Source organism: Coloeus monedula (genome assembly GCF_965178545.1).
Source record: "Coloeus monedula genome assembly, chromosome: 18".
NCBI lineage: Eukaryota > Metazoa > Chordata > Aves > Passeriformes > Corvidae > Coloeus > Coloeus monedula.
In genome coordinates this window covers 4943939-5087105 of record NC_138798.1, presented here as the reverse complement: position 1 = coordinate 5087105, position 143167 = coordinate 4943939, and the positions used below count along the sequence as shown (strand labels likewise).

At 48.4% G+C, this 143167-nt stretch overlaps 4 protein-coding genes across 8 annotated transcripts in view; all 4 read right to left on the bottom strand.

Moving 5' to 3' along the window:
• GRK3 (G protein-coupled receptor kinase 3) overlaps nucleotides 1–46562 on the bottom strand; it is a 58651-nt gene extending 12089 nt beyond the window's left edge. Inside the window, exons 1-14 of one of the 2 annotated variants that reach the window (XM_082293247.1) lie at nucleotides 46069–46182; nucleotides 37028–37075; nucleotides 32487–32563; nucleotides 18280–18353; nucleotides 15522–15623; nucleotides 14692–14766; nucleotides 13676–13737; nucleotides 12562–12613; nucleotides 11879–11970; nucleotides 9107–9206; nucleotides 3689–3767; nucleotides 3131–3261; nucleotides 2287–2381; nucleotides 1350–1457 (exon numbers count right to left, since the gene is read on the bottom strand). In XM_082293247.1, the coding sequence (XP_082149373.1) occupies nucleotides 1350–1457; nucleotides 2287–2381; nucleotides 3131–3261; nucleotides 3689–3767; nucleotides 9107–9206; nucleotides 11879–11970; nucleotides 12562–12613; nucleotides 13676–13737; nucleotides 14692–14766; nucleotides 15522–15623; nucleotides 18280–18353; nucleotides 32487–32550 (1034 nt within the window). In that variant the 5' untranslated portion in view covers nucleotides 32551–32563; nucleotides 37028–37075; nucleotides 46069–46182. Of the gene's footprint in view, nucleotides 1–1349; nucleotides 1458–2286; nucleotides 2382–3130; nucleotides 3262–3688; nucleotides 3768–9106; nucleotides 9207–11878; nucleotides 11971–12561; nucleotides 12614–13675; nucleotides 13738–14691; nucleotides 14767–15521; nucleotides 15624–18279; nucleotides 18354–32486; nucleotides 32564–37027; nucleotides 37076–46068 lie in introns of both variants that reach the window. The other variant, XM_082293246.1, reaches the window with a different exon arrangement.
• A 13571-nt stretch (nucleotides 46563–60133) lies between these two features.
• On the bottom strand, nucleotides 60134–62828 carry CRYBB2 (crystallin beta B2; the record flags this gene model as incomplete). Its single annotated transcript, XM_082293312.1, has 5 exons — nucleotides 60134–60302; nucleotides 60426–60568; nucleotides 60991–61123; nucleotides 61939–62057; nucleotides 62772–62828. 5 exons carry the CDS (start codon nucleotides 62826–62828, stop codon nucleotides 60134–60136), a joined length of 621 nt encoding a protein of 206 aa, XP_082149438.1.
• Nucleotides 62829–66086: 3258 nt separating this feature from the next.
• Nucleotides 66087–69406, bottom strand: CRYBB3 (crystallin beta B3; the record flags this gene model as incomplete). Its single annotated transcript, XM_082293461.1, is given in 7 exon segments — nucleotides 66087–66252; nucleotides 66760–66902; nucleotides 66980–67112; nucleotides 67191–67309; nucleotides 68500–68579; nucleotides 69281–69334; nucleotides 69337–69406. Coding segments are annotated over 7 exon segments (765 nt in total).
• Nucleotides 69407–72226: 2820 nt separating this feature from the next.
• KIAA1671 lies at nucleotides 72227–137887 on the bottom strand. Of its 4 annotated transcripts, XR_014226939.1 has the most exons (15): nucleotides 137799–137887; nucleotides 137220–137273; nucleotides 117341–117470; nucleotides 115441–117079; nucleotides 114844–114937; nucleotides 110232–113429; nucleotides 109340–109462; nucleotides 82251–82369; nucleotides 77454–77709; nucleotides 75811–75985; nucleotides 75488–75615; nucleotides 75165–75298; nucleotides 74942–75014; nucleotides 74193–74518; nucleotides 72227–73554 (listed from the first exon to the last, which is right to left on the bottom strand). XR_014226939.1 is itself a non-coding variant. In XM_082293615.1 (14 exons), exons 4-13 carry the CDS (start codon nucleotides 117024–117026, stop codon nucleotides 74936–74938), a joined length of 5892 nt encoding a protein of 1963 aa, XP_082149741.1. In that variant the 5' UTR covers nucleotides 117027–117079; nucleotides 117341–117470; nucleotides 137220–137273; nucleotides 137799–137887; the 3' UTR covers nucleotides 72227–74518; nucleotides 74932–74935. The 4 variants fall into 4 exon arrangements, 3 of the variants coding, with proteins under 3 accessions (XP_082149741.1, XP_082149739.1, XP_082149740.1); XM_082293615.1 differs by having other exon boundaries at nucleotides 72227–74518; nucleotides 74932–75014; XM_082293613.1 differs by having other exon boundaries at nucleotides 72227–74518.
• Between the last annotated feature and the right edge of the window lie 5280 nt (nucleotides 137888–143167).

Here is a 143167-nt window from a genome sequence, read left to right as displayed (position 1 = left end):
TATCAATTCCATTAATTAGCTATTCTAAAGCATTCTGCCTTGCCACATGGCTGAGTGTACCAGCATGTTTCAACTGGAGACCTGCTACTCCCAAGTTATTTTCCTTTTATCCTCAAAAATGTTCTGATTGATGGATGCAATGGACAGACCAGGACTTCAATATTTCTCTTTTTAGCATGACAGGTAAATGGTTCCCACACAGCCTCATGTACTCTGACAAGGAGGCTCTGAGTAGATCAGGGAAGAAAATGATTCACTGGAAACTTATGGGCAGATTCTTTGCCAGACTAAATTTACCAAACACCAAGAAATGGCACCATGTGCCCAGCCCTTGTTTTGGGATGTGTTTAATTGGCTTCAGAACAGATGAGGAACCAGGAGTTCACCGTGAATAATGCTCTGGCTTCTGGCTGAGCACTGATACCACCCTGAACATCTCTGCCAGGGAGAATCACAGCCCAAAGACCAGCAATTTAAACACTTCTTTCTCTATTTGCACCCTTACATAGCCCTTTTTGTGCACAATTACTGTTAAACTGATACAGCTCTGCAGTTCAATTCACAAGTCACGCACTAACCTTCCTTTGTACAGTGTCTGGATGGAGATAAAAGCTTATAATTAATTATGTGTGAGGACACAGGATGACCTAATGATCAATCTTTGCAGAGAAGCACTGTGAAAAGCCTCAGATTCTTCTGGTTTGCCATTAACATCGAGGATGCCATTTTCAACAAGCAGTTGCCCATCAGTGCTTGTTGACTGCTCAAATAAATCCCATGGTATTAATCAATTCTAGACACGTAAGTTTAATGAGAAGGTAATTGCTGACAAAGCTGTAATTACCGTGGACCTTTGGACACTGATAAGGTAACAGGCCAGAGTCAGCAAATGGAAGGATCCACACTTTGTACCTGCCCCAAACCCTGCAGGAGGGAAGGCTGAGTAGCACACAACAAGGGACCAGTGCAGCCAAGAGCTTCTCCACCACACCACATCTCAGCTTAACATGAAGCCCACGATTTAACAGGGCTGCTTCGTGCACTCCAAGGAATAACATCCCAGCATTTAAAACACTACCAGCTGCCAAGAGAGGAGTAAACTGCTGTCAGCAGCAGTTCAAAGAGCACACAGAGGACCTGCCTTCCTCATGTCCCACATGTGTAGCCACTACAGGGAGCAGGGCTTGGGTTTGGTTTGGAAGGAATAGCCTGGTTTTGTCTCACATGAGGATGTGGGTCAGCCCTGAGGGATCATTTCAGACAACCTGTGACACATGATGTCCTGATATTCCAAGGGATGCCCACAGAGGCCCCCAGGCTCCCAAAGGCAAGGCAGGAGCCCCACTCACCCCCTCAGCAGCTTGAAGAGCATGCAGCCCAGGGAGAACCAGTCGGCACTGCTGTCGTAGGCCGTGCCCTTCTGCAGCACCTCGGGGGCCATGTACCCGTGGGTTCCTCTGCAGAGCACAACAGCACAGAACATTAATTACATCCAACACTATCACTGGAAACAAAATTATTCAATGTTCTCTCAGTAAGACAGCCCAGTTTGGAAAGAATTCATTTTAACGATTTTATTTTGCTTCCAATGGGTTTCATGTGTCACCTGGGTGAGCACAGGACACTCCTGAGCTCAGCCCTGGGCACCACTAGAAGCAGCCACCAGGTATTGCTTTTACCCTTGACATACTCAAAACATATGGACTTTTTTCAAGAAGCTACTGAATTGCAAATCTTTTAAGGTGTGACAGGCTGGAGTTTCCCTTTTTGCATAAATTCTGAGACTAAATCACGGCAATTGAGGACTTCAGAATAAAATGTGCCAGGTAAGATGTAAATCCACACACAACTCTGGGAATTCAGGTCCTAGTTAAATCCTGATGGTAAGTGGCAGAAAGGAACATCACTTGCCTCCAGTTCCAAGAAGATCCAGAAAGACAAAGGCACAATAAATCCAGGATTTTAGTCAGTTTGGGAATATTTAATTACCAGGTTGGGACAATTAAAGCAATCTGGTACTTTAACTCAGTCGGGTTCTTCTCTGAGCAGTGAATCATCCCAAAATAATGTGTCATCTCCCAGCCATGCCTACACATCAGCTGCTACAACTGTGTAGGAAAACAGGGAGAGGAGTCCGAAAAACCTCATTAGAGCCTCCAGCTCAGCAAGCCTGGACCACACAAGTGTCACTCCTCCCCTTCAAGCAAAGTTAAATTATAAAGACAAATTCAGGATGTACTTAGCACTACCTGTATGTGCAGCAGAGCTCCCAGATATAATACTTACACACTGGCATGTGGCTTCTTTTTGGAAAAGTCACAAGCCAGTCCAAGGTCTGATATCCTCACGTGCCCATGTTCATCCAGCAGGATATTTGCAGGCTGGAAACCAACACAGGGAGGTGAGAGCTTGGTATTCCTCAGCTGACACAAGTGCAAACTCTCACAGCACAGCAACTCAAACATCAATACTCCCTGGTAATTGGTAATTGCCCTTTTTTTATTTAACATCACTAGACCAGGCACTTTCCAGATAAAAATCTACATTCTCACAGAGCACTACCATCAACTCCACAGGTTATGAAAGACTGAACACCAGAAGAGAACAACCAGGCAGGGTTTGAAACACAAAGCAGGTAATAAATGAATAATCCATTCTGGCCTCAAGCTGCTTTTGGTTTCTTCACAGCAGGGTCTGTGTGTGGCTCTCACACCTTTTATTCTCAGTCTCTGGGTAGACTTTAATCCCCTTGGGCTGTCACTTGGTTCAGGGACCCTTCTCTGGGACCTGTCCTCAACTTCCCAGCTGTCACACCCCCCAGCAACTCCCCTGCTGTTGTCCCCCACCACACACACAGAGGCCTCTTTCAGGGCTCCCAGAAACACAGTAGATCCTCTAAATTATTCCCATCAGGGAGATAAGTAACACTGCACAGGATTTACTGTGACCCCCAGGAAGCCTCTCCCAGGCTAGTTAAATTGGATAATGGCACAGATTAGAACGACTTTGAAACCTTATTACGAAAACCAGGCAGATAAAGAAATAATCCTGCCAAGGAAAGGTTTCAGATAAGGTAATCCATGAAGTTATCCACGGGCCTGTGTGGATGCAGGCACCCACCAACCATTACCTTCAGGTCTCTGTACACCACGAAGCGATTGTGCATGTGCTCTAGCCCCAGGATGATTTCAGTAGCATAAAACCTCATCTCTTTTTCAGAAAACACTCCGTGCTGGGAGAGGTGGTAGTGCAAATCTCCTCCTGAAACGAGAAGAATTGAAATGTAACTAAATGCACAGTAAAATCTTACCCTGCAGGCAGACAGGGTGACACTGTGGGGGAACAGCACAGCTTCTGTAGGTTCTTATCACCTGTGGAGCACACAGCCCCACCCTCTGCAAGTCTGTCTGGTGACAAAATAGCTGAGAAAGTTCATACAGAGATTTCATCAGTCTGAAACTCCATTTTAAAATGCATTTATTTCATAAACATTTGCATTCAGTGACTAATCCAGCAGAGGACTTCCACCCAAGCAAAAGGCTGTACCACACATTGGTTTGTGAGAGCTGAATAAATCAGCTCATAGAGCAGCCCAGGCTTGAGGGACCAACCATCTCAACAATCCTCCTGCCAAAATTCCTGTAACATCATCATCATCATCATCATCATCTGCACAAGTTTTGCTTACCATTCATGAGGTCCAGAATGAAGCAGAGCTTGTCAGGGGTGTGGAAGGCATAGGTCATACAGACTATAAAAGGGCAGTCCTGCAAGGGAAGAGCAAAGAGGTTTCACCTCAGGCAATGAGCAAAGTGTGACTTAGGAAAGCTAAAAATACATCTGGTATTTTTCCTGTGCTATTTGCCAGTATTCCCAAGTTCTATCCTCACTCCTGAAATGCAGCTATGCTGGTAACCCCTGTCCCCCTGGGAGGGCCCTGCCCAGGTGACAGGGAAGGTGTTTGGCTCCCAGCAGCATTTCCAACAGAGGATTGAAGGAATGTGAACACACCAGGCAGGAAGTTGGGATTCTGGGGTGTTACAATGGCCAGGAAGCAGCAACAGCAACGTCCAGATGGTGTAAAACCCACAACACGAGGTGGGTGGGAGCAGCTTTAGGAGGTCAGAGCAGAGCAGCCAGGGCAGGGATGGGTTACACCCCACCTCCAGATGCACCTGGAACCTCAATTCACCCCATGTTTAAGACAAGCAGCCATAAAAAATTCCATTGAAAAACACATCTTTATTCCCAGTGTCCTGGTACCTCCAGTACACACATTCAAAACTCCACGGCAGCAGCTGGCAGATCTTCCTCTGCACTGGGCCTGTGCTGGATGCAAGGGCTAATTCATAATTATGGAATTGCTGAGGTTGGAAAAGCCCTCTGAGATCATCGAGTCCATCCCCCAGCACTGCCAAGGCCACCACTAACCCATGTCCCCAAGTGCCACATCCACACATCTGTTAAATCCTTCCTGGGATGTGACTCCACCACGGCTCTGGGCAGCTGTGCCAGGGCTGGAGAACCCTTTCCAGGAAGAATGGAACTGCTTTGGTCCTGCTGGCCACACTATTGCTGATACAAGCCAGGAGGCTCTTGGGGCTGGCTATCACTTCATCAACTTCTCCAAAGCCATATGGGATGGAATCATGGAATGCTTTGGGTTGGGAGGGACTTTAAAGCCCATCTTGCTCCAGATGGGCAGGGACACCTTCCATGGAAGGCTGTGGTACAAAACCAGGGCTGTGTGGTGAGTCTGCAGTGAACCCTCCAGGAATGGCTGTGCTGCCCCATCCCACATCTGATCCCAAAGCTCCAAGGGGGGCAGGGAGACGATCCCAGAGGAGACACCCTGCAGGAAGCAGAGCGTGGCCTCACGTGACTCCACCAACGTGCTCAGCATTGCAGGATGGACAAGGGAAAGCTCTGGGAATCTCTGACAGGAACTCGCTCCCTTCCCAATTTAGAAACAGCAAAACACGGCGGCCTTGGGCAGCGCGGGGCCGGCTCCGGAGAGAGGAAAGGGAGGGACAGGGACACTTCAGAGCCCCTTCATCCTTCCATGAGGCTCAAATACAAAGCTTTATAGACCTGACTGTAAGCCCAGGGATCCCCACAGTGCTTGGGTACATCCTGCCCTGCTCCAACCCAACTGCACTTTATGTTTTGCTCACCCCAAACACTCCCTGCAGAGGGGAGGGATGGGTGTGAAACACCTGCACAACATCCAGGAAGAAAAGCCAATGGCCCTACAAATAAGGAGCCTGATGTGGTGTCTAACACAAGATACCACCTCTGGTTATGAACTCTGTGCTGGGGACTATTGCAGCTGCCACTTAACTTCACAACAGCAGCTTGAGCAGAATTATTAACTTAATTTCCTGCATCGACTGGGTAATTCAGAAGTGTCCCCAAGCAGGACTCCTAAAATTTCAGAGCAATCTAATTACCCAGAAGGATTTAGTGGCAGAATTTAAACACCACACATAGACAAATAAAAGGGTTTTTTCGACACCAGAACATAGCTTGCCTCTATTTTTATGGATTTGAAAAATAAAAAGTTATCTGGAAGTGTAAATGTGATGCATAACTCATTTTTGTGGAAGCATTCCTAATTTCATCATTACCCTTTTCTCTGCTCACAGAGAGAAAAACTGTACTGCAGTATTTTCCTGACACAAAAACCACAGCAAAGAGTATTCTACAGCATAAAAATTTTTTAAAATCCACCCTACAGTTATTTTTTTAAAGGACACATAAAGCAATAAAACCAATCTCCCAGGAGAGCAATTCTTCATTGCAGTCAAGTTTCTGCTCTGATGAAAATAAGCAACATTATGACATTAACATGTGAATTAAGACCAGTTTGGAAAGAGTTCCTTACATCCAAACAATCCTGGATTGAGTCCAGAGAACTGCTGAAGTCAAGTTTGTGGCAATAAATCAAGTGGAAGGAAAAAAAATATTAGAGCAACCATAAAAAAATGCAGAAATGTGATATTTTAAAGACATTAGCACATTAAAAAGTGCTCTAGGAGGAAACCTTTGGTTCTGACTCTTCCCTGAAAGCCAAGCACTCGGCTTTGGGGGCACAAAGTGACAGCAAAGAGGGGACAAAGGTGCTCAGAGCACAGAGCAGCTGTGCCCCATTTTAACTGGAGGGCAGCTCTGCCCTGAGGCATCACTCAAAGATGTGCCAGTCCCTGCCTGAAACACGTGAAAACCAAGTACCAGTTCTGCTCCAAAAACCCCAATTACTGATCTCAGACCCACCTCACGGTGGGCAGGACTCCTGGGGTGTCCTGGGCAGGGATAACTGAGGATGTTCTAGGATTCTGTGATTGTATTTATCATCCCTTGGAGGGAGTCTTGAATCCAGCCATTAGTCAATTATCTCAAGAAGATCTGGATAAGGCAGCTGAAGTGCTGAGGTTTTTCAGAAGGAAAAAACTGGGAGCCACAACAGAGAGAAGCCCTGCACGGCCCCTGGTCTTGCAACAGACAGATGGAATGACCCCCTCCTACCCTCAGGAAAAGATTCATGGAATAACCACTTCCTTCCACAAACAGCACCTTGGGGCTGGCTGGTTTCACAGGGTCCATCACCGCCTTGGTGATTTCCATGTTCCAGTTTTCTGAACAGAAATTAGGCAAATATTGGCTACTACAGAAATTAAATATTTAAAAGAAAGTAAACTCTTTTCCCTACTCTGTGACCTTCCAAGGATTTCACAATGCCTTTCCAGCCTGAAGGTCTGTGTGGGAGGGGAAGACGGGGCCTGTGCCTTGCAGAAGAGGAAACCCAAAGCTCAGTGACAGTTTGTCCCCATTACACCACAGTGACACAGCAAAGGTACCAAGGGAGACTGAGCCCTGCAGAGCCCAGTTTGGTGCCACCAGACCCATCCAAGAGGCTCCAGATGCTCTGCAGAGGTGCCCGTTGTACTCCTGAACCCATGGAAAGCTGCTCTCACCACGCAGCCACGACCGACTCCAGCATGGGAGCTCCCTGCTCCAGGAGTGCTGGGGAATGCCAGAGCTTTAGGTGGATTAACAGAACTGATTACACAAGCAGCTGTGTCATCTGCACAGCTGTTATTTGCAGAGACATCTGGATTCCCAGTTAAGTGACTAATTGTACTGTGATGAACTTCCCAGTTCCATTCTGCTCTGGGCAGTGCAGAACTCCTGTCCCTGGGCACAGCACGTGCCACTCCAGCCCCCCAGCTTCTATTCAGGGATTGAAGGAATTCTCTTATTCCACCACTTTCAAACCTATCTCATCCTGCATATTCCAAGTGCTCCAGCCTCTGCTATCCAGGTGTACCTGACCTGAATGAGCAGTACTTTGTACAAAACCTCTCTTCAAAGTCTTTCAAATTCCTGAGAATCTGAAAGAAATGTCACTCTAACGAGCTGACAATCCTTAATGAAAGAAATAAATGGTTCCTCCTGCTGCTCCCCCTGCTCAAAGCCCCACTGTGTGCTGGCCTGTGAGAAAACTGCCTCCACCAGCAGCTCCTGAACTATTTTCTCTTTGAATCTCTAGACATGCAAATTCACATTCAGTGCTGGAGCCACAGAATCACAAATTGAAGTTAATGGGACAATTATTACTCATTTGCCTCAATTTCTTGTCTAGTCTCTGCTACAGACCTACTCCCCACTGGTTTTCAGGAATCCTGACACACACGGACAAGCCACAACTTATCTCTGGTGAAAACAGGTAACTTGATTAAAAAGTCTGAACGGATAAATCACAGATCCCAGAATGGTTTGGGGTTGGAAGGGACCTTAAAGCTCATTCAGTTCCACCCCCACAAGGCAGGGACACCTTCCACTAGCCCAGATTGCTCCAAGCCCCGTCTAACCTGGCCTTGGATACTTCCAGGGGCAGCCACAGCTTCTCTGGGCACCCTGTGCCAGGGCCTCCCCACTCTCACTGGGAAGAATTCCTTCCTAATATCCCATCTCATCCTGCCCTCTGGCAGTGGGAAGCCATTCCCCCTTGTCCAAAGTCCCTCTCCAGCTCTCCTGGAGCCCCTTTTGGCACTGGAAGGGGCTCTAAGGTCTCCCTGGAGCTTTGGCTCAGTGGCCAGGCTGGCATAATGCCTGGACTCGAGGATCTTCAAGGTCTGTCCCACAGAAAAAATCCTCTGATCTCTGGGGACACACCCCTGGTCCATGAGAAGAAATCCCACTGTTTGCTCTCTGCCACTGCAGGGAATTCTGCTCTTTGCACAGCTCTTGTACAAGCCTGGAACGAAACCACTCACGATTCCTCCTCATTCCTCCCGTGTCTGCTGGGAACGGGGGCTGTGTTCCCACACTGAGCGTTTAATTCATGCACCACAAGGTGAGGGAAGTGAACCTTCCTGCCAGCATCACCCGTAGCCGTGGTAACCACGGTGTCACTGCAACGAGGGCAGAGCCACCTCCAATCCTGCCTGGAATTTCTCTGAGCCCAACACACCCCAGCCACCACCCAGTGGCCCCAGGGCTGGGCAGCCAATGCCAGGCAGGTGTTGGCTTTTTGCACACATCAGTGATGGTTTCAACTTGTACTCGATTTGAATTAATCCAATTTTAATGCAATTTATAAGCAGACTAGATAAGCAGAGCAGCTTGGTACACCTTGACTCAGCTGAAGTACATAAAAACCAAAAAGTGGGTATCAGAGTAAGAGGAAAGAGAGGATGAACTGGAGTTTTCTCTGCAGCAGCACTTTAGATCCTACTAAAGCACTATGTAACTAGAGCAAAAAAGGAATCTTTTTTAAAAGACAGAATCGTGTTTTGGAAACGTTTCAAACAGAAATAGTTAAAAAAAGGATATTTAAAAAGTCAGGAGGGGAGGAGGATGAATTACCTGAGAAACAGGCACCCCCTCAAGCCTCTGCAGCAAAGATGCTCATTCTGCAGGAACCAAACTGATCAAGCAAGTTTGGTTTTCCCTTCTCATTTCAGACACATTGCAAGGATCAGGGGGAGGCTCCAGTGGGGGTTAATTTTACATGGCACACAATGGAATTGATGGAATATGCATTACATGTAACAGCTTTTCCATTACACAGAAGGAAGAAAGAATAACAAATAGTGATACTTACTCCTGTACTGACAAGAGACAGCATAATTCTTTCATTTAAGGCTAATGTTTCTCCTTGCTTCATCTTAATTCTCTTCTTATCTAAACATTTCATTGCATACCTGAGAAAAAAAGACAACAATTCAGAAAAAGCACAAAAACCTCCTCTACCAGTACTACTCACTGGCAGCCAGGCCATGCACATTTACAGGATCCTGTAAGCAAGCTTAAACCCAGGACTAAAAACATCATTTCAGGCTAAGCATGAAACCTCCAAAACCTCCCAGAATTAATACATTTCCAGCAGAAGCCTCCTAACAGAGAAAAGTGCTTTAACAAATAATTCCATGTCCAAGCTATCACAGTGAGATAGGAATTACACAACATATATTCATTTTCTCATACCTACAAGCAAGGATCTGCCATAGGAATTAAATAACAGAAATTCTGTTATGGTTCCATTTAATTCCAACAGTTTCAACTCTACCAGGAAAGCAATATCTTCTCGAACACACACAGTTTTATATATATATATATATTTTTTTTTTCCCCCTTAATTTTCTTTCTACTCAGAAAAAGGTCAGATACACACAAGAAAGCTTTTTTAGTCTTCTACCATCTGTGCTACACAAATTAATACAATTTTGCTCACAAAGGATGTTACCCTAACAACCACCAACCACAGGAGGATATGATACAGGCTGGGTATTTTTCCAAGACGTTGGGTGAGTTCATTAATAGATATCAGTGAGAAGGACACTTGTGCTCCTCCACAGAAGGCTCCTAGACATGGGCAGCCGTGGATTTTTAGGAAGATGCCACATTACAGCAGTGCTTCAATGCCCATCTGCCTCACTGTGCCAGCCTCAGCCAGCCCCAGGGCTTCACCTTGGCTCCAGCTCCCGAAAACAGCCACGTCATTCCTGACATCAGCGTGTTGGGAGTGGGGGAGTGAGGGTGAATTTTAAGTTTCCAGACTGGGAATATTATTCATGTGTTCTTGCTGAGGAGTCTGTGAAGGGTGAGTAAAAATAACCTCTGATTCTGCCCTGCTCTGCCCTGACCGGAGAGAGGGACTGGGGATGTTCAAGGCCCATGGAAATCACAGAATGGCTTGAGTGGGAAGGGACCTTAAATTCATCCAGTGCCACCCCCTGCCATGGGCAGGGACACCTTCCACCAGCCCAGGTTGCTCCAAACCCTGTCCAACCTTGGACACTTGCAGGGATGGGGCAGCCACAGCTTCTCTGGGCACCTGTCCCAAATCGAGTCTGTCACTGTCCTGTTGTCCCTCTCCCTGGAATGCAGGCTGCATCCTGCTTCTGGCCCCTCTCTAGAGGTCCTTGCAGGGGTGGCTGGCAGAAGGCTCAGGTGTGTGTGTGTTCAGTGAACACTGCTGGTGTTACCTGGGAGGGAGGGGAGGCTTCCCACGCTCCTTGCAGGCTCTAAGTGCAGCAGAGACAGCCATCTAGAGGGGATGGGATCTGGGTTAGGGATGGGCAGACAGGTTTGGATCAAGAAAGAATTAAACCAAACCTCTACCCAGAAGCTGAACCTCATGTAAACTTCTGCTTCAAATTTGGAAAAGAAGGTTGGTTTTCCCACATTTCACTTCCTTTTGCTCTATTTATATCTGATAAAACCTGTCCTTTGCTTCACTTTTCCTCTCCTTCTCACTTCTCAAGGTTTATCCACCTCCTGCCAGAGCCCTACTCAGACACAGAGATGGCTGTGACTCTGAGAACTGCCTGCTGAGTGTGCCTCAAGCTAAATAAAATGTTTATTTTTGTATGTGGACAAATGAATGAATTGTACACGGACAAAAAGTACCAAAGCAAGAATAAAGCCAGCGTTGTTAGTAAGAATATTAATATAAATACTTGAAGTCACTGCAGAAATACTGAATATAAGAATAGCAACATTAACATGTCTTCCACTTGTTCAGAGTCAGAAGTTTATTATTGTCAGGGATGTCACACAAGTGCCAGGGGAGCCAGCTGGAACCAGAGACAGGGCACGTCACAGATGCCCTGCTCACTTGGAAGGGAAATGTTTAACGATGGGCCATGGACTAGAATTGTTAGGAGAAAAGCAAGATGAAAGGGTGGGGTATAAAGAAATGGATTGACATTGAGATCAACTGCTTAAATCCATGCCCAGATGTTCAGATCAGAACATCATGGGAAAGTGATGCCTAGAAATGGAAATCTGATGACCAGGTGAGGTGTGTGAATGGTGAGATCACAAAGAGAATAAAAAACCACCCAGGGTTGACCCTGGAGTTCCCACGGAGAGCTCTGGGAAGCACAAGCCCAACACTGGGCTACCCCCTTCCAAACAGCAGCAGGGATCACTGCTTTCACCACACATGGGGCAGGCACTGATGCAATTCCCCAAATCGGGAACAGCACACTGGGAATGGGCCCTGGCACAGCCCTGACTGCCCAGCACTGGGGACAGGTTCCTGCAGCACCCCCAGCTGCCCCTGGAGCAGGTGACACCTGAGCAGCCACCACAGCTTCCACAGGAACATCCCTCTGCCCTGGCAGCCTCTGATCCAGGGAACTGCTGGAGCACACACACCTGATTTTAACACACGTGCATTTTCCAGCAGTTTTGACAGGACATTTCCATGTGCCCAGGAATCAGAACCTCTGGGGATAAAACTTCATCACAAAGAACTTTACAGCAACGTGATGCTGCTTTCCAGTGATTTCCTAAGAAATTACTAAAAGGATTTCCTTACCAGTCCAGAGTTTACAATCACCTCTGCCACAGAGTGGGTGATACTCACATTTTTCCAGTGTCTGCTTTTCTGCAGCCGTACACTTCACCAAATCCCCCTCTTCCTATTATTCTATGTACACTAAAATCATTCATGGTCAGCTGCAAATGGAAACAGAGACAACAAAACAAAACCTTCATTTTTCAGCATTAAAAAACTTACTGTGAAAGCATCTAAATGATCCATGAATGTGTTGAGATCTTCAACTGTAATTCAACAGCATTTATTGTGTTGGAAAAGCAGCCCCTTCTTGTTGATATTTCCATGTACTTGGAAGCACTACACTGTGAAGTAGGAATAAGGGGAATGTTCCCAAAAACTGCCAGTCTCATTCAGGGCTATTTTTGCAGCCCAAGTTGTCACAGAGAAGTGCAGAGGGACAAAAGCAGAGGCCAAGGGAAGGGGCTCAGAGGGTGCTGGGATCACAGCAGGACTGGAGTGGGATTGGGGCTGATAAAGAGCAGCAATTCTGGCAGTTCAGCTCTTTCAGCCATTAAAAAATCAAAATTCTATTAACAGAGGAAGGCAGAGGGGACGTCCAGACAGGAATCATCAGGGCTGTGCCTAAGAATAGCAGAGCAGTGACATCCACCACCCTCCTTAATGAGGCCTTTGCAGAGCAGGATTCGAAACTGAACATTCTCTTTCCTGTATCAGCCTCTGACAAGATAAATATACTTGTAAGTACTTACATGAATATTTAGCTCTACATTTTTCCATTGACAAAATCTAGTAAACTTGTCACTGCAAAAGAAAAAAAAAAAAAGTTTAAAAGTTGTCTGAGACTATTGTGTAGAGTATTACAGGAAATGTCAAGACTCTGATATTTAAAATCTTGTCTGAGCTAGGGCGTGGGGTGGTATTTAATAAATGACAGCCTTCCTTTCACCAACTGTAATCTCACCCCCACCAAGAAAAACAATTCCCAGGCAGAGCACACTCCACGTTTTACGTCCTTGGGAGAGGAAGAGAGCAGATAACCTTATCCCTGTAAGGGCTCAGTGTGTCCCCACACCTCTCTCACAGGGTTTTCAACCATTCAAAGATGGTTCTCGATTTTTAAACAACTACATTTGGAACTAACAAACATTTAAATTACAGCAAGAGGAAGATAATGATAAGAAAACAGAGGCAGCTGGATTTATGTTAATGAACCTCCATATACTCCAAGGAACGTTTTAAATTCGTTGTATCTTAAAATAGGAAAAACATCAGCAATACCACAGGCTTTGGGGAAAAAAATAAATAAAATAGTTGCTTATTCCTACATGAATAATTAAGTATTTATTCTCAAAGTAAGAAATAACAGCTTTATGGAGGCATTTTTATAATTATCACAGAATAGCACCAAACCAGTTTAGAGAGTGGATTTGGGTGTTGCTGGGTGGCAGCTGAGCTTTCCAGAGCCTGACACACGAGCAGGAAAGGGCTGCTCTGCTGAGCCAGACTTGTGCCTCCAATCCTTCATTACACCTTCATTGCAAGGGACCCAGTCCCACACCAGAGAAGGGCATTCAGAGAATATCCCCAAAACCCCAGTTCTGCCTTTTCACACCTTGGAGCCCAAACTCCAACCTCTCCCTGCTGGGACTGAGAAATCCCTCAGCTTTCCAGCTGTTCCACTCACACATCCTGACACTGGTTAGGTCGTCCCACAAAGCTGGGTATTTACAAAGCTTGCTGATAAACTCCATCTGATTCATGGTGTATTAATACCCATTTTTAGCCTTATTTACAGCAGTACTGAAGGGACCTGGCTTCCCACTACATTAGGCAGCTAATTCAGGTAATATTCCATGTTCATACCTTTCCATAAATTTCTGAAATATTTTTCCTCGGAGACTATCACAAATTTCTTCTATATATGGCTAAAAAGGGTGAGGAAACAATTAGTATTTAAGCAGACAATAAATGGCTTTTTTCAACCCCATCCATTACAGAGAACTCTCGTTGGCCCCACACAGCTGCAGCACATCCTGCGTTGTCCTTAAGAAGCCTCAGTGAAGCATTTTAGCTTTATTTGGCTTTTGAAAACTGAGCAGGTGTCCTGAAGTCAAACACAAAGTATTTTCACGAGCTAGAGAACCTTCAGGGTTTGCCAGGGGCAAGGGTGTGGGGGCAAAAAGTTCTTTTTTTCAAATGTAGTTAAACAATAAATTGTCACCCTCTGCACAATCCAAACTTTCCAGAGCTGCTCCCTCATCTTTGTGGTGCTTCTCTCCTCTCTGTCCTTGCTGAGAGATCAGCACCTTGAAATTGCAGGTGACTTTTTCCAGGGAAATCCCTCCCCTGGCTGTGTGATGGCCCAACCTCCCCCCAGGTAGTGCTGAGACATCACCCAGCACTGCCATCACCACATGGCAACAGCCAGTACAGCTCAGGAGCACAAGAGGGATCAGGCAGGGGCAACCTCCACATTTTTTCAGCATATAAAAATACATCAGATTTAGATAAAAGAGATTCAAGCTTACAAACACCCCCATGATGGATAAGACAATTTCTCCACTGTTGCAGCTCAGTTCACCCTGACAGGATGAGCATCTTCCTGATGGAAAGTGATTTACTCCAAATCATTTAATGGCTTAAAATTACACAACTATAAAAACTCTTCTGTTCACACACCAAGGTACAGTTTGCTTTTCTAAATGTGCTTGAAAATATTATAGGTAAGAAGAGCAAATTGTAATTTTGACTTGGAAAAGCATTTCAATCCCACTTACAGCACAGAATTAAACTGGTCCCATTTACTCTGTCTCTTTAAATAATATCTACAAAGTCACTTTCTGTCAGAGAAGCTGAACGTTCAGACTGTGAAAGCTCACCTGGAAAAGGCTGGCTGGCACTTGTTTCTTGGCTAAATGTGTTTGTACATGATCTACAGCTTGTTTTGAGAAAGGCTTTTGGAAAAGAAAAAGAAAGATTTCAAACAGTTGGAACTGGCAGGAGTTTCATTTCAGGTCACAGCACTGTTGTTCTTTTCCTCACATGGAAACACCGACCCCAGGGGGAATCAGTAAGGCCTCCCACAGGTGTATTAGAGTGAATTTTAGTGTGAAGTGTGCAGAATGATCCAATAACAGGATTAATCTGAAGCAGAAAGGCAGGAGAGGGAAAGATGAAGAGGAGGAAGGTAAAAATCAAAGGGGGTGATGATCTTCCTTTAACAAATCCATGAAAAATTCCATTTATAGGCACAGCTCCAGAGCCAGAAGCAGACATGGACTTTTTACTAACAAAATAATGCATTTTGGCCAAAAAACCACTTAAACCCTCCACCCAAAGCATGATACCACCCTGCAAATCCTTCTTTCAAATGAGAGCACGTGAAACTGTTAAGAACAGATCAGTGGGCCCAAACTTCAGCTGGAGAAAACTGTACTTTCAGTGACTTTGGCCACTTCATTTCATCCTTTTGGAAACAGAGATTTAGTCTAAAGAAACATAAACCAGATACATCTCCTGATCCTTCCTTTGCGTGCCACTAAGTTCAGTGAAAACTGCAGCACACCGTCAACCTTTACACCTCAAAAAAGAAAGGATAACAAAAGCAATATTCTGAATTTGGCCAAACCCAGAGCACCCTGTGGATGGAACAGCAGATGTGTTGCACCATCCCTGCTGCCAGGCAGAGGGAAAAGGGCAGGATACCCACGTGGGAACAAGAGAGCAGCTCCTTCATGATGTAGGTGTCGTAGATCTGCCGGCTCCGCGACAGCCGCTCCTCCTCCGAGTCCAGCTTCTCGTACTCCTTGATCTGCAGCACAAGGGCAAGCACACACCACTCATTTCCTAATGATTTCTCACCCATTGGGTCAAAACAGGACTGTGGCTGGAGCTTTACTTTAATTTATTAATGAAAAATCACCTGCAACAGCACAGTTAAGAGTTGAGATTTCTCTTTGATATTAGAATTTTCCAGCCCTGGTACAGCTGGCACTGATGGAGTCCCCATCCCTGCAGGGATTTAATAGGATGTGGCACTTGGGGACATGCTCAGAGGTGGCCTTGACAGTGCTGAGGGAACAGTGGGACTCGATGGGCCCAGAGGGTTCTTCCAACCCAAACAATTCCCTGATTCCCTGATCACAGCACATCAGGTACAGATGTCCAAGAAAGAATAACAAGCACATTTCAAAATGTTCACATAGTTCAGCTACACTGTGGATTTGAAGCCTAAAGGTGGCTAAAATACAATTTTACCAAATATATCAAGTTTCCTCAGGTGTGCTGTAGGAGATCAGCGTGTTCCAGGTGAAACAACAGCAATCCCAGATGGCTCAATTACAGAACAAAACCTGACAACCAGTTCCAGAACAAGAAGTTCACCAAGTCCAAGGGTCCTCTGGAGCATATTTAGGGAAAGAGTTCTTCCAGGAGTGACAAAATGTGAAAAACCGTGCAAGATCATTAGGGGAAAGACTCAGCTCTGACTTCCTGGACCTTCCCAGCATCAGCCTGTGAAGTCCTGGGATACAGATCCCTGTCAGTGAGCAGATCTGCTCCGTGCCACAGAATCCCAGGATTGCTTAGGTTGGAAAAAACCTCCAACATCATCGAGTCCAATTATCAAGAGACAAACTGAAACCAACCTACCTCTGGAGGTGGAACATTAATTAAACTCCGTATCTTTCTAGCTGTACTCCTCTTGTTTGCTGACATGATAAGGCACCAGTCCCACCCCGATTTGCCATCTGTGCTGCTTCCCCCTTGATACCAATTTAAAATTAAAATGACTCAAAACATCTTTGCCCAAGAAACACTTTTAATTAATGCAATGACACAAAATAATTAGCAGTACAGGAGGAAGCCTGATGGATATCTGATCGTCTTACTTGAGCACAACCTCCTGTCCCTCAGTGTTTGGTTGTTAAAGCACCCAATTCCACAGCCAGCGCTGAAGGGTCTCAGCAGAGCCCCCCAGCCATCCCAAAAACCAGCAACAGGCACAGCTGGGAGTGTCCCATTTATAACACAACCTGTGCCTGGGCAGCAGCTCCACTCCTGACCCCGGGAGAAGGGAATGTACCCAAGGCTTCCCAGGCAACCTCCAGGAAGGGGCAGACAAAGGATCTCCTCAAAAACTGGGATCAGAATGTATTTGTTTTCAAGTATTTAGAAGCTCTTTTTTTCCTGCTCTTTTTTTTTCCTTTTTTTCTGTTTTTCTTTTATTTTTTCCCACTTTTTCTTTTTAATTCCTTTTCTTTTCCTTCTGAAACCGATCGGGATGAATCACTCATCCTGTTAAATGCCTGATCGTGACTCCAGCTGCAGCGATATGAAATCCCTGGAGTACGGAGCTCTTCTACATCAAGCAATTTTTAATGTAGCAATGTACTCAGATTATTCTATGTGTAATAAATGCAGCAAGTAAATCAAATATATAAAAAAAAAGGAAAAACTCCTGGATCTGGTATGCCACAGAGGAAAACACAATGAACCTCTCTTTAAATATCTTTAATGGGATTTTTCCAGAAGTACATGACAAAGCACTGAAATTCTTTTGAGGCAACACTTTGCTAATAACCTAAAAATACAATTTTGAATTGTTTCAGAGATAAAGAGGCAGCTAAAAATATCTTGCTAAATAATCTGGTACAAGAGGCCTTTTCGGATTACTTATGACAGTGATATCTTCAGTGTACAGAGAGATGGAAATGATAGAAAAAGATTCTTTACTGACAGCAGGTATCTGATCTGAGTGGGGGAATGGAGTCTTGCTGAGGACTGATCTCCAAATTGATACCAGCTGTTTGTGCTGATAGCAAGAAAGAAGTTAAATTATCAGCTCAAGAGTGAGGCAGCCAAGACCACCCCAGCTCTAATTAACCCTGAGCATCAGGCGTGGGCATGTCTGCCCTGAAACCAGCACCTGGGAGAGAATTCACTGGGGGTTTGTTCAGTGTCACAAGTGTAACAGGGAATGAATGAATGAATGAGTGAATGCAGTGATGGAGCTCGGACCGTGCGGCAGCGGAAGCTGGAGAGGACCAGGGCATTCCTTGGAATCCTGATCCTTTGGGATATGCCCTGCACAGTGCCTGTCAGCTCCTTCCCTGGCTATCTCGTGACAAGGGACACAACTCACCCACCTGAAGCTGCCTCTCGTGTCCCCTCTGCGGCCCTGCCACAGCGGCTCCTGAAACATCTGGGCAGCTCCCACCCTACAATCCCCTCCTGCTGTACCCTGCTGGCTTTTCTACAGGCAAAAGGCTGCTGGGGAAAGGCCTGAAGGGTTTCAGCGTCATCCCAACACCAGCAACTTCATCCCAGATCCTTTTCTACCAGTCCACACTGCTTCACACCATGGACCCTCTCCTTGCCTCTCAGCATCCTCTGACGGAGCAGGAGCGGGACATCCTCCCTCAGCCTCGCTCCTTGCACAGCCCCAAACCTCCATCACCAGCACTCACCTCTTCATAGAACTTCAGCTGAGGGACAGCTTCATCGATCTCATTCATGCAATAGTCTTTAAAGAGCAAAAATCCTGGAAAGAAAACCAGAAAAATCAGAAAAACTTGTCTCATGACGCTGATGACTTGTAAAAAGGCTCATGAAACCACCCAGGTTCCACCACAGACTGTGCAAACCTGTGTGAGTATCCCCAATTGCCAAGGTTTAGGATTCTGATTCCCACCCAGCTCTTCATTTCCAGCACAAAAGGATCCCAAGCCTGCTTCACCTCCCACAGGTGGATTAAGCCCATTAGTGCTTCCACCTGCTGAGGATTTTATGAGGCATTTCCATAATGCACCAAAATATCTTCTTCCTCTTCACAGACCATATTTTCTTCCTTTTTTTTTTTTTTTTTTTCCCAGTAAAAACTAGATACTATTCATGTTTTGGGTTTTTTTTTTTTTTGCAAGAGATTTACCTACATTTCACTGATGAAGCATAACCTTTTCTGCACTCCCATTTTAGAATTACCGGTTCATGTTACCTCTAATGGGTTTTATTGCTCAATAAATTACATCAGGGTCCTTACAGTTCGTTTGCAAGTAATTTAGAGCATGACCCCGGCAGGCTGCAGATGAGAATCTTCCATTAGGAGCATTTTAATGCACTGTCACAAGCCTCATCCCATGGAAGCAATGTCTTTCCCTGCCTTTGAGCTGGCACCTGCTACCCTGGAATTTCACGCAGGGATCTGTGTCACAAACGTCCCCATCACTGCCAAACCCACCCAAAGTCCCCCATCTCCCCAGCCAGACCACCTCTCCTTGCCAGCGTGGCTTTTTGAGGACAAAAAGTGAAACTTTGGGAGCTGACTCAAATTCCTTATTCCCCCCGTGATGGAAGCAGCAGCAGCACGGAGCAGAATCCTGCTGAATGGACTGAACTTTTCTAGGACAATGAACCAAAGAAGATTGGGTAATTAAGAGACTGAAGAGTGGCACAAACAGCGCTGAATGCAGTGAAAGAAAAATCCCTGGCCTGGTCCCAGCTCCTGGCTGGGGCCCAAAAAAACCCACAAACAACAAAAAAAACACAACAATAAACCACAAAGACAACTGTGGGAGGAGTGTGAAAATATACCAACACACATTTCCAGCAAGGCCACGCCAAACATTCCAGCCCTGCTTAGTATTTTCCAAACTTTTTAAATTTAATTATGGCAGAGAAAGAAGAGGTTCCCAAGCCCATGGCACAGGGAACAATCAGAGGCTTATGCAGCCACAGGACACGGGCTGCTCCTCCCCGAGGCCCCTTGGCACTGCACTGCAAAAACCCAGATATACCCAAAATATACAGACTGAGAGCTGGGGCTGTTCAGCCTGGGGAAGAGAAGGTCGTGTGGAGACCTCACAGCACCTTCCAAGATCTGAAGGGGCTACAGGGAAGCCAGAGAGGGATTCTGCATCAGGAGCTGGAGTGACTGGACAAGGGGGAATGGTTTCAAACTGAAAGGGAAATTTAGGTGAGATGTATGGAAGAAATCCTTCCCTGTGAGGGTGGGGAGGCCCTGGGCACAGGTTGCCCAGAGAAGCTGTGGCTGCCCCATCCCTGGAAGTGTCCAAGGCCAGGTTGGACAGGGCTTGGAGCAACCTGGGATAGTGGAAGGTGTTCCTACCCACGGGACTGGATGAGCTTTAAGGTCCCTTCCAACCCAAACCATTCTGCGATTCTATGACTCAGAAAAATCCAATTAGAGCTTAATGTTCCTCAGACTGGAATTGTTTCTGTTTCGACCTCCCATTCTATCAACAGACCCTGCACTTCCCCTGCAGCACAAAGGAAATCTCCTCCTTTACTGCTGCACTTGGATTAAGTGAAAAATGATCAGCCAGAAACTGCAGCTCTCACATAATGGCACAACGAAGTGACAGATGCAGCATTGAGTAAGTGACAGGAGTTTCAAGAAGTTCAGGGAGTGCTGACGAGGAGCACAATAAGCACAGTTAACAGCACACAGAAAAATAAGCCCAGGAACAGAAAGCAGGAATTAATAAAATGATAGCGTTAAGTAACAGCTAAAAAGAACCAGCAATTATTTATGAAATAAAGATGCTGACAGCTTTGGCTTTAAAGATTCCTTCTGCTATAACTATATAATTTCTGCAACAACCAGATCACTGGTTGTTAAGGGAAAGGAAAAATATTTTTTAAGAGCTTCTTCTGGTAGCACCAAAGTGATGGATGGTATCAATAATACACACACGGAGTGCGAGGCAGCACCCAGCTCCCAGCCTCCTCCTTCTCAGTCTCTGGACAATCATTTTCCCCTTTATCTTTGTATGGACAATCCTAAGAGAAATTTGCCAATTGCCATGGGTTGCACTGATTCTAATTACCAAGGCAAAATATCTTCCAAGGAGGGATAAAAGCCACCTTTGAGGTTTGCAGCTCAGTGTACACCAGAAGCTGAGGAGCAGGGAGGGATGGGGTGGTGGGGAGAACAGATTCAGGTGAGGCAGCTCACCTGTGACCAGGTATTCCCAGAGCTCATCCCCAGCTAGACAAGGTCCCTGTCACAAGCTTGGAGGGCACAAGGAGGGGAACTAAGTTAACCCAACTCTTTTAAAAACAACACAAACGTTTACTTCAGTATTTATTTTAAATAATTATGCTTTTCTAGCATGACCTCAGGAGTTCTGCATGAAATCCCGACTCTAATCAACGGCATCCCTCCACCCCTGGTTTTTGTCTCCAGCATTCAGCCCTTCCCACAATGCTGCTGCTGACCAGCCACACACTCCAGGCTCCCCATCACATTTGTGGCCTCCGCTGGACCCTCTCCAGGAGCTCCTTGTCTTTCTTGAACAGCGGAGACCAGAACTGAACACCACACTCCAGATGTGGCCACTCATCACGATTAAAGCCACCTTCTTCTCATCTCCCAGTTGTGTGGCATTTTCCTGCCCTGCTCCCAGTCTGTGGCACTGCCAATGTACCCCCAGGATAGCTGCCACAGGGGCCACCTCCTCCAGCAGTCTAAAGGTCACCTGCAGCCACAACACCACCTCTCCATCCCTGTCAATTAGCTGAGAGCACTGAATAATAAATATAATAAAACAACAACGAGGAACTCCATCATAAAACACTTGGAGAAAAAGACTTAACTGGAATTTTATGAGCACTGATTCAAGTAACCTTTCAACAGGAGTAAATAAAAATCTTATTAAAGCAAACAGGAGTGACTAGGTGAGAGAGCAGAGCTAAAAATAGCCACGTTTAGCCCCGATACAAGTGTTCACAATGTCACTGATTGAAAGGAAGCTGCATCTATTTACAGCAGGCCTGAACGTGGTCCAAAACGCTGATGTAGCCTCTTTCTAGCAGGCAAAATAGCAAATTAGAGAACAAAAATATCAAGCTGTTTCCAAATCCTCCCGAAACGTGCTGTGTATAAATACAGAATCCTGACAAACAAAGCAGCACTGACATCTGCACCAGACACGGGCTCCCTTCCCGGCGCTCCGGCCAACGGCTCCCGGGCAGGAAAAGCTTTGGGAATGTCTCTGCAAAGTCTGCAACACAGGGTCTGGCCCTGTTTAGGGCACTTAAAGGTCTCCTATCTAAGTCCCTCCAAGATGTCTCTCATGATCTTTCTTGCTTGGTGAAGTCAGACAACAGCAAGAAGCCATGGCCAGAGAGACATGTCACCTCCTGCTCTCTGCAGGACACTGTACCAAGGTGGGGGTCGGGGTCTGCTGCCAGGGAAGAAGGGACAGGACAAGAGGAAATAGCCCCAAGCTGTGCCAGGGGAGGTTCAGGTTGGACATCAGCAGGAATTTCTGCTCAGAAAGGGTGATCAGGCATTGGCAGGGGCTGCCCAGGGAGGTTTGGAATCCCCATCCCTGCAGGTGTCCAAGGAATGACTGGATGTGGCACTCAGTGCTCTGGGCTGGTGACAAGGAGGGGATTGGTCATGGGCTGGACTTGATGGTCTTGGAGGGCTTTCCTGAGCCAAATGATTTTGGGATTCTGGTGCATCTCCTCCCCAGAAATGTCTCTCATGTAGAACTGCCACAGGACAGCAAAGCTCAACCACCAAACCACGGGGACATTACAGCACAGCTGTGTTTAAATCCAGCTGTGGGTGTGTTCAACCTCCTCAAATAGCCCTCGGTGATCTTCAGATCCATCAGTACCAGTAACAGATCTGGGTCACAGACACAAACACTGGGACAAAGTCTACTATTAAACCACATAAAAACTGTAATTCCCACCAGCCTGCAATTGTCACAGAACACCAGGCCACGTTCAGACTCCTGTTCTGTCCAGTGCCCACATGGAGCTGCCACAGCACAGGGTAATTGAGGCCACCTGAGAGCTCCAGAACTAAGAGAACCACCAATTTCCCTCTCCAAGAACAAAGATTACCAAGGAAAACTGTGTAGGAATTGTGCTCTGGCAAGGTCCAAAACCACAAAAATCCTCCCAACCCAGAAAGCACCACACATTCCACTACTTTTCTTTCCCTAATCTATTCTTTCCTAATTGAGCCTAATGTTCATTCACTTTGCATTAAAAATAATACATTATAACAGACTGAAACATATTCCTGTGCATAGAAAGCAGGGGAAAAGAACAAACTGTATTTCACAAGAGGACGGGCATCCAATGGTGAGGAGAACAGAACAATTTCCCTAGAACAGAACCAAATTGAGCTCAAAATTAGGCTGCAAGTTGCCAGGTAGCTTGTTTAATGACGTCTAGAAATCATTATATGAAAATAAGCTTTGGCTAAAAGGTTTTACGTGTTGTCAAAGGAACTTCTTATTTCCAGGAGTATTTTCCAATAGCTTTTCACCCAGGGAAATCATTGTTCAAGCTTGGTCAGCCCTCCTTCTAAACCAGACTTGTGCATGCCTGAAATTCCTGCAGGGAGAGGAGCAGGAGAGCTGAGCTGCTCCTCCAGCACTGACACTGGGGACACAGTGGAGGGGTATTCACAAATTCTGTGTCAAATCTCAAAAGCTTGAGGTCTGACACAGGTAAGAGCATCTCAAGCAGTGAATATACAGACTTAAAGAAAGCATTCAATTATCATTATTAGGTTGCCCAGAGAAGCTGTGGCTGCTCCAGCCCTGGAAGTGTCCAAGGCCAGACTGAGCAAGGCATGGAGCAACCTGGGATAGTGGAAGGTGGAACTGGATGAGCTTTAAGGTCCCTTCCAACCCAAAACATTCAGGGATTCTCTGAATATCCTCATGAAATAGTAGTTCTGAACACTGAGCGTGTGATAAATCATTTTTTAAAGCCATGGAGAGAAAGGAATGGGGAAAACTTATCTCAGAACCGTATTTACTACAAATCTTTCATATTCTGGTCTCCCTTAACATGCAGATTCCAGCTGACTGAAGTCGAGGATCAAAGGCATTCAACATATCAAAGGTGAAAGAAAAAAGAGCATTTTACACAAGAAAAATCTCCTCTAAAAGATGGAGAAGTAATAACACTAAACAGAGATACACAAAAAATTCTAATTTTTTTAAAAGGACCACTAAACACAGAATTGAAGCACTTCATTTCAATCAATTATTGCAAAGAATGTGATTAAATTCCTTCACTAAGTCTCATCAAGGAATACACAGCATTTGAGGTTTTGTTTTTTCTTCACTTGTAAACAGAAGATAATCTCAGCCCTTTGCAACTGGTAATAGAAGGTTCCAGCAAGCTGTGAGCAAGCTAACAACCAGGAGCAGCCAAAAAAACCTCATGGTGGTGGGATTGAGGTCTGTTGTCTCTGTTCTTTCCCCACATCAAAATTCAGGCCCTATGAAGGACGTGAAAGTTGTTATTTTCCTGACCAGTATTTTTCCATTATACAACATTTTAAAATTAATTACGTAACACAAACCAACATCCTTTTATTACTGAGAATCCCATTTTTCTTTCTGCCCTGCTCCAAGCTATGAACTTCACTGTTACCAATTACTGAACACACAAACTACACTGGGAGCTGCAGTTCTGCTCCTCAGGAAGGGCCTAGATCCAGGTATGGCTTTCAGGTGGCAGCAAGGTGACAGGATCATTTGATGAAGACATGGAGTAATTCCACAACAGAAGGGTGTTCTCAAGTCCCTGGTGCCAGTATTTGCCTCAGCAAGCTCTGCTCAGTATCTGAACCACTGTGAAGAGCCAAATTGTTCAGCCAGAGCATCGAGGAACTGTTGTGCTGTGGTCAAAATCAAAACACAAAGCCAGCAGTATTCAGCTGGTAAATACACACAGCACTTAGGTAAAGAGCAGCAAAACCACTAAAACAACAGTGACAGAGCCCAGCTGATTCTCCTACAGGAATTTCTGAGCCTTCCTCTGGTTCATTCTGGCGCTCTGAGAAAGCTGCTGTGAGCTGGAGGCTCAGAAACAGATAGTTCTGCTGTTTTTCCTCTTTTAATCACAGAAAGTATGGGCAGAACTACCTAGAAACGTTCAGAAACTGGTTTGCAGATTTTTTGACCCCACCTATCCAACCTCCATGGACACGTGTGACAGCAGGATGGCACAGAGGCCCTGGCTGGACAGGGCACTGTCAGGGAAGGGGGTTTGCCAGGTGTACTGCCCATGTTCTTTTATAGGACAGATGTTGGTATGGACCAATAAAAGCACCTGGAAATGGGATAATTGATAGCCAGAGCTCTCCAGCGCCTCTGCTCTGCAACTCTGACTGCTCCACCCCTTAAATGCACTGCTGAAAGTGAGAACACTTAAGAGCTCCAGTAATTTAGATTCTACTGACTGGTGCTGGTTCTGAGCTGCTCTGTGGCTGCTGAGTGATCCCACTGAGCGGGATGAGCAGCACTGGCAGGCCCAGAGAATCTGCTTTATTAGTGACACACAGTTATGCAGGTAAGACTCATTAAAGCTGTTGTTATGCCACCTTACAGACCTGGCAAGTTAATATTTCCCTATTTCACAGTGGTGCTCAAAGGCTTAATTAGTCTGTGAACTGTTTCAAGACACATTGATAAAAACTCCATGGGAGTGCAACTGTTTTGGATTGAGTGAGGAATTGCTGGGTGGGAAGAAGTGGAAATCAGGATGGTATGTGAACAGTGGCAATGCACAAGGAGAAGAATCCACCAGGAATGGGTGAATGAAGCCCAGGTGAGGACAAGCAGAGAAAAACACCACCTTTGGGATGGAAGTCACTTTGCACAGTATTAATCACAGCATATCCAGTTTTGGGAGGGACTCACAGGGATCATCAGCCCAGCTCCTGGCCCTGCCCAAACATGCCAACAACCCCACCCTGGGCATCCCTGGGAGCAGTGTCCAAATGTTCCTGGAGCTCTGGCAGCCTCGGGGCCGTGCCCATTCCCTGGGGAGCCTGGGCAGTGCCCAGCACCCTCTGGGGGAAGAACCTTTCCCTGCTCTCCCACCTAAACCTCCCTGACAAAGTTTAAAGCCACGGCAAAGGGAGCTTGAGGAGAGGCTGGAGAGGGCTGAACCAACCACACAGGGCCCCTCTGATCAGAAGGGGATGAATTTTCCTACAGGACTCCAGGGACACACCTCTGGCAGGTGCACAGCAGGGCAGGCATTTGTTCGCTGGAAGCTTCCCTGGAAACATCCAAGGGAAATGTCATGCAAATAATTTATCATTTGTTCTCTCTATAATAGAGTGATAGTCCTTAACACTCTCTTCTTCTCTCCTATGATACTACTACTTCAGTTCAAAATTGCCAGTTTGCCTGGAATTCTTGATAATTTAACCCAAAAACCGTATAACTGCACTGCTCTGCTGAGATAAAGACTTTCTCCCCATGCCTTATATCTTGAAAGAACTGTACTGCATATAAATGCTAATCTACCAGGATGTGTACATTATCCATCATGGGACGTTCCAGATGATAGGGTATATATTTTTCCTATTTTAAAGCTCAGATTTAATCTGCAGCTCCCCTGGGAAATCACACAACTCAGCATCTTCAACCCCCCCCCACAAAGGCAGGCAGGGGGATCAGGCTGCAGCCCAACAAAGAAATGCTCAATTATTTCTCATCAAAAGAAAATCCAAAACGAATACATGCATTTTGATAGTGCCCACGGATACTCTTTATCCCTGACACCAAGACAGACAACTCCAATGCACATAAAATCTACCGCAGGAGCTCCAGCAACACCCCTCGACACGATCTTCAGTGTAATTCATGCCAAGTATCACTTTATTTTCCCACAAAATAAGAGGGTGTTGAAAGAAATGTAGCTTCCAGTAACACTGAAATTACGACGTAATAAAGAGATCTTAAATCTAACACTCATTTGGTGAAAAACATTGCAAACAGCAAAAAGGACCAACTTCTAGAAGGCTCAGAGTGCAGATTTTCTCTTTCACTGTCCCCTCACCCCAGTTTGGTACAAGCACAGAATCGTGTGAGGAGCAGAACCCTGTGAAATGTCCCACATGAACGGTTTCTGTTTCAGTTTACAGCCACACAGTTTCCGATGTCTCCTTGTGGTTTGGGTTCTGTGTCGTTTTTAACTGATCACAGAACTGTGCAAGCGCAGAAGGGCTTCCACAGCCCCCCTGAGAACCTCCTGCAGGCTGTCCTCAACCCACGTCCCAGGCTGATCTTGTACTGAAAATTAGAAATACCATGAGGAAGAAGATCAGTCTTCAAACAGCATTTTAAATGTCATTTTTCGTTCGGAAGGCAACTTCCTAATTTTGGTGGTGACTACTTCTGTGTGGTGGCTGCCAGGTCAGAACCAGAACCTCAGAGTAAAACCACTTTGAACAAACAACCTGTGCCCCTGCTTTTACAGAAAACCCACCAAGTTACAATGTCCCTGCTACTTGGCTGGACATTATTTAACATCCAGGTAGCAGAACAGAGCAAAATAATCACAGTGCTCATGATACAGCTAAGAAAAGTCATCCCTGCTCACTTCACAGGTGCTTTTCTTTACTCCTGACCAAGTTTTATTGCCTTCATTGTTATTTCCTCAGAGGACTATTTAATTAGTCCAGAATGCCAACAGCACATAGATCTTCTGCTTAAATTAAACAATAGCTTAAATAATGCTCTAGGGAGGCACTTTTCCCAGCCTGTTATTTTTAGGCAGCTCAGGGAGCGTGGTGCCAGCAGAAAGAGGAAGAGCATGAATGTTTTTCTCAACAGATTTTAACTCCTATCTAATGATTAGCGCCAAAGCTCTGAAATAATGAAATACGAGTCCATAACTTGAGAAAGAAGCAACAGAAAGCACGATTCACTGCCCCCAAAAAAACCACTGTAGCTGTTCTCACCCTAGTTTCAGTTGGGGTTTTTTTTTTTTTTAACAGAAAATTGTCCCTGACCAAGCTGGAGGAAGCAACAGCCAGAAGGGTCAGCTCGAGCACATTTCCCTCAAACTGAGGAGGGCAGGCACAAAAGTCCCTGTGCAGAAGGAGCTACAAAACAGACCAAAGGCTCTGGAAGCTCAGCTGAGGAGCTACAGAAGGAACATGATCCGTGCTGAGCTGGATCGGGACAATGGGAGCAGGGAAGGTGCTGAGAGCCCCCACAAGCCCCCGTGGGTAGGAAGCAGCACTGATGCAGATGGCAAAATGCTTCTCCCCCCAGCTGGGAAAACCTCCAGCTTGGAGTTGGTTGAGGAGGATATGGAAGACAGTGGAATGAATCACCTCAGAAAGATCATCCCTCACTCTGCCAAAGTGGATGGTAAATACGGGGGGGAAAAAAAAGGGTTGTAACTTTTTACGTCAACTACAAGATGTTTTAATTAGTCTTATTTAACAAAAATATAACTGAGCCACCTTCAGGGGGAAAAAAATGCAAGTTACTTCCTAGGCAAGGTGAAAAATTTACACTGCAGCAAGACCAGCTGCTGAAACAGCTAAAATATGTCCTGTTCTCATCCTTCCCCCAGACCCAAACCCAACGGCTCTGCGAGAGATGAGAAACTGAGAAGGGTGTGAAGGAACTGCCACGTCCCACCAGCTTCAGGAGATGAGAGCAGCCTGTTTGCCTTCACAAGGGTCTCAAGCACTCACCAGAGAACCCAAAGGCTGAACCCAAGCCAGGCATGGAGCTGTAGGATGCTTTAACATCACATCCCAGGATTTCTAACCCAGCTTCGCTCCCTTCCTCCCAGCGCAGTTTGTCTGAAAGTCCAGAGTCAGACACAAGAGTCACCGAGCTGTAACTGGCAGCAAGTTTGCTCCAAAGCATTTAATAACCAGGATAATCCTGTTCTAAAGCAATATTATGATCTAGGAGATTCCTTTGAAGGCCTGGCAGCACGTTGACTGCAGCAGCCCCCGATTTGCTCATTTCCCACCTGCCCTCTGAGGGCAGGGGCTCCCCAAGTGTCCCCACCCCACAGGGCAAGGGGTACATGACAAGGACTCCACGTGCAATTTTAATGCAGTTGTGAAGCAGAGCGGATTCCACATGTAAATTATGGATATTGGGATACCAGAACCATAGAATGGCTTGGTTTGAAGGGACCTTATAGACCATCTCATCCCCATCCCCTGCCATGGGCACAGACAGCTTCTACTAGCCCAGGCTGCTCCTAGCCCTGCCCAACCTGGCCTTGAGCACTTCCAAAACCTCTCAAAACATTTCTTTTTCTAAAGAAACTCATAATCTGATGTTGTAGCAAACAGGATGTGGTGTAAGAAAACCAGCTAAGGTGGTTACGCACTCGGCTTCGAGACAGGCTGTACTTCCCCAAGAGGCTTCTGCTGTGGAGGAAGCAGCCTCTGAAGGAACAGCCGGCTGGGCTGGGCTGCCAGCGCTGCCAGAGCACTCTTCTGGGTGCTTCTATGAGCTCCATGTCCTCTGACTCACCAGGACATTCTTAGAGAGCTCAAGATCTTTCTGGAGCATCACGCAGGGGGCAAACAGCAGTGCCAGCACCAAGGGATGAGAGCAGCTTATTTGCCTTCCTGAGGGAAGAGATGCAAATAGGGGACAGACGCTTGTTTATGCAAATCTGATGGAAGCCTCCAGGCCATTTTCATCCCTGATGAGCTTCCTGCTCTTATCCTGATCCCAAAGGTTTTGGTTTCCAAGCCAGAGCTGTCCCTGTGGCTCCCTGCAGTTGCACACCTGGCAGGAAGGGAATTTGGGCCAACCTTTAGCAGTGGGACCAGGAAAGCACTGACCCTAAAACGATTTTAGGGCTCACCAAGAATAAACACTTGCAGATGATGAGACTAGCACCATAATTAGACACATTCATAGGGAAACATCCACAGGAACGACTCCACACTGACATCAGAGCCCTTGGATCAGACAGCTGATCAAAGCCTGGGTTTACATTTGACAGGATACTGAAAAACAGAAAAAAAAACCAGTGACCTGGAGCTGTGAGGAAGAATTTAGGTCTGGGGAAAAAAAAAAAAAAAAAAACAACAAACCAGTTCTCATCTAGAGCAGTTGCCAAGGAAAAACTGGGGAGCTCGGTGCAGTTTTATAGTCATTGTGTAAGGATAAAGCAGGGAGTGCTGGATGGCTCCTCAGCTGAGGAAATAACAGCCCAGGAGAGCCGGCAGCAAGGGATGATCCAGCAGAATTACTCGGGAGATCCAGGCTCATGGAGACTCCTTGGAGCAGGAGGAGCCTCCCGTGGGTCCCCCCACATGAGCACACCCAGGACCTGCCTCACCTGTGGTCTCACCACATCCCCCCCAGACAAAGAGACAACAAGCAGAACAAAAAAGTGATTAGACTTTTAATTACCTCCCCATACTTCTTCTCACAGCCCTTTGCATAACGCTTGCCTAAAATTGCAGGTACTTTACCACAAGCAATTATGCTAATGTCTGGAAACAGAGCTAATTGAATGGCAAAGAACAGGCTAAAAACGCAATCAAATTTAAATGAACAACCACAGTAAGGAAATACTGTATTTTCCAGCGCAATGCAAAGTCTGCTGTGAAGAACAGTCGTGTTTAGCTTTAATCATTTTTTTTTTAATTCCATTCGAAATCCTGTTTCAGCTTCAGAATTAACCGAAACTCCTGCACAGCATTCACAGAACTGCTTCTCATTTCCAGGTAATCCAGGGCAAGTACTGCTCTGACTGTACCCGGGGAGAAGAGGGGGAAACCTCTCCTCTGTGCATAGAAACTCATATGTTAATGGAACTCTGGGCTCTGAAATTCCAGGTTTAATGGCTACTACCAACATGACGGGAAAAAAAAGAAAGATCTAATCCTTCCAAGGTTCCAGTTACCTAACTATAATTGCTGCAACTTATCAAAATAACTGCTACAGTCCTCACTGTAACTGGTAATGAGAAGTATTCAATTACATAAATAGAAGTATCCATTACACAGAAGATGGTCTGTTTGACTTCTTTTTTTATAGAGGGGAAAAAGAAAAAAATAACTTCTTCATTTCACTGCCCCCAAAGAGACTCAGCTGAAGTCAGGCTGTGTTTGGTTGCTTAAAATTCTGCTTATTTCGCAACTGCCAGGCTACAGCAAAATATTAATGATTCAGCACAGGCACTGGAGCTGAAGCACACACTGAGGTGTCAGTACAAGCAAACAAGGTATCTGTGCATTTACATGGCAGAAGTTTTGGCCACAATAAAAATTCATAGTTTTAAGCACAAGTACAGACCACACTCCAATTGCTGAACCCTGCTGGAAAGCTCCCCGAGACTTCCCACAGCTCTGAGACCCATTAATGACACTCTGAGACACAAGAACACTGATTGTGTTAATGTGGCAATACCTGAAACTCCCACTCCAGTGAGCTGCACGCTGCCAGGCAAGCAGGAAGGTTTTGGGGCATTTCTGCTCCAGCCTGAAGGGAGGCCAGCGAATGCTCAACCAGCCCAAAGATGCCCTCATTGCACCACTTTTCCTGGGAAACCAGGTACTTTGTTCACTACAGTCTCATTTCAGACAGGAATAAAACCACTGACCTCCTCAAGACTTCCCAGCCCGTTCCCCATGTTCCAAGACAGAAGCAGCTGTGCTATCCCAGGCAACCCACTCCTCAAATCTGCTGGACAAAGATCTCACGAGCCCCTCATGACATCCACTCCCTGCTTTATTACCCACACTACCACTACAATTTTAAATTTTATTCATATCCAGATTTTTTTTTTTTTTTTCATTGACACATTAAAGCTCTGGAAAATGGACTAACCTCATTTCTGCAACAGCTTTTCTGGTTTTGAATCATGTTCAACCTCACTTCTCCCTTCCACTGCACACATCACACCCTATTTCAATACTTCCCTGTAGGTCAGATTTAACAGACTGCTCAGCAAGGTCTGCTCATTCCCACTGCTCTTTCCTGGACTCTTCCCAGCAGGTCCATGTATATTTTTTTTTAATCCACTGCCAGGATGGACACAACATGCTGCCAGGAGAGGATTATTTCACATGCCTCACTGGCTACAACACTGATTTTATATTTAGTCGTGTGATCCAGCTGAGCCAACACAGCCCAGGGCTGGCTGTCACAGCCAAGTCCCTGCCCCAAGGGTCCCCACACTGTGCCTGTGAGATTGCTCTGGCACAGGTGGAGAGGAAGAACACTGCTGGATTTCCCCCTGCCCTGGTTTATGGAGTGTTTGTCACCGTGCCCTTGTCCTCGGTGTGTCACAGCAGAACACAGAGGGCTCTTCATCCCAACACTGATCTCTGATGTTGCCATGCAAACTCCCTGGATCCACCTTTCCATGGAATACTGATTAACTGCTTCACAAGTCCATTTGCCCAGCAGTTTCACCCCCTGCACACTGCAATTTCACCCAGGCTACACTGCCCCGTGCTGTGAGCAAGAACACCATGTCAGAGAGTCAAGACAACACATCTGGGATCTTTTCTCCTACTCCCTTATCAACAGGCTCATTACCTCTGCAAAGAAAAAAAAGTTTAACTGATGTGACACATTACATTGTTGACAAGCCCATACCAAGTAATATAATTTTCTCTTTGATGTTTCCAAATAATTTAATTATTTTCCCTGTAGTTTTCCAGAACCTGAAGTTGACAGACTGCCTTGCTTCGTCTTCTTCCCTTTCACAACATTTCATCTTCTTGAAGACCTCTGTTTCACTAAGTCCTGTCCACTCTCCAGTGTTCTTCAGACAATCTGCAGCACTGATTTCTCAGCAGGCATCACAGAGAAATGTAAAAACCAAACTCATCTTGAAAATCTCCACCTGAGTAACATTTTATTGAGACATGACTTACCAATTTTCTGATGAAAGATCTTGTCAAAGGTTAATTCACCCCTTTCCTCGAGGTATTTCTGCATAACACTGCGGATACTGAAAGAAAAAAAAAGGGGGGGGGGAACAAAAGAGGAGTTACTTGAAATTGCTTTTTTTAAACCTTTGAAGAAAAGTCAGGTGGAGCCCTGGCCTGGCCTTGGGTGAGCTGATCCCTGGATACCCTGGTCACCACTTGGGTTCTTTATTCCTGCCTCAGGTTTAGCTTGCACTGTGAAATAACTGCACAAGTCACCCCGAGCTGCCCCAGATCAGCCACACAACGAGCCAACAGCAGCTCCATTAGGCCCCGCTTGGCTGCAGTGCACTTAACATCTACTTTGCCTAATTTATAATGTCACAGTCACTCACTTAAACCACATTAACAAAGATTTCCTTTATTTGTCAAGTAACCTCAATATTCATTGTAATATAATGCCTATAAAAATTTCATATGAGCAACAATACAAGTACATAAATCTTAAAATCAATGCAAGCCAGCAGTGCTGGGCCTTGGTAAAGCAACTCTACTGTCACAGTATCGAGTCAAAATTCCACCAGACTTTCTCTGTTTCCAATTTTAAAATCAATAATTTCCAATTTTAAAATCGGTAATTTCCAGACGTACTATTTATTACTATAATTATACTACTTATTATTATAATTTTACTATTTATTATTATAAAAATAACCTTGAACAAAGTACTCATGCTCTAAACAAGGCCATTAAACATCACTCATATTTCTGCAGCAGCAAAACTGAGCAGCTAATCCTTGCTGACCTCAGGGATGTCAACAAGATGTGCTCACAGGGACCCCATCATCAGGAGTTCTGAGAAATTTCCCAAATACTGACAAACATCTCCTCCATGGAGGGAGGAAAGTATCCACACTCCTCCTCAGAGGAGGACCTGAAGCACGAAGTCTGAATGACCTGACCACAGAAAAGTCTATAATAAAGCCAAGGACTTTGCTGGAAGGCCCTAAACCCCCATGTAGGGAAATATCCTATTAATAGTTTTCTGTGTATCTCCAAGTCCCACATGGAACACGGATCTCTGAACAGTGTGATCCAAAGCGAGAGCTCTGGAGGCCAACCACCACATCAAGTCAGACAAGAACTGGGAGGGCTAAACACTGTTAATCAGGTTTGAGATCATAAATTATTCAGTGACGAACTTGCTGTTTATTTGTTCATTAAGAACTGGGTCTGCTCTCTGTGCATTTTAACAATCTAAACAAAATACTGATTTTAAATGAAGAGGAAGCAGTAAATAAGAGATCGTGGAATCACAGAATGGTTTGGATTGGAAGGAATCTTAAAGAACACCTTGCTCTACCCCCTGCCACGGGCAGGGACACCTTGCACTAGCCCAGGGTGCTCCAAGCCCCATCCAACCTGGCCTTGGACACTTCCAGGGATCCAGGGGCAGCCACGGCTTCTCTGGGCACCCTGTGCCAGGGCCTCCACACCCTCCCAGGAAACAATTTCTTCCTAAAATCCAACCTAAATCTTTTGCCAGCCAGACCTTCCCCTCATCCTTTTGTGCCTACAGAGGACCCACTGGAGATGAACAAGCCTGGCACGAGTTCCCAGAGCCCGCAGCTCCCCCTCCTTGGTGCTGCCATCGCCCCCCGGCACCGTCCCGTTCCCACTGACCACCAGACCAGCAGCAACAGAATAAGCCTTTTTCATAATAATGACATCAAGAAAGCTTTCCTCTGCTCCAACGAGTGCACTGCAAGAAATTACATCAACAGATCTTCAGTCTAGACAATGGGAGAATGAAAATTTAACGTGTGACTGAAGCACCCAGGAAAACAGTGATTGTGTAAGGAGCAAACCTGTCCAGCGCCTCCTCCTCTCCCGACATGCCGTACTTCTGGTCTGATGGATAACGTCAAAGGAACAAAATGTCTTTTGCAGCCACAGAATCTGAACAAATCTGTAAAATGATCACAGGCTACAGGAGTCTGCGCTACTTTCTAGCTCCTCAACACTCGCACCCCTTTGATATCATTGCTACTTATCCATATGAATAAATAGGAATAAATTACATGGAGTGGATTATCACTATCCAGAATAATCACCTCCTAATTCTCACATGGGAGCTACAGGTAGAAATCTTCTGGAGTTCAAAGAACTGAAGCAGAGTTCACGTATCCTTCAGAAGGATGGAAAATTCTACAACGGAGCTCAGCACATTCCCCAAACAGGAAGAAAGGTTCCCTCTCTGCTTTAGTCCATTGACTCATCAGTTGCCCTACACGTAAACAATCTGGGATTAAAAGCTGCATTTCACAGAAACGCAGCCATTTCTGAAAAGCTTTCCCTGGCCAGAGATGCCATCAGCACAAACCACACGCTAATGCAAGAAGTGGCCATTTCTGCACGAGTTCATCTCAGTTCACAGCATGATCCACCTTAATAGCAGCACTCACAAGGAGCAGAAATAAAAGTTGGCTAAAAACAAAACCTAGGGGGACTTCAGAAACAAAAGTACATCCAACTGGACTGCAGCAAAACCTTCTGTTCACGTATTTTTTTCATTCAAAGAGGAAGAAAACACCAAACAACAAAAAGTTCACACTCTGCTTACTGTCCACATACCACAAATCAACTGAAATACCCAAGACAAGTATGTTTAGGGGAAGTCAAAAGTAAGGCCTAAAATTTGGTGAGAAATGCAGCTTGGACTCTGGGCATGCCTTTCTGGGCATCTTCACCTTCACTGAAAGCGTGGTCAGGCATTGGAAAGGGCTGCCCAGGGAGGTTTGGAGTCCCCATCCCTGCAGGTGTCCAAGGAACACCTGGACATGGCACTCAGTGCTCTGGGCTGGGTGACAGGTGGGGATCAGGCACACGTTGGCATCGATGATCCTGGAGGGCTGTTTCAACCTCAGTGATTCTGGGATTCTGAAATTGCTGGTTTAACTGGGAGCACGGGGAAACCCTTTGCCACTGGCCCCAGGGAGATGCCCAGCAGTGCCAGAGTGTGGGCAGCTGGGTGCTCCTGCACCTTTGAGAGCCCCTGGGTGAAGCTGCCCTCAAAGAAGGAGCTGAACAAACACCCCAGGCCTGCAGAGCAGGTTGGAGCACACTGCCTGGCTCAAGCAGGCAAAAGATGACTTATCTGCATCCTCATCAAACCATAAACTCTGTGAGCAGCACAGGTCACTCTAACCTGGGTTAGCTCTTCCACCTGCCCAGAAAAGGGATTTATTTCAAGCATGAGCTGAAGAGTCTCTTGAAAGGAGCTTCAAGCTGCATCTTGGAGCTCTAGTTACTCCAGCCTTGATCAAAGAAACCTGCTGAAAAGCAGCCTTCAAGGTTAAACTCCATTCTGGAATTAAACAGCTCTTGCTGTCTATGAGCAGCCTGGCAGGGCACAGGCAGCAGCCGCAGTGCCAAGGTCGGCACAGGCGGAAAATATCTACTTGAAAACATGTCTGAAAAGCTAAGAAGAAAACACATTATGTCCTTTCTAACACAGAAAAGGCCATGTACGGCAAGAGCATCCACGATCCTTCCTCCCAGACAAGTTCCAGCAGGAGCAGCAAACCAGAAGGAGCCTTGGAGAGGAGCTCAGCCAAAGCCAGGACTCGTCCTTGGCTGCTGCACTGGACAACAACAGCTACTCCTGCTGTTCCCCCAGAACAGAGCAGTGACAGCCTGGGACTCTCCAAGGAGAAGCATGCCAAGCAGGAGAAATGAAACTTCTGCTAGGTGTCCGAGTGTCTCTGCCAGCAGAGCCCAAGGATGGCCACTGGAACTGAGGAACCATCCATAGGGCAGCCGGAGCACAACCACAATGGATGCAGGAATATGCCCAAACCAGGATTTACAGAGAAGAGGAAAACAAACAGCACTCCTTCTGATACTTCCAAGAGAGATGGAGAGGGACTTTTTCCAAGAACATGTAGCAACAGGACAAGGGGGAATGATTTCAAACTGGCAAAGAGGAGGTTTAAATTAGATATTAGGAAATATTTCTTCCCTGTGAGGGTGGTGAGGCCCTGGCACAGGGTGCCCAGAGAAGCTGTGGCTGCCCCTGGATCCCTGGAAGTGTCCAAGGCCAGGTTGGATGGGGCTTGGAGCACCCTGGGCTAGTGGAAGGTGTCCCTGCCCGTGGCAGGGGGTGGAACTGGATGGCCTTTAAGGTCCTTTCCAACCAAACTATTCCATGATTCTATAAAAGTTCTGCTATTCATTTCACACAGATTCTGTCCCTGAAGTTCTGCTGAAAGCAACTCACACCTCAGAAAAGGAAAGGGCACAGAACGAGGCAATGGGGTGTACCCATATATACAATACTCCTACTATTGGAACTAGGTCAAGAAGCTCCTTACTACTGGCCTTCTTACTACTGGATCTTAAAGGAGCTTTGAATTATTTATCATCAGGGCAGATGATTTTTTCTTGTAAATCAGTAAGAGTTCAGACTTGCGGGATGTTATCTGGTGTAGAGGTGCACATATGCACACCACAGCTTGGAAAAAATGGCCAACATTAAAGAACCACACCTGCATCAAGAACGAGCAGTTCCAGTCATTAATATATTCTCCAATAGGCTGAAACAAAAACAGGAGAACAGAAAAACAAAGTAAGAATGAAACAGCAGCTTCACAGAGACTGGGAAGAGCTTAGTTCAGGATTTAACTCTACCAACACTTCTTGTATCGTCACGAGCAGGTCATAAACTTTATCTGCTCAGATCCCCAGTCTGTAAAATAAAGCTGGATTTATTTTTTCCCTCCTCTTTGTCGTCAGAGCAGGTACCATCCCTCTGCCCTCTGTATCCAACAGCACCCTAAGCTCCTGATGGCTCCTGCCACGTCCAAATTAATAATTATTTCAAGAAAATGCCAGATATTCATCAACTCCGTGGCCAGTGCTTTGACTGCCAAGGTTTGGCAGTGCCTGTCCACTCTCTGCACTCCCAACATCCCATCTCCACACCACAGCCACCTTCATTTATTCCTGTGTCAGGGGTAATAAACACTGGACACTCACAAACCACGGAACCCCTTTCATTCTGCTTGCTCTCGGACTGCACCCAGCTCGAAGTTCAGCAGAAGTCAGTGCTTCTCCAAATGACTCGGCTCTCAAGGCTGTAAAAGCCATTTCACACATTGTCACTGTGGTTCCAGCAGTTCGTGGGGCAAATTCCCAGCACAGAAAGCCAGAAGAGATCATTACACCATCTAAACTGATATTTTAATCTATGACTTGTAAACTCACAGAATCACACTCAGTCTTGGAGGTCTTTCCCAATGCAAATCATTCTGTGAGTCAGTTATTAATTAGTGCACATGCTCGGTGCTGACAAAGCAATGAGCGACCCCAAACTTTGATTTCTTTCCATGAACACATCACACCACACGCACACCCCACCTCCACGGGACTCTGCCATTTTCTGGCCCAAGTTTCACCCATTTCTGCCCCATTTTGTGCCCTCACACCCCCTGAAGTTCGCGGCAAGCCACCGTCAAGCTCACTGCGGTGAACTAATGCTCTTAGAACTGTCGTGGGTGATTAGCAACATATTTCACCTCAAAGCCCTGTGGGATGGAAGGGATTAGAGCTCAGCAGCACCTGCCCACACCCCCCTCCTGTCCCTGCATCAGCAGCTTCACTTATGCAAATGATTTTAATGGAGAAAGTTTACAAGGAGGGAGCCAGAAGCAGGAGCTGTGTAGCTCCAACTTCACAAAACACCAGCCCCAAAATCCTTGAGGATCACTGGCATTATCAGCGCTGAAATCTGAAACTAATATAAAAGCTTCTAAGTACATGAATTTTTCAGGAATAATTACACCAAATTGCAGTGTCAAGGACTTGCCCTTCCACCAGATTGCTGCTGCTGAGAACTTACAAGAAAGGGAAATCAGAGCAAAATCACATCTCCTCGCTCTGACTGCAATTAAGGCATGCGCCAATCATAAATTACTTTTTTTTTTAAACAAACACAAAATTACTGAAGACGTGCCAATTTTTTCTAATCTTTCTCAATCTCAAATGTTTAGAACTTTCTTTGCAAGTAGCAAGTACAAACCTTGACTGAGAGACCAAGAACTACTGCCAACACTGACAAACGCCTCTGATTTATTTATTCATTTATAAGCTCAGGATGCAATTTTACAGAGATTTGAAATGTTTCTTTCCACTCTCCAAATCCATCATAAAGTTGCTAAAATTGGACCAAAGATCCTGCCCTAAAGGCCTCTGAACTGAAAGCATGACAGGGTCAACAAGTACAATTCAAAGCACTGGCAGAATGGCCCAGAGCCACCACAGCCAAAAGTGGGTTGTTTTTTTCTCTTTGTACAAGTGCATTTAAAAGGTTTAGCAATGCAAGATTGATCAAAAGCGAAAACTGGGATGAAATATTTGGCCTAAGAATCAGATCTTTCAAAGCTCTTTTAAACAACAAGTTAAAACTACAGGAATGTTCCTGTATTTTTGAACAATTAGAAAAATCTCGGGTGAAAAAAAAAAACCCACCAAAACCCTTAATAAAAAATTTAGAGGACTAATGCACAACACAGAATTGCTTCAAACAATGAAAATGAACAGAAGAGGATAGAGAAGAAATGGAGAAGCCAGATTGGAGACTGGAAAACAACAGCAAATGATGAGAAGGCTCAAAAAGGAATGCCACTCCCACAGCTATGTCCCACTCCCTTGGCTGTCCCAGCCACCCCTACTTGAGACATCAAGAGTAAAACATCCACACACAATTTGTCCTCTTTTAATTGAGTTATGGGATTGTTTAGGTGGGAAAAGCCCTCAGAGACCACCAAGTCCAACTGCTCCCGCAGCAGTGCCAAGGCCACCACTGACCCATGCTCCCAAGTGCCACATCCACAAGGCTTTTAAATCACTGCAGGGATGGGGACTCCACCACTGCCCTGGGCAGCCTGTGCCAGGGCTGGACAGCCCTTTCCATGAAAGAATTTTCTGTAATATCACCTAATTTTCTCTAATTCCACCTAAACCTCCCCTGATGCAACTTGAGGCCGCTTCCTCTGGGCGCTAACAGGATCTAACTGCATTCACCATCACCCTCTGGACCCACCCCACTCTGCACCCACCACCCCTCTTCTCCACTTAAAGCTCAGTTTCACAGAGCTCGTTTTCCCTGCTGAAATTGAGGCAGAAACACAACAAATAACAGCAGCCAAGTCACATCCCCAGAGCTGTCACGCAGAGCCTCATTCTGCACTCGGCCCCTCGGGACAGGGGTGTCTTGCTCCAAGGTCTGAAGCACTGAGTGTTTCGTTGGGTTCCCTGGAGCTTTTTAATTTCCCAGGAGGATACAGGAGCTGCCGGGAGCTCTTTCCTCGTGTGCACCTCGAGCAGAGGTAGAACTCCCCCGAGCACCCAGCAATTCCCAGCTCCTGTGCAGAGATCCCAGTGGAGCTACAGGAGCTGGGAGTGCAGCTGGTGCCCGTCTGCTGTCACACATTTCAGACTCAATCCCTAATGATGGCTTTGATCTGCACAGCTCCACCAGATCCCGAGAAATCCACCCTTTCCCCGGCTCCCTCCTCAATAGGACATGACACGCTGACAGGATGAATTCCTGGCACACTGGAAGGGGGCTGAGGGGCTCTACATTCCTTCAAACGCTTTCAAAAGTTGTTATTTGTTTCTGCAAGGCATATTTATATAGGTGTTCAGTCAGTGTTGGAATGATTTTTTTGGATAAGTATGGGGTGAAGCTCCTGTGGAGAACAGCTGTCTTTTCTAAACTAGAGACTGCTACTTTTGCACCAATTTAGTTCAATTAAATTACGTTATTTGGTTTATGCACCTGGACCTGACGGCTCCTGATAGGCTTTTTACTAATTTTATTAATTACCAAAAAAAATAGGGCTATTATTGATAAGAAGATTAAACCAGGCCATTCCACATGATTTCACCAGAACAGAAACCAAGGGCTGCACACGCTTGAGTCCTGATGTTATAGTTCCAGTGTTGGCTGAAACCATTTCACACAGGAAGGTCTGGGCACTGAAAAGCCATCAGCTATAAAAGGAGCAAGAGCTATAAAGTTCATTCATTTTACTGAAAAAACATCTGGCAGGTCCCACAGCACCTGCAGCCCACCTGCATCAGCTCACACAGGTGCTTCACACCTATAACACATCATCACATTTCGGAAGCTTTCCCCAAAAACACATCTAGAATCATCCCTCTGTTTTTAGCACAGGAACAGAAGGCTGCACACTTATCTCCCCCCACATCACCCTTATTTACCTTTTTTTCTTAATTAAGGTAATGACACCCGAGGGAAGGTCTACGCTGCAAAAACACACACTGCAATCCTACAGCATCCCCAGGGAGAAGTAATTGGAGCGTCTCTCTGAAGGCCAGATCTCTCCTTCCTGTGCCCAGAGATGCTCCAAGCACCAGATGCTCAGGAGCTGAGACAGTCGAGGACCTCCACTGAAGCTCAGAAAATTCAGCTTCAACTCCTGCACCTGCCCAAGGTGCTACATGTGAACAAAGGTACATCAGGTATGTTCTAACTGGCTCCTGATCTGTACAACGCAGGTAACAACAAGCTGTCCTTCATCCTGACTCTCATTCCTTGTCTCTTACAGCTCTGCAACAGGACTTTCATCCTTCCATGCTCTCCTGTCTGTTATCAGGGTATGGGACACTGCAGGTACAGTAACAACTGAATTCCCGAGAGAGAGCACCCAAACAGAGCCAAGAGCAGCACGCACAGCAAGCAGGAGCCCTCCCATACAACCTCCTACACTGACAGGCCATATCCATCCCTAGGCAGGCATTCTTCCCAAGAAAGTGCTGTAGTACAAAGCTATCTTGAGATGAAAAGCAAGTACACGTTGTCAGCAGCCCCAGCATTCTGTATGCACACAATTATTTTGAGGGAGCCATTTCTTACTGCCTTCACAACCACACACTTCTGCTGACAGCAAAGCAGGGAAGCTGAATTTCCAACCAAAATTTCACTACTCTGTCTCACCCTCAGCTAGTCCACCAAAAAGCACAAGTGTTCAGCCTTTCTAGTACTGTTAGTTCAGAAAAAAAAGCAAGTCCTTCCTCTTCCTCAAGCAGTTCCCAATGAACCTTCACATGTGCCTTTTTCACACCAGCAGTGCTAGATAGCAAGATAAGCTGTAGTTTACTCATTTAAGCTTCAGATTTTGGATGTCAGGAAGAATTTCTTCATGGAAAGGGCTGTCAGGCCCAGGAATGTGCCCAAAACTGAACAGTTTTCTTGCAGCAACAAAGAAGCACCTAGAGAGACACAGAGGGCTGACATGGGCGGAACAGCAACAAAGATGAAAATTACACAAGCAATTGTCAGGAAAATTTTCCCAGAGACAGCACCGTAAATGAATAAACACAACACGGAGGCGTTAAACAATGCCAGAGAAAACACCACCAAAGTCACCCAGACTGACAGCAGAGACAGGGGAGTGTGAGCCTGCAACTTAAAGAGATTTACAGAAGTTTCACGAGGTGCAAGAACTCCCTGAAGGCCACCTCAAAGAAAGAACTGAAATCCACAGAAAGAGCAAGGTAAGGCCAAGAGAACAGAATTACAAAATCAGAAGCAAGAGAAAACAGAGCAATGATGCTTAACCCTGAGCAGGAGATGTCACTTGGATTTCAACAATATTCAGCACCAACAGAGGAGGAAAAGAAATCACGAACAGCTCAGAATAGAATTGGGAAGGCAAATCAACCTCTGTGTTTTCAACAACCCTCAATCAGGGTTTAAGGGCACATTAACCACCCTACAAGAAGCAGCTGGGTACCAGGGGCCAGTCTTCACCTGTACAAGTGAAGAAGGGGTAGTAACTGAGGAAAAATGTCATGATAAAAGCATGATTTTTAAGAAAAAAGTGACTGCCACATGCTCCCTTTTCCCCCAGCAGAGCAAGACTCAGAGAAACACAGCAGACCAAAGAAAAATACTTGAGAGCAAAAGCAGAATTAACTTGCAACAGAGGTAATTACTGGAAGCAGGTTAGAAAAGGAGAGATGAGAAACATCTACAACCTCAGGGGGAGAAGCCTGGACAGATGAATGCTGTGTTTTGTTACCATGCCCGTGGTATTTGTATACCAAAAGCACCCAAAGCTTACGTGATGTTTATAGTAAGAAAGGCTTAATGTCAACTTTCCAGGGGCACGCACAAGAGGCTTCTGCGAGCCCTGAACGCTCTCCCATTTGTTACCTGATTTCTTGGACCATTTTTCTCAGCTTCACATTACGCAAATCCTTTCCTCAAACCAGAACAAAAACAGCTGTTCTATAGCGCTCTTCCACTCCCTTTGACCAAAATAAGGGAAATGTAAAATTTACATGGAAAAGTAAAAAACCTCAGCAGCCTGCTGAATAGCCAAAAAAAATCAGAGTGCAGTTAATTCACTCCTTTCCCACCAAAAGTTCAGATATTTGGGAGCAATGCTGCAGAATAAGATTTAGGTTTTGTATTTGCTCATATTTCCACAGGGCTGACTTCCTTCCCATTCCAGGCCTGATTTCAGCAGGATATTCTGCCTCTGACAGCCTTTCTGCCCACCCATGCGAATCTCCCTGAAAAACAGGCTTTTAGGAAACAATGTACGACAGAAAGATACCACAGCTCTCACAGCTCTTGGCAAGGCTCTTAGGAACGAAAGGAGGAAATGCAGAAGGGAAGGAAAAGCAGATGACAGAGGATGGAAGAAGGGTTGTTTTGTTTTGGTGCTTAAAAAAAAAAAAAAACAAAAACACACTAATCCTCTTCCTTAGGCACTGCCGGCTCATTAGTGTTTTCCTCCCCAAACTGTGATATTCAACGATTTCAGGACAAAACCAGTCTGAGGATAAACTCAGCAATAATCAGCCCTACGGCCAATAAACTCTTCACCCTCATAGTTTATTTGCTGCTAAGCCTTGGCCTGCAGCCTTGGAATTCATTCTGCCGGCACTACAGCTATTTCCTTGTAAACAGGAAGCCCCCTCAAATTTGCATTACAGTAAACTCATTTGCTTCATTTAGCCTCAGCCTTATCTGGGAAAGATAAAAGGGTGCCGACAGGTGCACTGGGCTCCAGCAAAGGGACAAGGAACAAAACCTTTGTAAAACCTTTGTAGTATTTCTGGAGGAGATAACGCCAGTGCACAGGACCCGTCCCTGGGCTGTGGTTGCCCGCCAGAGATAAACCAACACGTTCCTGTGAGCAGAGTGCTGCAGTAAGGCAGGGATATTTATTCTCAAGCATGGATGTGATATTCCAGTGACCTTCCCGCTGTCTGTCCCAGTGACAGCCAGGACTGACGGCGGAGATGGCTGCACACCCAGCGTTACAGAGCCGAGCTTGTGCTCCTCCAAGGAACTGCTCACACCCGCACAGAAATAATGAATATCTGGAAAAATTGTTTGATTTCAAACAAGAGAGGACTCCGTGTGTTGTATTTTTTTACTGTTACTATATCAACCTGCCTTTAACCAGCCGATTTATGTCATTTTAAATGAATCACTTTGCCAGCGATACAGAATATTTCAGTATACCCAGCACACCACGTCTGCTCTAATGAGAGGGATCAAAAAAACCATCCAGAAGCCAGCACAAAGATATCTGACACCAGAATAACGGTCACAATTTCCTACTGTATGAGGAAATCCCTGGTTTCAGTTAGAAGCTGAGAGGTTCAGTCATTTCGAGCACCCTAGAGCCGTTTGTGGTCCCGGGCTGAGGTAAGTCCCCGTTCTGTTATGTCCGTGCTTCCTTCCGCTCCTGTGCTAAGGGCCTGGCGTGTCCTTGTCCCACAGCACCACGTACAGCCCCAAACCTCTCCTCACTGAAGGCTTCTCACCTCCTGCAGAGCACAACAGCTCAGGGAGGGTGGCAAACCATCCTTCTCCTTTAAGATCTCATGCCAACAGGTTCTTCCACAGGCAGCCCAAGGAGCGAGGCACTTCGGCCACCGATCCCTTCACCTTCCCTCCTGCTCTGTAAAACTCCCCCTGACACCTGGCTGCCTTTCCCACCTTAAGGAGCCAAGCACAGGTGAATCATCTCTCCCAGCTCAGGGAAACCACCAAACATTGACACCACGTAAATCCTGGAGCAGGAGAGCAAAGCACAGCAGGTTCCTGAGGCCTCGTGCTGTGCTTGCTACGAGGCTTCTGCCGCGCTGGCCACGAGGGATGTCGGTGCAGGCAGCAGCTTCGAGCCTCTCCACAAGCACCAGCTGTGCTGATATTTCTCATGGCGTTGGGAGGACTCCTCGTGCCCTGCAACCCTCCACGTCCCACCTTTCACCTGCCCACAGGGGTCACGTCCCTGCTGGGAACAGGGAGCAGCACCGCTGCACATCACCGAGGACAGCACTGACATCACAGCACGGAGACACATGAAGCCACCAGCACCCCCAGCAAAGCTGTACCTCGGGCTAACAGGGCAGGGGAAATTTCATGGATATCGTACTGTTTTTGAAAGTGTAAACACATACCAGGAGAAAAGCAGGCACCTTTGTCTGTCCAATAACACCATCCTCAACCAGACCTCAAACACAACAGCCAAACTTCATCACCTGAGGTCTCACTGCCCCTGCAAGGGGGATAAACATGCGCAGGGCACCCTTCACCTTCCCCTGCTCCGCAGCCTCCCTGTGCTACCCAGCATTCCAGCAGAAAGGCAGGAAAACGAGTGAAGAAGTGGGAAGAGGGCTCCAGCGATCCCTGGCTCACAGCAGACAGCTAGGCTAGGCCACCAGCAGGCTTCCAAACTGCCTACACATTCTGCAGTAAAATTTGGTTTAGATTTTTCCTGTTGCAGTATTTTGTTTGCTGGCTGAATCTTCATTTTTAATATATACATACACACACACACACAGAGCCATGAAAGAAAGGAAAAGCTTCGTTTTAATTTCAGCAATAAACAAGCAATGCTCAGGTGATGTTATAACACACACATAACCACAGGAAAAAGCTGGTTTTGCAGAAGAAAATCTGCTTTTAGCACCAAGCCCCAAGCAAACAACCTCGGCTGTGCTAAGGCACCCGTCTGCTCCCGCGGTGGGACCGGGGAAGGTCGGGGCGACGGAGCCCAGACCTGCACCAGCACCTCCGCTCCGTGAGCTGCCTGCTAAGGGTGAGCTCCGACCCCGTCCTCCTCCCGCATCCCCTGTCAAACCCCATGAAGCATCACCAAAAAACCGCTCTGCAGAGCAACACGGCCAGAGCGCGGCTCGGCTCGGTGCTACCGACTGCTCTGGACGGAATTCCTCACCCGCCGGCCGGAGCACCACCGGGCTGGGGATCCATAAACCCCCGAGCTGCGGGGGTTCGTCCCTGGGGGGATCGGCGTCTCCCCTTCACCCGCCGAGGGACTCCGCGCAAGTTGTGCCAAATGAACACACGCATTCAACACATCCAGCACATCCAGCACACCCAGCCCGGCTCCGCGCTCGCCACGGCCAGACCCGGTGCCGGCGGAGGCCGCGGGAGCCGGGGCACGGCCGGACCGTTATGTCCGGCCCGGGGAGGGCGCCGGGGGCCGGGCCGGGGCCGCGGCGGGGCGGGCGGTACCTGGGCTCGGGCAGGGTGATCTTCTTGCTGGCCCTGGCCGCCGGGGTGCTCTTGCTCTTCTCCATCGCCATCAGGTAGCTGACATCGGCCAGCACCGCCTCCAGGTCCGCCATGTTCCCGCTCCGCCGCCGGGCTGCAGATGGAGGCTCCGCCGGGGCAGCCGCCCCCGGGGCGGGGGTTGGCGGCGGGCGGCGGCGGCGGCTCCGCCGGTGCGGCCGAGCGGCTCCCGGTGCGCGTGTGCGGAGCGCGGGGGCCGCTCCCGCCTCCCGCCCTGCGCCCCGGGCGGGCGGGCGGCAGGAGGGACAGACAGACGGACGGACGGACGGACGGACGGACGGTCGGTCGGACAGACGGCAGAGGGAGGGAGGGAGGGAGGGAGGGAGGGAGGGAAGGAAGGAGGGAGCCCCCGCCGCGCCCCCTCAGCGCCCGCCCGCCCCCGCCGGGCCCATGGCGGCGGCCGGTCCGCCCCCGCCGCTCGCAGCCTGCGCGGCCCCCGCGGCCCCGGGCCCGCAGCTCGGAGCGCGCGCGGCGGCCATGGGCGGGCGGACCGGGCTGCCCCGCGGCGCCGCCGAAAATCCGGACATGGATCGGCGGCGGCCGGAGCGGGGAGCGCCCGCCGGGAGCGCCGTGAGGGGGGAGCGGCCCGAGGGCACCGAGCGGGGACGGCACCTGCGGGGTTGGCTGGCCCGGACACGGCCGGGGGTCCATTCTGCCCTGTGAGGGTGGGGAGGTCCTGGCACAGGGTGCCCAGAGAAGCTGTGGCTGCCTCATCCCTGGAACTGTCCAAGGCCGGGTTGGACGGGGCTTGGAGCAAGCTGGGCTAGTGCAAGGTGTCCCTGCCCATGGCAAGGGCTGGGATGGGATTTAAGGTTCTTTCAACCCAAACCACTGTGGGATTCCATGGTTCCACTAAGGGGGAAACACCAGAGCCAACGCCAGCCACGCAGCACTGAGCTGCCTGCAAGCCTCAGCACCCAGTCGGACACATAAATTCAGAATTAATTTCCTCATCATTTATTAAAACGCGTGCATAACAAAAACAGGATACAAATAAATGCATGTGTGTGACACTCGGCTCGTTGAACCGCTTGCTGGCAAATAACGATGCGAAACAGGGCACCCAGGTGTCCTTGGGCTTTGAGCAGAGCTCCCTGCTCGTGTTCCTCCTTCAAGTAGTAGTAGCTCCACTGCAGCCAAGCAGATATGCAGATTTCAAGTGCTTTCTTTTCTGAATTTCGTCAAATATGTCATAAATAATTGGCTCAATGAAAGGCTAAGTCAATGACAAGTCTGAAGTTTGAAACTCAGCGTGTTTTGAGCTCTTTTCAAGTGCCGCCACTCCTCCTGCCTACATCTTTATGAAAGTTAATGATCTGATTAAAGCGAGGTAGAGTATACAGCTGGGAGGATTTCACCGTGTGCCTCATTATGAACCGTCTGAGAACCTGCTTTTCGTTGAAAATGTTAATTTAAGCCAACACTTTCCACCGCAGCAGATCCATTGGGGAAGGTTTCTCCTCCACCAGTGGCCACAGAGCAAAGCTGAGGCTCAGGTTGTCCAAGCAAGAGTGGAAGGGAGCAGAGGAAGAAGTGGGGCACATCCCTCCTGGAGGTTCAAGGGTAAAGTCTCCCACCAGCCCCGTTTAAAGGTTTCACTGATCCAAGCTATGAAAAGGGATATTTTTATCTCCCAAAAACCTCTGGGCTGGCAAGACTGCTGGGGCTGGCTGTGGTTCCTGAGGCTCCTCAGGCGCAGTCCAGACCTGGGGCTCCCACCCAAAGCTTATTCCAGAGCCTCCACGTGGGCTCTCCATTCGCAGGGGTGTGATGGGGAAAGAAATTCCTCTCACCACAATCTCAGCCTGGTGATGTGACTGGACACGTGCCTTTTGCTGGCTCTTCCCAGGGGACTGCCCCGTTGTGGTTTCTGCAGCCCCTCTGCCCATCTCTCACTGGTATTTCACATTTCATTTCCTGAAATGTGACTGCAGAAGCAGCAGCTCACGGGCAGGATCTCGGCACTGACCTGAGGGTGTTGCTGAACACCCCGAGCAAACAGAAACCATTGCCCAGAAGAGGAGGCCCCTGTGTTTGCTGAGATATTTGAATGGCTTTACAGTGATGGTGACAGCAAAAGCGGCCACCAAAATGCCCCGTAGGATTCCTAATGCTTTCCTATTTATTCCTGTGCCACGTTCTCACCGTCATTAGCTGGATATTGTTGTTGTGTAGACATCAAAGACATTCCTGGTGGCAGTTTCTAGGAAGTGAGGTCTGGTGAGGGCCAAGTTAAGGTACTTGTTCCTTTCTTTCTGCTTTTGAGTTTCCACTGGTGCTGGTGTGGCAGCAGCAGCTGGCACCAGGGTGGTGGTGGTGGGAGGTAAGCAAAGGTGTTCTCTGCACTGCTGATTTCCCAGGTGTGACTGCAGTGCAGTCGGAGGTGGTGGCACGTCCCCACAGCCACCCCTGGCTGGGAAGAGGCAGCCCACGTCAGGCTCTTCATGCTCACCTCTAGCAGTGTGTAAAACACATGCATTTTTCAGTGGTGTATTCAGATATTTTAAAGGTCACTGGGACAGGTATTTTTTAATAACAGAGTGGAATAAAACCTGGGTTTTTTCCCCGAAGCGAGCAGAACAGGCAGTGCCAGTCTTCTTTTCAGGGAAGTTCAATTCCCCAGGTGCAAGCCTGCAGCTTTCCTTAGCCCGTGTTGTATCCCAGGCTGAGTGTTTGTGTTGTTCTTGCATTGTTTTGTGCCTCCTGTGTTGGGTTTGGTGTTTGTGTTTATAAACAGTGCTCTGGGGATTCCCCCAGGTAAAGGAAACCCGGAGTTAATCGATGCCAGGGTTAGCAGAGGTCAGAACACGATACACTCTGAATGCATTTAAGTATCTCCTGACATTTCTGCGGATGGTGATGGATGCTGCTCAATCAATTTAAGTGTGTCTCGAGGCCTGGCAGGGCTGCAGGCTCTGCATCCACTGCAGAGCCAGGAAACCAACTTCCCCTCTGCTGCTCCTTCCTTCCGAGGAGCGAGTTCCTCCTACCATCTGTGTGAGATTTAAATGTTTTATTTTGCCCTGCTCTGCTTCACAGGATGACAGATGATATTACAGGGAGCTACAAGGCTGTTGTAGATTTATTAGTGCATCCCACTCTGACACCATCCCATCAAGATAACTCTGCAACACGTTACCCAGGACGGAACCACATCCATCCTGCTGCCCTCCAAGCTGTGCCAAATCCCATATCAAATAAGATCTCTGCTCTATGCTGATGCCAGCAACATCTCTCAAGGGAAATGTTCACATGAAAGATCTTTAAATATTATTTTTAATACGATTTTTACTAATATTTCTAATATACTGACAGAATGCACATAGGTTGAGATTAAGAGAATTAAGGAGTGTTTAGCTCAGTTCCCTCCGTGGGATGCTACTGTCTACGGAGAGGGCAAATTCTCTCCTCCCTGGCAGCACTGGTAAAGGATAATTTATTGGTGATGGATCCCCATAGGAATCTGACTCTCTGTGGCTTGTTTTGCTACAGTACTGGCAGTACTTGTGGGGTGCCTGACTGAAGTGGAGAGGGCAAACCCCCTTCCCCACGCTCCCCTCAGTGTGCCAAATCAGCTCCCGAGCACAGGGTTACCTGGAGGGGAAGCAGCTCCTGCTTAATGAGGTTGTGTGAGGATTCACCAGCCAGCAATGCTGCAGTGCCTGGAGGCCAGTGGGGCAGGAAGAAATACAAACCGTTCCTGGGAAAAGCAGGGCAATGCCAGCGCTCCCCATCCCGCAGCCCCACCGCTCCTGCGGCTTTAGCCCGGCATCCCAAGGAAACAGCCTCACTCCATCCCCTCTGCCTGTCAAATTCTGCACTTTGCCAGGCCCCGGGGTGGCTTTGGCCCCTCTCCCCTCCAGTGGGAGGCACATCCATGCCAATCCCACGGGCATTCATTCCTCTGCAGCATCCGCACGCACCCAGGCTGGGGTTGCATCCCATCTCCTTAATGCTGCACTAATAAGTGGTGAGAGGCAATGCGGAAAACAAATAGAGTAATTAATGGCCGTGGCTGCTGCTGCTTTTATTCACTGTCTGTTCCAGAAGGAGAAACTTTACAGAAGGCAGCCTCTGCCCTCGCAGTGCCCTTGCATTTGGCACCCCAAATCCCAGGGTGGGGGGAGCTCCACAGCTCTGGCCTCTTGGAGAAGCAGGGTGGCTCCTCCGCATCTCCATGGATTCCTCCAGCTTGCTCCTGAATACTCTCAACAAAGGCACTTCAGCCACCTCAGACAGGTAAAGCCTCAACATAGCTTAGCATCAGCATGTTCCTTTTTGCAAATAGCTGACATGATGAGGAGGTTGGGTTTTAATTAGGAAACAAGTGGCAATTCAATTCTCAAAAATATTATTCACCATCAAACATTTGTACTGGCATAGTCAGACTAGCAATAATTATGTCCTCTGGGGGCAGAGATAAGAGCAGAGTTGAAAGTCATGCAACATCTATAAAGTCTTGCATGAGAAAACACAGGCACGAGAAGTCCGGGGCCTCCCGTTCGCAATTGCATCACACCATCCCTCTCACCATGGAATAAAAATATCTTACTGACATTTTCCTCTGCACATTTTCTTCCCCTGACACGGCACATAGCAATGTCCTGGTGCTGCCTCCCACCCCAGGCTGTGCCTTGCCAGCTGCAGCCTGGAGCCCTCGCTGTGACCCCCTGGCAGCTCACACGGGGACATCACTGATGGCACAGCTTCCCTCCCTCCCTCCCACCATGCACACAGATAAATAAAGAAGCATCACCCCCTCACCTGGCCAGGGCAAGCTTTAAAAGCACAGGAGCAGCATCAGGACAAGCTGGGTCACAGAGCCAGAACTGCCACGCCAAAACTATCCCAGGTGACCAGTGGAGGCACAGGGGTGACACTGGACAGATGAAACACTCACTGCAGGAGGGCAGAGCCAGGGCTCTGCATTAGCACCCAGCCCTGGTTCTGTTCCTTAAGCAGCATCCCTGGGTGCATCCCCACTGCAGCCACCTGGGCTCCTCTGCAGGAGGGGCAGGGATGTTTGAGCCATTTTCACACATAAATCTCCACTTGTGGCTGTCCTTACAGCTCAGTCGTGACCTAGATGTGGCATCTCACTCAGTCCTTGCTGGAGGGGCTCATTACAGCCCATGGGGGTTAGAGGGGCCTGAGAACCAGGGGCAGTGGGGCAGTGACCCTCACAGACCCCCCCCCTCCTGGGTCACAGGGCACCTTCCCTGTGTCCCCCAGCCTGTGCCATCCCATGCCCAGCTCAGAACTGACCCATCTTCAAGAAGTCCCTGATTTAAAAACAATAGAGTGTGTTGTTACAGATTAAAGCAAATAAACCCAATGAGAACTGGAACAGCAAATGTCTCAAAGCCCCACAGAGTCAAAGTGTTCCCGGTTCAGCATTGTGGTGGGATCAGACACTGAAGGAGCATTTTCCCTGCACAGATTGATCAGCCAAACAGATGTCAAGAGGGACCCATTGAGCATTTGCTGTTCCACAGGCTGGCTTGAATGTAACTTGATAAAGGGAAAATAAAAAAATCAATAATTGCCTAATTTAGCTATAAATTCTGAGGGACAGAAGGAGAAAAACCAACAACTGTGCAGATATTGAAATGGCAGAAGGTAATTCAGATTCCGTCGTGGCATCTATGGAAGTTAAATTGTGTAGTGCTGGAAATGAGAGCCTTCCTCTCCTGGGAGGTTCTGCTGCCCATCACAGGGGTGAATCAGGACAGGGTCAGTGCTGGAGGTGCTGGGAGGGCTCAGAGCTCGCTCCAGCCGCAGCAATGCCAGGCCAGGCACAGTGGGAGGGGGTCGGCAGCCGGAGGGTGCGGGGCTGAAATCCCCCCGGAGCGCCACAGAAGCTGTCTCTGCTCCTTGGAAACAAGTCTGGTTGTGTGGGAAATGCTTTCTAGTTATTTCTCTTCGCTGGCTCTTTGTGCTCCAAGTCTGTTTACACACAAATTGGCATTTGCTGCCCTGGCTGATTGTTCACCCGGATCCCATCTCACCTGTCTGGGCTCGGTGCTGGCCCTGGGTGCCTGATGTCACCGCAGACAGGGGCAGTGTCAGCTGAAAGGAGCACCACAGGCTGCTCATGCAGCTTGGCTGCCCGGCCCCAGAGCACCCAGGAGCTGCTGGTCCAGCCCTCACGCAGGCAAACCCACCAGAAACATGGGAATGCGCTGCCTGCTCGGGAGCGAAATGGCACGGGGTTTATTTGTACTTCTGTCACATCAAAGGGGCCCTTGTTTGAATTCTTCTGCCTTTAGCCTGGAGAAGAAGAAGGGGAAAGATTGGGTCCTATTAATAGCCTTGCATCCCACAAGATCCGAGCCTCGCAAGAAGCCATGAAAGACTGCGGCATCTGATTCCCTGAATAAATGAGGTAATTTAGGAAGAAGTGCGTGCTCAGCAGCCTTCATTACTGCCTTCTGCAGCTCGGTGGGAGATGACAGTGACAACTCACTTCGGTATCAGTAGCACCCAGGTCCCAGAGGAGCTGTGCTGTGCCCGAGAGCATGGGCAAGGGTGCCACTTCTCCCTCAACATTCCTGATGCTGCAGCAAAAATCCCCAGGATTGGCACAGAACGAGTGGAAGGAGCACCCCAGCAAGCTGATGGGCCAGCAAAGGAGGGGCACAGCTTCCTGCATGGATGCCAAGAGATTGGTGCTGTTGACAGGGCAAAGGGATGTTTGGGAATTCAGTGCACTCAGAGCAGGACTGTGTGGTGGGGCTCCAGTCCTACATCCCCAGGGACCAAAGAGGGAAAGCCACTGGGGACACCCCTGCTGTGGGGAAGGGCCAGGAGCTATAGATGGGCTGGCATGGCAGGGACGTCTGCTGCAGGCCCCTGACATCATCCCACACCAGGATTTTTCTCTTGTGGGCTGTGGGATGTGTGGAGCATCCCGCTGTCCCAGCTGTGGGTAACACCCGCGGGGGCACCGGCCTGGGATTAGCCAGAGTGCAGGGAGGGCTCTGACCCCGCTCCACGTCCTGGCAGCGCTGAGATTTATGTCAGCTTTCCCTTAAGCAGATTTTTGGCTTCTAAGTGTCAAGTTTAATCCCGACACCGAAGGTCTGTGTGGCAGTCAGTGCCTCTGGCTGCGTCATCACCCCACACGCAGGTGCTGGGGACTGAGCTGCCCTTTGCATGTCAGGCCTGAGGTCACCAGAGCCACCAGCTGTGCTGTCCCCAGGCTGCTGGATATGCCCTTGTGGCAGCACCCAAATCCGTGGCCACCTGGTCCGGAGCGAGGCAGGGGTGAAGGAGCCCACGATCCCTGCGGAGCTGCGCTCCCGCAGTGCCTGGCAAATGGCAAAACAGAAGGATTTGCAGGATCATGCCCCATCCTATCTGCAGCCCCATATGCCAAACAATTAATCTTCCCTCTCGGTGCCCTTGTAAAGCAGACCAATAAATTGCCTTCATTTCACAGCTGAGGGAACGTGGTTCCAGTGAGGCCGCTGCCCGGGGGAGTGGCCACAGGGGCTCTCCGGAGTGGGTCAGTGGCCACATCCACACGGATGGCTGCAGCCCCGCCAGGACAGCCTTCCCCGGGGGAACAGGGACTATTCTCAGAGAGATTTACACGTCAGAGAGCACAGCGAATAAACCCTGAGTGACCTCAAAAGCATCTTTCTGCTAAAATGCATTCCCATGGCCTTAGCATCTGCAGCTCAGCTCGACCCTGTGGCTGGGAAGAGGCACCTCCAACGGGAGGGTGTAGCAGGTCTCAGTGCCATGCATTCCCTAAGGGAATTAGGGCAAATTCGGGCACCAAAATGCCATTACTGTGGGAATGGACCTGCTGCGGTCCTGATGCCTTCATCCCTACAGTGGCCACTGTCCTTTAGAGAGCAGGCGGTGTCCAGAGGGATGAGGGTTAAAGCACCCCACTTCCCCTTCCACACGGGAACAGAAGGAGTGGAAGGAGCCTCTGCCTTTGGAGCTCATCTGGGCAGATAATGGACTTTGCCTTCTGACTTAATCTGCTGCAAATCTCTCCCGTAATTGCTCATCATCCGGAAACCTGGAGAGAGCCAGGACAGACATTCCCGCCGTGTGAGACAGCCGTCCTCTCCCTCCCTGCCCTCGTCCTGCTGCCAGCCTGTGCCCAGAGCCCCCAGCAAACCAGAGCCCCCAGTACATCCAGCACACCAGAACACCCAGTATGCCCAGTGCAACCAGCACACCAGGGCACCCAGTGCACCGCTGCGCATCCAGCCAGGGGGAAGCTCTCAGTGTGGGACTTGAGATGGCAGCTCTCCCTTTCAGCCCCTCAACTAAAGGGCTCTGTCCCCCCACCCTACCTCAGCTTCTTCCACCCCTAAAAGAGCCGAGGGCTCCGCGGGCGAGGGGCAACTCAGGGGCTCTCAGCACCCAAAAACCCCGCGCAGCACAGGGGCACAAGCCCACCTCGGGAACTGGGTGTTGGTGGTGGGGGCTGCTCGCACTTCAAAGCGCCTCTCCGGCAGCTTCGAGCAGCGTTTCGTTCTGCGGCTGCCGAAGGAGCAATCCCGTCCTGCAGAGGAACACCAGACGTCACTCGCGGGAAGGTTGCTAAGCGAGCTGGTCCCTCCTCATGATGCACGACTTCATTACGCGGCTCCCTAAATGGATGTTACACACAAATGACATTTGCCTTGGAGCATATGAGCTCCCAAAATAGAGGGCGGCTCTCCGCGCTATTGCTTTGGTTTCCCGAAGAATGTCCCTATTGTCTGCGGGGCTGCTGTGCCCATGCCTGGCACAGCCCGCCGGGGTTGGGGGGTTGGGTACAAAGGGATGGGGACCCCCAAACCAGCCCGAGCTGTGCCCGGCGTGGCAGCGATGGGGGAGCCCGGGGTGGCCCCGTGGCCAGGATGGAGTGAGGCCATGAGGAGCGATGAATGCAGGCCCTTCTCTTGCTCCGATCATCTTCGTCTCCCTGCCTCAAAATTCTTTCCTGGTGCTTCGCTCAGGGTTTTTTCACAGGCTGGGTGTTTCCCCTGAGGGGAAGAGCCCCCAGAGATGCTCCAGACACAGCCCCGCTCCTGCACGAGCCTCCCACCACCCAACGCTCTGCCAAAGGGACCAAACCCAGCTCATGACGCACCTTCCAGCACCTACAGAGGTGACAGAGGGGACAGGGCACCGTGTCATACCCCAGGCACCCAGCTAAGGCCACTTCTGCCGGGCTGCAGCCACGGCCGTGGTGGCAGCGCCAGGGACTGGCTGCTCACGTGGCCATTTCATCTAAAATTCTTAAACTCAGCGCCGGCTGTCCTTTGAGATGAACTGAACCATGCAGAGAGAAGGTCTGGCTCCAGCTCTGCGCCGTGTGAAAGGTACAAATAAAAAAGAAACATAAAGGTTATGTCCATGCCGAAGAGAGAAATTTGCTTTACCTTTTTCTTTTCTTCCCCCCCCCGCCCCCCCGATTTCCTAAGAACATCCTCGGCAGCTGATCTGTGCCGCTCTGCTGTAATCCGGTGATATATTTTAATCCCATTACGTTGCCATGCGCTCGCTCGAAGCCCGCCCGGACTGGGAGGAACAGATGTTTCCTAATTGGCACTTGTGCTGCCCAGGGGTTTCCAGCTCCGACAATGTTCCTCTGCCTCCGCTGGCGCTGTCCCTGCCGCTGGATTTGCAGCCTCAAAGGATGTAACAACGCTGGCTGCTCCTGTGCCAATGCCCCACCTGGAGCTGCTGTTCTCCGGCCCCTGGTGCCCCCGTGGAGGGGTCACTCTGTCACTGCTGGCCGTCCCCGCGGGTGACCAAGGAAGCAATCGGGGCTGCCCTGGCCGCTCGCCCGGAGGGAGATGCAGCATTTGCTTTTTTCCGTCTGTTTGGGGAAAGGATGCGGAGGGAGCCCCGTCCCGCGGCACCCGGGCGGCCGCGGCTGCCCAGCTCCTCACCCCCACCACGGCTGAGCCGCTGCTTCCCAGCACATCCCCTTGGCTCTCCATGAAGCATTTTGGTTTGGTCCCGAGTGTTTCATCATCGAGGGCGGGCGCGTGGGGCCGCAGCGTCGCTGTCCTGGCCGGCTGCAATCCCCTGATACCCGTTAATCCCATTATGTCTCCACGAGGCTGCTTCCAATTCTGGCCTCTGAAGAAGTGATGTTTCTTAATTAGCTTTTCAACCGGACAGGGGTTTTACTGGCTGAAAGGAGCAGTGGAGGTTTCATTCCTTCCTTTCTCTCCCTCATTACTCTGATCTCAGGAACAAAAACAAGGAGCAGAAAGGAAATGGGAGCCTGGCATTGAGGGCAAGAGCATCCACCAGCCCCTGTCACAGAGCCCAGGTACCAAGAGGTCGCCGTTTGTCTCACCAGTTGCAAACTGGGTTTGTGCTGCCTCTACCCATAACCCAGAGCTCTCCCCCGCTGCCCCACACGGTCCCTGCAAGGTGGGCAAAGCCCCACTCCGGGCTGGCGCTGGCCCGGCAGCGCCAGTGTGTCCCCAGCCAGTGCCCAGCAGCCGCCAGTCCCGGCTGATTCCCTTTCCACTGCTAATCCTGGGGTTTGACTGCAGCATTCAGAGCCTGAAACGGAAAAATTTCCTGACCCCCCCCCCCCCCTTCCCCACTCCCCCTTCGCATCCAAGTTTTGCTGGTCACTACAAGCAGAGGTTCTGCTCGTGACACGGTGCCAGCGCCTGGTGCCCCCCAAGCCCTTTCATCCTCCCCCAGTCCCCCAGCCACTGGCGGGGACCCAGCACCCAGCAGGTCCCCACTGCCCAGCGGGTCCCCGCTTGCAGCAGCTGGTTTTTTCCTCCCCAGATGTTTTCTCTAATCAGAAAAGGGGGAAAGCGGGTGCAGCAGCCGCAGGGAGCTCGGTATCCAGCTCCTCCCTGCTGCTGCCCATTCTCGGGAACAGCCAGAGCCCGGCGTTCCCTGCCAAAGCTCCTCTCTCTCTCCGGGATATTTCACTCCTGCCTCAGCCCTCGCATTAATCAGAGCAGAGATTACTTTTCCACATGCCAAAGCTGAACATTGATAAATCACAAGTCTGCCCTGAAAACCGCAAGGCTTTAATAAAACATGCTGGGTTCCTGCTTGGTTTTCCTTCCTTCCTTAAACCTTCAGTGTTTGTGGCTGGGTCTGTGCGTGGAGGCACAAACATGAGGCTGGAGGCTCAATTTAATGCAAAGAAGAAGAGGAAAAAATTGAAGCCAAGAATCTCATGTAATCACGTGGCTCCTGAAGCTGGAGAATTAAACATAACAATAATTTTCAGAGGATAAAAATCCGTGAAACCCACAGTAAAGCCCTCCCAGCGGGCAAGGCACGTTAGGTACCCAAAGCACCCAGGCTGCAGGTGCGACTGAGCTCACCCCACTGTGCCTAAGAATAAACAACTCGTATTTTTCAAGACTGGTGTTTTTTAGCCCAAGGTGATTCCCCAACCTGGGGTGTCCCGAGGGGGAAATTCGCAAAGGCAAAGCAAAGCAAAGCCAGTGGGAGCCGACAGGCACATCTTCATCTCTTCAGCACTTTTGCGTCCTCCTCCTCGCCAGCCCATCCCGCATCACCCCCGGTCCTCACGGAGGCGCCTCCCGAGGACAGACAACGGCTGCTGCTCCAGGTGGAAAAGAAAACAGGAAGGAAAAGACACCTCAGTCTCGGATGCGATTTAGCCAGGGTTTGCGTTATTCTGACTCTTTCATTAATTACTCCGTGACAAATTACTGCTGTTCCCCTGCAAGCAGCCCCGTTCCTGTGGGGTTCACCTGCCGAGGGTCCCGGGATCCCCCCGGCCAGCCCAGCACGCTCCAGCCGCGGTGAGCACGGCAGGAACCGGGGGGCTGGAACCAGCACGGCCGGCGGCGATGGGGTCTGATCCCCCCTTTCCCTCCCCCATCCTTTTTGCTGGGTGAAGAAAAAAAAAAATCCCTTCCCCAGCCTGGAGAACAGCTTTAGTTCTGCCGGCTGTTGGCACGACGGCAAAACCACCCACCCACCCACCGCAGCGCCGTGGGACCGCTGACATCTCCGCAGCAGCGGCGCCGGCAGCCCCGCGTTCCCCCGCAGCCCCGCCGGCAGCGGGGGACGATGGGCAGCGGGAGGGAGGGGACAGGGACACGGCTGAGGTGGCCGGGGGCTCCGAGCTGCTGAGGCGACGAGCGCGGTAGCAGCGAGCCAGATGGCAGCTCCGCAGCGGGCGTGGGACGGAGGCGATCTTCTGCTTTTGAATAAAATTGAAAAAAAAAAAAACAACCAAAATAAGCTTTCAGCACATTTCCCCAGAGCCAACGAGGGAAAAACCCTCCTCAGCAGAGCTGAAGCTGCCTTCAGCTGACCCGAGGGCGCCCACCTGGGTGCACCCAGCCGCCAGATGAGGAATTTCCCCCAACGGGTCCCACAGGAGCTGCTCTGGGCTCGTTCACATTTCGGTGCTTTTCCCCCCAGAACCCTCCCAGCTCACCCACAGCCGGGCTCCATTGTCCCCGCGGGAGCTGCCCTGGTCCCCGACTGCCGGGTTGGACAGGACTTGGGGCAACCTGGACTAGTGGAAGGTGGCCCTGCCCATGGCAGGGGAGTCGAACGGGATGAGCTTTAAGGTCCCTTCCAACCCGAACCGTTCTGGGGTTCCATGGCTGGGAATCTCTGATTCCGTGGTTTGGGGTCTCTGCTCCCCATGTCGCTGCTGCTTTCAGCAGTTTGCCCCCCAGAAGCCGCCGTTTCACACCGACTATCCCGGCACGCACAGAGCACCGCGGGCACTCTGCCGCTGCTGCCGCTGAAATCCCATTTTTCACGAAAACGTTTGTGTCTGGGATGCTCCTGGATTCTCCCTGGGGATGGAAAGGCGCAGCTTTCCGCAGGGAAGCGGCGCGGTGGCTGCCAAAGCACGCTTCGCCGAGGAGCTGACATTTCGCAGCAGCGTGTGGCGCGTTGGGCTGGTCGCCCGTGGGCTGGGCTGTGCCCGCCGTGGGGCTCCGCCGGGCTCTCTCCTCCGCAGCACAGGGAAAAGCCTCTGGCACACGGAGGATTCGGGGGCAAACCCCACTCAGCGGGAGCTGATGAGGAGGATGTTGTGCATCCCTGACTCCCCGAGATTCCCGGGGTTGCCGGGATTCACACCAAAACACCGCAGCCAGGCAGGTCCCTGCTCCCCGGGCGCGACGGTGCACGGGAGAGGAGAGCGGCAGGAGGCACGGGGTGCCCGGGGTGCCCCGTCAGGCGCCCCTCACCTGTGCCCACCATCGGCCCCCCGTGCCCACACAGCCGCAGTGACACAGAGAGGCTGCCACGGCCACGTCCTGCTGCCGGAGGGGACCGAGCACAGCCGCCCCCGCCACCACCTCCGTCACCGCCACCGCCTCTGCCACCACACGGAGCCCCCGGCCAAGCAGGTGCGGCTGCGTTCCTCCACCTCCTTTGCCGGACTTATGATCATAAAAGCATCCTCTAGCACCCTGACTGCTGAATTAAAGCGTTATTACTAACTAAAGCTTCCAGAGCCTAATAACTAATGCCATTATTCGGATTGGAGGTGCCCCGACCGAGAGGGCCAATCCCCGCCCTCAGCATTTGCGGCATCCGCCTGAGCACCCGGTGCTCCGGGGACACCTTTGTCGGCCGCAGCAGGATGTGACCCCGGGACAGGGCTGAGCCCCAGAGCCACCGCGCTGGGGCCGGACGCCCCAGGTCCGCACAGGGTGAGCAGTCCCCGACCCTCCCGCTGAGCCCCAGGTCACCCCCCTCACCCCGGACACTTCGGTGACCTGGCAGCACCGATGGCAGCGGCGGTGGGTGACACTGAGAGCATCGGGGGTGCGGCCATGGGACCCCCTCCCCCACCCAGGAGCGCGGGGGGCCAGGACGGGCACCCCGACTTCTCTGCGCGCCGGGAATGAAGGGGCAGAGCTGGGACTTTGAAACTCCAAGCTTTATTGAGTTGCTTCGGCAGCGTGTGCATCACACGGGGGGAGGCGGGAGGCGAGGCCGCGGGGGCACAGCGGCGGCCGGGGGAACGCTTGCTCCGCTCCCCGCGCCCCGGCACGGGCCGGGGGCTTTAGTTGGTGGGGTGGTAAGCACCGCGCTGGTGCCACTGCATGTCCCGGATGCGCCTGACCGACTGGATCTGGGGGTGCTGAGCGCCGAAGTCTGAGCTGTCCTTGTAGTCCCCCTTTTCAAACAGGTACTGGTAGCCCCGGTAGCCAGGGTACTGGTATCCCACCCACCTGCCAAGGCAAGCGGAGGGGGGTCATACATCACACACACCCCAACCATCACCCGGCAGAGCCCAGCCCCGTGCGGATGCTCCGGGATCCCCCCCCCCCCCCCCGGCCGCCCCCGGTACTCACGTGCCGCTCTGCACCCGCACGGAGGAGACCTTCTCCTGGTAGCCGTGTGCGTGGAAGCTGGGCACATCGTCGTCTATGATTTCGATCTTCTTGCCGGTGAAGCTGGGGTTTTCGTACAGCACGATCTTGTGCTCCTGGCTGTCCTGCAGCCGGGAGAGCAGAGACGGGGGTCAGCGGCTGCCGGCCCCGCGGGGCTGGGCAGGGGGGGCAGAGCCCAGGGCTATGGGGAAACCGAGGCCAGGGCCGGCACCTTGTGCCGCCGCTCCCACCGATGCCGGGGGTGCTCCGCATCCCTCCATCCAGCTCAGAGAGCCGCTGCCTGCGCGGGCACTGCCAGACTTACCAGCAGACGTCCTCCGCTCTGGGGTCACCTGCCACTGCCCCCGTCCCCGCGCCCCCTCCGACCCCCCCACGGCTCCCCGGGCCCCGAGGGCTGGGGCGAGGGTGCGCAGGAGGGGGTGCCCCTCCGCCCGCGGGGCTGGGGAGGGCGGGGGAAGGCTGGGGAAGACTTCTGGCTGCAGACCTTGGTCTGGCGGGTGGGTAGTGGCTGTCTGGGTGCTCTCACCACTTTGATGGGTCTCAGGGAAGTGATGCTGTCGCTTCTCCGGCTGTTGGTCCAGGAGTCCCAGCGGGGGTACTCCCCCTTCTCAAACACAAACTGCTCCCCTTTGCAGCTTGCCTGCTCGTAGCCCACCCAGCTGGAAGAGAGCACGGGACGCGCTTCAGAGGGGGCAGCGGCGCGGGGACCGGCCCCTGGCATCGCCCCCGGCGAGCGCCCGGGGCTGAGCCCCACCCGTGTCCCCTGCGCCCCGCCAGGAAGGGAGAGGTGCCAGGGAGGTGCCAGCCGGGAGCGGGCGAGGCTGCGGCGCCTCCGGCCAGCCCGCGCGTCTCTGCTGGCAGTGCCACCGCAGGGCTTCCCACTGGGGATGCTCCGACGTGGTGGCCACCCGTCCTTGGTCCCTGGGGACCCACAGGATCACCCAAATGTCCCAGCTGGGGCTGTGCTCCTACCAGGGCGCTCGGCAGCTGCCCCGTTATTCTGGGAGCAGCACTGCTGGGTGCGGGCAGGGAACCCTCCAGGGGCTTTTCAGGAGCTCTCCCTTGCCCGGAGCCCGTGGCTTGGAGAGCACACACAGGGCCAGCAGGCGGGGAGCGGGCACCAGGGGGGTCCCAGTCTCACCTGTCTCTGTACCCAAAGGGAAGGAAACCAAACTGGGGGTAATGCTGAGTGATCTGTGCCCTTGCCCACACCCCTCCAGTCTCCCTGTCACTGAGTGGGGGTTATCAGCCTGTCCAGGCGACGCTGTCACCCTCTGTTCACCCACTGTGTCCCCCTGCTCACCTGCTGGCACCCCCTGGCACTGGGCACTCACTGGGGTGAGGTGGGCGAGCAGCTCAGCTGTGTTGGCCACAAGAAATTCGGGGTGCGATGCGGGTGTGGCAGCGGGGAGACCCCTCCTCCCCAGCCCCTTCCCTCCCACCCCCCGCCTGGCCCCCAGAGCCCCTCACGTACGGTCCGGAGTGCACCAGGATGGAGCCCACTTTGTCCACGCCGGCTTCCTTCAGGTTGGGGCAGGCCCCGCTGAGCTCATGGCAGCGGCCCTGGAAGTTCTCCTGCTCGAAGATGGCAATCTGGAAGAGAGCAGCACCTCAGTGTGGGGGTCACCCCGGCCCTGCTGCCACTGCGGAGGGCGCACGCTGTTCCCGGCCACTGGGCAGCACATCTGCAGCAGCCCAGACCTCTCACTCTCCCAAAACTGCACTCCAGAGGGTTTTAAGGAGTCTGTGAGTGCAAGCCACCGCTCCCATCCCTCTGGGGATGCAGCTCTCACTCACGGGTGCCCGCGAGCCCCTGCCAGCACTGTCCCAGTGCCCCTGGTAGAGGGATGCCCACACTCACAGCGGGCATCGAACAGCTGAGGGACTTGGGTTGTGGTTGGAGCGCCGCAGCCACCAGCAGGACACTGTGACCCAGACACCCGGGGACAGCTCGGGGACAGCCCCAGGGCCACCAGCTCAGCACTGATCTCAGGGGTCAGCGGGCAGTGGGGACGGATCTGCTGCGTCTGCAGCGGTGGTGGGAGATCAGCACTTGATCTGTTCCCACCCGCTCCACCTGCACCGAGGCTGCAGGATGCCAGAAAAACCCCGTTCCCCATCCCCTCGTCCTGCTGCAAACAGCTCAGCAGCGCAGCCGGCCACGCTTGGCACCAGCCAGGGGTACTGGGGGTGCTGGCGAGGGGAGCTCAGCTGCTGCCAGCGGTGTCTCAGGGTATGATTTGGGCACCCAGTGAGGCTGAGAGTGCCCTGGCCCCTCTCTGCAGAGCTGGGCAGTCTCACACTGACCTTGGAGCTGGCTTGCTGCTGCTTGGAGGCTGGCATTTGGTGCTCGGAAGCCATCATCAGCTGGGTTGTCTGCTGCCTTGGGAGGGAAACTCAGCATGTTAAAAGCTGCCACTGAGGACACACTGGGGACCATGCTCAGAGCCCCGTGTTCATGCCCTGTGTCCGTGCCCCTGTCCGTACCCTGCAGTTCGCCCGGGGAAGAGGGTGTTGGGACCAGGGCTCGCAGCAGGATGGGCTCAGGCTGGAGTTGTCAGGGATAAACCCTGCTTAGGGCTGCTCAGCACCCCAAACCTCCCCAGGCTCGTGGCAGAGCACAGGCAATGGTCCTTGGGACCTGCCCGGCTTCTCCAGCACTGGGAACTGTGAGCCCAGGGAATTCCCAAATCATTCCCAGTGGAACCCAGCCCCTATGGTCGAGGCTTTTCCTGCTGTCCCTGTCCAGCAAGTAACAGCGGAGAGTCCCTGTCCCACGCGGGTGCTTGAAAGGGTGATGGAGAGAAGCCCCGGGGCTCCCCCCGCCAGCCCCAGCCCCGAGGAGCCTGTGCCGAGCCCTCCCGACTCTGCCTGGCACTGCCGCTCCTTGGAAGGAGCCCCGTCCTCAAGCCCAGCAGGGCCCTCAGTATCTGAGCAGCTCCAAAACAGGTGAAAACGGCTCATTCCTGACAAAAAGAAACGGAGCCATGGCCGGGTGGTGAGGTCCTGCTTTGGGCTGCAGGGACGGGACTGTCCCCGGCTCAGCCGCTGCGTGCCCACACCCCGCTGGCACCGGGAAGAGATCCCGGCCCCGGGGATCGGGAGGAGGCTACGGCAAAAGAGAGGACAACAAATAGCAAAGTCTTACCAGTTATACCAGTACCCGCTTGAGCCAGTGACGGGCTGGGGCCGGGAGGTGGAATTTATACCGAGCTGCAGCAGAGTGGTGCCAAAACTATTTACAAAATAGTTAAAGCCTGATTCAAAGCGAGAATGCTGGATTAAACCCCAATGAAAACCAGGGTCAGCTGATCCGCCGCAGCCTTTGTCTGCCCGAGCACCAAGCCCGAGTTATTTCATTACCTGTCACATTCGAGTCACCCGCTTTGTCGGGTTGGTGGCGAGGAGATTTGGAGTTTGCAAGCATCAGCCGAACGCGTGCCAAGAGCCGGGGCGGCCCTGGCCAACAAAGCCCCGCCAGCCCCGCTTCAGGCGTTTCGGGGCCAGAGACTTGATCCCCCCGACAGCCCGGCAGCCGCCGCCGGAGCTGCTGAGCTCGGCTCTTTCCATGCGCGATAAAACGCCTCAAAGCGCTGGTGAACGTCTGGCTTTGCCCGTCTGCGGCCCGGGGAGGGAGCGCCCGCGGCCGTGGCAGCGCCGGGGGCACCGCGGGAGCCCCTTCCCGACACCGGCCCGGGGCTTCGGGCATGGGCAGGGGCTGGGCAGGGGCTGGGGGCAGCTGCAGCAGGGCAGCACCCAGGCAGCACCGTGGGCCTGAGCATCGGTGTTGGGTGTTGGGCTCCTCCCGCGTTACCCCCGCCCTTTTGGGGTCCCTGAGAAGCACCCCAGCCCCACAGGGCAGTGGGAGCAGCAGCAAGGGGGCCCTCTGTGAGAGCGGGACGAAGCTGAGGTCATGAGGGGCTCAGCGTGGGACACGTCCCCGTGGCTGGGATGTGCCTGGGTGGGCAGCACGGCCAGGGCTGAGCTGGGGGCCGAGGGCAGCAGCGAAGCCCCTTTGCTGGCATTGTCCCAGGAGGCTGCTCAGGGCTGGGGGCTGAGGGTGGCTGTGGCAAAGGGGGGGACAGACACTGTCAGACTCCCTGGGTGCTGTGCAGCACCCACAGCCCTCTTCACCCCACAGAGGAGCTAACCCCAGCAAGTGTCACCCAGCTCGAACAGACCCCAGGCCTGCTCCCTCCCTCACACAGCACCTCCCGGGGGTCCCACAGGAGGTGATGGGCTGCAACCCCCCGCCCCGGGGTCACCTCTGCCCCATCCCCTGCCCCAGGACGGCTGCACACAGGGTCAGCCACAGGGTGTTGTCACAGAGCCTGCCCTGGAAGTGACATGTGGGGGGGTCAGTCCCTGGGGTCTGCAGCTGCCCCGGCTCTGGGCGATGGGGTTTGTGGGGCCAGAGGGGCCAAGGTGACCGTGCAGCTCTGCAAGGAACCCATCAGGCCACGGACAGGCCAGGGTATGATCAAGAGTTTCCAGCATTCCCAACCCTGGAGTCCTCCCCTCTTCCCTGTGCCTCCTGCTGCAGCCCCACAGAGGGACCCAGCATTGCCGTCCCCATCTCCTGGGTAAATCCATTGAGGTCCTGAGCCCTGGACCCTCACGGACCTGTCCCAGGTCCCAGTGCAGGGCACTGCAGCCCTGCAGCCACATCCCGTCCTCTCAGCACCACAGCACGGGGCTGACACGGTGCTCAGCACGGCTCCTGTGATTCCCTCCCTTGGCTCTGCCGGGCTGGATTCCCGCTCATCCCAGCCCCAGGCGGTGGCGGTGCCGCAGCCCCCCGGCCGTGGCAGCCCCAGCGACTGTTCTGGAAGCAGCTTTCGCCACTCGGGGCCAGGCACTCGCCTTTCACAGCCGCCAACCCCCGCCCGAAGGGAAAAGCTCCGGAGGGGTTGCTCAGGGACCTGCACGAAGCCCTCGGGTGGTCTTGAGCCCATCTCCCATCTCTGTCCCCAGCCCTGTGGGTCCCCGAGTGTGCCCACGGTGTCCCTGTGCAAGGGCAGTGCCAGGGCAGCTCAGTGTGGCACCCCTCAACCCCTCACCTCTGCCCCCAGAACAGCCCCTCCGTGTCAGAGCTCATCCCCCAGGAGAAACCACCCCAGGACTGTGGGAAACTTCCTTGGGGACAGGCTGGAGACCCTGCAGGGAGCTGGGGTTGGGCACAGCCATCCCACCACGGGATGAGCCCCCTTCGGAGCGCACAGGGCCTGGCACGACTCCCCCGGCCCCCTCCCTGCCCTGGGCCTGGCCGCCCGCCCTGGGAGCGGGCAGGAGATGCTGTGGAAAGGGACAGAGGCGCTGGAAAAACCCTGACGCGGCAGCACCGGGGGTTATTTTTGGAAAGCTGCAGCCTTTATGTAACACTGCAAACACTGGCACTTCCCCCTCTGCCCTGTGCGGGGGGTGCTGGGTGCGGCCATGGCCCCATCCCCATCCCCATCCCCATCCCCCTGCCCCCCTCCCTGACCTCCCCCAGCCCAGGACCAGGCAGGCCCCGGCAGCCTCCAGCTCAGAGCTTTATTGAGGTTTTTGCACAAAAATCACCACGGTCACGGCATCAGCCGGGGGAGCCCTCGAGCGGCCCCGGCGGGAGCTCGGGGTCCCTCAGCTGTTCTCGAAGGAGCCCCGCTGGTGCCACTGCTGGTCCCGCACGCGGCGCACGGACTGGATGAGGGGCTGGTTGGCGTCCCACTCGTTCCAGTGCCGGTACTCGCCCTTCTCGAAGACGTGCTGGCGGCCCCGGTACCCGGGGTACTCGTAGCCCACCCACCTGTGGGGACCGAGGTGGCGCTCAGCAGTGCCCACCCCACAACCCCACATCCCCTGGAACAGGGGCAGCGTCCCCATCCCCATCCCAGTGCCCGTGTCTCTGCCTGCCACAGCCAGGTGGTGCTGCCCCGGGGCTGCTCCTGTGTCACCAAGTGCCACCGCACAGGCTGCAGCCACAGCGCCCAGGTGGGAAATGCCGTGTGCTAGGAGGGGATGGAGAGTCCAGAAGGGAGCACAGCTCCACTGCTCTGGTGATGGGTTAGGGCAAGGAGCCATCACGCAGCCCCAGGGACACTGCCATGGTCCCCATTACTCCCTGTGGGCCAGGGAAAAGGCGGCAGTGGGGAGGGAAAAAGGGACACAATGGGCATGAGCAGCACCGTGGGAGCAGCTGCCCCAGCCCCACTGCAGTGGCTGTGCCAGGCACCCCTGCCACCACCCTGGGGGGACCAAGCACGGTGCCACGGACAGGAACCTGTTGGGGTGTCCCCTGCATCCCCATCCTTACGTTCCGTTCAGGGCCTTGACACTGGCCACGCGGTCCTGGAAGCCGTGGGCCCAGAGGCTGGGGACGTCGTCATCCACGATCTCCATCTTCCGCCCGGTGTATCCCACGTTCTCAAACAGGTGGATCTTGTGGTCGGCGCTGTCCTGGGGGAAAGGGCGGGGTCAGGGGCTGCCCCCAGCCCTGCAGTCCCCAGTGGCCACCCCAGCACAGCCCTACTCACAATCTGGAGGGGCCGGATGGACATCAGGCTGTCGCTGCTGTGGCTGTTGGACCAGGAGTCCCAGCGGGGGTAGTCGCCCTTCTCCAGCACGAACTGCTCCCCGGCGTAGGCCTGGCGCTCGAAGCCCAGCCACCTGTGGGACCCCAGCGTCAGGGGGATGCTCTCCCTGCCACCCCCCGGGGCTGCTCCACCTTCCCCACCCCAGACTTACGGGCCAGACTCCACCTGGATGGAGCCCACCTTCTCCATCTCCTTCTCGGTGATGTTGGGGAGCTCCTCTGTCAGCTCACACCTTTTGCCCTGGAAATTCTCCAGCTCGTAGATCGTGATCTAAGGTGGGGAGAGATGCTGTCAGCCACCACAGCAGGGGAATACCCTGGGAAATGGGAGCAGCAGTGGATCAAAGGGCTCTGGCCGTGTCCCTCCATCCCGGCCATCCCATGCTGATGTTGCTCCTCACCTGGCAGAGCCAGGTCCTGCCAGTGCCTCTGGGCCGAGCTCTGGCCAAGACTGTTTGCTTGGTAAAGCACAAGCTGGAATTTCATCCATGACAGGCTGAAAGCCAGCTCAAACACAGCACTGGAAACACGGAGGGTTTGGGCTAAGAGACTTCCAGAGCTATGGGCTGTCTTTCCTGGCCCCAGCCTGGTCACTGCCCATCCTTTCCTTATCAGTGCTCCCTCCAGATCCAACTATTCCCTTGGCCTGGCCTGGCACAAGCTCTTTATTCAGTGTTTCATTCTAAGCCCTGCCAGGTGCAGAGACCCCAAAGCCTCCTCAAGGCTGAGCTGTGGGATGGGTTGGAGCCAGTCCCAGTGGCCAGAGTGTGGCACGGAGCAGGGCCCAGGGTGCCCAGCACCATTCAGGGACCGGGAAGGTCAGTGGGGTGACCAGGCACCCCCTGGCACTGTCCCAAAGGGGTCCCAGCTGCAACCCCTGAGCCTATGACAAGGCAGGTCTCAAGGGACAGAGGTGACACCCACGTTCCTTAGGAACTTCTGTGCACCATGGAGCAGATCCAGCTCCCGGCACCCCTCTATCCCACTCGCAGGATCTGCTCCCACCTCCAGCCTTCCCTGTCCAGGGGCAGCTTTGTGGGAGGCTCTGCAGCCACCACGCCATCTCCAACCAACCTACGAGCTGAATCCAAACCTACAAACACACCCGGGGAGTTTCAGTGCCTGGGCCCACAACCGATCTCACCATCCTGGATTAAATCTCTGGGCAGCTGCACAGCAGCCTGGCCAGCCAATGTCCTTGGCAGCCACGCAGGCAGGGAGCTGTGCCCCTCCTGCCAGGCAGCAGCAGCAGATCCCTGGCTCCTCCAGCTGCCTCTCCAACCTGCGGCTCCCACCAGAGCAGGGCCACCACCCACTGCTGCTGTGGGAGAGCTGGAGGGCACTCCTGTTGCCAGCACCAGCTGGTTCCAGCCTGGTGTGTGCACACCGCATCCCATGGCATCACCTGGCATCCATCCATAATCAGTACACCCCAGTACACCCCAGTAAGCCCCAGTATACCTTGTAGTTGCCACCTCGCTCGCCAGCACCCTCCCCAGTCGCCATCTGCTCGGGGGGACTTTGCTGCTCAGTCATTGTGCCTGGAAAACCCAAATTGCAGGAGGTTAAGGCAGGAGGCACTGGGATTACAGCCGGTAATGAAACACGAAGCATGAAGCTGGCATGGGAACAGGCAGCACGGGTTAGCACAGATCCCGATGCAGCAACTGTAAATCCCCAGGGATGTCCAGGCTAGGAACAAGCTCTGTTATGCATCCTCCTCTCCCTCCTGCACACGGGCCCCGCATCCTCACCCGGGCACCCGCAGGACTGAACCGAGCCCTCTGCCCAGGGCAGCTCGCCCAGTTGCCACTAAACTCCCATCTCACAGCCCGGCTTTTGTTCCCAGCAGGAATTTGTCAGCTTCCAGCTGCTGACACCTTTCCCCACAACATAAACCTGACACCTCTCCCTTGCTCCAGCATCCCGGGGGACACCAAACCCGGCAGCTGGAGCTGCTGCCGCCGCCTCGGCCGGGAGGGGGATGGTGGTGAGAGCCCCCTCCACGCTCTCCAGGAACATCCACAAAACTCTGCTCAAACATTGGAACAAGCCTTCCCCGGCCACGCCACGCCAGGGGGTTTAAGAGACGAATAAAAGAGTTTGATCAACATCCTGAATCAAACCCTGCAGCTTCACTTCTCGCCGCGCACGAGCCAAACCCTTTGCTCAGGGACACCTCGGCTCAGACACACAAATTCTTTGTGGAAGCCCCTTGCAGTCCCGGCGGTGCCGCCGCTACCTCTCCGTGTGGTTCCGCTGTGCCGGGCGGCGCGGGCGGCCCCGCTATTTATGTGTTGCTTCTGAACAGAACAGCAGAATTACCCGAGCGCTGATACAGCAGCTGCGTCCACGGAATTCCATCCATGAGATCTCATCTCAATAGCGCGGGCGCGCAGCGGGCTATGGAAACGTCATTCAGATTTCTCCCGGCTGTCCCTGGGACACGGGCCACTCGATTTACAGAAGATTAACGTCGAAATTCACATCAGCACGTTCACGCTGCTTCTTGCCAGGTTCTCTGGAAAACTCTGCCATCAGCAGTTCACGGGAGGGTTTAGCCTGGAAACCGAGCGCAGCGCGAAGCAAAATCCGGGCAAAATATCCCCGTTTGTGTGGGCTCCAGCGCAAGGTGCGAGGCAGGGCCGGGGTCAGCTCTGGGAGCTCAGTGGGAAGCTGGAGTAGCTCAGGATCTCCAGATTTGTGTTCTTGCTTTAACTTTGGGCCTAAGTAGGTTCTCTCCCTCGAGTCCCTTTTCCTTCTCTGCCCCCAGTCCGGCTCCCTCCCCAGGAACACACTGGGAACACACCCTGGGGTGTGTGATGAGGGATTTCTGGAGCCAGGTGCCTGGCACAAGGGTTTATCCATCTTCACAGGCACAGGATGATGTAAGGGAGGAGCGCAGCCCTTCCACACCAGGCACCAAACTGGGAGCATTTCACTCTGCTGGCAGTGGGCCTGACTCCCTCTTCACCTTTGAGAGTCCCTTCAGACTCAAACCATCCTGATTCCTCAGGGAACTCTTAGTTCAGCTGCACATATCCCCATTTACAATGGCCCTTGCAGGTTTTTCTACCTGCTCTGAGTGTGGCTCATCTTGAAACCCATGAAACCTTTACTGAAATTGCCAGAAAAGCGAATCCCCTGGGCCAGGCTGGACAAACTGAATGGGAGAGGGCTGGAAACCTCTCCTGTTACATGGGTTAGAATGAGGCCCTTCATCCCCATCCCATCCCTGGGTGATACTCCAGGCCTGGTGTGACAGGGATGACCCAGGAGGTGTCTCCAGCTGCCTGTTCCCTACCCTGCCCATCCTGCAGTTCCTGATGAAGGAGGATTTGCTGTCCCCATCAGAGCCATCCCACAGGTGCCACAGCTCCAACAGGCACAGGCTGAGGAGGAATGGATTCATTCCTGTCTTACCAAACACAACATCTGTTCTCAACAGATGAGAAACACAATTTCCCATGCCAGTCCCTCCCTGCCCAGCATCCTCATTCACCGAGCTTTGCCACAGCTGCAGGGCCCTGGATCTGCCTCTCCCAGCTCTCCACGCTGACAAGGCAATTCCAAAAACATGACAGATGGGGCACTGGATCTCCTTGATGCCTCTCCCAAACAGACCTCAATTTCCTCTTGCTGTCAGCCTCTTAAATCCCTTTGAAAAATGACTATTAGAAAATAGCTATTTTTTGTTAATACCTGGCAGAGCTAAACTGGAACTGTAATGGTACAGTGCAAAACACAGCAGCCAGAATATCCTTATTCCCTAAAATGTGTAATACAAAAAATACAGTATTTCTATCACACAATGTATTTATTGTGACCCAGACTGACAGACTCTGTAAGGCCATGTGGAGCAACATAAAAGTTTAATCTCTACAACAGCCCCTTCTAGACCAGGTTTGATACCCTCGTGTTTAATATGGAATGAGAAAACCCCATAAACCACCGGACCTTGGCTCTCCTTCTCTGCCAATCCCACCAGAAGAACCAGAAGTTATTTCAGGTTATATTTTTGCAATACATTTATATTTGAGTGAACAGGACAGCCATGGAACAGAGCTCACCACCAGCTCGGGAAGGATTCCCACCTTCCACCCTCTCCACTCCCAGTGTGAGCAGAACTAGGCCTGGACTCTGCAGCCCCTGCCAGAACACCTCAAATCCCATTAAAGCTCCATGGAGGTTGTGTCACAGGATGGTTTGGGTTGGAAGGGACCTTAAAGCTCATCTCATTCTGCCCTCACACCTTCCCCTAGACCAGCTTGCTCCAAGCCCTGTCCAACCTGGCCCCAAAAGCCTTCACCTCTGAAAAGTCCACCTTTAATGCCTTTTGAAGTAAATACCTGTTTTTGCTTCTCAGCACTGGGCTGAAGGGACAGATGCAATACATCCCTCACGTGGCTGCAGCTGCTCTTGCACCAGTGTCCTTCAGGGAGGTGCAGACGGTGACCTCAGGCTGACAGGGAGCAGGGTTATGGTGACAGCTCTGTATTTCACTGGAATCGTTTGTTTTACCCCCAGAGCTGGCCTGGGGACAGCAGTGACAGCGCTGGGGACTTGCTCCAGAGGTTCTGTACCTGGATACACCTTTTGAGGCAGAGCCACACCCCAGAACTGCCCATCTCCCCCTGAAACACACTGTCCCTGCAGAAATCAGGGATTGGCTATTCCAAACCTTTTGCAGGTCACACTTTGCACTCCCAAATCCGCCCCACATGCATTTCAGTTTGCCAGTAACTTGCAAACAAAGAACAGGGTGAAACAAACTTTTGTGGGGGTGAAAAGGGGGTGGTGTGTGGGGGTAAGTTCTATGGAAAGTCTTGGAATGTCAAAGGTTGGAGAACCAAACATTGCTTCTTTCTCTGCAGGAAGTGAAAGGCTGTGGTGGATGACAACCAAACTGAAGATTCACAGATGTAAAAAAGGTGAATTTGCAAACAGAAAAATAAAAAGGATCCAGGAGTGAAGGAAGCAGCACATCTGAAGGAACCTGAGAGCTCACTTCCATCTCCAACAAACAGCAGGAAAAAGCACATGGCAACAAAAGTGAAAGAATAAAAAAATTCCAAGAAGCATTATTTGGAATTAAAATAGAATTATATAAAGTGTATTACAGTCTGTTCTATCATTTAAGAAGTAATAACATATTTATATATCTTTTATTACAGAGCGATAACCCGAAGAGAAGGAAGTCGATATTTAATCCATGTACAGTATAAAGAAATAACAGAGCAGAAAAACCACTTTCCCATTCAACAACATTCTAAAGATGCTTTTTAATTAGACATTTAAGCATTAAACATTTCTCAGTAGTAGGTTAAACTACTCAATACAGTAATTTCAGTGCATTGTCCAAGCAGACGTGGAAATGCAAACACATTCAAGGGCTTTGTGGAAACCTCGTGTCAATCCCCTCAGTTTCCTCAACACAAACAGTCACAGAATTTCTGGCCTAGACCAAGAACCAGAAAATCCTCCAACTGTTGGGAACGCAGCACTGTCACCTGTGGGAGTGGAAAACCCAGCCTGTGGGAACGTTCCTGTGAGCGTCACACGTGGGACGCACCCATGGAACCCTGGGGTGCTGCCACGGGAATATATCCCAAAGAACACACCAAGAGTCACCTTTTCCACCATCATCTAAAGGAGAGGGAAGGAAATCTGTGCAAGGTTTTAAAAGGAGCTGGGGGAGCTGGTTAATGGTGGAGGCTGCACTGACACGGCCCATCCCCATCTCCCGGCAGGAATCCTGGGGATCGCTGCTCCGTGGGGAGCAGAGGGGCTGCCAAACTAACAGTGGCAACAGCTCCCATGAGAAACAGGGCAAAGCAGCAAGGAGAAGACTTTTCCATCAGACAGACGTCTCCATCTCATCTCCAGGGAGCACAGGGAGCTGCCGCCAGAATAAAATCCGGGAGCGAGAGATGTGCAGATGGGACTTGTCTCCTGCCATCCTGCTGCTATTTCCTGCAGACTGGGCCTGCAAATCCCCCCCTGTGACTCCTCCATGAGAAGAATTGGCACATGGTTTTGGCAGCTCCAAGCCTGACAGACAGTGGCCCGGGCAGGCCCCGCGGGAGCCGCGCTCCCGAAACACCGATGGGGAAAAAGACAAAAGGAGAAGGAGCTGAAGTGCTGGTGCTTTATGGTTTGTATCCAGAGCAGCCCCTCAGCAGGACATGGGGAGGGCAGCCCAAGGAGCTCTGCCAGGTGAGGAGAGCTCTCCACTTTCCTTCTCCCTCTTCCACATTTTCCTGGTTGAACATGAGGAACACCTGGAATCACCTCCCTCCCTGGGCTATGCTTTTAAAGGTTATTGAAAGAGCACTTATCTGGGGCAAGAATTAAGTCTGTCTTCCATGGCCATGGTGGTTGGTGTTTCAGAATGAGAGTCCAGAGACAGGGAACAGCTGAGAATTAGGGATACCCAAACACCCGTGTGGTCCAGGAGATCTCTACTCTGCTATCAGCACATCTTGCCAAAGGAAGGACAGGAAATCATCTGAGAAACTGAAGATCACATTTAGGTTATCCCACAAGATCAGCATAAAAATAAAAACTTAAACCTGGTATTTACAGATTAACAAATAAAAATATGAAGTGGGACTATCCGAACTGCTATTAAAGTGACATTCAACAATTAACTGGAACCCTGATATGAGTGTAACATCCTCCCTCTTCCCTTCCTTTTTTTGTTATAAAAACAGTATTTACATAATTTTACTTTTTTTTTTTTTTAAAGAGAACTGGTTGACATTATTGCTTGATCCTTTTTAGGAAAGACATTCCAATGAAGCAATTATTCCACATGCTGACAAAACACAGAATATACCAATTCAAGAGTGACAAAAGTTAACATTTTGTTCATCTAAAAATTATCTCCATCTGCCGGGTCAGCAGATCACATGTAAATATTAGCCAATCAAAAATACATTTTACAAAAAATAATCAAGTTTCCTTTTTCAATATGGCAGTAAACATGATTTGTTCTTCCACTCTCACCTTCCACAAACTTCATTCTAAATAGGAGCTTACTATTTGTTCACCAAAAAAAAAAAAAAGATAAATTTGATTAAAATTATTATTTTCATAAACAAACACAAAGCCCAGCCAGACACATCTCCCAGAGGTCAGTGCTGAACACCTACAGAGTCTGTTCCACAGCGAGGGGAGTTCCTTGGATCACAGCATTCCCAAACAGCTCTGTTTTCCAAGACTTTCTGAAGTGCTAACTGTGACCCAGGGGTTCTCCTGGCAGGCAGGTCTGAAGTGCCCCTGTCCCCCCTGACCTGACAGACACAGCTTTGTATTTGACTATGAACTGAAGCAGCTTTTCTCCACAAAACAGGAAGGCACCATGCACAGAGCAGTTGAGGCAGGAAGCAAACAGCAGCAACATGACATGGGGGTTTAGGTTCAGATGAGTTAAGGCTTCTGTTGAAGTTCTTTATCTTCTCCTAGTTAGAATCACTGTCTGGAAAAGAAAACAGAAAGAAAGGTGTGATACAGTCAGGCAGCTGGAACAGGAATTCCCTGAAATGTGTTTTCTGTTGTAGTGCCACCTTGGTTGTGTCTATTTAATGCATTAAATGCTCAAGAGCTGCCCAGAATCGTGCTGAAACCACACCAAGTTTTCAAACTTTGGGAAATCACAGCCCCAACAGAGTGAGTGTTGTGAAAATCAAATGATGTGCAGAATCAGTGGAACTGTGACTGGGAGGGAAGGGGCACTGCCCTGCTTGGCACCACTCCCTGACACCCCTGGTGCACAGGGCAGGGTAAGGGTGGTGTTGGTGGGGGCACAGTGGTGAGACCAACACATCGAAGAAATGTGAGTTTGTTACTGCACACCTGCACTTAGCAAAGCACCCCTTCCTACCCAAGTACCTTTTCAAACCTGATTCTCATAATGGCTCTGTCTCTTCTTTGATTTCAGCTCCTTCAGCCACTGAGGAGACTTTTCTTCTGACCTAAGATATAAAAAAACCCACTCTTTATTCTTTCATTATGAAAATTCCTGACAGAAACAACAAAAAAAAAGGAATGTACAACTTGTTGCATTATTTTTTCCTTCCACCAAGAGGAGCATTAGCCTCTTCCTGACGCTGGGATTCTCTCACCTGTCCTCCTTTTCCACACTGGAGGGCAGCACTCTGCTGCCGGGAGTGCCGAGCTGTGCTTTGGGGGATTTGAAGAGCTGAGCAGAGCTGATGTCACCAGTGCTCTCGGACTCTTGTCTTTTCCGCAGTTGGGCCTAAATATAAAAATAAAGAAAGGGGTCCTTTGAAGCCAGCATGCAGGCTTTTTTTGGAAAGCAGAACAGATCACTCCAGATTTATAAAAACAAAAAAATTCTCTGAAATGAGTGAGGGAGCTCTTTATAAAGCACCCACAGCTACTGAACTGGTTTATCTCCCACCTGCTGGGCTCTGCCTGAGCTCACCTTGAGGACAGAGTGATCCATCCCTGGGAACACGGGCAGTCTCTGGGCTTGCACAGAAGATGACCTTGGAGTGTGCTGGATCTTGTCTTCCTCCTCAGAATCTTCCTGTTGCATAGTTTTCTTCTCTTCTAATTAATTGTTTTCAAAAAAAAAAAAAGCAGAGGGGGAAACCATGAGCCAGCTTTTCACCTCTGCCTTGTCCTAGATCTCTTCCTGCACTCGAGCAGGAACGAAGGGCAGTACTTAAAAAATGCCCTTTACAAACTCCTACCCTTGCACCCAGGCTGATCACAACCAATTATTCCAGCTAGCTGAGGGGTTACCTGTGGAATCTTTGAACATCCAGGCATTATCTGGTTCTTCTGTCAAGGAAAACCTGTTCTCCAGGTCAGGCCCTCTGCTCCTGCGCAGCGAGTGGGACGCGGGCGCCCGGCACCGGCGCTTCTTGCTCAGCTGCACCCGAGTCTTCAGAGCACTGGAGTCCAGGACAGCCGTGTGCTGGAGGAACACAGACCTGGGAGTGAACCCCACCTCCTCCACAGTGACTTCCCAACCCACTGGATTGCATTCACCTGTTCAGTTCAATTAATATATATATATATATATATATTTGCCTGACTGTTATTATTGTAGTTACTTAAAATTATACAGAAGAGAGTTTATGATGAGGACACGGTACTTCGTGGCTAACTGGGTGTAATCCTTTGGTCTCTCTAGGCTGTGGATACCTGAGCTGCATGAATTATTTGCACTAAATGAATATAAAAAATAACTGCAATTATCAGGAGTTTGGTTCCTAGAGTGTTTTAGGAATACAGGCCTTGCTAGTCCAAGACTGGGATCTAAAAAGAGCAACTACACAAAATTCCCTCATAGTGCAGAGCTGCAGCTTCCCTGCCAGCCACAAGCACTCGAAGCCACTCACCAGCAACAAGGACACTCCAAGTTTAGTGTCACAGCATTCAGAAAACTTCTGTGATCAGTCATTTCCAACATATCCAATCAGCAATAACATTTACAGAGCAAAACAAGGAGCTGTAATTGATTTGCTTGCTTAAAGCAATTTGCTGTTACAGACTTGCCTGTAACCACCAAATATCCCTGAGCCCTCACTTCTCCAGCAGATGTGGGTTTGCTCCTTTTCAAAAGATTTCAGGTCAGGAATAAACTCCTCATCACACAGCATTTGGAGCTATTAATGTTTTACAGAGACATCTTTAGTGGCCCAGGGACAAAACAGAACCTTCTGGAAGTGTCCAAACATGGTGTGGATGTGGCACTTGGGGACGTGGTGGTGGTGGCCTTGGCAGTGCTGGGCCAACAGTTGTACTCGACAGTGCAACTGTTTAGTTTGTTCTCCAAACTAAACAAAGTTCTTGCAGCACTAGACCTCATTAACTGTGTATGGCCAGAAATTCCTGGCCTTAAACCAGCTGCAGGATTCTTCACTATAAAAAAATCCTTTAAAATTCAACTCTGAGCTACCATGGAAAGAAACCAATTGTAAATAAGAAAAATATTAGTGAACATCTTTACGGCCTTAAATCTGCATGGCTGACAGCACAGCAGCCACTAACTGTTTGTGTTATTTAATTATGCTTCCAATGTTCATCCCTGGAAGTGTCCAAGGCCAGGTTGGATGAGGCTTGGAGAAACCTGGTCTAGTGGAAAGTGTCCCTGCCCATGGCAAGGGGTAGAACTGAATGAGCTTTAAGATCCCCTCCAACCCAAACCAGCCTGAGATTCTATGATTGATTATCCAAGGACAGCAGCTTTATGGAATCTCTCAGAGCCTGAACACTACAGAGACTTAGAAGAACTCTGTAGTTTTGATCCTCAACTTTTTGGGCGGGAAAGCAGCCGGGAAAATCAAGTGTGGGAAAGGCAGAGCAAAACTGGTTGCAGAGTTTCCAGAAGAAACTGCTTTGAAGGGAGGGAACCGAGGGAACGCACGATGGCAACTTACATCAATGAAGGAGAAATAACTGCTCTTGTCCTCAGGGAGTGTGTCTCCTGCAGGAGGCAAATCAGTCCCATCAGTGGAGTCCATGTCCGTGCTCGAACGGTCCAGGCTGGTGCTCCTTTGGTCTTTGGAGAAGTCATGGTGCTCGGCCAGGGAGGGCGGCTCTGTCTGCGAGGACAGCGAGGACGGGTGGCTGCCCGGGGGCTGCTTCCGCCCTGGCACAACCTCATTTTCCAGGGAAGGAGATTCTCCCACAAAGCTGCAAATGGAGCAAATGGAATCTGTGAGACTTCGGGGTGAATAAATACCTGCAAGGTCAGGCTGGATCCCACATGATCAGCGTGAGTTAAATAAAAGTGGAATGGAAAGTTTGAGCACCAAGGGGAGGCATCAGGTACCAGCAGCAGCGTGTGGATCCCTTCCACTAGCACAGCCCTGAGCCCTTGGATTCACAGTGCGTTGGGGATTGGGGTGTATTCCAGCCAGCCAGAGGATGTTTCCCTTCAGGAATGCTGGAGCTGAAGAGAGGTGGGCACCAGGTGGCACCCTAAGGCAGGGCTCCACGGGCAGAGCTTCCTGTGCCTCGGGGAGGACGGCAACAGCACCTGTACCCGGTGCTGGGATGTTCCCAGTGTATTCCTAGAATTCCTTCCGTGGCCTAGACTGACAGGAATGGGCTGTAGGGTCAGGACTGAAAGCTGTACACAGTTGTGGCTGCCTTTGTCACAAAGGCTGGAGTATTCCTTGAAACAGCAGGAAGACTCTACTGTCAATAAAAGTTGGGCTGTCTTGCTTCTAATTCCCAGTTTGAAAAAAAAAAAAACCTAAAGGATTTAGTTCTGATTTTTTTTTTTCCTCCTCTTGATAGAAGTCTTATGTCACTAAGCACCGTTTCTTGGGCACATATCTAGAAGAACTGTTCTAAACCTAAAAAAACACGTATTTATCAATTTACACACATCTTTTAACAACACACCTTCGTATTTGGCACAGCAATCCAAGGAGAAAAACACTCAGGAGTGTCCTGCTGGATAACAGCATTCCATCAGCACCAGCACATGGTACAACGTCCAGTCTGGCAGAGCAGACACTGCCCAGAGGGCTTCCAGCACACAAGCAGAGGGAATGCTGTTTCCCTCCTTCACCAGTGGGCCCCAGGATAATTAAGAATGGCACTAATGAGCTCTGGGGGAAAGTTTTTGTCTAGGATTTGTGCTTCAAATGACATTTGGTAGCTGCAGCATTAGGCTTTAGAGCCACTGCAACATGGAAGAATGGAGAGGGGAGGGACAATCTGTAGGACCTTTCATGGAAATTAAAGCGTGTGTTGAAAGGATCCTGTTGGATTTGCACATCTCCAAAAAGTCTCTGCCCTGCTACATCCATCCCAGGGCTGCAGCTGATACATTTCACTGAGGCTTTTCAAACTGAAATATTTGAGAGCAAGATGTGACACAAATCCAGCTGAATTCGCACTGGTTGGTGGTTCCTCACTCACAAACCTTCCCAGTGGGTTTTTCTTTGGAGTTCCTGCACAATTACAGCCCCATACAACAACCCCTGTGGCACAGCTCATCCCCAAATATGGGAAGGATGCCTGGAGTCCAAACCCTGTTATGTGCAGTGGATTCTTTCCAGTGAACAGCAAATTAGGGGGGAAAACTCCCTTCAGAAAAATGAAATTGAAAATGGATTTTCAGTTCTCATTACTGAGATGTATCGTGCACCTCTTTCCATTATTTCATTAAGATTTCAGGGTTTGTGAGCACATCCATGAGCTGCCCCTGATGTTCCACAGGTGCATTTACAGACACTTCTCTGAGAAATCATCCCTCACGTGGAGCACACAAACCCAGCAGGATGGTTATCACAATGGGCAATAAAGTGTCAGCAATCCTCACCTTCAACTGCAATTAAATTTAATTAGTTTTAGCAAGACAGTGCGTAGAGGCCATAAAGGTGTTGCTTCAGCCTGTAAAATGAGGAGTTAGAGATGTATGAATCCATCACCTAAAGCCAACTCCTTTCCTGTAAAAACCAATAATTTTCCCTATGAAGACTGTTCTAACCTAAAAGAGTTTTCTACAATGCCAACCTGGAAAAGCTTACTAAAGCCTAGCTTACTAATTTGAGAAAAATTAAAATAAAATCTTTTAGATAAACTAAGAAAAATCCAATTAACGCCTCCAAATTGGAGGAGATGGTTTCATCTCTGTCCTTCCAAGGAGCTACTGGCCAAAGCCCACTGGAAGCAGCCCAGAGGAGCTCCTTACACTAATCCCAGCAGTGACTCAGTTCTAGAGGAAAATGTTCCTTTCTTCACCTTCCAAAAGCTCATCTAGGAAAAGGACCGTGTTCATCCTGTTGCCCTGTAGTTATGGCTTTTTGTTTTAAAATTCCCTTCCTCTCCCAGACAAGGGGTGGAGTCACCACCCCTGGAAGTGTTCAAATGCCAAGCAGAGGTGGCATTTGGTTGGTTTAGTGGCCACGGTGGGATTCAGGTGAATCACACTGGACTCAGTGATCTTGGAGGGCTTTTCCAACCTTAAGGACCCTGTGATTCCATGAAGATGAGGTCATTCACACAAGCACTAATAAAACTCTCCTAAAAGAATCCCTCTGTGGCTCCAATACTGGGAAATGCCCCAGACTGGAGGTTCCCCCAGCACAGCAGGAGGCTGGGACACCGTCTGGTCCCCGCGGGATGTGACACCGTGGGGGCTGGCAGGGGAAATGCTCCGAGGGAAGTGAGCCAGGCCAAACAGGAAAACTGAACCATCTCCTGCGAGTTCCTGCCTCCAGCTGGGGCGAGGAGGAGGCACCAAAGGCAGAGCCCTGCTCAGAGCACCCACAGCAACATGAGGAGAACGTCTGCACTGCTCCTGGCAGGGACTTCATCCAAAATAAACTGCAGACAGAACGCACGTTCAATATATTCCAGGAAGACTTCCATTATTTAGAAGTACATTAATCTCATTTCTCTTCAAGTGCCTGAATTAATACAGCAGTAATTCCCCTGCAATGAGCTGTAAGTCGAAACAAAGCAGAGCAATGGGGTGGCAAAATGCTGAAGAGTCTCTACACTGACACCATTATACTGCAAAAAAAGCAAAACCTAAACATTTCTTGCAGTGGAAACAAAATTCCAGCACATGGGACTGAATTCAATCCTTCAGTGAACCGGAATGTTTAGGTGGAGCTGCTCTAATCAGGATGGATGGATTGAAATAACTCTCCAGTGCTGTCTGCTCTGAAGCTGAGACAAGCACCTTTGTTAAGAAACTGATCTCAGAAATGTCTGTATCATCCTGGAATCCAAGATAATTTTACAGCAGCCTGGCTGTCACTGTTGGCATTCACTTGGCTGCTGAACCTCCGAGCTGGTCGTTACCCTGATTTCATAAGCAATAAAATATTTATAACACACAGTTCTCAAATGCAGAACACACCAAACATAATTGACATTAATGTCTGCTGTAAGATCCCAACAAGTATAGCATTAAAAAACAGATAAAATGCTATTTTCATACCACACTGAGCAGACAGGACACGAGTTCAGGCTAGATCAAGCTGTAATTTACACAACAGGTGTAAACTATAAAAAACCTCACACTTTGCTGCTCTAGGTTTATTCCGCCAAATCATTCTAAGGACAGAAAAGCATCAGCAATACTCTGTTTCACTCAACTGATATCCCATTTCATCCTCCACTTCACCACCAATAAAGCACTTGAGAGTCTGAGCTGTGGACACAGAGAGATAAACCCTGTGTCACCCCATCTGAAGCCCAGAGTCTTTGTTCCAGAGGGAACAAAGTCTTTGTTCCAGAGGGATTTTGCCATTCTGCTATTCCAGAGGGATTTTGCCACTCAGCCCACCTGGCAGCGTTGTTGAGGCTGTTAAAAGGAATGGCAATGGCAGAAAAACAGATTTATAAGCAAAGAAAACAAATAAAAGTGTCCAAGAACAGGGCTTGGAGCAACCTGGTTTAGTGGAAGGTGTCCCATGGCTGAGGGCTGGATTGTGATGATCTTCAAGGCCCTTCCAGCACAAACCATTCTGGGATTGTTGGATGGGTTGGAATGTGCTGGAACCCAGAGTGCAGAGAACGTTTCTCTGCCTGTACTGAGGGACCCAACACCCCAGGGAAACACTGTTTTTAACCTTTGTCCATGGAGAGGGCTGCCAAGGCTTTGGGATGAATTAGAATCTACAAGGGTGTGAGGTGGTAGTATAATATACAGTTTGTTACAGGGTGAAAAGTTTAGTGTTTTAGGTTTATTAATATGGTAAGTAGATGAAGGCAAGATGGAGGATCCCTGTGGTTTTTCAGGTCTCCTCCTTCTTCTTCACCTACTCCATTTTCTGCAGTGTTGGTAGCACAGAAGGGATTGGTTAGGAAATGCCACGTTTAGGGCTACATGAATAGATAGTTCATTAGGCACTGGTAGAAAAGTCAAAATAATGTACATTCTTAGTGACAATTGGGTGATTTATCTTTCAAAGGGCCTTGAGTTTCCTGCATTTTGTCTTTTGGTACTTGCTCTGCTTCATGCTATGTCAGCAGCATGTAAATTACTGATAAGATACAATAAACAATCTGAAGACTGAGAAGATCCAAAAGCCCCGTTCATCTCTTACTCCTGGCAAGGACTTTCTCCCCCATCCGGGGAGGACATGTGGGGGGTCGAGAACCCACACAGGAATGTGATGACCTTTAAGGCCCTTCCAGCACAAACCATTCTGGGCCTGTGGGATTCCAGCCTTCCCCCTCACCCCGGAGCTGAGGAAAGGCCTCACCTGTCGCCGCTGTGCCGCTGCTCGTTCCAGGTGCCGTACTGGCTGTCGGGCTCCTGCACCAGCGTGTCCGTGTCCTTCGCCCCCGGCGGCTGCCTGGAGAAGCATTGCCTCAGCTGGTCCTGCAACAAAACCTTCTGTCAGTCCTCCAGCCCCTGGTTGAGGGATTAGCAGGTTTTATTTGCAATAACGGGTTGGAATCTGCCAATTAAACTTGGCTGATTGGGAATGAACTTAAACGCGGAGAACTGCTGGAAACTCAGAACAACCATTCTCTGTACAAGAATTCTCTGCACAATGATTACAATAATTGTTTTCCCGGCCAAGTAATGGATCTAGAGGTTGGAGCTGACTCCCTGTTTTCAGTAACTCCATGCTGCTTTAATATTGCTCTTATCTCAGGTTGCATACAACTTCTCAAAGCACCTATGCAAGCACAAGGAATTCTGCTGGGAATGACATTTCATCTCCTCAAGCACTCAAGCACAGCAGGCAAACATCAACTCCACTGCTCTTTTCCTGGGTTTAATAAAAAGATGCTTTTTTTTTTAAGCTTTCTTTGGAAGACATTCAAAATAAAATGCACAAATAAATAAATAAGCACAGGGCCAGACACAAAAAGCCTTCAACAAACTGATGTAACGTCCAAACCCAACGCAGGAGAGCCCATGGTGGGTTTGCTTTGTTCTATTCTGACCTTTAATTTCCTGACTGTTTTTATTTCATGGATCTGCTGCTTTGCTAAGAAGGAAAGAGTGGATCCCAGGCCCGCCCCTTTCCAGGGAGAGAAGTGGGTCAGTGCTGGAACCCCAGATCTGCAGCACACCAATGTCAACACAGCCCTGCAGTTGTACTGAGTTACTCAGGGAGCTTCAAGAGTTCCTGAAATCCTACACTGGGAGCAGATAATTAACTGTTGGTCCCTTTCACCTTCATTACCCTGAACAAATACAAACATGGCTTTCAGCTCCAGATCGGCTTTGCTTATCAAGATTTTATCTGACAGCAAATTACATGGTTTTCCACCTGTCCTTGGAAAAATCCAAGGATTTTTCCCTCTTTATTAGTACCCCCTGCCTCAGACCCATTGAGCAGAACACGTTGCTAGGACTAAGCCACATCTCCTCTTTGGGCAGCACACACAAAGTAACAGTAATTAAGAAATCCCATCTTTAATATGTAGAATTCCTTCATATTACTGAGGGCAAAAAAGAGAGATTGCATTTTCTTCTTGTTTCCTTAATTTTGCACACCTAAAGAATGCCACCTTAAGACTATAAAACCATTAAGGATAATTCAGCAGTGCTGATAGCTGGCTACTGAAGAAGTCCCACAGCACTTCCAGCTCTCATAACCACTTCTTATTTCCCAGTGGCCACAGCCACTCTCCAGCCCTGCCGTGCTCTTTGCTGCTGACAAAGTGTTTGTGTTTTAATGCAAAGAAAATACAAAAGGCTCCACCACTTACTCCAACTATCACCACAAACCTCAGAGTTAAAAGACCAAGTAAAATTCTGTTTGTAATACTCAAGTAAAACAGGCTCAGTTTGTGAGTTACACGGAACAGATGTTTCCTGCTTTTCGTACTCCAGATGTTCCTGCAGCCCCAGAATTCACTGGTTCTTACACTTTATGCAATCATAGGATTCTTAAGGTTGGAGAAAAACCTCAGAAAGATGGAGTCCAACCTATCCTATACAGATAACTAAATACAGATATGTACATGAATGCCTGGAGGCGAGTTAAGCTCTTACATTTCCCAGTCCACGCCAGGTACAAGATTCCAAACGCGAGCCAGGCACACGCTGCTTCCAACATGGGAGATAGAAACCACAGGGCATTTCCTTCTGCTTGGCTTGGCTGTATGTTTTGCCTTCCATAAATTCCCTCTGCAACTTCCCAATCCCATGATTTGCTCCAGGGACTCCTGGGCTGGGCTCTCACCCAGTGGCCACAGCACCTTTGGCTGGTGGCTGCACTTCTAGGAAAGGCACTAACAAATTCCAGTGGTTCTTCCCACTTCCTTCCCCAACTGTCCATGCTCATCCAGGTGGTTTTTTTCCCCAGCTTGATGCTTATTACGAGTTTTTTTCAATCCCAATCTCACACCACGAGTTACCCCACTCTTACAATCCATTTGTACAGTATTTCCCACTGGTTATGACTAAAGCCCGTTACCTCCACACACAGCACAGACCTTTTTATTTGCAATCACTCACACTGTTTCTACTAGAAATTAGACTAAAAAGCTTAGAAACAGGAACAGGAGCAGCAAAGGAGCAACTTTTGTCCTGTTGCAGTGGGGAGCCCTTGTTTACACAGTGCAGAGTTATCAGGGCCGTGGGGGCTGGACAGGAGGGGTGTGGACAGCCCAGATAACAAGGGCTCAGCAGCCACAGGGGTCAAGTTTAGATGCAAAAACAGGCTCAGTAATTCCCAACAACATTTTACCCTGCTGGCCAGAAACACACCATTAGCAGAGTTATTTCTCTGTGCTAAACCCAAAACAAGCCTGAAAAAGAAATAAAATAACCTCGCAGTGTCTTCAGAAGTAGTAAAGTTCAATACAACAAACAAAGTCTAAATGTCAGGAATAAAACACTCCAAACTCTAGGAAACCTAGAGTTCTCTACATTCTAAGGACTTTGTTATATTCAGAATCATTATTTCATTTTGCTTCTGGAGGAAGCTGCTTATTTCAAGACAATTGTGTCCTTCCCTGACAGGCCCTTTCAACATGTACTTTTTAAGGTGCCAAATGATTAATTGGAAAAAAATAAATGTTCTCTAGGTACCAAGCACAAAAATAAGGAGTGGGAAGAAGAGCTGATCCTCTCCTTGGCTGGTGGAGGAGGTGTTGGCTGGGGGCACCGAGGGCGGTGCAGAAAAGCAATTTATAGCCTGTGCAGCAGCTCAGAGGAGAGGGGGTGCTGAGGAAGGAAGTGATAACAAATCAGGAAGATTTTCCTTGCCAGAAAGTCATTATTAGCAAGAATGAAGAGTTTTAGCTTTTTTTTTTCTGAAGATCTCTTTTCTATCGCTGCCATCATATTCCTGAAAGACTCAAAGCAATCAACACATGAAGCCAGGCCAGGTACAGACATTTCCTCCATAAACAGAATATTCAGGAAACTGGAAAACTAATCATTCCGAAGGAAAAAGCAGTAAAGAGGGGTCTGGTGTCTTTTTAGCACACAAGATAAATCCAAATTAGAACTTTTCTAATTTACGATGACAGAAAAATCTCCCAAATCAAATAAAACCCACACCTGATCCAGGTTTCAAATGCTGTAATTCTCCAAGCTTTGATCTTTAACTTCCCAATTCTTATGCCAGGAGCCAGGAAAAAAAATCTACTTAATTTTTCTATAAAATAAAACAGCTGAGCTGTGTCCTGCTTTGCCTCTGGTTCTTCTTCTAAAATGAGCCATTATGCCTCTTCCAGTCCTCCCTTGGAATTAAGCTGGGCTTGGCTACAGTCCAGGGCTGATTACTCCTGCAATTTCCCATTCCTGAAAACGATGCACACACAACATTGGTCCCAGAAGCCCCAAAATCACCTCTAAATCTGAGTCAACACAGACATTTATGTGCAAAACCCTCCTGCATGGATGGGAAATGAAGACCTGGCACAGGAGGAACAGCAGCTCCGAGAGATCTCCTGAGTCAGAAGCTGCACAGACAGTTTCAAAAATATCTTTCTTCGCCAAGGAGCCCGAGACATCAGCCAGCCAAAGTGACAGCCCACAGCTTGAGTGTGAATGTTCAGAGCTGAATTCCACTGGCATGGATTGGATATGAAGAGAAACTGCACAATGGAAGGAAGTTTTGACCATCTGCCTTGTTAATACACAACTCAGAGAAAAAATGGTGCTGATTTCTTGAAAAGGGATGATTTTTTTTTCATTTTTCCCTCTCCTTACTTTAAAGAAATAAAAAATGTGGTCAAATTGTCCCTTAAGTGTGACACTGAATTTTAGAAGAGCTCACAAGTCCTTACAAATCCAGAAAAGTATTCCAGCTGTTCCCCTGCAGCATGCCAGAAGACAGCTACAGACCTCCACCTATTCATATTTTATGACATTATTTTGTAGTTGACTCTGCTTTGAATGGGATGCTGGGCTCGACGAGCTCCACAGGTCCTTTATAACCTAAATTATTCTACAATTATCCTAAGGATTCTAAGGACTAAGAGGTGAACTATATATTCTGGAGCACTAAAAGAATCATCAGAACATAACATCAGATTGAAACCAACCAAACACTGAAAACCCCACCACAATAAGAGGGTCTGTGGGTCACAGCCCATGGATTTTAATTTGGAAGCACCCAAACGCCAGGACAGCAAGTGGGAAGAGGATCCCAGGATTTCCATCTGTACTTACTATCCATCCAATGAATGCTGCCCATGAGGAGTAAGTCATGGCTCCAGCTCCTCTTAATTCCCAGCAATCAGGTGGGATTCAGACTGGTGAGATGGCCAGCTCCGTGTTTAAATTAACTGCTGGATGGAGTCAGTGCCTCAGGCAGCGTCCCAGGCTGAGGCAGCACCTTCTGCCCCCACCCTCCCTGCTGCAGCCCCAGATAAAGAGTTCCAGGGACTGCCCAGCTGAGCTCAGGGATGAGTTACAGACCTCCAGCATGAGGGAAGGCTCCCCAGCCCTCCCAAACACACCAGCCAGAACAACGGCCTCAAACAGGGCAGCACTGCACCATCCCTGGAGCCCAGCCTGAAGAGCAGGGACAGAATTAAGGGAATTCCACCCAGAACCTCCAGGTCTTTACACCACAACATGGCCACCTCCAGTGTGGTCAGAGGATTAAGGAGATGGCAGTGAGTGGCTGTGGTGTCTGTTCAAGTGGAACATCCCTCTGTGGGATGTCCAGCTCTGGGGTCCCAGCACAGGGAGGACATGGAGCTGTTGGAGCGAGTCCAGAGGAGGCCGTGAAAATGATCAGAGGGATGGAGCAGCTCTCCCCATAAGGAAAGGCTGAGAGTTGAGGTTGTTCAGCCTGGAGAAGAGAAGGCTCCAGGGAGACCTTACTGTGGCCTTTCAGTACCTAAAGGGGCTCCAAGAGAGCTGGGGAGGGACTTTGGACAAGGCGGAATGGCTTCCCACTGACAGACAGTAGCTTCAGATTAATGTTAGGAAGAAATTCTTCCCTGTGAGGGTGGTGAGGCCCTGGCACAGGGTGCCCAGAGAAGCTGTGGCTGCCCCTGGATCCCTGGAAGTGCCCAAGGCCAGGCTGCACTGGGCTTGGAGCAACCTGGGACAGTGGAAGGTGTCCCTGCCCATGGCAGGAGGTGGAGTGGGATGGGCTTTATGGTCCCTTCCAACCCAGACCATTCCATGATCCCACTGGCCCCAGTGCATCCTGTGCTGGGCAGGACAAGCTGGTTTTATGTGGGAAACTGGAGCTGCTGCTGCTGAATGCACAAGCAATGCCTGGAGAAACACACGTGTGCCCCATGTGACTGTGAGCACTCACACCACATATTCAGCTCTCTTAGATCCTGAGGAGCTACACTGCTCTGCTCAAAAATCCTTTAAATAATGGATGTTTCCCTCTCCCATGGGCAGTAATGTTCCAGTCCCACAGTACCAAGCATCTCATAAATGCCATCAGCCCCGACAGCCTCCCTGTTGCTATGCAACCCTGGGCTGCCTCTCCATACGTGTTTTCCTTGCCTCTTCCACAGGGATACGATACCCAACCACCAACGACATCCCTGATGCTAAAGCCTGACAGCATTTCCCTTACGAAACAGGAGTTGTTTTTAGAGGGTGACTGGTCTAATTCTCCACCTTGTCATTGCTTCCCCATTGATGCACAGGCCTGAATCCCAACCCCCTTCTCTCTGGAAAGGCACAGCAAAAATTGCAGCAAAGCAGATGTACTAAAGGGGCTCCAAGAGAGCTGGAGATGGACTTTGGACAAGGACATGGAGGGGAATGGTTTTAAACTGGCATAGGGCAGATTTAGATTAGATACTAGGAAGAAATTCTTCCCTGTGAGGGTGGTAAAGCCCTGGCACAGGCTGCAACACCAGAGACAGACACAAAGTCTACCCAGCATCGATTCTGGCCACAACAGAGAATGTGGTCAAATTAATGCAGATGAAGTTGGGTTTGCCAGGGATCTGGTTACGATCATGCAGTGACATCAGCTCCCTGCTCCTGCAGTGACTCCTGGTGCCGTTACTCTCCTCATTTCACAGAGGATTTCAAAGATATTTGAGAGTTTATCGTTTCTTCTACCTTGCAAATCGAGCTGCTCTGTCCCGCTGTGAACACTCACCACACACACGTCAGCTGGTTCAGGGCAAGGCTGAAGATGGAGCAGAGGTTGACTCGATGTGCAAAAAGCAGATGAGAACTAAATTCTAAATATAAGCCCTGCTAGGGCTGCGTGAGCCACGACAGCACTTCCTCTGAGAGGTGGGAACGTACACCACCACAGCAGAGGAACTAGCTGGGAACATCTTTAAAATCTCTCCTATATCATCAGATTAAATTTCCTTTTCAGCCTCAGGCAGCCAAGCTGATAAGGAATGAACCCCCAAGAAAGCCAAGGCAGCAGGAAGGAGCCAGAGGCTCCGTCAGGAAGATCCTGAGCAGCGACAGGGAATCCAGGCTCTCCCCAGGGCACGTGTAACTCCCATCAGTGTTAATAAAACCTGGCACCGAGCGTGGAACAGGATCCCTCGACTTCAACACTGCAAGAGGCACAAGCCAGAACAAGGCAATTTCATACTGGGATGCCAAGGAGGGAATAGATTTGCTTTTTTTGAAAAGCTGCATAGTTGAAATCAACACCTCCTACTCGAAATGCTGCATTTCACAGCTCTTCTGCACAGTTAACGTCTCTCCACATGAGACACAAGCTAAACTTCAAACAAACATTCCTGGGAAGAAGTGCTCATTAGCTTAAAGCCTGGAATTAAAGATGTACAGAAAGTGATAGGATTTCCTGACAACAAGTGAATAACAAACGTGCTCGTTTCAACACACAGCTCGCACAGCTCAGGAGATGTTTTAGGAGACAGCAGTCAAAACACACACACACAGAGAACACCAGGAGCATTTCCCAAAACTTTCACAGTATTACCAATTGCAGTAAAAATGGATTGCCAGGATAGGGAAGCTGTGAGGCCCTGGCACAGGGTGCCCAGAGAAGCTGTGGTTGCCCCATCCCTGGAAGCGTCCAAGGCCAGGCTGGAGCAACCTGGGATACTGCAAGGTATCCCAAACCATGGCAGGGTGTGGGACTGGATAATTTTAAGGCCCCTTTCAACCCAGATCCTTCTGGGATTCTAGGATTCTAAGGTTTGTGTTCAGAGAAGTTTTTGTTTAATACAATTTACTTCCCCTGAAAGCTGTCACTTAGAGCTTTAAAAAAAAAAAAGCAGCAATGTGGATGAGCACAAAATACCAGCTCTAAATCTATTTATGCTATTTTCTTCTTGTTTAAGAGTATGGTAAAAATCAACTCCTTGCAGTCAGCCTAAGTGAAATCACAGAGTAAAGTCATTTAAATAATTATTCCTGTCAAAATAACGAGAGAACAACAAAGGCAGCCACCAAATGCCCATCACTATGGGTCTCTGGCCCAGATTTATCTGCCAGCTACGTTCATGGCCTGTTAAACCAAAGAGAAGTTATTAAGAATGAAAAAGCAGGAACTGTTTCAGCACTGGCCCTTGTATCTTCATTAATTAAACTGAACAGCTTCACTCCTCCCCCCACCCCCAAACAAGACAAACAACCCATTTTTAAAGCCTGCCTGCTGCAAACTTGCTTCCCCCTACCCTAACAGCTCCCTGGGAATTTAAAGATAACATTTAAAGATTAAAATTCCATTTACTGATAGTACCAAAAAATTACTTTTGAGAACAATTCATTCTGTTCTTGGTGAATATTAGGGCAGAAGAGTTCAGCAACTATCCCCTGTAGGGTCTGTACCTATTCCAAGTTCAGAATCAAAGTGCCAACTTGTAGTAATTTCTTTTTACAAATCGTTTGTTGAAGGATGTTCATCACAAAGGACAAACTTCTGCAGACAGACTTGGGTACAACAGAACAGGCACTGCAGATCAAAGCTTTTTTATAAGCAGAGACACAGCCCCCGGTGAATGAAGGTGTGGAACTCAAACCAGGACCCTCACTTGCTCCAGAAAGGGATCCTGTTCTATGGGAAAAGTCAGAGTCCACCAGCTCTCCCCAGGAACAAGCTGCACAAACTTAGACTGGCTGGAAAAGAAACATCTGGGAAGATTAATAAAAACTAGGATGGGAATTTCAGCCTCTAGCAGGGAAAAGGCTGTAGGATGCAACAAAAACCCTCAGAAGGACTAAGTGCCCTCCCAGCACATCTGGGACACGTGCAGCAAACAAATCACTCCACTTCCATCTTTATTTTGGAACTATATCAAAAATTGAATTTAAACTAAATAATGCTGCCAGATGAATTCTGAATGAAACACCATTTTCTTTGACTTCCCAGTACACCAAAAGGAAACCACTACTAAATGCACTTTGGTGTTATTTCTAGCACACAGCGGAGCAATTTAGGTAAAACACATCAACCACTCTCAGCCCCAGAATTCATCTCTCCTGTTCTGTGTGAAACACCCCCAAGGTTTTCCATGACTTTTTTTAGCAGTGTAAGTGGAGCCAAGGGCATCAGACAACTGCCCTGGTTTTATTGTAAGGCAACAAACCTCGAGACCTAGAACAGAGCTGGCTGTGAAACCAGATCTCACACCTATAATAGAACCATGACCGAGAGACCCTGATTAAATCAGAGGCCATGTTTAATGCATGTATCTCTGCTCCTCTTACAAAGACACCAAGCTGATGACATGAGATGAAAATGGACAATTAACTCAATAAAAATACCTGAAAGAAAAATCAGCTTCTATTTAAAAAGTCTCACTGCAAAGTAAAAACTTCTGCAAGCTCAGCTATGGATTCGCAGATGTGAGGCTGAAGAACTTTACTCACACTGACTTAAATTGTGCTGCCCAAGTTGAATTTGGACACATTTCTTTGCCTTGTACAATGCCAAATTCTCCACCAGTAGCCACCAGTGGCAGCAGGAAAGGGAGCTGGAAGCCACTGGCCCTCACTGTGTCAGGCAGGAGCTCATGAGCACGGCTGACCCTTGTTTAAAAACTCCATCAGCACTGAGTGACTGCTCTACACTACAGCCCTAAAGCCGCACAGAAGTCAGTTCGTATGAATTACACACTTTTTACTCATTCCACAGTTTCTGGTAGCACAATGTCAGTAGTTTTAAGGACTGAGACAGGACGCTGTTGCAATCAGATGAAAAAGTACCAGCTCCAGGTCTCAGTCATTTGCCACAGACACAATGGCACCAACCACAAACTTCTCGGAGTGCTCAGACCTTAAGTTTGAGCCCAAGTGAAACCAAACTCACACAAAAAGCCAAGCACAAGCAAAATTCTTGCTGAAACAGAGGAACAGCAGCTCCACCACTGTCACCAGTGACTTAAGTGAAAAGGTCACCCCGTGTCTCTCGATTTCTGCTCCGTAAGCAGGGCTGCGTAGGACAGCAGAACATTTGTCCTTTGCAGGTTTCACATTCCCATTTTTCAGCCTTCTTTCACACGAGTTGTTCATTCAGATGATTCCAATAAATCTAAAACACCAGCTTAAAAAAGAAGGCAAGAGAACTTCACCATGCTAACGCTGTAACAGTGGTTACCAAATATTTTCTTCTTCATTCTTTTGTGCTTACTTGACACTATTTTCTTTCCCAGACTGTCCAAACAGGACACGGATAGCAAGCTGGGACAGAAATGCTCTACCCAGAGCTGATAGAGAGCACTGGAAACAGAAGTATTCAAACACCACACCTGTCCAAGGAATGCAGCGTCACTTGCACTCATTCCCTGAGCAAACCCCGCGAGGCCACAGCAGAGCTGCCCGTGTTTGCACTTCACAATGAGTAACTGTTTTGTTTAATAATAAAAAAAAAGAAACCAAAACATTTTAGCCACTTCAGAGAGTTTGGATTTACTCAACACGTTGGCACCAAGGCTTGGGGCCCCTTTCCACACAACTCAACCACAGTCACTCACTTCCCCCTGGTCAAACATGGGGCTTAAATCACCAGTTTCAGGTACAACTCAAACCACTGGTTTCAGCTCCTCTCCGTGAAATAAAACAGGAATTAACCAGGTTTGTTTCCCTTTCACTCCCTATCACCCCAAACCTTTGCTGCTTTGTAGGATGTGCCAGAACTAGAATTGGTCGGGAGGATCGTGGCAGCCGCAGCCCTCAGGAAACCAGCCTCTCCTCCACCACTCTGCCGTGCCATGGAATACAGACAGTCCTTCCTGAACATAACCTGGAAGCTAATGGAAAAGGGAGGGGGAAAAGGGCTTCATCTGGCACAGAGCTGTGGGGAAACAAGAGCTCTTCACCTTTGCTTTGCTCCCAGGAATTGCACCCTGCCTCTGTCACACCACAGCCTTCACAAGTCACGTTGACCCTATCACTTCTGTGGCATGACAAAGATGGAAGCATTCTGAGAAAAAACACCCTTTTTTCAATAAAAGAAGGGAATAATGATCATTTATGTTGCCTGCACAGTGACAGCACTTCACTCTTCTTACAAATTTAGCTTCAGGCATTTTTTTTACTGGAAAACCACAAATACTGAAGCACACCCAAAGCCATGCTGGCCTGTGCTGGGGAACTGACCAACACCAGACCATTGTCAGATAAACTTTCTCATTTCAAACCAATACTTGTCCTACCTTAAAAATCAACCACATTATCCCCATTCCCCAAACCTTGACTCCCTGGCAAATGAAAACATCCACCTGCGCTGCAGGAAGAAAGCAGCTGGGAGCAGACAGACAGACAGCACTATCTGGAGGTGTTTTGGGGGCTGTTTTTAGATGGAAAAGCAGACAGGAGGTAGGTTTTGTTAGGAGATAAAATGCTGCAACAAACCCGAGGGTTTTTATCATATTCTCTCCCTTGAGGGTCTCAAAAAGGTGCATCGCTTACAAGCTCGGGTGGCTCTGAGCTGGGCTGCCTCTTCCTCAAAGAGGAAAACCTCTGCTGACTCCGCACTGAAAACCTTCGGAAGGACTCTCTGCTCCGGGATGCAAAGTGCCTGAAGGAAGAGGTTCTCTTGAAGGGAGTCCTGGTGCCACCTTCCCCGCCACTCCTCTCATGAGCCACCGCAGTAGTGACTAAATTTAGTGCTTCCTGCAAGGATCTCCGCACTGTGCCCATCCACTGGGTCATGTGAGTTTGTGCCACTGTCAGTTTGTCTCCAAGGTAATCCATTTTTTTTTTTTTTCCAGCAGAGATGAGATATCAATATCCAGTAGCAATTAAAATAGATTCTCTTTAACAACCCTGATATATTTTGCAAAAAGTGATTCCGTGTATAAAATATTTCCAGCTAAGGTAAACAGCACTGCACTATCACCCTCAGCATATTCCTAAAATTAAATAACCAAAGATGTGAGGTGGGAGATTGGTATTTGTCAAGTAGGAAAAAATAAAAGACTTTTCCTACTTACAATCGGCTTTCCAGAGTTCCATCAAAATATGTTTAATTCAGCCATGTTAAAGAGATAAATCAATGTTTAAATCCTGACACAGTCACTGGAAACGAGTCCATTTGCAAGCAGAGAATTAGGCTCTTACTCTCTCATTTCAGAGCAAGAAAAGCAACTCCCTTTTTAAGCCAAGTTTTTGTTTTGCTGTAAATATCAGAAGGATAAAACAAATCTTATTCTCCTGGCTTGGCCACTCGTCAGATGAGAGTGCATTGACCAAAGTTCTGGTGCTCCTATACAATCCATTTAGCAGCAAATCGATTAGATCTTCTAAACAATAAATCCAGATTCTTTTCTTCCCAAAAAAACTCTGCAGAAGGGTGTCAGCAGCAGAATCCCCTCCTCACCAGCCTTGCTGCCTTCGGAACCATCCTGGAGCTCTCCCCTGGCAGAACTGCGGAGCGAAGCCGGGGGAGGCTGAAGGCGAAGTGTGTCCAGCCTTCCCCGAGGGACTCGTTGGCTGCTCAGAGCCTGCCAAAAGAGCTGCTGGATGACATCAGCTCCTCTGCTTCCAGGGGGGCTCCCAGCCGAGGGACAAACGCACGGACTGTCCCCACGCCTGCTCTCCTCACGCGGCCCCGAGCGGCTCTGGAAGCAGCTCTGGATGCACAGCTGTTTGTAGCCCGTCTGGCTCCCAGGCAGGATCCGCCACGCTCCCAGCGCTCCCGACTAAGGCACACGAGGTTACAAGCAGGAGAACGCTGCCTCTGGAATGCCGATCCCTCCTCTCCGTCCCTGCCTCGCCTGCGCTCCAGGGAGGAAACAATGAGGAGGTGACCAGCCGCAGAGGTCTGCCCAAGGAAGGATCTGGGCTGGGCTTTATTATAGTACAGGCAGGGTTACCATGGCAACGCAGGGAACAGCATCTGCTGGCTCCGGAGCAGGCAGGAGTTGCACAGATCTATTGGAATGATTCATAGTTTGCATATGTCACGTGGACTTAGTGATTTTAACCCTTCCTGGGGAACGCGGCTCTGCCACGGAACGTCTCGCACAGACACCAGAGGATTCCCACCGGGATGGGGCCACACCTACACCCCGCTCCTGCTGCTCAACGGGCACATGGGCAGTGCCACCTCCTGTACCTGGTTCCTTGCGCCATTCACGGCCTCGAAGAGGACACGTCCCAGTCAGCGACTGTGCTATCGGCACAGGATAATGATTAAGCCAGAGGCTCAAACCAAAGCTGAACAGGTCTGACCACTGGAAGCCGGTTTTTTCCACTTTTCTACACTGTTCCCTGTTGTGAGGAAGGGCTCCATGTCCTTTCCCAGCTCTGCTCCCTCTCCAGCTGCTGGGAGACCACGGTTGGTACCACAACCCCAAAACGACTGAGGGTAATGACAGGACCCCAGGTGGCACCAGCCATGGAATTCCTGGGAACAGCCCACTTGGGAGGACAGCAGGAATAAAAGCTAGGGGTTTAAATCAATAAACCTAAGTTTATGACGTTAAGTTTGGACTTAAAAAGTTCAAAGTCAAGACGTGACTAGTTCAGGACCGAGAGTAAAGAGGCAAGACAGGCATGTTGGAAGCTGCTCACTCTCTTGTTTGTTCAAGGGGATTTGTGGCTGTTGCTTAATTTGCCATACAAAGTACCATGAACTTGCATCACCCTCTGCTCCTCTGAACCATCCAGGAAGAGGATTCAATGGAACAAAGAATTTCTAGATAACATTTGATGCAATGGTTCTTGCGTAAGGTTTATTGTATCAGAAATGTGCCTTGCAGACATGCACGATCCCAAGATGCCCTGAGGAAACGGGGTGCCTTCCCTTTTAATCCCTGCTTTTAGGAGCTCAACTCCACCAAGCTGTAATTTATCTGCAAGAAAAACATTAGTGACAGAATGTAGCATTCCCTAACTTATTCTTATTTTTGAATGTATTTGTTTTGAACATTCTCAAATTAGTAGCCTCATAAAACCTCTCAGTGATAAAAGAAAATCCAACCAACAGAAAATACTTTTTTCCCCCCCTCAAACAGCTCTTCTCTTAAAGAGCTGCAGGGTTATTTTTGTATGGAAATGGAGACAGTTTTGACCAGAAGCCCCAAGAGCTCGGTGTTTCTTAGATTTGTAAAAAAATAGGGAAAAAATTAATTTATCTACCAGAGTTATGGATAATGCTTCACAAACGACAGCGATCCTGCATCCAAGGCTGGAATTTAAGACTTACTGCACATTTTTATGCTGCTAAATCTAAGTGTGATATTTCAAACATCTGCGCCTTTGCAAGTGCAGCTCTGTGCCTGCTGCAGTGCAGGGATTCTGCACGGGGCACTCTGCCATTCCAGAGGGTTTCAGGCTCCATCTGATGTGGGAGCCCCTGAAATAGCAGCCCGAGAGCTCTGCCTGGAGCTGCCATGTGAGTTAGTCAGCAGTTCCTTCACCTCACCAGGATGGGCAGAGCAGAACCGAAATTTAACTCCCCTTCTGGAATATCACCTGGGGCAAACAGGGGGAGAGGCAGAGCAAGGTTTCAGCAACGCTCCACAGAGCAAGGTACTCCTACAGCTCGCTGCAAGGACTCCTCACATGTGCATGGAACTTGAAGGATCTGAAAAGTCGCTACAGAATATATTCCACTTCTTTATTATACCTCCCCTGAAAAAAGAATGTTATACCAAATATACCATTTCTGCCCTCAGAAGATTGAAAAAGTGCTGATTTGAGTCTTTCTGCAATACTAAATTTAGGATCTTCTGGCACCACGTGAACACACTGCTGGGTATTGAAGCATCTAAATTACTGCTTAGATTTACACCTCAATTAACATCAGGGCAAAACGCTTTAGAGGACAACCAGATGCACCTTCACCATCAAATTCAAATGGCTGGAGATTTTTCCACCACTTCAGCTAAATTTGCAGGGGAGTGGAACAAAATGAGCTTTAGGGTCCCTTCCCTTGGAGACCATGGGCACCTTCCACTAGACCAGCGCTAAGCCCTGTCCTACTTGGCCTTGGACATTTCCAGGGATGGAGCAGCCACAGCTTCTCTGGGCAACCTGTGCCAGGGCCTCACCACCCTCACAGGGAAGGATTCTCTAACTGGCCCCCAGCCCAGCAGTCTTGGCTGAGTGAGGGGTTGTTCCTGAACAAGAACAGCACAAAATGATCTTCTGCCCTTGACAAATCCAAGTGATTATCTCACCCTGGGTCTGTCAGGGATCTGCAGCTCCAGAAAACAGAGCGCACATACACACAGCTACCCAAACTGCATGACTAATTACCTCAGTATAAATGGGACCTCGTTATTCAAACATCACTGGATACTTCCATTGTTAACATCTCTTCCACCTACAGCTCAAAAACACAACCCTGCACAAAGACCTAACAACCCTTGTTTCTCCCCTCATTCAGCAGAAAACAAATTCCATGGTTACATTATATTTTCCAAAAGCCTCTTACAGCTCATTTGGAGCTTCACCTGCTCTCAAATACATGTAATTATGTTAATGACTCTGTGGGATTGGAAGGTCAATTCAAAGAAGGCCTGCAAGCAGCAGAGTACAGAACACAGCCCAGGAGGGGCAGGCGGGACTTGCAGCCTCTTTATGGGTGTCAGTCCTTCCAGCCCATGGGGTTTCCCTGCCACCAGCTCCATCCCAGCAGCATGGAACTGGGAAGGAAATCCAGTTGAAAACCCAGCAAGACACCTGGGATTAGTTTTCACCTCGACTGGGTCCCCTGAAGGATCCTTTGCCAGCAGAGTAAACGGGACAAAACGATAGGCAATTTTAGTCTGGACTAACTGTGACAACAGTTTCTGCTCTTCCCTTATGGGAACCTCAGTCCAGAACTCACTCTCTGATGGGTTCCTCTTATCACCACCCCCATCACTCCAATCAGCAATTAGCATTAATTCAGGCATTTCCAAAGGGTTTTCTGTGAGGCATCATCCCACCTACAAAGAGCAGGACCCAGCACTTGTGAGCACCATGGGCAGCTCCAGTCCCACCTTGTGACATCCAGTGCTCAGCACCCCTGGGAGCAGAGACTGCCCTTGTAAGGCTGTCCTGGCCCTGCATTCCACACCAACTCTCCTTCTGCTTCATTAGTAAGAGAACTTAATTTAACCTCTTGTGTTTGACAGGATGGACTATTTAAAGATGCAGCACTGGGCTAGGCTCAGTTGCACAGCTCCAGACTCAATTTTCTTGGGCTTCTCAGACATGACAAACAACTCATGGATTTACAGGCTCCTTCTTTTTGCCTCTGTGTTCTGTATTTTGCCAACTAAATTGTCACATTCCATGAAGGAGCAGTGAGCATTCCTAACTACGGGCTGAATTTCTTACACGAAACACCCCATCATGAAGATTTTACCACGTCACCTTCAAACTCTTATTTAAAGTAAAAAAAAAAATGCCTGGCTGCACATCTGGCACAGAGAGACCAAAGCTCAGCAGGTGGAACAGAGGATCTGGCTCCATGGCAGATACCCACCCATCACTCCAATCCAGGAATTCCCATGAAACTTAACACAGCCAAAGACAAAAGGGCTTGGTGATTTTATCTGTTCTGTTTTGTGGGTTTTTTTAAATTTTCATGATGATAACAATAATACAATTCATTGAGATACCCAGACAGCCTCACGTGTAGACAGGCACTCTACAGTCAAAAGAAAAAGGGGAAAAAAACCAAAAGAGAGGAAAAAAGAGTGGAATGGATAGAGTGTTTTAACACACAGACTTTGGACAGAGAAATCTCTTTTGTAACCTGAAATCCCAGGTATCTCAATATTTACACCAAATATTTGGTTTTTATTCCTACTTTCATTTTCTACCGAAAATAAGCAAGTCACACTCATGGCCACAGCTCTAATTAATGGTTATTCACAATCTTGGACAACTTGCAGAGAGACCTTGGCATTAAAGGTGTTTTACTTGCACACACCAACTACAAGAGGCTGAAATTCCATTTCCAGACTTTTTCCTTCTATCAGGTAATTTTAAAAGCCCCCAGAGGCCTTGCAAACCAGTGAGCAAGGAGAGACTGTGGAAAGTTTACACAAGCACACACTGATATGAGAGGCTTTTAAAGTGGGTTCATAAAAGATCCCATCGATGTAGTGCAAGGCTACTTTAAAAATCTTTATTTTAAACAGACACGAAAAGTCTTAAAAAACAATTTAAATCTGCATTCCTTGTTTTCCTTACAGAAGTACTCTTGTGATAAAGAAAACACATTAATAGTTTTCGTGACTGAACAAATGCTCCCCTTACTTGTTTATACCTGCCAGAGTAATTTTTCCATTCTACTGCCATGGTGACCCTTGATAGGATCAGCAAAAAACTGAACTTTCCCATTTTATTTGTGATCAAAAAAGTCAGCTATCCTTTCTCTGCACAGGATTCTGGACACTTTTGCAGTAGCATGTCATTATTTCAAGATAAATAAAAATTTGTAAATAAAGGTAACTCTGAAATATAATTTTTACTCCGAGTTCTTAAACAATTTAAATACAACTACGACTAATAATTCCAACAACTAAAGCACAACAGTATTTCAGAAAGTGCCAATTCTTTTGTCCCCCAAACTATCCTGAACCTAAGCAAGGCCCAGTTAAACATCCTGAACGTACACAGCTTTTGTGCCCTGAATTGTTTCACTGTAAAACAAAGCTATCAGTGTTAAAGCTGAGGAAACCAGCTAAAAATATACGATGTTGTTTGCAAACTCATGTCCATAATCCTGTAGCACTTCCCTTCCAGCTCAATGGAGGAGGAAAAACTGAAAAAACAGAAACAGGAAATTCCTACAGCACAAATACGCTGGAAAGGACTAAACCGATTTTCTTTACATTTGTTTATGTCCAAGGGATCAAGCCAAGCAAAAGATGAATAGTTACAGGTTGTTTTTAATTTGTACAAACAAAAATCCAGGATGAAGATGTCTGCAGTGGATCTCCCTGCACCAGGGAGGAAAAACAAAGTAGTGCCATAGTTAAGGTTCTCCTAGGAAGTCCATCATGGGAATAGCTGCTGCTCCATCACTTGACCCAATGGACATGTTAAGCACAAAACATCTTCAACTGAGACTTCTCAAGCACAGAACATGGCCTAAAATACCTCCACCTGCTGAACTTTTCTCCCAGGGCACGGAGGGTGAGTGGAGAGCACAAAGACAGGCAGGAGAACACGCTGCTCCTGCTCCACACCACCTGCCTGAAGAGATGCCATAGCATTTGTTCTCCTCACTGAGGGTGCTCAGGAAATCTCCAACTGCTGAAGGCTCAGATCTGACTCACAGAGAACACTCTGAAGGAAGAGCTTTTTTTTCATGCAAGGGATTTTCTTCTCCAAAGATCAGTAACAAGGAGCTGCTTCTGAACCTATTCCAGCTGTTCCCGGCATGATCACAAACTGCCCAAGGCCTGTCTGAACACTGTTCTTCCATCTTCTCCCTACAAAACACTATTCCATGTGTCTTCCACTCACATCAGGCACTGCTTGATGGCAGTAAATTGACCAAACACCAGCTGTAAGTTAATACAATAATTCCTTCACCCATTTTAGCCCATTTGATGACGAGAGCAGAGGATTTATTTGCCATGGCTGTGTAACCCTAAGTGCACACACCTTCCTTTACTTCCAGGTCCCTCTGCTCTTACTGCCTCCTCCTCCTCTTCCTCCCAGGCACAGCACAACAGCCCCGTGCTCCCATATCCCCCAGGACATGGACAGCACACAATCCATACTGCCTCCCCTTATGTGCCAGGGATTTATTAGTCTCCACCATGAATCACTAAACCAAATACTACATTCTTCCAAGCTTCATTCAGGCTCCAGATTTTGCTGGAGTTACATTTTAAGAACACCTGTGCCCTGCAGCACAAATCCTGTGGTATCCTGAGGAAAGTCCTCTACAAAAAGCTACTTTCCCCATGCTCAAGTAGCTCCCTAAAAACGCCGTTTCCTTTCAGCGCAGTAAACACGCGCTGGCTGCATGAACAACTCACCACTGCTGAAAAGACAGGAACAATAGTGGGAACTTGGCTGTCTCCCAGCATCAGCAACATGGACAACAGCTTGGGAAAGCAGGAACTGAGTCAAAACAACTTTAGATCAAAATATTAAGAGGGAGGCAGTGAAGTTACCTCTGCTTTGTGTGTATAAATGAGGATTAACAATTCTCTTTAGCCTCGTGCCACAGAATGGCCTGGGTTGAAAGGGACCTTAAAGATCATCCAGTTGCACCCCTCCATGGGCAGGGACACCTTCCACTAGCCCAGGTTGCTCCAATCCCCATCCAACCTGGCCTTAGACACATCCAGGGATGGGGCAGCCTCGGCTTCTCTGGGCACCCTGTGCCAGGGCCTCACCATCCTCACAGGGAAGAACTTTTTCAGAAGCATATTCACAATTCCAGACTTAAAATAAGGGGAAGGAGAGCAGGCACAGTCAGCCCCACTTCCAGCTGCTCTGAGCCTGGAACGACACAGTCGCTACAAAAAACTTATCACATCTACAAACGATTACATCTTACTCAATGAAACCCTTATTGCCACAAGTTAACCTAGAATGTGCTATTCCATGTGAGCATTTTATGGTAAATTAAACTTAATAACACACCTCATTAGAACAAACTGCCTTGCACTGAGCACGTGTCCTTGGGCTGGGAGCGGGGATGTGGCTGCGGGCCAGCAGCGCTCTGTGGTGGAACAGCACTCCCTCGTGTTCCCGCTGGGAATGGGGCTCCTCGGCCAGGCTGACCTGTCTGCCTGCTCTCAGCAATGCCACAGACACCACAGCTCCTCTTCTACAGCAGCAGCTGGGAGTTGGGGAAATGCCTTTCCAGATTTTCCTGTGCAAAGGCGTCATTTACCCAGGTTCTCCGAAAGGTTACTCAGGTATCTGCTGACACCAGGGGCAGATACACCCGGCCACCACCTGGGTGGGAGGGGTTTTAACTCTTTGGAAGAAACATCCACATCCCCACCACCAAAACCAAATCCCACAAGGGAAGAGCAGCACAGTCAGTCCACAGGGACTTTGCAGAAGTGCAAAGAGAGGGAAGGCACACCACACCTGCACAGAGCCCCCTCCCTCCCTCAGAGCAGGATGACCACTGCTCGGGGCAGGATGACCATCACCCGTGGCTGCAGGCTGATGGTTTCAGTTTCCTTCCATCACCTACCCAACTCCTCCCACAGTGACACTTCAGGACAGTGGTTATTAACAGCTGCTGCTTCCTTCAGAGTCACCTGACAAAACATATCAAAACTACTCTTTAAAGGTAGCAACCAAAATCTTGTCAAAACAAACTCTAAATCTTTCTTCTTCCTTAAATACCCCAATTTTCTTTTGATTTTGCAATTGTTCTTTCATGACTGTCAATAAAGAATAAGGTCTTTTTAAACCATCTCAGTGCTGCAGAGGAACGTTTTATTTAAAACAGGCCATTTGCTTTGAGTGCTTTCAGGATGTAGCATTTCTTTGCTGTTTGAAAAATGACAAGTGCCAGCCTGGGAAGAAACAACTCATCAGGACTGGTACCAGCATGGGCAGGAGACGCACCACCACATCCATTCCAGAAGGCCAAACTGAGCTGTGAATCAGAGCAAGAATTGCTGACAACTGAGATGGCCAAGGGCAGGAACAGAACCAACTGAGAGCAGTCCAGTAGTGGTTGTGTTCACCAGGAAGCCAAAAAACTGGTTCTTGGACAACGGGCATTGGAACAGGAAACCCCAGTGCTGTGGCTGCACAGCTGGCACAACCAGTCTGACCCTGTGACTGATGCAAGACCACTGAGCTGCACTTAAAGAACTTCCTGTGCAAGCCAGGCCTAAAGACATCTTGTATCAGCTGCAGCAGAGCTCCTCACCAGCTGGAAAAGGGGTGATGGATACCCCATGCACCCTGGAAAATACTCAAATATATACAAGCTGTGGGAAAAAAAGTTTCACTGGACACAAAGCCACTTCTCAGAAACCCAGAGCTGCCACCCACACACAGGATGCAGACATGTGGTGGTCACACCATTGCACACGGACTGGGGCAGACCACAGACCCTGCTGTGCTCAGAAAATACTGTTTGTCACAGTAAGACACATCCTGTCCAAAGATCAGGAGAGCAATCAGCAAGGAATTAGCAGAGAGCTGGCACTGAGTGGGTCCAGTGATGTCCCACAACTCCACCACTGTAGGAGTAAAGCAAATACACAGCAGAGTAGATGCAACCCATCAGTAACTCCATAGAGTAGCTTTAAAAACAGATTTTTTGCTATAATATTGTTTAATTAAGAGTTGTAGCTTCTTCAGGTACATGTGCCTAATGAATAAGGCATCTTAGCTCCCCAAGACAGATTAAATAACACTTGACAACCAACCCCAACATCTCTGGTTACTCCTGACTGTAAGTAGAGATAAGTATCCCCTTAGTAGCCTCCAGCTGCAACAGCAGCACAGAAAGTGACAGAAGGCACAGTTGTGTATGTCCCTTAAATTTCTTTTAACATCATGAATATCACAACTGTCATTCCAACATTTTCTTGCAGTAAATCAGGAAGTGTGCATGAATTAAAGTGCCTAAGGAATTGTCCAAGACCTCTAAAAGAAAATGTACACCCAGAAAATACAACATTCTGTTCTGTTACAGCCTAGAACTGCACAATACTGGAGCCCACCATCCCAAGCATCTTCTGGACTGATCCAAGGTTTGGGTTGGTTTGGGATTTTTCCCTGGCCTTATGGAAAATCCCATGTCAAAGCAAGAGCAGGGAGAGAGCTCTTTCACACTTCTCACACTGACAAACCACAAAGAACATCCACCCCCTTATCACACTAATGACTAATTTTTTAGTTTGCAATTTAAAGGAAGCTTGTCTCTTAAAAATACAGCTGGTCAAAAAAAACCTTAATTAATGTCCAAGCACTTCCATGTTTCACACTACTACATTCTCCAACAGCAAAAGGTTTTTAATAAAATGCCCAGTTCCTCAAGCACAATTTTCTCTCCCAGCAGCAAGAAATTTGCAGTGGGCAATCTCACCTCACAACTGATCAAAGGACATACAGGCAAGGATTGTAAAATTAAACACAAAATGAGGGGAGGAAACTCTTTGCTACAGTTTTAAAACATAGTAGCAAACAGCTAACATGAAAAGGTTTGGTGTCAGCGCTGATTACACGCTGAATTGACAGCTGAAAAAATTAAGATCAATGCAAACTACAACAAGCAAATGAAAACTGATCTTTGATGAGTACAGGAGAAATTAAAGCATTAATTAATTAGTTCAAAGCAATACCGTATTTATTCATAAAGGCTTTCTAGCTCAAATGTGATGGTTTCAGACACACAGCAGTCCCTGTGCAAAGCTGGCAGGGCAGCACAGTCAGAGCCTGCTAAAAAGAGCTTTTCATGACAGACAGCCCTGAGGAGTGCTGGAAGAGGAGGAAGTGCTCACCGAGACATCGAAACCCATGAAGAGGCAAATTAAAAACAAGTAAGGGACTGTAAAATCACACACTTCTAAAGCCATGGGCACAGCTGTTTTCCTAGAATAGCAGGCAGTGGCTGTACCAGCAGCAGGGCAGGAGGGTCCTGGGGCAGCAGCTCTGGAGCCAGGGAGAGCTTTTACACAAAGAGGGAAGAATATTCCTAATTCACACTAAATGAAACTAAACTAAACTATAACTCCCATGGCTCGGTATAAACAAGGAAGAAATGCTGATTCCTAAAAGGGTTTTCCAAGGCACATTCGGGTAGTCTACAGCTTTAAGTATTAGAGATAAAACAGCCTTTCTCACCCAAAATAAATCCCCAGTTTCATGTTACTACTCAGAAAGGAACTGCTGAGGAAAGCCTTCAGCATACATGAACACTCCCAGGATTTCTGAAAGCAGTGGAAACAGCCAGCTCTGGGAGAGCACACTGACATTCCAGAGCACACTTACCCACAGATACTGCAGGAACTTCAGCAGACGTGGACAGTAATAATACTCCATTTTTCACAGCTCCCAGTTAACGCCAACCCATCCCTGTTCCAGGCAGCTCCCGGCTCTCCCCGCCTCCAGCACCAGTTAAAAGCAGAGTGGAGCAATTAAAAGCACCATGAATAATGTACCGAGTGTGTCTGGCCCCACGTCACCACGAGCTGGGGCTCCTCAGGAGCAGTCGCTGAGCTACCGGCAGCATGTGACTTAACCACTTGTTATTGAGCAGCCCACTGCTCCCAACTCCGTAATCTCGAGTGGGTTAGGCTGGAATTAGTGACAGGACTTTGGGTTTTGCAGTAAAGGCCCTCCAGAAGGAAAAGGAAGCTCTAAATCCCCTCGGTTACGAAATGCTCTGAACGCCGGCGGGGCTGCTCGCTGACCTTGTTTTTGGTGATGTACAGGAAAGACAAAAACCCACACATGTAACAAGAGGAGCTGCTGTTTTTATGTTCTCTGAATATAAAAATGTCTTTTGTGAACGAGAAGAAATAGACACAACCAAGTGGCTTTTTATACACCCCTGGAATGTTCCCAGGGAACGAAAACTGCCAAAAAAGGAAGAAAGCCCAGGCAGAGCTTTACCCACCCCCGGGTCGTCCTCCTCGGGCTGGGTCTAAAATAGAGAGTGGTGGAGTTGTTGGACATCAGCAGTGGGTGGTTTGTGAAGAGCAAAAATGGGAATTGTAACACTGCTTTTTTTATTTATGTCCTTTTTTTGATAGGAAAAGGAAAGATAAGTGACAGGACCCATCCAGGGAGGGCCCCTACACCCCGTCCCCTCCCAGCACTGCTGCAGCTCTCACTCTTCCCAGGGAGGGACAAGGTGGAGACACAAAACAGCTTCCAAGATGCTGCAGCCTCCTCTCCTTGAAATTTTGGTACTTTAAGGAAACTACCCCTCACTTTTCTAATCATCACCTATGAATTCCTGTAGAGCTAATAAGGTATTTTGATTTTCTTCCAGGTTGAGTCAGTTTTTGGGGTAGCAGAACAACTCAAGATGGGTTTCAGAAGGAACAAACTCCAATATTAGAGGCTGTACACAATCCAGAAAAAGAGAAGGTGTGGTTTTCAGTGGGCAGAAGACAGCCCCTGTCATGGGCAGAACTGAAAACAACTGGTGAACTGTGACAAGCCAAACCATAAATTCATCTGCACATATTTATAAAATATTTATCTTCTCTCCCTTGCACTTCATTTCCAAGATATTTTAAGAGTCAGCTCATGATTTTCTTCAACAAACCCTTCTCCACCCACACATCACAGTCTCATATGAATGCATCTTTCTGTGGAGACCATTAGAGAGATTTTCCTCCCTAAAGGACAAAAAACCCCCGGAGTTTAATAAAAAAAAATAAATACTATGTTGAGAGCCTTCAAAATAATTCCTGCCTACACCAGTTCTAGTAGCAGTGCTCTGTTCCAACTCCCCAAAGCAGCAGTTTGGGTTATAACCCACAGCTGCACTAAAGCTGCTCCATTTCCAGCTGAAGGTGCAGCTCCTCCAGCCCCACGGCACAACCGCAGTTACTTCATTCGGAGGATGAGTCCCAGCACACATTCCTCAGGTCTTAATTCCCAACACCCTTATCAGTCTGGATGACTCAATCAGGAATCCAGGCTTGTGACCCTATGGCAGCTCTGATGGAATCACACAATTCATGGAAACATCTCCAGAGCTCCGTGGTCACCCCTGGATGTGCAGGTGAGGGGCCTTCCCGGGCGGCACCGGGTGGGAACAGCCCCATGTCCCCATGTTGGGGCTGTTCCCACTTGGAACCAGCCCAGAGAGGGTTTGATTGCACACCTGTCCCTTCACCTGCATTCCAGGTCTAAAGGAAAAGATCCCTACAAGAGCCCAAGTTCCTGAGCCTGCTGCAGGCTCTGAGATTTGCAGCTGAGTTGGTGGGAAAAACCCCTCGCTGTCCAAAGCACAAAACTTCATTTTTATACCTACTTTGTGCTGCAGCAGGGCTAAAAGAGAGGGAAGTACCAGCCATAGTAAAACCACAGATGATGATGAGTAAAACCACAGCAGTGATGCTGGAATCTTTAGAAAAGCCTTACTCTGTTTTTTTAATCAATACAAACTCAAAATGGCTAAACAGTGCTATCTAGGTGAGTGTTAAAATCTCCCAAGTATCATCCTTTCCAATTTCAAACATCAATCCCATACTGCCACTTGTATTTTGCAATGGTTTGATTTCAAAGTCATCCTATGTAATGTTAATTACAAGCAGACTCTCTGGAATATAATCACAAAGAAATTACTTCTCCAGAGGTAAAATGATACTACTGCACCTTGCTTCCATTTGGAATTGTGTTTATTCACAAGAACCTAGTTCATCAGCTGTCCTGGAAAATGCCACTCAAGCAGTTGTTTATTATCACAGACAGATGTGGAATAATGCAACGAATGGATATTCTTGTAAATTCATTTGTCAGATATAAAAGGGTATCAATATCAGTTCCTCACGCTGCTTTAGTGGTGAATGTGAATCAAAGGGAATCGTTCATTCTACAACAAGACTTGTCACTTTGAGCACCAAGTCTCACTAGAACAATACCAATATCCTCACTGACCAGGAATATGGACTGGAGAATATTTTTTGTCACTATGCCACAAGGAAAAACAAGTAACTTCCCAACTCCACAGACCAGAAACCACCCAAAGCAAAGAGCAGCACGATGTTACATTACCGTCTACTCCCCCTTTACAGCTGCACCAAGGGAAACACAAACTGCGTTTGGATTCCGAGGAAATACGGGATTTAACTGTTCCTCCCGTGGCTCTTTCCTGACCCCTCGTGTCTGTCCAGCTCACACAGCTCAGATGTGTCTCCAGCAGAGGGGAGTGTTGGAACGCGCTGACAGAACTGTGACTCCGCACCCAAAGTCTGTGTTTTCTCCAAAGAAAACAAAGGCAGAGCCTTGGTGCAGAAGAAATAGTTTGGTTTTACATAATCCTCTGCAGTACCTGTGTGGGGATTTGGAAAACATCAGTGTGGTGAGTTTTCCACCTCCTGAGCACAGGTGAAAGTCCCTTCTATGCACACACAGTTCCCTTACTCACACTTTACACCCAGGAGGACCAGGCTGCCCTTTGGCTCCCATGGCACTGCACAACAAACACACCCGAGGAGCCTTTCCAAAGCAACACAAAGGAGCAGAGCACTCGGATCCTACTGAATTCCACACGTGTGAGTTTTCTCTTTTCATGGAACTGGTTCCACCTTTCCCACCTTCCTTTCCTGTCTCAGACTACGCTTGGTGAAGTTGAAGGATTATTCTGAGTAACCTCTCGATTAACAACGAAGCTGGAGATTAACAGTTGTATTTATCTGAGTACAGCACCCAAAGAGTTCCTTTTTCCCAGCACTACTTCCCACTGCCCTTCTGTCTCACATTTCCTACCTGGCCAACACCACCTTTACATATTTGCACTGTAAGTTGATGGCACATAACTTTTAGGGGTTGGATAAATGCCCATTCTGTCAATAACCCAAATTCCCCAAGATGAACCTGAAGTCCACGCTAAGAATGGGAAAGACAAAGGGACATTAGTCCTTGGATACCTTCCATGAAGCTTAAAGACTAGAACTGAAGGACAATCTGAGCCCATTTCCATAACTCCAATTAGGAAACTTGTTTATAAAGTCCTTACAGGTTTAGGTGCTCTCTTTTTCTTTGCTAGAAGGAAAAAAAAAAAACCACTGAGTTTCTTTTCTTTTTTATATTTTTGTGTGTTCTCTGCTAAAGGGCTGCAGCAGCAGTGAGCCATGACAGAACAGGGCAGAGCAGCACCTCACTGCAGAGTGTGCTGGCAGAGACAGGACCGGGGAGGCGTCACCTTGGGACAGTCTGTGGGACAACATCCTTCAGTCTCCACTTTCCAAATCCTTTATTTCCCTCAGAAAAAGTTGATATTTCATTTATTGTATGTCTTTTGGAACATCCAGACCTTTGTTTTGTATTTCAGAACAACAGCTGGATATAGGATGCTATTTCACAACATAAAAGTTCTCTGAGAGCTAAAGTCAGGATATCCTTCTGAAACTGAGGAGGACAGCACCCAACAACTTCAAGCAGGAATTCACCCCAACAGTTTGTGTGGTTAGAGACAAATCAAACCACCCAAAATGTCAGCTGTGATCCTTCACAGAAACACTTCTCTGTGTGTTGCCTACAGAAAGAAAATTAAACCCATCATTTCTCAGGCCGGGACACAGTTCTATTTGTCTGCACAAGCTCAGAAAACAACAAAAACCATAATGCTCTAGAGCCATCTTGAGTTCAGGATGAAAATTCTTCACTCAGAAAGCAAACTGAACAAGCTGCAAGGCTGAGGCTTTGTGCTGGAAGCTTTGGCAGGGAGCAGTGGGGTGGAATCCCAGGGAGGGGCAGCCTCGCCAGTTCAACCCCCCAGCAAGCGTTTCTCTGCTTGGCAGACACATCCTTCTGCCACAGCCCTTTGCAAAAAGGAAAACAGAGCTGCAGCTCCCTGATCCCTCCCCAAACCCCTCCTCCAGGGTCACATACCGTCCCAAAATCTGCTCTTCTCTCCTTGTAGAAACTGTGGCGACTCCTCTGCGCAGACACCGAGGAGAAGTCTGTTCCCTCTGTTTTGTCTGAGCTCTGCTTGCTCCACTCTTTCCTGGAAGCCTGTAAAATATAGTTATGAATGTAATTACATCTACATGCATATGCACATACAGATATAGATAGATAGATAGATAGATAGATAGATATGCAAAATGCCTTTTTGAAAAAAAAGCCTAGGAAACTCAAAGCTGAAAACACAAAATGGAAAAACATGATAGCCATGAACATCCCACACTTTAATCACAGAATTATACAACCATTAAGGTCTTTTCCAACCAAATCCAACCTCTGGATTTCATTCATATGTCACTGTGTTAAGAGAATCTTCTGCCTCTCATAAAAGTCAGAACAGCAGTGGAGTTCACAGACAAATGGAAGGCCATTCAACCAGTGAAAATAAAAATAAATTTTGCTTCCTTCAGATAAAGACAAAAAACAAAGAGAAGTCCAAAAAGATCACTGCCAGCAACTTGTAAAATAAACCGAAATTAATTCTTTTCAAGTAAATATAAAATTGCAGAGTTAACAATTTAACCTCCCAGGTTCACAGCATTAAAAAAAAATAATGAGCACACTTTTAAAAGCTTTTTCAAGCTCTCCATAGAAACATCAATAAGTATTTCTAGACCTGAAGCAAAAATCAGGTCATCACTACAACAGATGTTGCTCAAGAAAAGAGAACCCAAAAGGAAATGAACTCCAGTGAAAAGTATGGCTCTGCTGCCTTGCTGCAGAGTGCTGAAAAGCGGTACAAGGACCCAATAAAATCTTTAATAAAGAAAAGTTCAGTTTCAGTTACATGAAACACTCGGATACCATTTGGAAATACCTTTTTATCCTCATGGAAGAATGGTTCTGACTGAGCCATCTTGTGTTTCCACACGTTATCCACACTTTCCAAGGGGAAGCTTGGCCTGGATCGATGCAGGTCCTTCCTTGCCCTCACCTCCTGCATGAGGGGCAGACTGTCCCTTCCTTGGCGGCATTTTTCCGAGTAGGACCGTCTGAGATCCGCGGGTGCAGTCCCAAACCCAGACATGTAGCTCTTCCAATCGGTTTTACTTTTGAAAGAGTCACCCTCACACATCTTATTCGTGCTCTCTTTGCTTCTCAGTGTAGAGCTCCCCACTATGTTTTTGCTCCAATCACCCTCTGGAGACACCTCCAAGAACTGTTCTTTTGTCACCAACCTCTTCTGCAGGAGCCCATCATCTGCCTTTAGGGATAACTTGGAGGCCAGATTGACTTCCAGCCTCTGCTCTGCACTCACTGCATTTATGGGCTGTACCTTATCAGTTACAAATTTTGCACCCTGATTTCTGGAGACCAAGTTCACTTCCTCATCCTCATCAACGATGAAAGTTTTCTTCCTAGCAAATTCCACAGGTGAATTTACAAACTTCTCTGGAAAAATGCTGCTGGGGTTTCCCCAGTAAGGAGGGCTGACCTTTCTGTCTTTGGACTTCTGCTTATCGAACTCAGGGCTCTGTAATTCCAGTTTGTCTTTGCTCTTTTCATTTAGGGTTAGTTTCTCTGGCCTGTGCTGCTCTTCTGCACGTTCACCTGGTTTGTTATTAACAGAATAATGATCTGATGCACTCCTCCACTCATTCCAGCTATAGGTAAGAGTCATCCTATCAGACACATTTCTTTTGTTCTTTGATTTCTCCCTACTCAATGAGCCAAAATCTTCGAAGAGCTTATCTTGAACTTTACTGGCCTTCGCTGATTCCTCTTTATATTCTGCCATAAGCGCATCGATATCGAGAATTTGGGATCTGTACCCATCCTCAGCCTTCCTTCCAGGCAAATCAGAATTACTGTCACTCCTTTTCTGGGGGCCCGGTTCAGTGTCCTTACGCACCTGCGCGGAACGCGGCGGGGACCGAGCTTCATGGTAAGAGGAGATTTTCCTTCTGCCACTCCTGAGATCAGCTGCAGCTGTATTTTCCAGATCCTGCTTTAACAGGAAAGCATCAACATCTATAATTTTCTCTTTAGAATGATCCAGACCTTTTTCACGATGCTGTTGGTTATCTTTCCTAGACACGTGAAAATTACCAAATGCGACGTTTTTGGAGAAAATGGTATCTTTTTCATCTTCTTTGACCCAATCCTTGCTAATATGCACTTCCCGTGAGTCTTCTCTACCAGGTGAACTCGTCACATTTTTATTTGGTTGCTGCAATAAAGGTTTGGACCTTCCAGGAAAAACATGGTCCAGATTAATTGCTGCTCCCTCACTTGAACCAGAAACTGTATTAATTTCACTTGCAGTGGGAGCACCAACAAAGCTTTTCTCTTTTTTGATACCAGGAATCTGGTAAGTCACTGCAAAATAAGTTGCCTTTGGCTCAAAGACAGAACTCTGATGTTTTGTGTAATCATCAGGACTGCCAAGAACAGCTTGGTTTGCCTCACTCCCTTCCACCCCTTCTTTGATTTTTTTGCTCCTCTTTTTAAGTGAGGTTTCAGCCAATTGCAATGAATCTGTCCGGCTCAGCCTCTTGATATTTTCGGGAGTGAGCCACACAACTTCTTCCACCTTGAGTGACTCCTGAGGCAAGGTCTTCCTCCTCCACCTTTCAGAAATCTTCAAGTCAGAAACGCTACTTCTGCTTCTCCTGACCTTCTCTTCTGGATCTGCTCCTCGGAGTTTCTCGGTGTTTTCAGGAGCTGTACAAGCCAGGCTGAAGTCTTGCTCTTTGGAATTTAAGTCCAGACTTTTCCTTAATCCAAAGGCCCCAGATTCCTCTTTAGTAACGTTCAGTCCTTTTGTATCAGCCTGGTGACTACTGGAAGATTTTAAAAATTGCCCACTTGCAAGTACTGAAGCCTGAGCCCCATGTTTATTGACACTTGTGGAAATCACTTCACGATCCAAGTTGGTTCGGAATTCATGGATGTCTGTCCCACCTGCTCTGAAACTCCTTTTCTCAGAAGAGCATTTCACAACATTAATCCTCTCTGATTTATCTACGGAAGAGACTTCACTCTTATCACCTTTAGTTTCAGCATGTACCTTGTTGACTTTTTCACTCATTCCCAAACCTTTACTTTTGTTTGTGGAATAAGGTATTTTCTCAGCTATGAACAGTGGCTCAGGATCACTTTTATCAGAGTCTCTTTTCTGCTCAGGTAAAGTGCATTCACTGGAGGGAAAATCAGCAGGTTCTCTCAACACAGCCTTGCTCGTGAGAACTTTTGCCTCTCTGGCTTCTGAAGTAACATGATCTTCTTTCAAGTACAGAGTGTGACTACTTGCCCTAACCGACTGTCCTGGGGGTACAACGTCCTCATCAGTTTTATTCTCTTTCACAGATGATTTTCTAGCTCTGAGTGTCATGGCCTTTTTCTCAGGAGCCATTGTGATGACTTCACTAAGAGCCCTTTCACCACATGTCTGAAAGATTTCATACCTGGGCTCTATTCTTTGGTAAATTTGAGAATCTTCTGCGTTTTTGGGAGCAGGTTTTTCACTTTTCTCAACTGAAGATTTTTCTAAGACAATTCCTGGACTCATTTTCTTGTCTTCACTTGAACAAGCTGGTTTTGGACTTTTCTCTACATATGCTGGATGTTTTGATGGATCAGGTTGCTTGTGATGCTCCTTTGCAGCAGCGGTTTCCTCCCCTTCTCCCATCCATGAGCGTCTGCTGTGCCCCGAAACCACCAGGTCCTGCTTTGCCTCAGGCTCCTGGTTCCTTTGTGGTGCAGGATCAGCCCCAGAATGCTCAGCAACAACGTTGTGCTTCTGGACATTGTGCTCAAACAGGGTGGCCCGGACAGTTTTAATGAAGGGCTTTTCCAGAAGTGCTGGGTTTAATTTCTTTTCAAAATTGCTTGTGAACGAGACAGAACTCTCACTCTGCTGTGAGAAATGCTGACCATCTCCCAAAAAACTTCCTTTCCTCTCCAGCTGATCAGGTTTATTGGTTATCTTTAGAACTTGCCGGGATTTCCAAGGCTTCCCAGGAGCAAATGCCTCGGTGAAATCTGTGCCATGGGCGAGCTTCAGCTCCTTACTCTGGAACAACAAAATCCAACAGTTAACTGTGTTTATTTAAGAGATGTGTAATAAAGTGTATTTTAAAACCTATTTGCACCTACTTTGTGCAATAGAGCCTGTACAAATCAAACACATCCACATTCCCTGAACACAAACTCCACTGACACCAAGGTAACCTAAGGGAATGTGTAGCTGCAGCTCCTGAATCTTGATTTTAACAGAATTATCTCACTAATGACCAGTTACGTGATCAGAAACTGCAAGGAACATGAAGATCTGAGTACATATCACAGCTGGAGCTGCTCAGCTATGAGAAATGTTAAGCTGAGCCAAAGTAAAAAGGAAAGATGGAAATTAGTATTTATTACCAATGCTTCACTATCACCTACTCACAGGAAATACAAGCAGCATCCTAAAAGATGGTATTTTTAATAGCACTTGCTGAAAAAGTACAGCATGCAAATAATAAAGGGAATCAAAGAATACTAGAGGTCTTGCAAGAGTTCCATCAAGTTTTAAAATTTAAAACTCAAAGCTGACTTAAGATTGTCTTAAAAAAAAGCTAAACAACATCAGAAAATTAACACTAAAGGCATTTATAAATATGTATTTTTAAGTCTGAGCTATATTCTTCTAGGAATTTCTTTAACCCTACTTTATTGTCAGATTCTGAAAACAGCACTTCCATTAATGACCGATTTTGTTTTTAAAACAAATTACTCTTCTTGAAAATAACACCAAACTACAGAAACTTTGCACCTGTAGCTTCTCCTTACCACATATTCCTATCTTGGACAGGAAAAAAGCCATGAGAACTCACTACAAACACCCTTAAACGACATTAAATCTCCTCTACTAAGAACTGTCACCAGAAAAGTTCTGTTTTGCAACACTGAAGTGTTGCTTAGAAACAGAGAGAGCCTAAAGCTTCCACAGCAAATCCCCATTTTTCCTGGAACACTTTGTTGTCTAAACTGCTCAGGTAAATGTTGTTGAGGAGACTGACAAAGGTCCAGGCTTGTGATTTATCAGGAGCTGGGACTTGGATGCAGGAAAGCACAATCCTAATGCTCTGCTTGGAGAAAATAAAGAAAAATTGCTGCATGAACCCACCAGAGCCACAGGAGATTCACTGTGGGGTTTCATGTACTAGAAACCCCTTAAAAATAGCACCCAGAACACTTCTCCCTCTCTACCACTCCTGCACTGAACAGTGTGCACAATGAGCTTGACAAACTCAGCAGACACAATACTCCTGCACTTTTATCTGCAAGTCCTAAAGACAGACTCACACCAGCAAATCCACCGGGATTGTGGCAGCCCTAATGCTCTCCACACCCATTTAAGAGTCACTGATTGATGAAGCCACACACAACAGGACCTTCTCCTTGCAGAGCCAGCTGGAACCCACCAGCTGCTGCCACTTCCTTACTTTAGGGTTTTCCTGGAGGTCGTGGATCGAGTCAGCTCCTGTCTCACCAGGTTTCTCAGGCTTTGCTTCACCACCTGACGTTGGACTTGAAAACCTAAAACAAAGGACTGGTGTTACTTCTTCAGCCCAGTTGATCAGTGAGCAGGGTCACTTCCTGCCAGAGCAGACTGGTAGAAATTATCCATCGAATCACACTTCCTAAAGGAGAAACATCACTATTTCATAGTAAATGGCTGTATTTGCTGGTTAAATTGTATCTAGACCAAAGGAACTTCCCCAAAAATTGGTAGTCATGCAGCTTATTTGATAATAGAGGATTTAGAGATGTATAACAAACTATAATATCTCTTGTTGACAGTTACATGCAAAGGTCACAATATTGACAGTACTATTTTTTCTTTTCAGCTGTTGTCAGACTATATTAAATTTTCTCTTTTTTGGATTTAAAAAAAGCAGGAGAATAGCTTAAGAATAATAGCATAAAACCCCCACATTTAGTGGAATCAAAATGATCAGCTTTTTCATTGGACTGAGAGAGCAAGTGTTAGTGAACAACATGAAGGCAAGAGGATTAAACAGAATTTCTCTGTAACCTACATCTTGGTTAAGTCTGCAGACAGTGGCCGTGATTGCAGCGACCGGCGCACATTTCCTGCCTTAATGTCAGCATTTTCTGTTGTCAGCTCCTTGATCCTCTGCTGGATGGTCACACACCTGTTTTCCTTCTCAGCAGCTGCTGGGAGAAGCTCTGTATCCACTGTGGCACTGGGATTTTCCGAAGTAAACAAACTGATGTGTTTTTTAACACTACCTCTTAGGATATTATTCTCTTTTTCCAAGGAAGCTGCAGGACTTTCACAGCCCAGGAACACGTACGTTTCCTTCTGATCCGGTCTTTTCCCCCCCTTATTAGTTCTGCTTTCACTGGTTGTTTCAGGGCTTCTTTCAGGACCATGCAAGTTAATAATTATTTCTGGTTTTGTCTCAATTTGTTCACTTTTAGATTTAAGTTTTGTTTCCCAGGTGTATTTCCCATTATTTAGGATGCCAATGTCCTGACTACTGCATTTCAGATTTGTTTTAGAAGAACTGCTTTTATTAAATTCAGTTTCTTCATGTTTTGGCCCCGTTTCAGACTGATCATGACTCCCCACATCAGTAAAAGCAATTATGGATACATTCTCCTTGCTTTCATGGGATGAACCAGCCTTCTTGCAAGAAGAAAGATCTTTATGTTCAAACTTAGCTGTCAGGTCCATGGACAAAGGCCTTGGTTTTCTAACCCCGGATTTCTCCGTAGGAGATTTTTCCTCAGAAGCTTCCACAGTGTGATGCTTTTGATCTCGTAAGGATTCCAGAAAAATAGCAGACACTGGTCTATGTTTTGCCCTGTGCTGGACATCAGCAGAGAAATCAACTTTATTGTTGAGATTATTTGCATCATCATTGTTCTTCTCCGCTGGATGAAGTTCACGAGCATCTTTCTTTTCACCGGTTTTGAGGGAGTTCCAGGAGACTGGCCTGAGACTGGAAGAAAACGACATCTGCCTATGAACAGACCCCTCAGGATTCCTGGGTGTCTCTGCTGGTTTCACAGAGCCCTGGAGGTCCTTGGTTTGCAGAGCAGTAAATCCCCTGCGCTCCTGAGCCCTTTTCTCCTGGGCCAGGCTGACCTTGGCCTGCTCGGGGCCCGCTGGCTCGAACAGAATGACCGTGTTGGCACTGGGCCCCGTGTAGAAAGTCACATTTGTCACCATGTCACTGTCAGCCTGATTTTCAGTGTCAATGGCTTTCTGATCCACTAAGGGAGGGACATTCCCACTCAACACCTTCACAGAGGACGTTTCCTCAGTGGCTTTTCTCACCATGCTGCTGGATCTGAACGCTGGGACGGGCGGTTTGACATTTGCAAAAGCATCTGAGGATTTCTCTTTACAAAAAGGCTTTGGGAAAAGTCTCGGTCTTGATCCCACCGAGGGCATTGTTGCAGATCTCAAGGAATTCCCAAATTTCTTGTTCTCTTCGAGAGTCAGTGATGCTGAGGCCTCCTTTGCCTTGTTGCTGGCCTCTGAAAGCACACTGACATAAACACGCTGTGCCTTCTCCTCAGCCCTGAGCTCAGCTAGGTCAGGGACTGCCGTCAAAGACGCCAAAGCAGAATTTATTTCTACTCTTGTTGCCATAGTTGGAATTACACATTCAACAGAACTGAAAAACTCCAGCAAGGAAAAAGAATCTGCAAAAAAAAAGAGAGAAAAATGCAAGTATTGATGTAGAGTCAGCATGAACATCAAATAACATCATTCTCACATAAATTCACAAGGAAGTAAACTCAGATTAAGGTGCTTTTCAGATATGCTGATCCCAGAGTGTATCTCACTAAAAGACATAGCATTCCTTCTCTAAGAAACAGCAACACCATTATTTACTGACTTGGCCTAACAACCAAATACAATGGAAATAAACATATCCCACAAATTTCCACCCTCCCACTTACCATAATTTGTTGCTGCAACCAATCCATAGGGCCTGAACCTTTTTTCATAATGACAACAAGAGCTTGGTCACCAAGGGCACATTAAGGACAGGGAATGTGATCACTGCAGAGACACTGTCCAGACCTCACCCTGCAAATAAACAAAGTATTCAGACTCAGGTGTGGCACATATCCAGAGCTACACATGCAATGCCATGGGAGACAAAATTCCAGGGCATTCTAAGGGAAAAAAGCTGGTTCCCAACCATAAAAGCATCTCATGTAACTCTAAAAAGCAGAAGAATGTTTATTCTTCAAAGAGCCATTAAAGAATCAACAAGAAATTACCACTTAAAGGTGTAATTGAAAGGTGAAAAGGGAATAACTTGTACTGCACACCAGACACACCAAATCTGAAGGGTTAAAACCACACTTAGGTAAGACTGTTTGCATATTCAAGTTCTGTCAATCACTGGTTAAACACAGAGCTCTGCATTACTGTAATCTCAATTACTGCAATTTACTTTCTATTGTAAAGCTCTTTTCTGGGGCAGCAGTCTGTGAAGTGCTACCTGAGCAGCTGACCTGCAAACGGCTGATTTTCCATCAAAATGGGACTTTTACCATGACAAAGCAGTTTTCCCAGTATCTCGCCAGCAAAGGCAGGAGAAGAGCTTTGGCTTTAATTATATTCTTACTGCAGAGAAGTGGGAAAACCAGCAGTAATTAGAATTTCAGCTACAAGAAGTAACCTGAATTTTCTCCCTAACAGAAGTATATTTAAACTCGTAGCAGATGCAGGCAGCTATGTAAAGTTAGATTATTTTTTTCCTTCAAAAGCTGTCATACTCTTCCTTTTTAGAAAACTCACACTGCACTTCATAGCCAGGGGCCCAAATTTGTGTTGCCACCCTCTTGTCTCTTTTGGGCAGCCTTTGAAGGGGCAGTTTTAGACTCCTCTCACTGGACCTATTTTGGTGTGAATTTACCACGCAAATAAACTTATTTGTAGATTGAGTGGAATATGAAGCTTCCTGCTTGTGATTATTAAAAAACCCCAACCAGGATCTTGCCTTCCTGAGTCTGCAGTCTGGAGAAGTGGTTATTTCACCTTCAGCTTCCCTTGACCAGACTTAGCCCACACTGGCACCGAAAATGCAGGGATTTATTTTTGTCCCTGCTTGTGCTCCCTCTCTCAGGCAGGAGAACGAACTCCACTCACCTTGTCCGTTCCCTTTCATCTTCCAATCCACTTGGGAGTTCTGTCTCAACCACTTATCCCTGATGCCATTCCCCCCCTCCCAAGTCCATGACCTCCTCTCTCTGAAATAGCCACTAACCCAATCAGCTTATCCACATCGATCTGCCCCTTCCACCATCTCAGAGATCTCCATGAAATCTTCCTCCCTTCCCACTCCTTGTTCTAAGAAATGCCATCAAAATCCGATTAAAGTGCTCTCACATTCCAAGGATGCAAAGGTTTGGGAGGCGCTCTAAAAGGAAACTTGCTGGAATGAGGCTGATGCTCACAGACAACATTGCAAAGGGAAAAATTCAGCTGTGAAAACAGCATCTGTCTTGCAGTAGCTGAGAATCGACTCTCTCCTACCATTCCGTAGTCCCTGTTTCTCTGGAAAAGAAGAAGGGGGCACAGCGCTTCTTAAATGGACTAAAACTTGATCCTCAATGGAACGCGGGGCAGTGAATTTACAATGCAGGACCTAATCCTTGGTAACAGAGTACAACTCACTTCTCCAGCCAACATTCCTAAGACAAAACTTACCCCTTCCTTAGTTTCATTACACTCCAGCTTTACAGGACCCCATTTTCCCCTACATAATCTACCCAAGTCAGTTTTCATGTTTTAAATTCAAATACCCTACAATAAATACGTGGCCCCAAACAGACAAGTATTTGAAAAAGAACAAAATATTTAGGGGAAAAAATAATCACCCAACTTTCAAAGTGATAAAGCTCCTTGATACAAATACACTTGATAAAGAGGAATCATGTTATCAATGCCAAGTGTAACATACACTAGACACTGTGTCTCAGTTTTGAAACACATATCTCGGTTTAGATAAACGTGTTTCTTTCTTAATAAAATATCTCTAGTCCAGTTGGCAACATACAAAATTCTGGGCAATTTATAAAGATCAACTGTAAATTAAACTGCAGGAGGATTTCAGATGCTATTAATATTTAGTAATACTACTGTAATCGTACTGCTACAGTTGTAAATCCCCCACCATCAGCTACATCGTGTTATTCCCTCCCTGACCTCCTCTGCCCAGGGACAGTCAGCCGAGCTGCCCGTGCTGCCCCTGCACCCCCATCCCGTGTGACAGAGCCCTCAAACCACTTTGTCCCCAGCTGTGGGCACCTTGTCCCCAGCTGTGGGCACTGTTTCTCTCCACGCCCCCCAAGCAGTGCCCATGCTCCCCTCAGCTGTGGCGGATGCATTCTGCACACAAATGAAATTATAAATGGTACTGAAGTGTCTCTTGACATCCTCCTGCTTTTATCAGAAAGGCTGGCACACGAAGACCTGGCTCTTCCCTGCTGCTCTTCTTCCTCAGCTTCCAAACACCTGCAACTGGGATTTTTCCTGGGCCAAGCTGAGCCACCACAGGGTGTCACAGAGATGCACACACGAACACCGCTCCAGGCCCCTTCAAATCTTAATGCCCTCAGGTGTTGCTTGCATTTTTAATTAAAAGATCCATCATTACAAAGATTGTTAACATCGCTCATAAGAAATCAAAATGGATTATTCACTTTGCAGGGTTATTTTTGCAGAAAATCATTCGGGAAGGGCTTCACCCCAAACACACCCTCGCTTTGGCACTTGCCCACCCACCACACAGACAACTATTATTTACATCACTGCTAATTCCTTTAAGCCTATTAAGGCAACAGCAACAGCCTGCAGATAATTTTTCCACCGTGAATCACGTGACTATTGCCAACTTCCCCGCTCAGAAACAAGAATGTTCCAAATGACACAAAGCAAAATCATCTATAATCTGGCCCTGAACCTCGCAGCAGATAAACAAGTCCATCTGTCTTCTCTAAGGGTGGAAAGCATAAAAATTCCACAAAGAAAATCTCTCTGCTATTAAAAAACCCGAACAAACAAAAACCAAAACCATGTTTATGACATGGAAATCAAGCAGAAAGCCTGGCTCCAGCAGCGAATACCCACTAAAAATACTCCATAGAAAATCACCAAAGAAACACAAAGTTTTTCTTTTTTATATACAACTTTATCTGCAAATCTGCTTCCAGTATAAAAAAATTACTCCCTTATTGTGCAAATACAGGAAGAAGTTTGTATAACTACATGTATCAGCAGCTCCTGAAAACATGGCTTTATCCATGACTGTGGTTGGGAGGTTTGGGACTGGATGATCTCTAAGGATTCTTCCAACCCAAACCAGTCTGGGATTCCATGATTCTATACATTCCCCTGGCCTGCAGCTTTTCCCTGGCACAAGCAGCCACAGGAGCTACTGGGAGCAGATGACCATAAACCAAGATTTATTTCATCCCTCCTACAAAAGGTTGCCCCCCTGTCTTAAATGATCCAATCTTTACAAACACTTCTCTCCTTTCTCCTTCCTGTCCTCACTGACCGAACACTGGGGTCAGTCTGCAGCAACCCCTGTCTGTTCTCCCAAGAAATCCTCCTTCTGCTGCTTCCTGCACTTGGAGAGGTGCTGTGATTGGATTAAATAAGAATTAACAGAGCAGATCCTATCACTTACTGTGCACGTACGAGTGTGAGTGCTGACAAGAACGCGACTTACTACAGCACAACCAAAATAACACAAAGAAGAAAAAAAACCACCCCACCTATTCTGAAACTTTCATAACCAAGTAGATCATTAAACTAATTCAGTAAAAAGCAGGCTTTTTCTATTTTTGGGTTTAAGCCTGATTCACATTATCATTCACTGAAATGGGATCCATCAGTTGTACTTAAAAGGACATTCAGGGTCTCTTAAAGGGGAAAGATTAACAAAAATACTTCCATAATGGCTCTGATTTTTAATTTCCCAGGACAAGTTTATTCACAAAGTAAAAACAGCTAATAAAATGCATTTAAATTATCTTTTCCCAGATTCACAGTGAGAAACTCAGTTCTGCTTTTCCATAACTAGAAGGTTGAGAATTAAAACTACATATTCCAAATCTCACAAGCCAGATAGATCAGCGAAGCTCCACAGATCATTAATATTAAAATTCCAAAGTATTGCAAAGTTCAGAATATCTTTCCTCCATTTCCCATGTCCAAGTCTCTTGGAAACCTCTAGGTCTTTTACAAAAAAACCTAAGTGCTGTTCTTTTGGACACTGCAGTCCAGTCCCACCCCAAGGATGAAAGACTCCACTCTGACATTTCCTTCCACTGCAGAAAAGATTAGCATTTCGTTAAATAAAGTGTCCATCCTATAAATAGCAGCATTTACAAGCACTTGTAAATCTCTAATTGCTCCTGCCAGCACAATTGCATAACAATCATCACCTGCCAGAACTTCACCACCATGCAGCTGCAATAAAGACTAAAGAACTGCAATATTTTCAACCACCCTTTCCATTAAGTGCTGCCATCTCGGTACCACAGTGAAAACTTTACACCTTGTATTTTGCTCTCCATGCTGCAAAGACTGGGCAGTTAAAATGGTAACAAGTTACAGAGCAGCAGCTTCAGTAATTCAAACTGGCCCCACAGAGGCCTTAACATTTATTTATTAAAGCGAAAATTCAATGTTAAATACACTGGCGTGTCCATGTAATGGTCAACATGAATTTAAGATCACATTCCTGATGTAGCAGGACAATCAGCTGAGACAGGGATTCAGGAAAACACTGTGAGGGTGGGCAGGCCCTGGCACAGGGTGCCCAGAGAAGCTGTGGCTGCCCCATCCCTGGAAGTGTCCAAGGCCAGGTTGGACAGGGCTTGGAGCACCCTGGGCTAGTGGAAGGTGTCCCTGCCCATGGCAAGGGTGGCACTGGAGGAGCTTTAAGGTCCCTCCCAACACAAACCACTCTGTGAGTCTGTGATTAATTTATGGTAGAATAGGATTCAACAGCAAAATGCTCCTGTGTGTAACCAGGGCAGAATGCACCGTGATGGCTGTGGGGCACAGGGAGTCATCCTCCAAATTTCCTTGAATTTATGAGACAGAGATGTGTCTGGAGAGAATGATTTGGGGAAAAAATTACATGTAATAATCGGCTTCCACAGCTGCCAGTCCTTGCTATTTTCATAACAATGTCTGTGTGTCACACACAAAATGTAACCCAACAGGATTAATGTACAAAAGGGGCAGATTGCTCCAGTTATTTCTAGAAAACAGTTTCAGAATATCATCCTTTAGACAGGTCCAGTTTGCAACCATAGATTTATTACCAACTACCCATTTTTTGGGTATTCAGCTCCAAAAGTTTTGCACTGGGTTTTGGGAGCAATGACCACTGTTCTACAAACAATTCAGGCCAACTCCTTTTCTGATTCTGAAGATCAACTTCATCCAAGCCAGCTCTTGGTTGGGGATGTTCCTCTTTGTCCATCATGTTCTACTCAGGAGATCCCTCAAGAGCACAGGGACTGCCAGAGCACGCTCGGCATTTCCTCTGACTGCACAACTGCCTCATTACACCCCAATCTCCCACAATTTCCTTCTCCCCAACCCTCTCATTGACAGTTTCACAGGTAACTCTTCTCCTTTCCCAGTTTCACAGAAGGCCTACTTTGTTTTGAAAGTTTCTTGAATCTCAGGTAGAAAAAAAACCCAACCAAAGGAAAATTACATTAAATGTTGATGAATCACCATTTTTTTGGTACCAGAAGCTGCATATCCTCACCCTCCTGTGTGAATCACCTTTTACTTCCAGCATTCCACATGAGGGATTCCACCCAGCTCATTAGTGGGTGGGTATTTTCAGAAAGTCCAATTCTTTTGGCAGTTGAAATAGGGAATAAAAGCAAAATCCTGATTTCTGCCAGCTGAGGATGACATTCTGAAGAACAACATGAATTATGGGATAAGGCTGAAGAGAGGCTAAAAGTCTGTTTGGGCAGCAGGTGGGTATTCCCAGCAGGCCTCAAAGCGCTGTTCTGTTTGCTTCTCTCATCAAATCTTTGCTTTTGTGGTCAGTTTCAACTCCTGCTAATGTTCTTTTAGGTTCCCTCCTTGCAAATGCTTTTAAACCACAAAACAAGACCTGCAAATAACCTCCCCATGCAGTTTAGCAGGAAAAAAAGACATTCCAGAAAAAACTGCACTGCGTGCCAGATGAAACATTAAAGATCAGGTTTGGCTACAAGCAAGAAAAACTGACTATGGAACTGAAAAAAGAAAAAGAAGTCAAATTAAGGCTATTCCAGGAAGATATTTGGTTGTTTCAGGGAGGACTTTTTCTATCTGCAGCTCCCAAAGGTCAATGGGGTCACATCCCGGACCCAGCAGAGGGTGGGTACTTGAATTTGCACGTCGTAAATTTCTCCTCAAACCTTTACAGAATCATCATTCCTCTGGTTAATTGTAACATGGTGGTCTTGTTGAAGGAAGCTTAACTTCACTTTTAACTGTATTTAAAATAAATTTCGGTTAGAGTTAAGATTTTCTGCACAGATTCTGAAGGAATGGGTTAAATCCCTGTCTGTGTCTTTTTCGTATCTTATGCTATACATGATGAATACGATGGAATTAATCAAAAGCTAATTTATTTATATGTCCTTTGAGTGTATGATCTCCATGACCTTGCTTTAAAAAGGTCCAACTTGGCTCATTATTGTTTCAGAAATACATCAAGCAGCCACTGATCCTTCTGACCCCAAGCAGGCAGTGCCTTCCAAAGCCCCCAGAACTGAGGCAGGGCTGTGTTTCTCCAGAGGCTCCAGCTTTGAGTGGGAATGCTCTCATTTGGCAGGCACACCATGGACACAGCTGAAGGAGTGTAAGGAGATGGATGAGCCAGCTGCAGCACAGACAGAAATATGGGATTGAAAAACAATTTTGGCATTCTTCCATTTGATACTCCCCTACACAATACCACGCTCGGTACCATGTTTCAGCAGTAGAAGAAGCTTAGAGACCACCCACACCTGGAAATATTTACTGTAACTGTGCATATTTCTTGTCCTCTTGGCAGCAAGGGAAGATGAAGGACAACTGTCTGATCTCAGAGCTGACAGGACGTGGATATCACCACGAGATTTTGTTTTACTCGCTGCTTTTAGAGCCACCAGCTGCTGCAAATGCTTTAAAAGCAGCAATGATACAATTGGGACCGTTTTCTCCCGGAACAGTGATGGAAGCTACTTGGACACTGACATTGGAACTCCTTGATGAGCAAAGGTGCAGTTAAAATAGCCCAGCAGTACAGGGCTGGCAGCCAGTGTGGGGACACCAAAGCTCATGTGAAGCGCAGGAGGTGCAGCACTCCCGTGGGAGATGGGGCTCGGCTGACCTGCTGAGGAATTCAAGTCAAAGGATCGAGTGAAGCAGATCCGTGGGCTTTGGTTTATTGAAAAAATCCACCTACTTGTTACAAAAATAGGCAAGTGCCTCCACAGCACTTTGAAGCCTTCAGAAATAAAGCTGACCCATGGCCCTGTGCCCCCAGGCAGGAATGCGGGGGACGGATCTTTTCACACAAACCCAGCCTCCTAAGGTCACTGTAACATAGAAATAGAATGAGGTGAGAAGACATTTCCTGCTTGCCTTCATGCACAGCAGGTGCTTTTGTGTCAGAAGGACAAAGCCTCTAATCCTCTGATCTGCCTCCTCAAATTCTAACAGGATTTCCAGCGCTGGAAAATGCATTTGTGGCCTGGCACAGTAAACCACCTTCAGAAAGTACAAGCAGCTTGAGCTGTTCTGTGATTGCCATGGGGGCACCAGGACGAATTTATAAATGCTGAGCCTTTATACATTCATCTGAGTGCTGAAAAATTAATTAAGGTATTGCCATATGGAGAGAAAAAAAAGTGCGTTCATCCAGACTTTCAGAAAACTTGAGGCTACTGACCTTGGAGCACAACCTTGAACACACTGAGAGATCACTTCAACAGTTTAACCATCTGGAGAAAATCTGAACCCATAAAACTGAAGGACAAAGGAAACAGAGCGATGGGATAGAAGACCAAAATCGTGACATTAAAAATTATATATGTGTATATATAGCTATGGTGACTAACACGTGTATTCGAGGGCTAAGAATTAACATTCCTTTGCTTCTGCAAGAACAAGAAAGCAGGTTTACAGTGCATTATTTTTATACCTGTACTTGTCCTGACGGACACCTTCGGAAGCTGCACAGTCGCCAGCAAAGACTCATTCACAAAGAACACGTGGCAGCTACTGATAAAACACTCAGAGCAGAGATGCTGCAATAGATTATGCTGCTCCTAAGCTTTCACCTGGACAAAAAGAAATCACAGGATCACAGACTGGCTCAGGCTGGAAGGGACCACAGAAGGTCAACTGGTCCCATCTTCCTGCTCAAGCAGGGTCATCCCAGAGCACATGGCACGGTTCTGGAATAACTCCAGTGAGGGAGACTCCACAACCTCTCTGGGCGATCTGGGGAAAACTGTCACTGCACGTTCTCGATACGAATATTTATGTACTGCTTCAGCTTTCACAGCTCTGCCATCTGATGTCTTCTCTGATGACTGATTTTCCACTTGCGATCTTAAAAAATCATGTGCAAAAAGCTCAGTGTTCAACAGCTTTCGATTTGGCTGCTAATGACACATTTTCTGTCAAAACAGACAGCCAATACTGTGTCGCAGCAATTTCTCCATTCAGTCCATCATTCCACCTTTCAGATATTTGATTAGTCAGAGCCTAAGCACGTAGTCGAGCTCAGTCAACAAGCAACTACACTTGAGCCCAAAATACTTGTACCAGGCAGTGCTCTAGAAACAAACTGCAGCTTCATGGGAGAAAGACACTGATAAACAGGGGGTTGGACCAGGTGGTTCCCAGGAACAGATTATTCTGTTCCGCGAAAAAATGAACAATTTCAAAGCCTGCTCCTCTGAATCGTAGCAACCTCTGCCCTGAAGATCAAGCCAGCAAAGCCGCAGCACGGCAGTACCCAGCTGGAGATAAGGATATCTCCCTGGTACTGCTGCAAGAGACAAGCACTGTGACAAGAGACTGGCAGAGCTGGCACTAATAAACAACACAACTCCGTCTCCCAGGCAGCACCTCATTCCCCAGCACTACAGCAGCAATTCAAGCTGAATCAAGAAAAAATGATCCAACTTTGAACAAGAAAATTATTAACAGTATTAAACTGGATTAATTTTACTCCGGTTATGCCTTTCAGGATACTGATGGAGCCATTAAAATCATTCAGATCAAAGGGACATGACCCTCAGATTTACAATTTCCATTCCCGTTTCATAAATAGTGAAAAAAGCATTGGACTAAGGAGAGATGAGTGGATCTATTCTGAGTCAAATAAAATATTGTTATAAAAGCCAAATACTTGGTGGCATTTATCATTCCCTCGGCCAAAACCCCTTATGTCACCCTCTGTTCTACAACACACTGACACACTGAGACATGAATCTTTTTGCCTCTCAGGTTGTTCCCAATGTTCCAACAGCCCTTTGATCTCTTCCTTGTGTACTGAACCCAGCATTAACTCGAGTAGGATACGGTGCTGCCTCCTGCCAGGCATCAATAAACTGCCCTGAGCTGCACACCCAGAAAAAACCTGCTCTGTCAACAACGTCTGACGTTGTGCCAGAGGAGCTGCTGCCGCTGCCTTGATGATAAGGCTCCTCTTTTTCCTTCAGTGGGGACATCTGGCTTTTCACATATGCAGGAAATAGGGTTTTTTCCCCACTTTAATGCAAATGCCCAGCTCAGAACCACTGGCTGGGTATTGCCAGCTTGTACACGTGTTCCTCTGGTTACCTGTGAGCAGGTCATTGTTATCAGCAACCCACAAAGGAGCCTCCTCTTCCCCCAAAGCCCCACGAACTGAACAGGGCTCAGAGGGTCGCATGTGACTCTGAGGAGTCAGAGCAGTGACGCTGCATTTCTCCCCGTTTCTGAACAAAAGGATGTTTAAGCCAGGAACTCTGACAGCAACAAGCCTGCACAAGCATTGTACACTACCTTGTTCTTCAGAAACACAACATTATTCAGCAAAATCAAGGCCTGGAATGAATTATTGATAACACGTACACTATCTAGAAGCTTTATGAGCACTAAACAATCCCCTCCACCTCCCTACACGCTTGAGAAAGCACAGAAAGGGAAAAAATGTCTATTAATTGAAAGACAACAGTTCAGGCACTAAAAACATTAACGTATTTATTGAGGGGGGTGAAAGAAAAAGAAATAGCTGAAGCAGGAAAAACCAGCTCCAAAATCCAAATGGTGGCACCGGGAACCTGGGAGCACCTGGATGTGCACAAACACTCATGTGGAACATCCCCACATCCAGCACAGGGACAGGGAGGCCCAGGGAACCCCAGGGGCTGCTCAAACCACACTCACAGCTTTGGCACAGAAGAGCATTTTTAACCACAAGTGAACCCCAGGGACTTTTTTACTTTCTGGGAAGTTTTAAGCACGGAGACCAGAGAGGCACTTTAACACATCAAAATGAAGACAGAAGAGTAACATAAAAGCACTTGAAACTCACGGTCCAATGTAGAGACCACCAACATTTTGAGGCAGGATAATAATGAACAGCTGACCCAGGCGTATTTTGCAGCTCACAAAAACGAGGAGGAATGAAAGATCACAGGTTTGTCCTCACCAGTTCATCCAGACCTGAGCGCCTCAGCACGAGCACTCACTTGCCCATGAGCAGCCAGACCAAGAACCTTCCCTCAAATTGCCCCCACCCAGCCACACTCACACCACAATTACAGCAGCCCTGGCACCTGATCCCAGTTTCTCTGGGTATATCCCAGGAAGGGATTTAGTAACCTGAGAATGATCTCACAGTGAATTTAGAAACACCTTTCCAAATTTATTACAAAGAAGGATCCTCTGACTTAAATCTGACTCAAAAGAAAACCAGGCTATACCGAGTTCTCCCAGCTCCCCACCTCATGCCTGTCCCCACAAAGCCACACACTGAAGCACGACCAACTGATCCCACCACGATCACTGTTAACACTCTGGAAGGCATGAGACGTTCACCAGCCTCAAGAGGCACAGCAAGTCCTGCAGCTACTGAGCAATCTGCTGAGCCAACTCCCTCGCTGACCTTTTTCTTACAGATCTGCAAGTTCAAAGGGTGGCATAAAGCTGTCATAAAAACAGATAACTGGCACTGCATCCAGAATTTCTGCAGGGGGAATCCAACCTAAGCCAAATCAGTTACAGAACAGGAGCCATGCCAATCCAAGCAACTGAATGTGAAATGCCAAAGTTGGGAAATAAAAGATCCACACGTCCAAACATCTTTCAAAACACAGCAGCTGGTACAGGATGCTTCAGAAGTGACTTAGGCACAAAATCTAATGTCTTTTCATTTTCCAGTAATCTGTAGCTTTGAACTTGATGAGCCAACAGGAGACACCCGCTCAGTGAAAAAGATTGGGCAATTTTTTCGTTTTGTTTCACCACATATGAATCAACCAGCAAACCACGGACAAAAGGTCCATGTGAACTACCAGACACAAACTCTGCCCAGGAACTGCCCCGGTCAGCCTGATGAGTTCTCCTCCCCAAAGTCATCAGGTTCAAGAGCCAAAGTGTTCAAAACTCAGGATGAACAAAAAGCAGACAGACAGGATGGAAGAGCTCTGCCTGACCAAACCTGCCCAGTGCTCAGGCAGCGTGTGGCTCTGCAGCAAAGTGATAAACGCCACAGATTCTGAAGTCTAATAAAAGCCACTCCAACCTACTACAAACACTGTCTTGCACATTGGTTTAGAGCCAATATTGGTTAAACAGTTACAAACAACCTTCTGTTAATTATATATCTTAAAATATACACTCATGCCTTAACAAGTTTTTCACTCCAGCCTTCTGTCCAGATGTGAGCAGGAGCAGAGCCATTGGATCAGCCACGGGCACTGTTTGCAGACAAGTTGTGGTGCTGACCCTCTCTGTGAGCAGCTACAACCTCGGGCTCTGGGAGCTCAGTTCAAATCCAGCTTTCCAGGGTTATTAGACAGGACATGACAGACACAAGAGCACAACCATTTCCAGAGTCAAGGTGAACAAAGATGGCAAAAGCTTTAACCTTAAAGTTACTGTTTTCAGCATTTTTAGAGTGGGAAAAGCTGTTAAATCAAAAATAAAATAAATTCAATGGAACTGAAACAAGAATTTTGGGGACAATCTGAAAAATATACTAACCTGCTCCCTACAGAGCCAAGCTTGTGAAAACACCATCTTAGCCAGCCATAAATCTACAGTACAAAAAACCTGGATTCCAGATTAACTGCATTCTACATGGTGTGCAACAGTCCCATATCAACAAAGACAACACTCTGTGTGATCATTTCTTTACACATGTATCACACACACGCAGCACAAATAATCTCTGAAGAGTCTGCACGTGCTGATGTGGAAGCAATACTAAAACACATTCCAGTATTTAAGAGCAAATAAGAGAGAAAAGGCTCAGTGTTGTTTGTCAGAGGTGTCACTGGGGCCTAAGTTACAAATGTGCTTCAATAAAGTGCCTTTGGGATAGGAAAATATGTATTTCATCCTAAGGCTTCAGCCTCTCCATCATCTCCTTAGATTTCCTCCTTATGCATAAGCACCAACATGAGAGTGACACTATTTAAGCAAATATTTCACATGAAGAACAGATTCAGACTCAGATCTACAGACATTTCCTGCATGTGACAACACAGGCTACAAGAAAACCTCTCCCTGTCCAAAACTAACCCTCTGTGCCCCGAGAGCGAGAGCGCAGGGAAAAGGATCCCATGGAATCTGCAAGCACTGCAGAAGCAAAAGGAAGCACAATTCCAATATGTTTAACGACTGAATTAGCATAATGCTCACGAGGCAGAAAGCAGCCTCCCTGACCTTCTTGAAATGCTGACCTGTAACTATTGATGAGGTTTCCGATGGGTGCTGTGATTCATCCAGTTGAGGAAGGAGTCAAGGAAACATCATTGTCCTGTCAAGTGAGAGCAGGTCAGACACCTCTCCAGCAGCCTGCACATCCACACAGGAACAGGACTAAAACTGTACTTAGGAGAGACACAAAGACCTAAAGTTGTACTGGAGACTCTGCTGTAATCAGAGTGATTCATTTAATCTCTCCTTCGCAGGCAGCAGCCACAGAGGCTGCAGTGATTTAATTATTTTTTAAAATATTAATTTTGTGAAGAACATTAACTGAACATTATGATGACTTGTAAGAAATGTGATACATAGATCCAAATGTTTTAGAAATATTTAATACTATTTGGCTAAATGAAGATATCTATTATAGAATCACAGAAGGGTTGGAAGGGACCTTAAAGCTCAACTCATTCCACCCCCTGCCATGGGCAGGGACACCTTCCACAAACCAGGTTGCTCCAAGCCCTGTCCAACCTGGCCTTGAACAGCTCCAGGGATGGGGCAGCCACAGCTTCTCTTGGACATAACTGTTACTGCAGGCTCAAACATGCAAAAAACCCACACTGCATCATGTTTACAGCAGGAACAGGATCGTATTTAGATAGCTCTGCAACCATCATGTTGCTGAAAACATTCTGATGGCAGATTACACTAATATTTGACATTCAGTAGTGCCAATACAGTAAGACACTGTTTGACAACAATAACAACAGTGACATTTCTGTAAGGTCCCCCAGTTAGGGAGCAAGCCAGCCGTGCTGCTCAGCTTCAGCAGAAAGGCCTGTTGTGCTCGTTTGGGTCAATGAAGAATTCCCAGTGTTCTCATGAAATATCAAACAGTTACAGTGACCAGAAATTCCAACTCTGTTTAAAACACATCCTGGCTTTGCTGGGCTCGTTATGGATGAGGCAGCTTTGTCCATCGAAAGCCTTGTATGGTTGAACATACTCCCAGCAGATAAACATCCCTCCTAAATGTTGGCACAACTCCCTCCCTGTGAGGAGCCGCCCGTGCTAGGGCTGCACTGAGACAGCCAGGCCAAGCACGGGCTGAAGGCTGAGCTCATTAAAAGAGCAGAATAAAGACAAACTTCAAATTCCGCTCCTGTTTGTGCCTTTCAAAGTCTCACCAACACTGTAAAATAACGATCATCCTCATTTTATGACAGCGGGAATAACCAGTTTTAGAACTTGACATTTATTAACATCACTTGTTGAAAGGCATTGAAAGCACATATTTAACCAATACTGTGATTACAAAAACAGTCACTATGAAAATATAAACAGAAGAGGCCGCTGTGTATGGCAACAATGTTGCAGCACTAAAAGCACACACAAATCCTCCTATTTTCATGCACTTCACTAAAACACTGGCAGCTTCCTACCCCTGGAAACTACAAAGGGTAAAATGGTTCGTAACTACCAGAACCAAAGACAAACTAACAAAGCACAGCTTGAGCATCTTCACTTCTCCTCCTCCCCAATGCACTAAACCCATGTAGTTCAGATTCAAACAACAAAACGCAGCTAACTTCTTTTTCTTCTCTCTTTGCCATCCATCTCCTCAGCATCCTGCAGCAGAGCTGGAGTTGCGCGTTTGGAGCACAGGCACTTCCCGGAGCTCCGTACAGGAACTGGGTCAAGCCCGGAGCTGGAGTTAGCAGCCCACTCGGCTCCCGGCGATTCCCAGCCCCCAACCAAATGAAAGGAGTGTTTTGACCTGGAAACAAGCCTCAGATCTCCTCCCTGCCCACAATAAAGCTCATCTAATTGTGTACAGTAAGACAAGCCTTACTCCAAAGCTGCCCGTGCTGCGGCACCTCTCTTTGGAAGAGCTGCTGGAGCGCACACGCTTCTTCCCTCCAAGTGAAAACTGGGGAGATACCAAACCTCCGGCAACTGAATTATTTTTTTCTGCTCATTACACCAGCCTAATGACCATCCTGACTCGTAATTACTACAATAGTAAGAAGCTTTCAGTTCTCACACTGCTGCAAGACCAACACTATCTCCTTTCAGGCAAGCAGCAGCTTTACTCTAGGCCAAAACTGAAGTTTTGGCACTTAATTCTGGTAAGAACTTTTAATGAACAGCTCTGTAAGTGGCTTTAGAGGAGTCCAGATCCCCCACCCCCAGTGTTTAAGTGTGTGCTCATTGGACATGACTCAACCACAAACAAGCAGTGTTTTGGATAATAACCCTCTGTGCCCTGGACTGCTCAAACTGCATCACCACAATCACACAACCCTCAGAAAACATTCATTTCCTCTCCTCAAGCGTGTTTTGTAGAGATGAAGAGCACAAAAAGAAAACTCAATTCCCATTGTCTCAACGTAAGTGTAAGGCATTCAGGAACGGCAAAAATATGTATTAATGATCTCCTATTTATATAGATGCACTGAAAAATATCCCCAAGCTGTTTGAAAGCTTCTTTGTTTGCAAAGTTCCAGCATTACATGTTCCCAGAACAAACCACAGACAGCGAGAACCAAGAAAATACATCTCCTTCATTTGAGAAAAGAATCTAAAGATAAAATTAAGCTGTTTCTGGGCGCATACTTTAAGAGCCTGAATTCTTTATGCCTAGGCCTGAGGCAAATCATCACCCAGTAGACTTAAATATCCTTTTGTGATCAGATGTTCAGGTCATACCAATCATGAGAATAAAAGGGAAGCATTGGGGGATTTTTTAAGCAATAGCTGCAAATAGATAAAACAGCCACCACACTAAATATAGTGTGTTTTGGCAACACTCAATATCCAGGTTTTCATAAGAATTTGGTTTTCCTGCCAGTTAACAGAACCCAAGACATGGAAAGTCCTCTTCACCCACAGAAGCCCTCTCAAGGCAAAAAGCAACTGACTTGCTCTGGATTTGTTACTTGTTAATTTTTGAATTATTCCTGGAACACAGCTTGAAAAGAATGGCCTGAGAGTTCAGAAGTTCGTGTATGTCCTTCAATCTCACTGAGAGTCAATGAAGGACAAGAGAACAGAGAACCAACTTCATTTCTAATCCAGCAAGCAGAGCATCTCCTTGGAATCACATATCTCACTGGAAGCACATACCCAGGCAACCCAACAGCCAATTCCTGGACATTTTTAGGAAAAGTCTGCACATCCAGCTGCCTAGGGCAGGTGCATCTCGAGTTTGTCAAGCATGAAGTCTTCTAGTTAAGCTGTTAAACCTACCAGGCTGTGGTCCCTCCAAGGAACATGATTAGGATTCAAGACTGGTTGCTGTGGAGAGAATTCCACAGCTCTCCCAACGCTATTATTCCGGTCTCTTTGGCTGCGAGCTCAAGACAACCACGCAGTGGTTTACACTACAAAGGCTACTTCCACAACCAGGGACTCATCATTTAAAGAGATTTCTGAAGCAAAAGCAAAAAGTCTATGGCTTTTGCCCTACAATGTCTTTGGGCGATTCCTACACACAAAACTAAAAACATTGCAACATTCCCAGGTTCCAGTCAGCCCTGTGCACCAAACACAAACCAGTGATACAGACTGGGCTCACAGCATCACCACAAGCCTCATGCCTGGGCTTGCAGGATTAAGCATTTATTTCAGCCTCACTTTTCCAAGCAGCCCATGGCACATAGCAGCATCTCCTGCTCTGTGAATGGCTCCATAAAAGATTCACTGGAATGGTTCCTTCCTCCCCAAATGCTGCCTACTACTTGAGAATTGAACAAGCTGCACCCTCCCGAAGAAATAAATTTATAAAATCAATGAGCAGAAAAGCTGCAGCACTGCAAACCTCCCTATGACCAACAGCATCATGTACATTTAGCCAGCTAGGGAAGTGAAAGACTTCCAACTCATGCAAGAAAATGTCCCACTAAAAGAAACAGCTTGAAAATGAGGAAAGAACAGTGACATTACACATAAATGGATGCAGAACACTCCAATCTGCATTTAGACACACCCTTTTACTAGTCAAATTTTTCACTAACTACCCAGCACACGAGTCAGCATGACCAATGCATGTGCCAAAGGACACTTCCCCTGGATAGCAAACAGTGCCAAGTTACCAACTTCTTTGGAGTGTCAATTCGAGAAAACACACCATAGCTTAAAGAACTATCTTGATCTATGAAACTCCCCGATAAGAAACCAGTATAATTTTTAAACACATGAGGAGCCAGGAGAAGTCACAACTGTAAGGTGTCCCTAACTGACATGCTCAAGAAAATCCTCTCCGACAGGATCCCGAGTTCTGTCCCTGATGGGCACAGCACTCCCCACAAGCAACACTACACCAAAATTTTCAAGACTGTGGGAAGTATTCTTATCTCTGTTTACAAGCTCAAGGACAGACAAATCATATCAATTTGATTCTCATGTTACTTGGAAAACCTGCCAGAAGGGAGGAAGCTCCATGAGCAACGAACAAACACAGAGTAACCCCAGGGCAAGGACCAGGGAGGGAAGAGCCACACATTGCACACCACGGAGACTGAGCTCCTCTTTTACCCTGCAGTAACCAAACACGTGCAAAAGAGAGGGCAGGTGACAGGACTGGTTTCAAAATTATCTAATAGCCAGAGAAACACAAGTGCTGAATGGAGCAGAGTCCAGGACAACACCCAAGCGAAATCACAGAGCTGTGCAGAGTCGCAGGAGTGGGAATGCCTGAGCTCTCTGTCCACCTGGGACCTGCTGGTCAGGACTTGCTTCTTTCACATGTGGTCTGAATGTCACCTTGAGCACACAGGGCAGGAAAGGCTGGTTAACTTATGAAACACAAAGTCTGAAATTCCTGCTTTCAATAAAATCTATTTCCAAGTTGCAACTGGTTTTTTTTTTTTCCTTTGGTAGAAATCAGGCACTTGGGGAAGCCTATTGCCACTGCCAGAGGAGTCTGCACACACAAGGGGCTCAGTTAACACCCAAGGTGATGGTGCTGCACATGGCTGAAAACAGAATTTAAAAAAAAAGATATCCTGCAGCTACATAAAGCCTCAGTATGGCAGAGGGAAAAACTGCTTCATCATCAGCCATGGAAATTTTCTGAATCCCTGGTTATCTCATCAGTCCAGAGCTGGGTGAGGAGGAGCACAGATGGGTACTGTGCCCTTTCTCCTGCCATAAGAGTGGCAGCTCCAGAACTGCAGCGTGAGCACAACCCTGGGGCTGAGGCTGTGCATGTCCTTTACTGCCACATATAAAATGAGACAGCAAAAAATGACAAACCAAAGTATTTGCGTTGGAAACAGTCCTAGACTTTGCCTCCTTTTACAGACTTTCCATACTGTGACACTCCAGAGTGACTTGGGTCTGTGTCTTCTATATACTGGGAAAGGAACATTGATCTTAGAATTAGCTCAGGGCATTGTCTGAACCAGAGGAGAAGTTTACACACCTATTTTCAACAAACTCTACACCTATCAAAAGGGAATTACAAGCTATGAGGTCTATTTAAATAGGATTCCAACCTCCTTAACCACTCTGAAGGACAAAGGCTTTAGAGCTTTACTTGCTAATAAATATCCCCGGTAATTTTTACTGGAAAAGGCAGAGCATACAGTGAAGAAAATCCTAACCCAAAAAAAATACCCCAAAAAACGGGGGAAAGTTTGTAAATTCTTGCAAGATTTTTTTTTTTTCTGAGAAAGTCTTTACCTGGATTAAGCTGCCAGGCAACTTTATTAGCATTTCTGCCACACACTGTCTGCTTCCCCGCCACACCCTGCCAACGTCACAGGAAAACAAAGAAAACTCCCATTTTCATGTGGTCGTTAGAAAGATGCAAATCCTTCTGGTTTGTGGAGGAGAGACAAGGAAAAGAAAATGCCATCAACCTTCAGCTCTGGCAAAAAGTACCTCAGAAGCAGCTGAACAACTTCCCAGTTACCCTGGAAACAGAGTTTACCCCTCAGCAGACGGGAAAATTGCCTGCAATTACCACCCTGGAGAAAAGCACCAGTTTGGACAAAACATCAATTTCTGTTTGCTGCAGCTCCTTTAATGTGATCCCGGTAATTCATCGTGAGCAATATTGGATCTGGAATGGAATTCTATTACCAAACCCCAAAGACTCTGAGTTCTATTACCAGACATGTAGGTATAATCAAAGGTTAGGATATCTCCTAATGGTACAGAAGAGCTCTGCCATCTGCCAAGTGTGATTTCCCCTAATCCCATTGCCCACACACAAATCAGAATCACCCGGATTACGCCACAGAAATAGAAGTCAAGTCAATACCTGAATCCACGGGATTAATCTCCCACCTCCAGACAGGAGAAAGGCAAGAACAGCAACAATGCTGTAAGGCAGGCTCAGGAAGGCAAAGCCTTCCACCCGACTCCGAACAGCACCACACAGGAAATTCTGGGATTTCACTGATTAGCTTCACCCGTCCAGAATCCCGGTGCTGCTCCCTCCCAAATCTGAGCGCAGAACTCTGTGCAAATTCAGGGAACTGACCTCCACGTGATCTTTTGGACCAGCTATTTCCACCCAGAAGCAGCACTCCACATCTCTCCACGCACATACAAACCGCTCGGATTTGGAGTTAGGAGGAAAAATTAACAAACGAGCTGCATATCACGAGAACAACACAAATCTGTCCATCCAAGTGCTTCCAAAACAAAAATATATACCCCTAGCAGGGGGGTTGGAATGAGATGAGCTTTAAGATCCTTTCCGAGCCAAACTATCCTGAGATTCTACATACACGCGATGCCAACAAGCAAAGCTATGTGCATCTTCAATTAAAAAGAAGCAGCGTGATGACTTTAAACTGGCACTTCAAAGTAATTGTAACGAGCAGATAATATATTTCCTGAAATCCAAGGCATAAAAGAGTCACATACCATTCTTGGCAATGCCTGAATCCCTCCTGCTCTGCCCAAGGAGCCGTCGCCCGGCTGTAAACCAGGGGGGGAGAAGGGGGGAACATCTTTATTTGTCCATTTAAGACCTCCAAGCACATTATCATCCCTAATCCAGCGAGGAACAGATAATTGCAGCCCTCATGGATTACAAAATTACGCTCTAATCCTCAGAACCACCAGCACACCACCAGCCACCAAAACCCACCTAACAACCCCTCCCCACCTCACACCGCTGAATTAGAACCACAGAATGGGGATTTTTGGAGGGGGGTTTTTCCCCTCTTTCTAACACACGAGGACATGAGCCCTTGGCTCTGACGCAGTGAGAAAGAAGCAGCGAGCAGGTCCGGCACCAGGGCGAGGGGCCATGCGGGAGCAGCCACAGCACCGCCGGCACGGGACCCGCTCGCCGTTTCCCCGGGGCCGCGGAGGAGGCCGAGGCACCCCCGGGGAAGCGGGGATGGGGTTCCCATGCCGGCCCTAAGAGTGAGCGAGCACTGTCCGCCTTTGTCCCACCGCCGCCTCGCCCCTCACCGTGGCCTCACCAGCAGCACTTACCCAGCCAAACCACCGGCTGCTCCCTCCGCAAAACCGGGCGCCGGCTCCGCCGCACCGGGGAAGTTGCTTGAAGTGAAGTTGGGCGCGCAGCGGCCTTTCCCCCGCGGCGGCGGCGAGCGGCGGCCGGGCACGGCCGGGGGGCGGGGCGGGCAGGGGGCCGTCCCTCCGCGCTCCCCCGGAGCGAGGGGCTGCGGGAAGGCGGCGGGAAGGCGGCGGGAGGAGGGAATGTCCCGCCCCGGTGCCGGTCCGGCCCCTTCGCCCCGGCGGCCGCGGGGCCCCGCGGGAAGCGCCGCTGTTGCCATGGTGACCGCGCGGTGCGGGCCGTGGGCGGGGCTCCCCCCGCGCAGCGCGCTCGCGATTGGCTCCGCCCCGCTCCACCTGCTCCGCGGGGGACGCGGGTTCGAGTCCCGGCCCCGCCGTCCCGAGGGACAAGGGGTGGGTGCGGGTAGTGTTGGAAAAGGTGGGATATGTCAAGATTATCTTATTGTGTCCAGTTCTGGACAAGTGCAAGTAAAAAAAAAAGAGCTACTGGAGAGGGTCCAGCAGAGGCCACAAGGATAATGAGGGATGTGGAGCATCTCTGTGATGAGGAGAGACTGTGGGAACTGGGCCTGGTCAGTCTGGAGAAGGGAAGGCCGAGACAGAACCTCATCAATCCATACAAACATCTCAAATCTTGTGCCAAAGAGGATGGTGCCAGACTATTTTCAGTGGTGCCCGGTGAAAAGGAGCAATAAACTGAAACACAAAAAGTTCCACCTCAACCTGAGGAAGAACCTCTTTCCATGAGGATGGCAGAGCACTGGGACAGCTGCCCAGGGAGGGCGTGGAGTCTCCCTTCCTGGACATATTCCAAACCCACCTGGATGCATTCCTTTGTCGCCTGCTTCAGGTGACCCTGCCTTGGCAGAGGGGTTGGACTGGATGATCTCCAGAGGGCCCTTCCCACCACAACTGGTCTGTGATTCTATGATTCTAATCAGTGGAACAGGCTGCAGCTGCATCCCTTAGTCAAGGACACCCTGAAACTATCAAGCTTTAAGGACCTAAATTAATTTGTTGATGTATGTTTATGTAAACATTGGTAACTTTCAAAGCCCATATATTCTATAGCTGAACTATGATTGTTATAATAATAAAAATCACACCTACAGGTCAAAAAGACCCTGCCCAGGTGAAGACCCTTCCCCTGAGCATGTGGAGAAGCAACTTGTATGGAAATTATTGGCCAATCCTAATAAAGGATTGTGCTTGTAAAGTTACTAACTCTGAATTTCTGTGTATAAATAATAGCAGGAAAGTCTGGTGGGGTGTGCTGGATTTGAGGAACACACCAAGCACCCAGGCTGCACAATCCTGAAATAAAAAATCAATGTCTCTCTCAAGTGTGTCATTATTGGCTTGTCGCACACCAGGTAAGAAATCCAATTTTGTGGCCACCAGTGGCAGCCCCTTGGCCACCACTGTCCTTCTGTCACCCTCAGGGCAGCACAACTGTGGAGCCCAGTCCAGGGAACATTGCCTCAGAGCAGGGAGAATCAGAAAGGCAGCATTTCCCCTCAGACCATGGAGTGTTCCTCTTCAGTCCCCTCCTGAGGAATGGCACCGGAGTCACTTGATCCACCTGCTGGCATCCTCTCCATGCCACAGCTGCCACAGTTCAAAGGCTCCAAATGCTGCTTTTTGTCATTACCAAAGGTGTGGTTCCCTGCTGAGGAGTCCAAAGTCGGCTCCGAGGTGAGGCCGTGACTCACAGCAGGAGGAAGGAGAGTGTGGATGATGGGCTGGCCACAGGCCAGGGTGATACCATGGCACATGGAAAAACGCATCTCCATGTCCTCAGCCAGCTCTTGGCAGGACAGGGAAAGACCAGGCAGCTGGTCCTGTGTCCCTGCCCTCCATGGGGAACTCACTCATCTGCCTGTAACCAGTCCAAATCTCCTTCTGTTGCAGGCACGGGGGTCCTGAACCAGTGGGGCTGCTGGATCTCTCCGTGATCCATTCCAAGGGAGCCATACAGAGTCACTGTAGCTGCTCCTTAGCAGGTGCATGGATGGAAGCAAGAGGAAAGGTGTCAGCAGCAAAAACATCCAGCCCTGTAACAGCAGCAGGAATACGGAGCTTGCCTCGCCTCCTCTGTCCCCACCCACATCCCATGTAAATTAAGATCGCTTTCCCACAGCTTCCCCCCTTGCTCCCAAATCAGGATAATATAGGTGTTTTCCCCACCTTGGCAACCCTTTTATCTTCACCACACAAAGGGATCCCAATTCCATGACTCCTTTGCCTTTTGCTTTTCTAGAAGCCAAGCCATAACCCATCCCCTCAGCCACCCTTCCCTGCCAGCACCCTCCCTGCAGCTCTGGTGCAGAGGAGGGCGATCCATGGCTTGGACCGGTGCCTCTGCAAGGAGGGTGTTCCTGCCTCTTACACCTCTTTGAAGCGGTTCTTGTTCCACCCATGGCTGGGAACCCCTGCTCCAGCACACGGGGCTCTCAGCAAGTCATAGAGAATGAGGAAAGTGCCTGATCAGTTATTCAGGAGCCGCTTAATGGCAGCTCCCTCCACAAAAACACCTCCACAGTGACAGAGCCAGAGAACTGGGCACGCCAGGCTCCGGAGGCTCCATAGCCCTGGGAGCTGCATTCAAATGGATGCTTCAAGAGAGCAGCCGTGTTCCCAAGGAGCTGCTGTCTTGTTTCCCGCTGTGTGAGGAGGAGCCTCAGCGGGTGCCTCTGTGAATTCCCCGAGGAGATGAGACCTGGGAGCTTCAAAGTGGCCACAGAAACTCGGGCTGGTTCAAGCTGCGGCAGGCCCGGGGCAGGAGCAGCTCCGGTGGGATGGCAGCGCTGCGGGGCAGTGCTGGGCACGGAGCAGGCCCGGGCCCGACCGGTGTGGGGCCGCAGGGGCCGGATCCTAAGCCTCTCCTGGCCCTTGTTGTCCTGGGGACACCCCGAACCTGTGGGAAAGGGAATGACTGTAGTGCGGGGCCAGCGCAGAGCGGGGAACTGTGGGACCGGCAGTGCTGCACGGGGAGACGAGAACCCCCCGGCCATCACAGCCCAGCCCTGGCAGCAGGCAGGAGAATTGCCACCCCAGTGCCACCTCACTGCTGCCACTCCCTTAGAATCATAGAATTATTTGGGTTGGAAAAGCCCTCTGAGACCATTAAGTCCAGCTGTTCCCCCAGCACTGCCCAGGCCACCATGTTCCCAAGCTCCACATTGACACATCTGGTAGATCCCTCCAGGGATGGGAACTCCACCACCTCCCTGGGCAGCCTGTTCCAATGCCTGACAATCGTTTCTATGAAGAAATTTTCCACAATATCCAGTCTAAATCTCCCCTGGCACAGCTTGAAGCCGTTTCCTCTTGTTTTGTCCCTTGTTCCCTGGGAGCAGAGCCCGACTCCCTCCTGACTGCACGCTCCTGTCAGGAAGTTGTGGAGAGCCAGAAGGTCCCCCCTTGATCCTCCTTTTCTCCAGGCTGATCTCCCTCAGGTGCTCCAGACCCTTTCTCAGTTCTGCTCCCTTCCCTGGACACACTCCAACACCCCAGTGTGTGTCCTGCAGTGAGCAGAGGCCAAGGACATGACCTGGCATGTTTCATAGCCCTGGCTCCTGGAAAGGTTCTTCCCCTGTGCTCTGTCCCCACCTGAGACCCTACAGGAATCTTTCTCCCACTGAGTTTATCAGCATGTAGCAGAGCAGAGGTGACCCCAATAGGAGCAGAGTTAAATGCAGATCACTGGCCTCTCACCCCATGTATATGAATTAGGGCTGTAATTCCACCCTGCAGTGTGGCTGGCAATAGTGAACAGACACTGCCAGACCCATCTCACAGACATCTGAGCTTTGACCCTCTGTTTTATGACTTCACTGGAGCCATCAGTGGGATGACAAGCAGCAATATGCAGTGAAGGAGTGCCTGCACATGGAAAAGAATGACAAGCCCCTTATCTATGAAGTTTCCATTCTTCAGATACAGTTTTCAAACAAAAGACTCCACTCCTCGGATGAGTAATGCCACTGTTTCTCCTCTCCACCATACAATTAATTTCCAGGCTGGGATCTCTTCAGAATTGAGCAAAGAATGGCATAAACCAGGGAATATCAGGGAATGTTCCGTGCACCAGTGGGGCTGCTCTGGTGATTTAGCTCCTCTCACACAGTCTGTCAGTGCCCTGCAGTGGAGAAATGGGTTAATTGCAAATGGCACATGGACACTGCCCATGACACACCTGCACACCTGAGGGCAGGGACAAACACCGGAGGGTCACAGGCAGACCCCCCCAGCCTCTGCTCTGTCTCGGCCCTGTCCCACCCCTGCCTGACTTCGGCAGGTGCGACAAGATCCCCTCCTTTGTTCCAGCCAGGAAAAGTCTCCATCTCTTCCTGCTAAGCCAGTTGCTCCTGTTAGGAGAAGAGGTGGAGGTGTATGCAAAAACAGCCCATCTGGGGCAGGGGGAGCACAGTGTTCCCCTGCTACCCTTCCCAGGCCCACGTGGTGTTGAAAGGCTCTGGCCCTCAGCAGGGAAGTACTTCAGTGTCTTGCCTTGCAACCTTCCACCAGGTAGCTTCTCCTACAAAAGCCAGAACTATTGGTGACAGCTCAGGATGGGCCCCAGGAGGAAACAGGCAGGAGCTCCCCACACACCTCAGGCACTGAGCACTGCAGGAAGGTGCTCCACTGCCCACCACATATAATCTGCGTAAAGGAAAGCAGGAAATCCTCCCACTCCCCATCACCACCACAGCAGCTGTCCTTAAAAGCTCCTTTCCCACCTCTTCATGCTCATCCACCATGGAAATCAGTGCAGAGCTACGCAGAGAGCAAGTGCCTGGCTCAGAGCACAGGGAGGGCACAGCCCTGGCACTGCCTTCCCAATAAAACCCCACTGGCCATGGGGCCCCATTGCTGCCTCTCCCATCCTCAAGTTTGGCTCAGGAACAGGTCTGGGAGAAGGAAGGCAGGGGAGAGAGTCTTGATTTAAAGGGAAGAGTCTGTGAAACACACAGTCCAACGTCCTTGTGAAGGCTGAGCTCTGCCAGACCCTGGAAAGAGCATCACCCCTCCGAGGGAGCCCAGGACCTGTGGGATTACACCGTGGTGTCCACACAATATTTCTCCCTCCAGAAAGGAGACATTTGGGAAGGCAGAGACTGTCAAACCTCAGCTGATGAAAGCAGCCATAGCAAAGAAACAAGGATAATCGAGCGTCAAATTTGTATGTATAATGCTCTCCAGTAGGAAGGAGTTGTTAGATTGCACCGTCATGGAGGTTTCAGTGCAACAGAGGGAAGAACCGGTGGGTGTGGGATTGTTGCCAGTTATATAATCCCTGGTGGTTTTGCCTGCACTGGTTTGGG

Coding starts and splice junctions, on each gene's coding strand:
- KIAA1671 (XM_082293613.1), bottom strand. CDS start 117,026: ATGGCAACAAGAGTAGAAATAAATTCTGCTTTGGCGTCTTTGACGGCA. Junction 114,938..115,440: donor TCTGCAGACTTAACCAAGAT/GTAGGTTACAGA, acceptor CCTTTGTTTTAG/GTTTTCAAGTCCAACGTCAG. Junction 74,519..74,941: donor AGAGCCATTATGAGAATCAG/GTTTGAAAAGGT, acceptor TTTCTTTTCCAG/ACAGTGATTCTAACTAGGAG.